Source organism: Apteryx mantelli, chromosome 2 (assembly GCF_036417845.1).
Source record: "Apteryx mantelli isolate bAptMan1 chromosome 2, bAptMan1.hap1, whole genome shotgun sequence".
NCBI lineage: Eukaryota > Metazoa > Chordata > Aves > Apterygiformes > Apterygidae > Apteryx > Apteryx mantelli.
In genome coordinates, this window is record NC_089979.1 from 93,152,051 (window position 1) to 93,296,229 (window position 144,179).

At 38.9% G+C, this 144,179-nt stretch overlaps 1 protein-coding gene across 1 annotated transcript; it reads right to left on the reverse strand.

Moving 5' to 3' along the window:
* Positions 1 to 3,650: 3,650 nt before the first annotated feature.
* SLC9A3 (solute carrier family 9 member A3) lies at positions 3,651 to 60,415 on the reverse strand. The gene is made up of 17 exons (XM_013952085.2): positions 60,220 to 60,415; positions 34,577 to 34,879; positions 28,088 to 28,248; positions 26,000 to 26,078; positions 25,440 to 25,617; positions 24,317 to 24,537; positions 22,205 to 22,407; positions 21,292 to 21,381; positions 18,995 to 19,065; positions 16,376 to 16,505; positions 12,842 to 12,957; positions 11,268 to 11,397; positions 10,555 to 10,731; positions 9,920 to 9,995; positions 7,978 to 8,091; positions 6,390 to 6,633; positions 3,651 to 3,688 (listed from the first exon to the last, which is right to left on the reverse strand). The coding sequence occupies exons 1-17, from the start codon at positions 60,413 to 60,415 to the stop codon at positions 3,685 to 3,687; spliced, it is 2,493 nt and encodes an 830-aa protein (XP_013807539.1). The 3' UTR covers positions 3,651 to 3,684.
* Positions 60,416 to 144,179: the final 83,764 nt, after the last annotated feature.

Here is a 144,179-nt window from a genome sequence, read left to right on the forward strand (position 1 = left end):
CCACAGGACATGTACTGAAACTCAAAAGATCATAGAAAAATAGCATGGAGTAAAAACTGTGAGAAAGATGATAAACTTATGACCTACTCTTCTTATATACCCTGGTAGACTCCTGGTAGGAGTAATTGTTCTGGAAAAAAATAAGTGATTATAACCTACTACGTACTAGTTGAGATCTACCTGTTTTCCCAACACTATCCCAATGTGCAAATTAGGGGCTTGAAACTTTTTTCATCACATTTCAAATTTACAAACTGTGCCAACCAAAGCCGTAATGTAGAGACAACTATAGTAGAAAACATCTTCTAGAGGCATAAGAGCTTCAGAAATGATATAAGCTATTCCAGGGAAAGGTCTCTTCACTATCAGAATTGGCCAATCTGTGCTTCACCTGTACGACTATGGTGACAGAGCCCTTTATAATATGGACAAGGCCTAAGGCCTTTGACAATAAATGGAGAGTTAAGTCCCTTGTATACAGTGCCTTTCCATTTTTCAGTTATTAAGAATGGCTTAGTGTTCCTCTCTGTTTTGAAGAAACTCCTACCAGCCCAAAGCCTTCTCCAAAACATACAGAATCCTGACCCCTCCCAGAGACTGCTGTATTTGTAAACACTATGGTGTCTACTGATCCTCTCGTGTTTATAACTTCAACATACAAGAACATGAAAATCTCATAACCTGAGATTTTTCAAAAGTGCATACACTTATGTGTGCAACACCTATCTGGCAAAAATTCCCACCTGCTGATGAGGACTTGCAGATGTTTTATTGAGGTAGCCTGTACACAAATAGATTATGAATGCTCTAACAAGCACACAGAAAATGCAGCCCACAGTGTGGTTCTTCTTCAGAATGCAAGACAGCAATGACCTCTGTACAACAGCAATAAGAAATGAAAGCTTTTAGTTCAAAGCCAACACCTAGCCAGCATCTTGTCAACTTTGGTGTTAGTACTTAGGCATTATGCTATGAGACTGGAGATGAGATTTTGGCACATTGCACTTTCCTTGTGCTAATATCTGGGATCAGTAAGGGTCCTGTTGTATGTCGGTGCCAATGACTGAAATTCCAATACTTGTTCCAATTTTAATATCTGAAACAACATTAAAAATACTCTCCTTCACCAAAATAATATGCTCGTGTTTATCCAGTTCACAAAAAATGGTATTTACATTATTGAATTACAAAATTATGTCTCCTGGCCCTCATTAACAAGACTAGCTCTGGGTTCAGTACTGGGTGATGGAACCTTACATTTGGGGATACTGATTTGAATCAGTATCCAAGATGGTTGCAGACAGGCAGCTGCCTGCGTGTTGATATCAAAAGAATCAGTACTCTGAATCTAGTCTCTAAAGGCATAGGTTATGTAGCTAGCTAAGCTATCAGACATTTGCCATCACATTTCTGCAACTTGTACTAGCCTAATGGGCACTTTTGCAAAGAGGACAAAGATAGGAAAAAGCTTTGAGTCAGAATGTTCATACAGTGCTCCATTCTTTTGGGGTGCCTGGGTGAATCTCAAATTGGACATCTGACACAGACTTACCCAGATCCCTTTCAAAATTAGGGATGGGTGGAGAGTGAAGTACCCGCTAATTCCTATAGGTAAGGTAAATTTTTACCAAAGAAAGCCTCTACTGGACCAGTGTTAAACAATTCAGATACCTCCCTGAAGTTGGTTTAGCTCATTTACAAATGGTTTACATGGTTCTCAAATAGAAATAAGGTACACATTAGGCTCACAGAAGCAGCTAAGCACTCATCTATTAATATCACAGAACCTTAGCAATTTATATCACTGAAGATTGCAAGCCAAAGTTTCAGGACTGGAGCCACTCAAGGCAAAAAAGAGCTAGGCCATAGGACTATGCCTGAAGCAGTCCAGCAGGGAGCATTATACATCCATGAAAGATCTCGGAGCATTTACTTTTGTTAAGTCTTCATCTGAGTCAGGTTTCACTGCTGTCTCCAGCTGGCTTCACAGAAACTAGATCAGATTCATATATAATAGTGCAATCCTAACTATTTTCATTTAACAGAAAAGTGGAAAATAAAAATGCAATTTCCTGACACAAACAAGCGTATACATATGCAGTAGCCAAACTATCTCTGTACAGTACTTTGAAACATCAACATCCTGAGTCATTGTGGCACTTAAACCATGTGGTAGAAGATGGAATAGCATCTGCGAGGCCATTATGCTGATCAGTTGTTGCAAGAAGGTTGTACATAAATTAACAAGATGATCTAACAGAATATTTGGAAGACACACAAGCAGCAGGACAAATGACAAGTATTTACACTTCTGCGTGAGCTATTTAAAATTGAGCAGCTTAGTTAAGAATATAAAATGAGATGCTTGTGACCACACAAAGTAAAATTCTCTACTAATTCTGAATGTTCTTTTATTCCAGTGCCACTAAATAGGGGAAATAAAGGTCAAACACTGGCCATCCTGGAGTCCTTGACTAAACTTCAAGAGGCCAGGACTTTCCTCTCCCCTAATCCCCAGAGGTTCCAACAAAGTCAATATCCCACAGGTACACAGTGACACTAATATTCAAGAGCAGGAAAATAATTTTTCTTTAGCTTGCAATTAAAAAAAAGGCACTGATCCACTCCAATCAGAATGGACTTAGCAGGCAAAAGGCTCACCATTGGCTCCTCCTATATGAATTTCATACATCACGAATCCTGAATTCCATTACTGATACAGCAAATGCAGCCTATTTCTTTAAATGTATTTACTGGGAATATATGGCATAATAAATCATTTCTATGTAAAAAACCTCCAAACATTTACCTTTTGAAAAGCTTCCTGCTTTAGCCCTCTAAAAATAAGATTGATTTTTGTAACAGTCAACATGAAAAAATAGCAAGGAGACATATTTTCCCTTCACCATGCACCCTTTCAGCATGAATGAGGACTTAAAAATATAAGTGCAATAGAAAGCCCCAGTGCTTCTGACATCATGAGACCCCACTTCCTTTTTCATCAGAAACCATTCTGATGGAAAGCAAACCAACAGGTTGCTCTCTATTTTTACAGAAGCCCTATATTCAACTTTTTCTCTCTCATCTTCTCCTTTCAAGTAAGTCCTGGTTCACAGCTGTGTTTCCTCTTGTTCCAGTGAATGTGGAGGGACATGACAAGATGCTGGAAGTGATGCTAGCTTCTGAAGCTTAGGGTGTTGCAATGGTTTTGGCCTGTGAAATGAACGTCGGCTTTGTACACGCCTGGCTGCAGCAGATCTGTAGTTTGCTTGTACATCAAGCAACATTATCTTCTCTTGGGGCTCCTTAATATAAGAGTCTTCCAGCCCTTCAGGCACAGAGAGAGAACTCTCCTCCTGTGAATTCTCTGGCTCATAGCTAACTTCAGAACAATAACCTGAGTTTATTGTTTCTTTGTTATTCATATCTGTATCTGCTTCCCAGTAGAGATCAGGTACATCTGGGTCACAAGAAGTTACATACTCAGAGACAGTAGAAAGAGATATATTCCCTCTATTTTCCAAGGAAGAATAGGCTTGTGTCCAAGGCATCTGAAGACAAGATGGAAAGAAGTGGAGGGGAGTTTCTGAAACACTTTTTGTTTGGTTTGGTTGGTCAGATGTATAAGGAGGCAATTTGTCATCTGAAGAGGAGTATTCTGTCATTTCAACATCATGGTCCATCTCACCTAGAGGGCAAAATTAAATAGAAACATATGTAGACACAGACTTTCTATACCAGTGCAAGCTTGATTTTATTTTAAATACTAATTTTCTGGGAATCCTTTGAATTGGGTAATTTTGCTGAAAACCTTATGAAAGTGAGTGGTTTAAGACTGTTTTTGAGCTGGGGAACTGTGCTCTGTCCTAATGGCCATATTGTACAACCTCAACCAAGTTTATCAAACTTTTTATCCTGGCTAAATATCAGGTGGAATTGAGTCCACTGATGAACATTGCATGTTACAAATATTTAGGAGATGGAGCCATCACCTCATCATTAAGGTGTATCTTTGCTTTTGAACCATTTAGTCGTGAGGCTCAGCGAGGAAATCTTTCAGACACTTTTGAAATTGTGCTCTTTTAATCAATGAACAGAGAGTATCAGCAGACTATCAATTTCTTCTTGACTGGAGCCCATGCTCAGTTTTCTGTACGCTTTATGTTGTGTAGGCAAACTTCACATTTAGTTTCCAATCTATACTGTTTTTAAAACCATTTAACCGAAATTCCAATGTCATTCTCCTATTGGGACATTTTATTATAGGAGATAGTTCAGAGGACTGTTTCTGAGAGTAATTTAGCTCTGAGCTTGTTAGCTCAGGCAATCTAGTTTCCCAAAATGCCTCTTAAGAAACACAGTCAAAGCCCAATGACTTTGATATATCAAATATACTTGCACAAGAACTAATGCATAGCAATTCTAAATAATAAAGTCAGGTATAATCAAGGCAATAGAATGGAGGAAAGGAACAAAGGTTAGCAAGAAATAGTTCAGTGAGTAATAAGCCAGTATTTTATGACAATATTTTCAATGGAAAAAAACATGAAGAGATTTTCAATGTGGATAAATGTCAGGGACAAGTTTCCATTTTGGAATGCTGTTCAGTGTTGAGTTTTTAATCAGAATATTGGAATTTACAGGTTGGATTAATTAAAAGATTGTGAATTATTTTAAAACACCATTTAAAAATAATCAGAAGATGCACTAATAGAGACCTGAGTACTAGAACCAACCACAGCGCTGCAGCACACTCAAGTGAAGAAAGTAATGTGCTACCTGGAATTAATCTTGAACCAGCACATCTTCTGTAGGGACAGAAGCCAGAACAGAAGCAAAATGGAACTTTATTTTCCATTTCTTTTCAAAAGATTATGAAATTCTTCTCAAATCAAAATTGGGTAGCAGTCACTCTCATCCTGAGATCTTTGTCTGAACAAAGGTTCATCAGCTACCTGCAGAAGTACTCTCAATTTACCACATTCCTGTGTTTGTTGATGCACAGAGCATACTAGGTCATACACTTGCGATCACAGATTCCCCAGAAGCTAATTCCCGATGAAACTGAGGATTGGATTTCATTGCATAATCCCTGCAGTGCCCTATGCTCCGTTCAATTATGATGGCTGAACTGTGACCTGAGCCACCTCATTTACAGCACTATGTTGATTATAGAAATGAAGGCTGATTTTTATGGTGTGGAAAAATGTCACAGAACAAGAATTAAAGGGCCACCAAGATATTCATTTAAACCCAGAGTCAATTTATTTTTAAGCCTCTAACACATTAGAGGCATAAGGTTATTTACTGCATGAAAAAGATGAACGTTTCTCTGTTTTTTCAAGAAAAAAATCACAGTTTAAGGATAAGACAAATGGCTGGGCTCTAACCAAAACTGGAATTCTGCTTTTCTCTGGTTTTGGCTGTTGTGTAGTTATCTCCACCTGTGTAAGGGAACCCTGATGCTTTTTAGTGCAAAACTTGCTTCATTTTTAACCCTCTCTTATGCAGCTTAATGGTGTAATCAGCAGTGTCATTCAACAGTTGTCCTGCACAGTGGGAGCATTTTCACTGGCTACGCCCAGGATAAAGAAGAACCTGGCCAGATCTTAAGAACTGGTGCAAGGCTTCTCAGCAACAGAGGCAAAATCACAATATGGTGATGCTAAGAGTGAGTGGCTCAGCTCAGCCCATTGTTGGTCTAGGCCTTCTGTTCCTATTGCACATCTGATGGGTTAAATGACACCCAAACTGTTACAGGCAAACCATGTCCTTTGGCATCAGCAACCAGACTGTCTTTCCAGAGCTTCGGCATAAGTAAGATAGCCAGCATTGGCTGAGACTGATTTGCTATTCTTATTAGTCTCCTGTCCTTGGTAATTACCTAGTTTGCTTAGGCCTGAAGACAGTCTTGACAATGTTACTTGAAAGAGTAACAACCACTTTTTAAGAGGGTTGAATCAGAATTGCCTCATGTTAGGCAATTCAGATAGGAATTTTATCATCTAGAACTGGCTAATCAAGAAACCTGGATCCTTCTGAAAACAGGTACACAACATTCTGGTGTTTGGAATATTTTTTGCTTAGCATTTAAAGTGTTCAAGCCAAAACAAAGAGCCAGATCCTTAGCTGTTGTAAAAATAACTAGTCATTTCACCCCAAATATTTACAGCTGGGCAGCATTTCTATAGGAGGAAAATAGAAAAATGTTTAGCTGTTCAAACAGGAGGAAAATAGAAGACGTTTAGTTGTAGAAAAAAAATAAATCAAGAAGAAAAGAAACACTCTGGGAGAAAAGAAATAGAAAAATAAACTTCTTATCAGTAGTCAAGGTAGACAGGAAGACTGATTAAAAATAAAGATGATGATAATCTGTTTTAAAATATTACATATGTGTTGATTCTGGGAGAAAAGATCTGGGTCGGTCCTCTGGGCCATCTGCTTGCAAGAAGGAATCTATTGATTTATTGCTGAGCCGGAACGGAGTGAGCCGTCTGAAGTTGTTTGGAGAATATGGGATCTGCACTCTGGCCCTTTGTGATGGTACCACAGTATCTTCACTAGATAACCATGGTGAGAACTTCATGTAGACACTTTGACCATCATCAGCTGAAAATACTGGGTTATCAATTCCTACAAAAAGTTCATGAGTAACAAATTCAATTAATTAAAGTAATTTCTTGGTAATACAATAAGATGTATAAGGAGAAGGGCTATAGTGAAGAAACCTGTTGGCAGATATATTATTATACACACACAGATTGCTCTCACTGGCTTAGTTATTGCTAGTCAGCTTGGATTTCCTTTAAAGAGAAAAATTGGATATAACCTGCAGTTATGGTTGGGATGTCTCCAGACAATGAATAAAATCAATACAAGAACAAATCAACCCGTCCCTCAAACAAAATAAAGCAAAACATAAAAGAATTGCAGAACATTCAAATCAAACCTACAAAAAAAGAAAAAAAAAACCATAATAATAAAAAAAGCTTAAAGTGCTCAAATCCGTACATGTACAAGATGTGTGTGAGGGAGCCAAAGCAGGCCACAGAACAGTCAAAAGTAACTAACATCAGCTTTTTAATATAAACACCAAATCTATAGTGTTTAAACAGTAAAAGAAAATTTAAAAACAGTCTAGGTCTACATCTCGCCACCCACTTTTTTCTGGATCGATTTCTGGATGCCTTTATATAAACTCAAACAGGGAATTTGTGATGATGCAGTGAAAAGGTGTATCAGCATGATTGCCAAGAGCTCTGACACAAGTATTTATCCTCCCTACATGCAGCATGTTACCCATACAGTGGCACACTGAGAGTTCAAACAGAAGAGGACTAAAGAGAAATATTAAAATTTAAAACCTTTGAAATCATGCCATATTATTTCTTTTATATATATCAATATATTTTCAATCTGATATTTTGGAGCCATTCAGGACCAGAAGTCAAATACAGTAAGTGCCCAGAAATGCTGCAAACCTTCCCTTTTCTGTGACTACTGTGAGTTTTGTAGTATCTCTAAAATGATCCAGCACACAGCCTTGTAAGGATCTGAGGGAGTCGTGAATTTAAGATGAAAAATTCCACATGAAAGAAGAAGTATGAAATGTATCACACAGCAAAGTTGATTTAAATGCTAGTAGAAATCAGTTCCAAAGGACTGGTATTGGCTGGTCTTGTGAAGTAGGACAAGTCTAAGATAATGTTTTCTGTTGCTAGAAATAATTAGTGCTTTTAGGTCTGGATTATGCCGTCATGCTCACAACTGCTGTCAGTATTATCAGCTGCAAAGTTGATGCTCTCCGTACCTTTAAATATCCCAAACTTTTCATGTGTTAACAACAATATTAAGCAAATAACATTTTTAAGAGAACAAATCAAATACCCCCCCCCAAATACAAGCTAAAGCAGCATCATTGCTAATAAATTGTTTTATATTTGAGAAAAAAAATCCATATGTAGTTGATTGTCTTACCACTAGGTGTATCTGTGAAATTTTGCTTGGTTACATCAGCCAGGAAATCAACTCCTTTGCCGAGGTGCAAAGTTTCATAATCGTTACTGTCTTCTGGCTCAGAAAACTCCAAATCTGGAAGAAAAAAAAAAAGTCAGTCCAATTTGGTTAGACATTTCTACCAGTTTTGATATAAAATGTTAGCTCTTTTGATGCTAAGATAGTTATCTAAGATATATCATTAGCAAGGATCTGGATAAGGGCAAAAGAGAGCTTGTATGTAAGTTTGCAGCTTAGACACCAATTAGATTAAGAAACCCAGCACAGGTTTCAGCCTTGCATTAGTGGCTGGTATTATGGTAGAGATGGTGCATTCCAGATACACTCTTGGCTGAGAGACTTTGCTTTCCTGGCACTGAAATGAGCAAATACATGACATGAGACCACTGTGCCGCTATCTGTTTTCCTCTTAAATGCTCAGGTCTTGTCAACTGTGGCCCCTTACAACAACCAGTTACTGCGTTTTCATCATTAGACAGAGGCTGGTGTTAGTATCCTGACTGATTTCCAACCTGGTGAGGTCATTGCTGCATATATAAGCTTCTACTGAGGGAGAATTCATTTTACTATAGTTCGGATAAAGAAGTGAAGAGTGTTTCTGTCTGCTGCCAAACCACTTCTTAACACTGTCCTCCAAAGAAACTTTTTTTTAAGGTAGAGGATGAAGAGATTTCTGTGAAGAATGTGCTGTAAGGAGAGAGCGTTGGATGACCTACTTAAAAGCATTTGGAAAGCTCTTCCCAAGCAAAGATAGTCTAGAGCATTATAGTCACTCAGCCAGCATGCATTGCCTCTGACAGTCAAAAAAAAAAAGAAAAAAGTTCAGAAAATGATTTAAAGAGCATATATAAGGAAAAAATCTTTGCTTGGAGCTATGGGAGAAAAGAAATCTCTCTCTGCTTTACTTCAGTTCTCTTTGAGATCAAGGGGTTGCCTGCATAAGCAGAGGAAAGACCAGGAATAAGTGTTAGTTCAGCAGCTTTTAAATCACATTTCAGTTCTCAAGTGAAACATATAGATAATTTTATCATATATATGTGATACACACAATATATGATGTATTAGATATATATGTAAATGATAGTCACATGATATAAATAATAATATATCATTATAATTTGACCTATCAGTCTTCATCATGTCTTGTTATTATTGACAGAAGGCCAAAAGATGGCTAAAGTGCCAGATCAAAGTTTTGGGGGCTTTATATGCGCAACCAAGATGTCAGATTTTGTTTTTTTTCCTTCCTTCTTTTGCTGGGGATGCTCCCTAGGGTAGTCAGCTTCAAAGTAGACTCCTATTAGGTTTAGTGGATAAGCATGAAGGATGAGCCAGTGTTGAAACTGGCCTCTGACTGTGTTCCTTTCAAAGTTACTCTCTCATGCTTGCTTGGCTTTCAACTCTGATCCAGACTCCTTTCAAACAAATGGACCCTATTTCAGATTAGAATGCCATCAAACTACTGAATTTTATATGATGTGGTGTCATGGGCGGACATATCCTGCTCTGGTCAAAAAGAAAGACATTAGCAAAAGTTGCTCTCTGCAGCTTGTTCAAAAGGAAGCTGAAATTTCATCTACATCACAGCTCCTGCATCTTTTAGTTTTCAAAATGTAAACACGACATTTAAAAAGCATGAGTGAGAGGGCTGATTAAAATTTGATTTATCATCCAGCTGTCTAGAAAAACAACTGCTAAATCATTCAGACACTACATTTTGAAGTATGGAGCAGACCTGCCCAACTCAGGTTATTAGCAGAAGTCCCTTTTTAATACCAGCCTCATCTTTGCATGCCATGAAGTTTTTCACTGATGCTTTTTTTTTTTTTTTTTTTTTTTTTTTTTTACCAACAATGTAGTTGGTAAAATGCAGTTAATGAAGCTGGTCTAACAGTCTGTTTACCTTTTTCCTTCAAAGCAAAATCTTGTACTGGGTTTTCTGAAGGTATTTTTCCATTTGGTATAACACTGCTGTTTCGCTGAAAGAAAACAAACAGATGAATGGTTACCAGAAATGCTGCCATCATCAGATAGCAATGGCAGAGACGTCCTTGCAAAGTCCCCAGAGTTCCATGGTATATCTCTGAAATCTCTTTTAAACTTTGCTTGTGTCCCAATATTGATGATGTTAGTTTCCCCGCTCTGCCTCTTACTCACTACAGGAAATGAAAGGGGCTTTGGCTCTTCAAATTCTACCAGTTCCCTCCTACTTCCATGCAAATTTTGTGGAATGGTCCATGCTGCAGCTCTACCCTGCTACATCGCCTTGCAGTGCTCCCACTTGACTCAAGCTCTCTTGTTTTATAAGTGATCAAAAGTCTCTCACCCAGAAGGGTCCGAAGGCATAGAGAAAAGCAGCATGTGAGAAGGTGCCCCTTGAGCCACCTCACAGTTCAATTTCTTCTTGCCTAGACTCTTTAAGGTCATGAAGTTCTATAGGGCAGAGATAACTGAAGGACACGGGACCCTTTAGAATCCTTCCTGCCCTCCCCACCCCTTAGTTTGCATAATAGATGAGTCCTCATGAGAGTATTTTACCCTTTTTTGGCCCCGGTCTCGCTTGTGGATTTTATTGAGCTTCTTGGAATGGTTTATTCCTAGTTTGGTGCTCTTGAAAGACTCCAAGCGCTTCCTCATTGTCCTGTGGAAAATTTCCTTGTCTTGTTTCTCGTCTTCATTGTGCATGATCTCATGTCGGCTGTACAGGTGTTTGTGCTGCGGCCAGGAAGGAAAAACAATATTCATTTATTTAGAAATGCTGCTGGAAGCCCTGGATTAACGCAGTCACAGTGCCATGAAAACAAAACCAACTGCTTAAAAAAAGAAGGAACTAAAGACTAATCTAAAGGCATTAATGGAAACTTGTATTTTCTTTCTCTGTCTTTATGATGAAACTGGTATTAGTCCAGGAATTTTAAGTATAACTAATAAAAAGTGACAGTCATTCAAAGGAAGCCTCTCCCTATGTGTGTGTGAATCATTTCAGTTTACATGCTCCATTCATCCTGCTTTAGAACCTATTTTGGATCCAGTCCTGCATTCCCCTGGCCCTGCTGAAATCAGAGGCACTAGCTATGCGCATGAGGCCTTGCTCATAAGTGGGAGAGAATACAGACAAAGATCCCATGTTCCTCAAGGGTGGATTTTGCGTATGTGTTCTTTTCTTCTGAGTTTCGGTCCCAAATTTTTGGTTCCTCGTGTCTCCCAGCTTTAGACTGAGAATCTGTCCTATGTTGGCCTCCCGCTCTCACCTCTTGCCTGGGTTTGTACAAGTACTGTTGTAGGGTATGGTGTGTGACCGTATCCTCTGTGTCCCGGATACTCTTCCTCCTCTGCTCTAAAGCTTGCATGTCAAGGCAAACTGGTCCAGCTTTTTCCCTCCTGAAGAATACCAAATTACAAACAGCACTTTTAAAAATCAGTAATTACAGAAGGGGAAGGGAAAACAGGAAAGTGGGGAAGGAGAGTGAGAAATGAAGATGACTAAAAAAAAAAAAAGGTCAAAATGGAGCAAACAGAGTGAGCAAACAGCTAGTGGGAAATGTGAAAAGAGTATACGTTTCCCTTTTAAAATGTATTGGCTTCTTGTATTTAAGGTGGGTGTAGCATTCACTACTCTTATTTCTCTGTCTGCATGTTCCATGGCCTATTCCCTGAGAGTCACAAATGAGTTAAAGAAGGAGCAATGTTTTTCCTTGCCTCGCCTGTGACCAGACCTCTCTAGACCAGACTCAGCAACAACATCCAGCACTGTCAATTGCAGTCAGTGAGCAAAAGGCACTCTAATGCCACGTGAACCAACGCGAATACAGATATGTGCTCTATTTTATGAGCTTTTATCTGTTTTTTTTTTTTTTTTAAATGCCAGTTACCGTCCTGTAACTGCAGGACTGAAGTTCTATTATCCATAATCACAGTTACCTGTCTGTAAGTTACAATACAAAGGGAGATGAGAGAGATTTTCTGGGCAAGAGAGGTTGTCTCTGGACGTAGGAACCTAGGTGTTCTAGGGAGGCAGTGGAGAAAAAAGGCTGTTTACAGAAGATGACTCTCAGCACCTTAATTTAGGCAACAATTAGGGACTTTGAACTGCCCTTGGAAGGCTTTTTCTCTTCATTATACACAGAACCTAGATTCCTAGATTAGGTTCCCATAGTTAAATGTCTAAAGTGGAGCTGTGTGGATACTCCCCTTTCCCCCCAGTGATTGTGATGGTTGTAGAATTACAGAATTCACAAAGCTTTTGCTACAGATACAATGCTTAAGGAGTGCTAAACCCCTCTTTTAAGATGCATAACACTTGCTGAAAAATTCACCTTTAGATCTGAAAAAAATCATGCTGAGCTCTAACCAAGAGTGACTTGATTTTTAAAAAGTTTTGATACAATTTTGCAAGTGTGAAGAAGTGTGTACATTCCCCTTTTAAAAACTATTGACTCTTATCTTTCAGGTGGATTTTCGATTTTTTTTTTTTCATTTTTTGCTTTCTAGTCTTATTCTTCTGTTTACATCAGTCTGTCTATTCTGTGAAGCAGCCAGGGACGAGTTAGGGAAGACACAAGTCTTTCTAATTTCTCATGCTCTGCCATCAGTTTGCACTGAAAAATTTGTGTGTAAAGTGAAACAAGAGCATTGATAGCATCATATACCCATTTTATGTGGGAGGAAAAGACTAATGAAAGTACAAAACAGTAGTGAATGAGGGCCCTACAAGCTACATTTTAAAAAATTTCTAGCTTTAATCCTCCACATCGTTTTTTGCCCTTCTTCACATCATATAACACAAAAATAAAAGGCAATCAACCAATTAGCCACAGGTACTCACAGTAAGTAGGAGACAGAGCTCTCCACCGTGCTGGGACGTGGGGTGCTGAAGTCCACATTCACCATGTTGTCTGTACTTGGTGAACGTATGAATGCTAAGGAGCCTCTGCGTTCTCCCTGGCCACAGCAGGAAACGAGACACATTACCACTGCAGTACTTTTTTGTCAAAAGCTACAGTGTGTTAACATGAGGGTGGCAATACACAGTGCAGTATGTTAACATAAGCACCTAGGACAAAATGCGTATCAGAAAATGTCTATTTGCAAGATACTGGGGAGACTCAGAGATGAGACATTGAAGAGAGATTTGCTGTCAGTTCTGAAACTGGTGTCTCAAAGAGAACTTCTGGGAAAGCTCGTTTTTCTGTCTTCACACTTTTCCCTAATGCTTGCAAAATCCCTTGTTTTTGAGGAAGGGAGCTGTTGAGTGACATCATGGTTACACAGGCCAAATCCATCTATGGTTTTGAATAGCAGCAGAGAGAAGTCACATAGCAGACCTCTACATTTTAAATTGTTATAAAGGATACACACAGAAAAACAATCTCCCTTGCAGAATATTAAAAGTTTTTTATCTACATTTCTCACACTCTGTGTTGTGTCCCTTTTACATTTCCATATTCACAGAGCAAATCAAACAAACATGTTTCCTTGTACTACGACAGACCACCTATGTGTTACAGTAATCTGTGCTGGATCAATTCAGTGGCATTAAATACTTTCTGATCTCTGTAGACAGAAAACTTAAAAGACAAAAAGGTAAAATCTGGGTCAGCATCATCTCATCCGTTTTCTTAAGTGTGGCTGACTTCCTTTTCAAATCAAGTTTAATGTCTCATACATATATCATACCATGTCATCAGTGGAGGAATTTTGGCCAACAGGAAGTTACTAACTGCAAATTCTTTTCATCATCCCTTTCCAGTACTCAGGGAATGTGGTTATTTACAGCAGAAAGAACTGCTGTCTGCACCAAGAATCTGTAGGAGTCAAATATTGATTTTTCCACAAGATGTTTTACATTAAAAATGCACTCTAGAACAATAGCATTACAACCATCTTTCTTCTCCTTATGAAAAAGTGTTGTTTATTGCCTTTATCTTGATCCTTATTGATCTGTTATATTTTTTTATTGTATAATTATGCAACAATAATTTGCTCCCAGTACAAAATATCCTAGGACATTTTTGCTGTTTATGATTTCTCAGAGATGATCTGGATTAAAATAAGTTTTTGCTATAAATGCTTTCTTCTGCATCACTTGTCCACATTCTTTAGAGCATGGCCAATGTTAAAATATTACCACTTCAAAAACTGTGTATATAAGCTAAATAAAAAAACTCCTGGAAGTGTACCCCCTCATGAGAACACACTATTAGAACTTTGGTACCCTGATGAGAGTGCAGAATAGCTATTTGAGAATCCTATACTATGTCTCTGAGAAGTGGTAGAGGTAAGAAATGTATTTTAAGTCATTTCTATTCATTTGCTCTGGATTATTCTGAGCTCAGCTGACTTAGGCTCTCCTCTCACAGCTGTAAGGAATTTATTTAGGTTCAGACTGAGCTCTCTCAAGCTCTTGTTTATTGAACAGCTGCAACATAACAGCAGAGCTGGAAGAAGGACAAATTTATAAAAATAGTTTTTAAACTCCTGAGTTTCTTGCAACTCAGAAGAGAAGAGGTATCTGGGGGAGGCAGATCTATATTCCTCCTTGAAGAAATGGCTTCCATATCAATGTCAGCCTGTAAATTCACAGCCATCTAGTTCAGAGAGCTATATCAGAAGTCAATAAAATATCGTTAAGCAGTCTATCACTGAAGCAAGTATTAATGTGAGAAAGGTGGAATGACTTCAGGATTCACAATTCATGACTGATTAACTAATTTCCACTGGAGGAAACCATGTTGCAACCCTTTTGTAGAATCTAAAGAACTTTTAATTTCTTTTCTTATTTTTGCCCAAACAATAGACATTTTAAAATACAATTTGTCTGCAGGACACACTCTACATAAACATTATTTAAACTTCAGTAGCATGTCAAAAGTCAGCGTCTTTGTGTCACGCACTGTACTAATGTATAGTGAGAAAGATCACTCTTCCAAGCAATAAATAATCTAATTTAAACTGACATTACTGTATGGAGTTCAAGACATTATTGGCTAAAGGTCCTGAGGGTGAATCTGCAAGACTTAGTGATTTCTTTGGAGGGAAAGAATATTGCAGTGAATCTGCTGAACAGATTCAGCAGTGATTCTGAACATCATATTCATCATCTAACTTTCCTTCTCTGAGGTGTGACCCAGAAACGCCCATGAGAAAGAAAATTAGTTCTTGATCTCAAACAGCCTGAAAACTGAAAGGGTAATTTAGAAAATTTTAAACTGAAATATTTTCTTGTCTCTTTCTCTTTTCGCCCTAAAATATTTGCTGAATTTGATCTAATTCTGTGAATACTTTTGATCTCTCAAACTTCAGATTTCATTGAAAGAAGTATGCCCAGCTGTTTTCATTTTCCAAAAAATGAGATGATAATGATGATGATGATGATGATGATGATTATTAAACATTGTTTTTAAATAAATGAACTGGTAGATCACTTAGCTGTGAAAATGAATTCACTTGGAGATTAAGGGCAACAATAGATTATCACTTCAAAGATCACTAAGATATTAATGCTTAAAACTATCCTTTGCACTGTGTGGATGCTGCATATTTGCAGTGATTTGAACTAACCTGTCTGATTAACACACATTAGTACACACTGACTGAAGAGGATTAGGAATTCTTATATGATCTGTTAACATAGCTTGGCTCTGGGAATCATGCTCCAGCAGAAGGTCAGTAACTTCCTTCAATTCAGTAATTTTTAAATGTGCTCCTGTTGTTATGTCTTAAGTTTCTCTAACTTCACAATACTGTGATTGCATTTGCCATCTGTAATATACTACTCTAACTCTAATTTTTGAAGTGTGGAAATTGTGATTCAACTGAATTAAAGTTACTCCTCAAAAATCTTTTGAATGACTGATCTTGCAGAGTGGGATTGTAGCAGTTCACCACTTTGAGTCATATGGCCACACCATTTGGAAGGGTCTTCTTCAGATCAGATTTGACTTCACACAGAAGCACTGTTCTGCAGGAGCCACATTCTGCTGACACATTTAGAAATATGCATTAATTTGCCTGGTCCCATTAGATTTACAGTGTTTCCTCATGCAAAGAAGGTAGAAACAAAGCTCTTCAGTAAAATCCAACAGGAAAGTGCACTGACATATGTACAATATGCTAAAAAAACACTGACATGTACAGTATACTAATGTTCAGGGATCAGGCATAATACTGAGAACTGCAGCCACCCAGAGAGGTGATATTGGGTGAACACACTTAAATTCCTTTTAGAAAAAAAAAGCAGAGCAGATAAGAAAATAGATTTCTTTTAGACATCTTTTTTGCAATGTTTCAGCTTCAGGTTACATTTTAAAATCTAAAAAAAAGGAATATGGTGCTATAACGTGTAAAAAAGCATTCATACCTCAGCCACATAGGTAATTGCATCCTTCAAGTTGAGTTCATGGAAAACATTAAGGATCTGATCCCTTGATTTTTGAGCAGACCTTCTCATCAGTATTTTACTGAGGAATTTCCTATCAAAATTGGACCACCTGATAATTTAAACAAATTATGTTAATGACAGCAAGCAATTTTAGTGTCACAGCATTTTTAGTTTAGGATAAATGCTACCTTTTAAGCACTTTCAAAAATGATGAGCATAGCAAGGTGGAGGATTTTGGTTTTGAAGCTTTTCAATTAGGAGTTAACGAAAGTTAAGGAAAAGGCTGTTACAGAATTAAGCAGTTGTCTCAAAGCATTTAATAGGTGCACTTAACAAGCACCACTACAGCAGCAAGAGTGCTATGAATACAGAATCACTAGGACTTTTTATACTCTGGGAAATCATGCTATCTTATTTTTCCACTTCTGATTAGTCACTTGTATACTAACTAGCTTCATTCTAAAAGCTACGAGTTTCTTTCCTCCTTTCTAAGGGAATCTGTTTTTCAGCAGCTGTCTTGTAGGACAGCCAGCCTAAAAAGTGAGTTCACAGTGGCGCCCTCTAAAAGCACTGACAGAGGGCCTTATTCATGCCATTGGTGTACCCTGAGGGATAGGAGTGGTGTGTATTTTCTGTGATTTCCACTTTCAAGCTTATGTGAGAGAAGGATATCTGCTGTTTCATATTTGGACTCCAGAAGATAAAAGCTGCTTTACCTTCATCTACCTTCCTAGAGGTTTTCTCTACAGGACATGAGGCAGCTTCAGAGACCTACCACTATTCAAAGTGATTCTATCCATCCTGTCCCATGACCATTTTGAGTTTACACCTTTTTATTCCGATAGTGGAAGTCTTTTTGTTGTTGAAGTTGACATTATTCACAGGGTTGATAATTATTCCTCTTCCTCAGCCAGAACATCAGACAAGCAGTCCTAGTCTCTATTTCAGGCTGTCACACCTGAGCCCATTAGTGAAGAAGCTAGGGGATTGCCACCTCTTTGAGGAAGCAGAGCCTTCTGGCTGCAGATGTAATTCAAAAGAAGCAGATGTAAGGTGGTCTCATTCAAAATACATTAGTCATTGAACCACACACTCAACCGTGACCCTAGATTAAGCCACACCTTCTCTTTTTACTTGGGGATATTACTCCCTGACATCAAAGAAGTCAAACTCTAGTCTGCCACTTCAAAAATCTTTAGCCCCATCTTCTTGACAGTCAGTATTTCAAAACTGAGGAAGTATACCCCTGTCTTTTAATCTGCTGAAATTCATTCCCAACAAATAAACTAAAGACTAAAGATTACCAAAAGAAAGGTGTTCTGTTTGTGATGCCTCATGAAAATTCTTCACTGCATAAATGAGCACAGAGCAAGAGAAATACCTACACATATGATTTCACATGTGTAAATGCAGATACTATGGTGGGATAAATCCTAAACTGAGGTTCTTGGCTTGCCTCAAACTGTTGGTCTCTTCAAGCTTTCTCACTCTGTATAAGCATAAATGTGTATATGCACATACATATTCTGCTGCTGCAGAGTTAAACTGAGAAAAAGAGGAAATGAAAGAGACTGTCCCTATAGCTGGGTAGAGACAGCTGAGCCATTCTGCTTGAGCTCCAAACTAACTAGATACAATCTAGCTCCAGCCTAGGAAATGTATAGTCATCTGAGCATGATGTTAAACCTGAGCTAATATTCTCTGCTTCTCATCGAGATCTAAGGGAGAGCTCTGCAGTATACTAGCGCAACCACATGGCTTGCGGATTGGAACTGATGTGTTGAGTCAGATCAATATTTTAGCAGATTGGATTGTTGACTGTCTGCACCTATGAAATGACCTAAATCCAGGGAGAAAGGAACTGCCTAGCCCTATATAACATTATTAAAGAAGTCCAGTTTTAAAGTCCTTTTTTCACATTTATCCATCTAGCTTATGCAAGTCTGCCCATCACAACAGTAATTCTTCACGTGTACTTCAAAGAAAATGGTGACTGTATCTTCCACTGAATAATTTTGCTTTCCACAAGCTGGATTGACTATAAACAGAGCAGGGTGGAAATGATCCACAAATTTCATTACTAGTTTCAAGCTAATAGGCTTAAAGCATCTGAGTCAATTCAAAGCACTCTCTGTGATCACGTTTGGAGATACTGAACCTGTCCTTTATAGGACTAAGATAAAAAGCAAGCATTTTTGAGTTTAATTTAGAGAAGCTTAGTCTCTCTTCCACTCCCCATGAAAATACTGTTCATGAAATGCAGTATCACAGAGAAAGAGCAATGTTATATTTTAGGTCAAATCTTGTGCAAATGGCCAATTCTAAAATCTTGAGAGGAGCTGAACCCTAGATGTGGACTGAGGCATTTGCAAAGGCCTAGTCTGAACTTTATTCATGGCAGTGAAAGAGAAGAATCCAGTCACAGGGGATGGAAGTGCACTCTTTTCACATTCCCTAAATTTCCAGAGTTTTCAGTGAATAACCTTTAAAATTATGCTTTACATCCCTGCTCTCCCAAACTGAAAGACTTAAAATTCTTATTTTACAGGTGCGGTTTTGTAGCAATATTTTAAGCTTTCCAAGTTAGTTACTACTTACTTATCTCTCAGATAATTATGTCCTATTTGACCAGAGATGTCTTCTATAGCAGAAAGAATGTGATCAAAGGCCTAGGAAAGTGAAAGTAAAATTAATATCTTACAGAAATTAAATTCACAATTAGAAAATAACTCAATTTATATCAAGTTAGACTAGGCAACTATGCAGGATAATTTTATTGATGCTAAACAGAATTTTTTCCCATTTAGAGAAATACTGCGACTGCCATATGCTTTTTTTCAAAGGTTCTGATTGCTTTCTAACCAATTCTTTGCTACTACAAATTCACTAACTCTTCCTGATCTACACAGGTCTCAACAAGAAGGCAATTAAACCCCCTTTTTATTAGCAGTCTGTTTTAAGACTCTTTATCAACTCATTTTACCATCTTCATTCCTGCCCTATGAAGTACATGAACCATTACTGTTGGTGATTAAATCAGTTGAAAGTCTCCCCTAGTGTTTCTTTTTAGACTTTTCAAGAATCAGTACTTCCATCAGAGTAAAAGTAGGAGCCATTCTACTGGAAACCAGTGTGAAATCCTGTGCTGGGTTGACTATTGCATGGTTGATGGCAATTTGGAGCTGTGTAACTTTATTCAAGCTGCAGGTATAATTTGGTCTTTTTCTTTAAACAGTTTTTAACAGTTCACCCTGAACATTGGACTGAATGGTATAGAGTCTACAGAATGCTGGGTTTAGAACCACACAGGTGATATGGATTATTCCTGAATATAATATTAATTATTGCTTCAGGAGATATCGGACATGGAACTGGGGGAAAATATATTATAAGTCAGGTACTTCCAGCCCACTCTCTGAGGACAGACAGTGCTTTCTCTCTCTGAAGGCATGGAAGCGACAGTTTAGGAGAGCTAGAGACACTGAGACAAGGTCTGCTGGAATACTCTAGGAAGCAGTGAATCAGTACACACCTTACAAAGTGCCAGAATTAACATTACTGCTCAGCCCTCCACTGCCCACTGACATGTAAAGATATATCCCATAAATGCAGACGGAAGGTATTTCCTCACCTGGGGGAAAAATTCTGTTTTTCAGATAACCAAAACAGTGTCGCTGGGGAAATTCCCTCTATTTGTAAATCAAACAGCTTTTCTGCTGGGTAACAAAAGCATAATGTATTTACTCTGTAGCCTTTGAACAGAACCCCTCAGAAACAAACAGATTGTGCAGGGTCATGATGATGAATGTAATACTGGGAGAAACTTTTTCTAGAGAAGGAGAATTTTTCAAGATGTGATGCAAAACTGCATAGCTAGGGATGCCTTTCTGAACAGAGTGTAAACCCACAGCAGGAATTCTGCCCGTAGGGAATTTTCAGAGCCTAGAAATATTCAGACATAGATCCAAAGATATCTTAAGCAAATCCCTAGATATATTTTTGGACACCTTTGAGGGTTTTTTTTAATTGAGTCAGTGACTTATCAAGCTTGAAATAATGTTCTGGTATGTACCTGTCCATCTCTAAGCTAATTCACTTCAGGTATCCCCTAGTTTGAAAACAGACAAAATTATGAGCTCATGCAAGAATATTTTAAAATGGTCAATGCAGGGATACCTGTATAAATCTGGAGAGTTTATTAATTTAAAGAAGTCCATGCAAGATGTCTTATAGTCTTCTGACATTTAACCTCTATATGTTTTGGAAGTGTATGTTTTCTTTTACTGAGTTACATTATAATGTCACGTGAAAGTGATTTGGAAGAGATGTTTCATGCTCATGTTTCAAAATCTTTTCAAATGTGCAAGAAATGCAGGTACGCAAAGCATTCAAAGTGGACTAGAAATACTGCCATTAATCTTGAGTGTTAATATTTGACCTCCACTGAGCAGTACACTAACATTCTATGCAATATGCAAGTTACAAAGCCTGCTTTCATCTCTCTTCCATAAATAAATAAAATTTAAGAAGGATAAATAAACTTATTTCCACATGCTTTGCTCTAGCTGTCTACAATCAAGAGTGCATCACTCCTCTTTTAGCTGAAGGGAAGGGAACATATTCCCAGCTGTGCTATCTCCCCAGGGCTGTCAGCACCAGGGAATTAGCAAGTGAAAGCCCAGAACTTCTCAATTGAGAATCCCCTCACAGGCTCAACCTAAGGACAAATGACAGCCTACATGATCGTTTTTAAAACATTTGAAGGATTTTGTGCTTGAAGTTTCAGTTTGATTTTCCCCCCTTGCAAAAAGAAAACTTCTTTAATTTTTTTTTTATTTTAAGGCACTCTGTAAAAGTCCAAAATATACCATGATATTTTTTTTAAAAAGTCTTACTCTGCCATGAAGTTTCTCATTCAGTTTGGGCTCTCTATGCTCAGTTTTCTTCACTTTCAGCCACTGCACCAACGGCTTGATTGTCAAACCCTAGGCAGTGAAACATGATAAGAAACATTTAGTAATTGTCTTAGAATTGCCTCCAACTGGTTTGTGCTAAAGAGATAAAGAACATTTTCCTATGTGTTATACGGTGTTTCTCAAGCTTCCTCATTCGATTCTGTTCCCCTTCAGAGATAAAATAATGCACTACTCCCAGCTCCTGTTACAAAGCTTTGAAAGCTTTGAAAAGATACAAAACAGTGGGAAAATATATATTTTATACAGGAAAATATGGCAGTGGAAGGGTGAAATTGTTTCACATACCAGTTAATGTGGTATTTTCTGCACCTATCAGTAGTTTGTGAAACATTGTTAAATATGCTTTATAATTTTGAGAAGCATTCTGAGCTGGTATATACTGGCATATCTCCATTAATGTCTTTTTCACCCAGAAATTGCTATTGTGTTTGGAAGCTAAATACTTTCTTGTCCCACTGCTTATTGTTACATTTTAAAATGAGAATTTAGGTTCAGGTAGATCAGTGTAATAATTGTACTTGCCAGTAAAAAGGACTGTTCCCTACAGCTATTCACAAGAGGTGAAGGATGCTTCATCAGATATTAACTTGAGTTCTATTAATACCAAGAAGCTAGACTGAACATTTTTTAGCACAGAGGAAATTGTGTTTTGTCCCTTGTGGTGCCATGTGAAAACATAAAATAGGATCTTCGTTACTAAAATTAAGAAGTTAATTATGCTTTTGGTTCAGTGAAACAAAACACAACCTTCAGCAGAGAACTACTTTAAGCATGTGGTAGTCTGGGGGGACTCCTTCTCCCTGCAACAAGCATAATTGAGAAGTTGAATTACCTGAAAAATAACAGTAAAAAACACAACAATGATAGTTGTGCTGACAAACAAGTTTCTCTCTTTCACTTTGTTCATATCCAGAAGCGCAACCAGAGCAAAAGCAACTGCTCCACGTAGTCCTCCATAAGACATCACCACCTGGTCTATTATCTCCAACTGGACCATTCTGTAGTGGTTGAGAATCCATGTCTGTAAAACTACACCTATAAAAAACAAAAGCCAGGATGTCTAGAAATATCCTTATGAAATGCCAACAACCTCAGCCATGTGTAACAGAAACAGTACCACCAGTCTGCTTTCATAATACAGTCTGTATGGCATCTACTTCTCCCTCACTACTGCTACTCTACCAAAGAGGTCAGGCACACTCAGTACCTTCCCCTTTACCTTGAACCAAAGAAAATAGATGCAGCTTTTTCTATGATCCAGCAGCTCTGCTGAAAGTGCTGCCCAAGAAAGATGTCCCCTGGTGTGAGGCAAGGTTTTTTCTTCCTCTAGCATAGGCAGGGAAGGTGAGATCCAAGTATGTGCTGTCCTTTGAAATGAACAGTTCAGAAATAAGGGATTTCTAGCACCATAAGAGATACGCATGGGGTCTTTCAACAAAAAGAGAAATAGGTGGAAATAGTGTTGATTTAGAGAGGAAATGTGATACTGTTTACAAGTCACATGAAAATATCATGCTGTTGCCTCATGCAGGGTAGTGTTTTTATGCTAACACCATATTCGGGCCTACAGGTGAGCTGCTCCCTGCTGCAGGAGCCCTACACATGACATGCATGACCTTCTGCAGCAGGCCAGACCAGTGTGAAAGTTATCCCTCTTTTTAGAGCACTTTGAACTTGTGCTAAGGGAAGTGAAAAGCATATCACTGAAAGCAAGGCTTCTGGTGGATGGGACCTGGAAAATAAATTCATGCCACCAATCTGACTTCTCCAAGGGTATGAGGGCAGTAATTACATAAGGCCCAATATCATCAGGTCTTTAGTAATTTATCACAGTCTAAGCTTATTTACTTCCATGGATGCTTACTGTCATTGCTGAATATTTACTATTTAATTATCGATCACGCTTTAGTACAAGACTGTTAAGCACTAATTCCAGGTATACAACAACAAGTGACAAAGTCAACAATTTGAAAACTTGTTTGAGCAGTTCACACACATCAGTGGCTACTGAGAGGTAACTAACTGAACAATGGCTACAAACTACTTAAAAAGGAGGATGGGGGGCTAGGCCCTTCAAGAAGCCCAGGAATCTCCAGTCAGAATAACAATACAGAGTCTGGGAAAACTGCCAGGTAGTGAGGGGTTTTAGCTTTTATTTACATTCAATTCAGATATTCAAGACAGACAGGCAAGTGATCCTGTTTAATTTATTCCTAGATATAAGTATGTACACCAAATCACTATGTGTGTTATTCTCAAGAAGTACTTCATTCTATGCCTTTTTGCTATTTCAAGCCATTTGCTATTTCACAAAACAGTGGTTAAATAATAGAACAAATCATCACCTCTATTTTGCAATGTTTACAAACTTATATAAAGCCAGTAAAATGACAGTAGGTAATCTCTACCTGCCACAGTCTTGTTTACTCTGTTTTTAACTAGTCTCTGGGCATTATTTCTTAAGCCAGAGAACCTGCAGTGTAATTGTGTACGATTTTACATCACTGTGTCTCAAACCTGAAGTCAAGCAGAAAATTAGCTTAACACAATCTCTTTATTTCCAAATTGAAGGAGCTGAAGGAATGAGATGGCTGACAGGACTCACAAGTCTTTTGTTAGGCTGTAAGTTAAAGAACAAAGTTCAATTCACCAAGAGAATTTGCCAATGCCATGTGTTTGGTCAACAAAGGTTAGCCATTGGGCGATTCCTGTTAACCACTAGGCTATTCAGGTCTTCAGAAGTGAAATCCTACTATATTTTCAGCATATGATGAAGCTTACTATAAACATCTATCCTCCTAACCCAGCAACAACCTTAGCTTCAAGTAGAATCAATGGGATATTTTAAAAAGGACAGGCCTGGTAATACAAATCCTTTTTGGCCAAAGAATGTGTGATTGCACAGCACCACAATATAAGGACAGGAGGAAGATTGCCTCCTTACCAATGACTCTATATACTGAGATGAAGACCAGAGTCAGCAGTATAAAAGCTGTGTTCCAAGTCCAGATTTCTGGATTTACAGCTGAAATTCCCAAGAACATGAAAATAATAGTTTCTGCTCCACTGGCCAGCATTTTCATGGTATATCTTACAGTTGTAGAAGATTGTTCAGATATGTTAGCCTTGACATATTTCTGACAGCAGATGCCACAGAAGGTTATCCTAGAAAGAAAACCATCAGTTGTTCAAAAAATACTTGTTGTAACACTTAATGTTCTTTCTACCTAGTCCATCATATAGTGATAAAAACCCACCATTAATTCTTAAGAAAAAACACACTCAGGATCCATTGTGGAGCCTAATCTAGGCAAAGAGCATACCCCAAATAATCACTCCGAGGTGACCCCAAAAGATCTGAAGTTTTGCAGTAGGATTTTCAGATTTTGAAGATACTCATTGTAACATCTACAAGCATGGCAAGCAAAACTGAGGAGAAAGGTATGCTACAAATCAAGGGATACAGTAGTAAGAAAGACCACAGTGGGACTCAAGCCAAAACAGACAAGGTTTAGGCAAACTGAAACCAAGTTCTGTTTGACTGATCCCATTGGTAATTGGCCATATGAAGAAAATTTTAAAGTTTACAAATTAAGAACAATAAAAAATCTAGTTGTTCAAAATGCTCAAAAATCAAAAAGGCCAGTCCAGACAGTGAGAGCAGCAGATAATGGACATTCTGTCACACAATGTCTTAGAAAATGATGGTTTTAATTACAGATTATATGGAAAAATGTCAATATGAATGGACAACTGTTAGTTATTGAAGTATTATTACTCATAAAGGGTCTATATTTGTCAGGTCTATCAGGTCTATATTTTGCAAAGGAAGTTCACATGTTGAACAGCAGATACTAGAAAACTTGCATTCCTTTTCAAGGCTGAATAATGATAGTATATGCAAACTATAATCTACTGCAAACCAAAGACTTTAATAATCAGCACAAGCTCTGTGAGTGTCATATTCTGTAGCTTCCCTCTATAATTTAGGTATTTCCTTTCCATGCTTTTAAAAACTGTATTCCCTTCTCAGCCCTTTCACAGAAAATAACAAAAAGGGGACTTACGCAAGGATGGCAGAAAGAGAAAGCATCTCTGCTGTGAGGTAGGACAGGTAGGAAATAATAAACACGAATCCAGGTTCAATGATTCTAACGTGCTTGGTGAAACGACTGACCAATGACAGCAGGAATGCAAAGAAAATGCCAACCAGTGTCCCACCCAGGCTCACCACGAAGAATGACACTGAAATGCAAAAACAAACACAGCTTAAACAGTAGAAATCTAATGGTCTGAACTATATTGTTTCTTCTATTGTATGGCCAGCAAATCAGAGAAAATTTTGGAGAACACTTCAAAAATAGCCATCAAGTTTGGTGGTCTTAACAGCTGAACTCCATATCTATTGATTCTCCTCAGAATAAAACAAATCCTCTCAAGCTTCCCACATAGTCACTTATTTATTCTCCTGAGACATTATTTTAGGTTTGTTCTCTTAGGATATGCCACAGGACTGTGTGAATATGAGCGATAAGGGCATGGACTGAAAAATAACATTTACTGATAGAGCAATAATTATACTTTGTTTAAAAGTCAATGACATGATGCAGAATTCAACACAACACACCTATGCCTTTGGCACATTCAATCCCCGTCACGTTCTCTGGTCCAATTGCAACAAAAGATTCAAACACATTGTACAGCACCTGAAAAGAAAAGTAGACTCATTTAGTATTTGCTCCTGAGTTAAGCCTGTTAAATTATCTCGTTATGGGCCCCAAAATTATGAATTCTGAAATTTTTTATGACTGAGGGAAATTCTTTGTGGAGGGAGAAGATTTTGCAGATTTTTTGAATTTGCAGAATGGAAAAAATACAGTGTAATAGAAAGAAAACAAACAAACAAACAAAAACCCTTTCCATTTCTTCTTTCAACATGATTTCTATCTATAAGATGGGTGGTTAAATCTAGATGTCTAAGGGTTCTCTAAAGTGCTTATCACTCTAAAATCCCAGTTTTTGGCAATTTTTTTTTATTGCCTGAATAATGACACCTCATAAGAGACTGGATTGAAATACATTGAACATACATGAAATCAGTTGAGCATAAAAGTGAATAAACTATAATAAATTATACTAAAGTTTTTCAAAATTGACTGACAGTGGTAGTGCTGAAAGTGAAGAAGTCATCTAATCCATACCACTGACTCAGGATGTGATCTGCTTGTATGAGCATCATTCTTGACAAGTGTTTTTCTAACCTGTTCTTAAAGACCTCCAGTGATGGAGGAGAGCTTTACTATGGCGTGCTCTGCTTTCCTTGTTGCACTCTGAGCTCATTAATACTTACCATATATACCCCAGCTGTGGAGAACAGGATACTTTCTTATTCAGTAACAGCAGTCTTTTACATATTTACATTTAAAAAATGCTACATCATCCACTTTCTTCTCCCAGCCTCCGGTCTTTCTTTCTTCAAGATAAACAACTCCGGTTGTTTCAAACTTTCTCATAGGCTATGCTTTCTAACTCTTGATCCTGCTTACCATTCCCTTCTGGATTCTCTCCAACAAACAGCCAAACTTCTTTTACTTGTAGAGTGAGTGTTTTTATTCATTTTGCAGTAACAGAAAGTCCTTTCTTTCTGAAAGGTAGTGATATTGATACTTCAGTTCATCAGGAGATTATTTTAATATTTGTTTCTGGTAGTACCTCAAAAGTGTTAATGAGACATTTCTAAAGACAATTATGTTTCTCTGGAGGTCCCAAATGGGATTTTCAAAAACATGTGAACAGTTAAGCTGCTGCCAGTGACCTTGCAGTGCCTAGCTGGCTGGGCTGCAAAAAATCAATCACTGAGCCTGCTGAAGGTGTCTTACTTTCCTTTGAAGATATGCAGGAGAGGTAATGGGAGATGATCCAAGAAGAGAAGGGAAACTGTATAGTGAGTCAGTCATACAGCATCCTTCTGCCATAAGACTTCCTAGTCCCTGCGAACTAAAACCCTACTGCAGAACTGGTGACTATCTTATTGTGAGAAAAAATTTGCATTAAAAGAACTGTTTCAATCAAAATAAAAACATCAGTGGAAATTTGGGGCAGGTTTAAGTCTTTTTTTTCCTTTTTTTTTCAGAATGGAAAACCAGAAAGCAACAAGCTACCAAGACAAAACAAACTAGAACTTTCTAAAATGTCCCACCAGTTTTCCCTGTTTGACTTTTTGATGTATATCCATTTGATAAGCATCTGACTGAAGTAAGAGAGGGGACAGGCACAAGCACTTCAGGGAGTACTCTTATCTCCCACTGTCTATATATCTAAGTTATGCGTATAAATTAAGGATGTAAAGGAAATAGGCAGAAAAGAGTATGTGTATTAAAAAGTAAAAACAAAGAAAGTTTTAAAATCTCTTCTTTGAATAGGGAAGGCAAATAAAACATACTCACCAGAAACTTTGTTTTAAGTGTTATTACACTCACACAGACTGGGAATATGTATATTATTATGTGACTTATGGCTCCAAATAACTTACGTGTTCGAGTATTTAATCTTTGCAACACAGTGTTTGTAAGTAAGACAGAGAACACCATGAGCTAGGCTAGACTAGCCTATGAGTAGATACACACAAATGGTACACCATTTCATTTAAGGGGAGAATGTACTTCATAAGAAACCCTCTGGAATTGGGTGACTTTTGGATATATAATTTACGTACCACAGTTACAGCATCATTCAGAAGTGATTCTCCAAAAACAATGATGAATAGAACTTCGTTGACATGGACTTCTTCGAACACTGCCAGAACAGCTACAGGATCCACTGCAGCTATCAAACTGCCGAACAGGAGAAAGTCCAGCAGTCCAATATCCAGGTGGCCTTCAAAAACAAAGCAAGCAAAGTATAAGCATTATCAGCTCCACATTATCTCTAGTAATGGGGGGCTGGGATATTACAGATAATGTGAAATCCTTGAAAACATGGATCCTAAGACATCAGCTGGGAAGCACAGCACAGAAACTACTTTACAAGTACAGCATCATGTCACGTTGTATCCTGCAAGCTACAAGAACTGATCTGAACTGGCTTTGTATTTGCCTGTGGTATGGTTTATCTAACTTGAGTAAATTACCCTAGGATAACTGAGAGCTGACAAGATGGTAAGAGGAATATACCAGTAGTCCTGGACTAAATGTTCCAAAATTCTTTAGCCATAGCCCAAATTTGACTCTTGGTCACTAAGACCTGCCTACTTGGTCACAAGACCCCCTACAGGGGGCTCATATGTACACTCAGTACAGTTTTTGTCTTTAAACAGCATTTCTGACCTCCTCATTCAAGCTGACATTTATTGATAGCTGCATGAAATTACTTAAGCCAGGTGTTCCTAAATTATGATTCATGAAGCCACTGTTAAATGGTCTGCAAGTGGACCACAGAATAAGATGAAGGACTAAAATGTACAACCTCAGCAGCTGTTTTGGAGCCTCTGAGGAATTTCGAAGGGTGTTTGGCAATGATTTCAAAAGTTTTGGAACTGCAAAACTACGGTAAAGACGTAACTCAGTATTTATTTCATTAGCTTTTGTCTTCTGTTAGTCAGAATCATTTTTTTCTGTTATGGAAACAAAGAAAATATATTCAAACAGAATGTCATCTCTATCCTTTTAAGAGTATCAGAAAAGGGAGAGCCACAAAAATGACTTTGCTCAACTTCCTAAAGATCTTGCAAAGTTTACCCTTTTCATGCAATCAAGAATGGGACCCCAGGCTTTTTTTTCTGGAAAACAGATTTTTTTCAAGGGTAGAGAACAGGAAAATTCCCTTTGTATTCATTAATGGATGGAGGAGGAAGCAAGGTTCATTAAGTGGTGGTGAAGCCCAAAATTATATGAGAAAGAGCAAAGCACAGATATGCTGAGAGTTCATTCATGAGAACACAGTGCAGAGGCTCATGCCCAAAAAATAATAGGCAGCTGTGTCAGGCATGATTTCTCTGGATGAGGGAAAAACGGATCTGATTAAATGGTTTGGAAGCATCGGTCACACAATGAACAGTCAGTAGCCCTAGCCAAAGGATCAATATTGTTTGATAGGTACACCAGAACATCATGGCCACTCCTTCAGCAAGAGCTCTTACGAGGTAATTTTTCAAATCCAGAATGTTTTGTGCTTGGAAGGCAATTGAAGGAGAAACTAGATTCCAAATACTTTTTTTTACAAAATGAATGGACATGTTTACTCAGAAGAACACTTAACAGGGGAAGCTGGAAACAGGAGTAGACAACACCCAGTTGTACACAATAATGGCCCACAATTTGGGAGAGTGTAGAAGCAGATATTCTCTTAACTGCTCTCTGCCAATCAGGGCATATACAATGTTTTCTGTACAGTTTATAATGACTCTGGTAAGGTCCTGAGAACATAAACCCCTAGTTTGCACGTATATATGGCTATTCTGTATTTTCAAAAAGAGAGATTGTGTTGTCCACTCTTGGACTTAGTGGGCTGTGAACAAGGAGGACTGAAACTCTCCATTTTTGTGGGAGAGATGTTCAGGCAGTGTACTGGAGTCTGTGCCAAAAATTCTGAGAACAGCCTTGAACCTGAATCTAAGTAATGATTCCACCAAGACTTGTCCTTCTTTGCCATGCTTAAGAAAGGTACAAGCCCATTGACAATAACTATCAGATATCAGGGCACAATAGAACATAAGCTTTTAAAATAAATGGGCTCACTGAGATTGCTTATCTTTTTTATATGTTACCAATTATAATCATTGGTACATTCTTGGAAGAGTTGCAAAGCTAGTGAGCAAATATTTATGGAAAGCTCAGGACACATCTATAATTCGTACAAAACAGTGTCAAAAGACACGGGATTGCTAAACCAGACTTTTACTTAGATGAATAATGCAAGTTATTTCCAAGTGGTACATGACCATTGCCCCCTTCAGCTCTCCAGAGTCTGGAGTGACTGCTGACAATGGTGACACCTGAGTGAGGTAAGGCTGCTGGGCCCAATTTAAGACTTCCACCCACACCCAGCACATTGCCACCGTGACCTAGATTGTACAAGAACAACTTCTGTAAGCATTAGTCACAACCACAGTTATTCCAGTGCAGATAGCACTGCTGCGTGTGTTAGTTTTACAGCAGATGCTCAGGTGGAACCAGACAGCAAGATTTAGGATTAGATTCTTCCTCCTATCCAGTGAATGCAGAAGGGCCACAGTAGCTGTTAGTAAATAGTTAAGGTGCTGTTCTTTTTATTTCACTTCTAAAGAAGGATTTCCTTGTTACTATTACCTTCTCTCTTTTTCTTTCTGCAAATTAGTTGTAAGGATGTTAAGTGTAAATAAAGAACTGTTTCTATTTATTTATGTAGGATATCTATGTAACCCAATTTGGATTAACTGCTCTCATATCTGGTCAGTCTTAAATAAACTAGTACAGGCCTATTCCACAGTAGAGTTAGAAGTAATTTTTTTTAGTACCTCTTAGTCTATAGTGGATAGACATTCTTACATTCTTACATTTTAGTGATATTACTTTTAACGTTATTCACTCAAATTATATACAAAGTGATGTAGAAACAAAAACATCTCCTAGAACCTCAACCAGAGGCTGCTATGAACTCTCCTAAAAATTAAATAACTCAATATTCTCACATCTTCAGCACAATAGCACAACTTTTCACAAAGTGTTGAATCCAGTTCTTGCTACCATCTTGGGGATCAACACAGTGCATTTAGGGGGTTAGTAGGTATGTATCAGGTACATATTTTGAAGTCCTACTTAGCTTTGCTGAAGAATGACACAGTTTGAATCAGGAAGAGACTCCTCTGGCCTTTTCCATAATTGAAATGAGAATTAGGAGGTTATAATATGTCTTGTCAATAGAGAAAGGTCCACACACTATATTAATTAACACTCAAGTGATCTCATTCTAAACATGGAAAGCTGTCAGGCATGTAAGTTTATATTTTGCCATGGTTAACATTCCATATTTTTAGTTTGTAGAGCTTTAGTTGTGACCTGTGGTGGGTGTGGATTCGACTGTTTAACTATAAGCTCAGAGTTGCAGTATATACTGTCACTGACAGATTTGCATAATGATGAAGCAGAACGTGCAATCATCAAATATAGCTTTTACAGTTAGTCAAGAATTGTTCAAGGATTGGGAGGAGAGCAAGAGAGAAACGTTTTTTTCACCTCAAATAAAATTTTCAGAAAAACATTTGACTTTTCAATTTCATATTCCATAAAGTGATCCATAGTTCTCCTTTTGTGATTTTTATCGACACATTTTAAATAGTAATTATTATTCATTATATTTTCCAGAACAAGATGTTAATAAAAATATCTTTGGTGATCATTTAAATTGTTCCATGAATCTACCAAAACAAAAACAACTTGGATATTTAAAGAAAGAAATCTTTGTCCAATCTATTTTTGTTTAGCTGGCAATTTACTGCCGTACTGAACATCACTATGTGGAAAATCACACTAGTTTTTAATGATATGCTTTTTGTTTTCTCCTTCTCCATTTCCCATTGTCATCTTTTTTCTCTCTATTCCCTTTGTATCTCTCTTCAGGATTTCCTTACCTTTTTCCTTCCCTGTAAAACTTCAGTCCCAACTTCTTCACTATATCAGCTGCTGTAGTTATGAACAAATTGTTAATTATTACATTTTTAAAGTGTCATCATTTGGCCTCGTAGGTGATAAGACCTTAATGAGTTTAATAGAAGGTGACAGGAGAGTTCACACCTTTCTTTGCTATTGCTTCAGTGGGTTCTGAACTGTTTTACTGACTGGTAGATTCCCCAAAATATTCCGGAGGAGATGCAGGCTTCTGCAGGGAGCATGTAAGCACACTGCCAAGAAGCTTGCTTTTCTTGCTGTCTTTCATTGATTTCCTGGGAGTTATAGACTCCCCTTCCTCTTGAGTGGTTCTGACTGAGAAGTTGAAATCCATTCTGAATATTCCTGAATGGAGAAGACAGCACTGTTTGGTTATGTCCTCTCTACTCTTAGAAGGCACTCTTTGCAGTCATAAGTGATTTGAAGGGAAGGGGGAAACAGAAAGGAAATGGGAGAAAAATAAAACTAAATTAAGATGGGACATATACATTTATTGATACGGCTAAATCTGGATGACAGATTAGCTGTTACACAGCATGGCTTGAGAGATGTTTTTGTGTTTCCTAAGAACATTTACTCACATCTCATTCCATTTAGTACAGGTAAAATGCAACTCAGGATACCAAGCAGTGTCATGGATAATCACAGACCTTTTTTTTTTCAAAAAAAGTCTAACAAATCTTAAAAAACCCTAAACCTTGCCTGCATGCCTATCTACTTTCATTATAAAGTCAAAAAGCAATATAAATATGTCCATATACTATTTCAAGTGTGACATAAAACCAGATCCTCAGAGAGAATATAGTTTCCATCTCCTTTGGGATTTCATTTGCAAGAAAATCATCTTTATTTCTGAGATGTTAACAACTGAACTGCTTTCTCATTTTCCTTTACTAAGCTCAGACAACAGAAATCTTTGATTTTTCATCTGGACACTGCTTTACAAAGTATTGAAGTGAACACCTTTATTGACTGGACCATTGAAATATCAATGGTACATTTTTCGAACAAACCAATCAAATTCATAGACCTTTTCTTAAAGAAAACCTATATTACATCTACAGAGTGAAAGCATTTAAAATTCTCACCTACCTTTAGATGTCGATAGTGCCTGCATTGGAGCTAGTCACCCTAATATTTTACTAGGAAAAACTGTTACTTACAAAACATGATTTATCTCCTAATAAGGTAAATACCTAGAATGTAGATTAAATTAACCATAAATGTCTACATTATAAACATCTAAGGTTATGCAAGATGAATCTCATATGACCAAATCTGTGGCACAGTTCTTCCAGATTAGGATTTTCTAATAAGGACAAGAAATTTAGTCACAGGTTCCCCTTAAAATGGACGGAAAAGGTGGCCCAATTTTATGCTCTGTTTCAAAATTATGCTGCTTCCCTATGCTGGATGCTGGGAGCAGTTTTTCAGGCTGGAAGGTGGGACGAAACTTTACTATCTTAGCTTCTATAATAATCAGCAGATAGTTTAATTCTTCCTGACAAAAATGTTCTTCTCTGCACTGTTGTCAACTTCTGACATTTGAGGCACTCTTTTTATCTGGACTGAAAAGGCAGCATGTGGTAAATCACTCGCAGTCAGTTTTGCATCACTGTGGTTAGAGAGCAGCCCCATGACTTGCCGATGGCCCTGTTGTACATCATAACACAAATCTTGGCTCCTTGGGGCCACTCACTCAGTCGGGGGCCTCAGGGCTGAATGCCAAGGACAGATGGGTGGAGTGAATAGGCACAGCAGCACCACATTGGTACAGCTCTCAGCAGCACTTGGGTGTGCCCTGTCAGGACCTTCTTGAACTCGCTGACCTAAGACAATTTGGAAAATTTCCTTTTGTACTAGAAAGGCTCTTGAGCTTCTTCAGTACAGGCACTAAAAAGCATGGATAGGATACCTGTTTTGAAACATGTGCAGCCCCCATGTAGTGTGAATTACTGTTGTTCAGCTTATGTGCACACCACACCTGCAGAGAAGATTAAAAATTGCTGTTCTGTGCCTCTTCCAGCAACCCATGATACCGTAGGACAGTGAAGACAAGGAAGACTTCTCACATGGACTACTTGGCCTTCGCTTGTGCTACTAAGGCTTCACTTACAGTTTCTAGCCTCAGAAGACAAAATACAGATCTGTCATGCATACATACACACTCAACAGCTATTGCTTACTTAATATGAGCTCTGTCTGAAGGAAGGCAGTTCCATTTCACAGTAACTTTGAAGGCTGTTTCACAGAAGAAAGAAACAAGCCCTTCAGAGTGTGTTTCTGTCATTAGCAAGATGAATCTTGAGCTTGATCCTGAGAGTGTACACACACATAATTTAGGACAGGGAAATATGAGAGACTTAAGTTCAAGTCCCTTTTGTGCTTGCTTCAGAGAAGAGTTCTCAGATCATTCTGAAATTTGGTTAAAAATATTACAAATTTCTCCAGTTAAAATTGCATTTTTCTACTGAAAAAATTTGTTAAGCGTAAGTATCACCCTACTCCAATAGCTGGCATCCATTAGCATTCACAGTTGTGCCTTAACAGAAGAAACTTACCCATTATTCCCGTCAGGTAGACACCATAGAGCGATAAGCCAGTGGTGGCAGCATTCCAGACTGTCCCAATGACAGCATACAGAAGGATGGAACCAAGATTTCCAAAGAACAATCTATTTGGCATAAAATATCCAGCATCCAAAACAATGGGGGGCAGTAAGTAGAAGAAAAATACATTTGGTGTAAGGGTGAAGGAGGCAATGTGGTCTGCTGCCCATACTATGCCACCAAGGAAGAGACCAAGAACAATCAGCAGAGCGCTCTCTGGAACCACCCGAGTGACTTTGTGGGACAAGTGGAAAACTGCAGTGGAAAAGGAAAACAACGTGTTAGAACTGGAGTGAAGAAACAATTTGACAGAACTGTTGTTAGCTGGGAATTTTGACTGCATACACACTCGCTGCTTTTATTACTATTAGACCTCAAAGCATGAATGAAATGCATGGGATACAGATTGTATCAGAACCCAGAATCCACCTATTTATAAAATGAAAGAAAAAGATTGATTTTAAGATTATATTCAGAAGTCATTTTTAATTCACATTTCGGCTTATATGAAAGCAACATTCCATTATATATGTTTCTTTTGTTGGATTGTCTTTGCTATGCAAGATTTGTTTTAGGGAAAGATAGTGTTCTTTGCAAAGCAGTAAGTGCAAGACTGCAAGAAATGGTAAAAGTGCTGGAAATTTATGACTATATGATTCATTTCTATATCTAAAATATACATCTAACCTCCTAACATTTGTCTTAAAATAAGCTGTATAATAATAGCTTTATTGAAGGATGGGAGAAGAAGAATGCCAAAAAATGTATTAATTTCAAGACAAATCTTGGTAAATTTATGAAGAATATTACATTACAACATAGCCTGCAGCAAGAGCAAAATGGAGCTGATAACATGGGAAATCCCTGCTGGCTCTTTTCCTCAAAATTTCCCCAGCAAGGATTTCAGTTAATTCAGAGGCTTTCTGAAGGAACTGGAGCTTTAGTGGGAAAGTTGTATCTCCTATTCTGCATTCTCTATATACAGATATATTCATGGTGAACAGTTCTGCATGAAGCTACCTCCTTTTGTGTAAATGCTGTCTTAAAATTTGTTTCTTACAGTAGGATTTAAAATGTAGTAATATAGCAGATGGACAGTATATTGTGTGTATTAAAGAATAACATGTAATGGTATGGTAAGACTATTAAATTAACCAATAATCAGAGGGAGAGAAAAATACATAGAATTCCATGGGTGAATCTAAAGAGATGGAAAGATGACAAGGCCAAGAGAGAAAAATGGACTGTTCAAGATGATAGAACACAAGCAAGAGTGTGTATATATGTATATGGCAACATGTATTTATAGAATACATGTTAGGTGTAAAAAAAAAAGCAGGAAGGAGAACAGAGAGAAGTCAAGCTCCTGAGAAAGATGGAACATGAAAAAGGAGGAGGCAACAAAGGTGTTTGACAGTAAGGAAGCATAGGTGGTTTCACACAGTTAACTTCCTTAGCATTTATGTGAGCTTTTTCTTCAGTTTGTCTTAAATGTTGATATGACTCAGGTGGCCCAAACTCTGACACTTTGTGATACTGACCCAATACATTGGAGTTTATGTATGGCTTTGTATTGAAAATGTGAGTTTCAATATATGAAGAAAATTCCATCAAAACCCAAAAAGTTTCTCCTGATGTGTTGAAGTGTTGAAGCTTTTACAACTCTAATCCAAGTTAGCTCAAAACTAGTTCAGACAAGAATCGGTCATTAAGCATTCCAGCTTTTTAAGATATAGTGGAAGAATCTTCCCCATGACTATGCAGAGGTGTTAGAACAGGGTACTTTACTCAAAGACCATTGTTTTCCCTCAGAATCTCCCAGCCAAGTATTTGTTCTAGTGAAACATTTACTAGTTACCTTTCAGAGTGTTTTAAGGGCCCCATTCCTGAGGTGTCTGTCTTCACCATGGCTGCATTTGTACAAACAATGTTAGGAACATTGTCCATCATTATACTAGCACCTAGTAGTTGTACAACCTCCATGGACTCATCAGAGTAGACCTATACCAATGTCCCCCCCATGATGAGCGCTGGTGTAGATGTTCCTAAGTGTTCATAGACAAGACTTGAAAATTAATTCATGTTAGAACATATCTTACTCTTGTGTATGCAGATGAGACCAGAGTGGAACTAAGACGACAGCAATCAGACACAGAAGCAAACTGCATCCAGTAAAGCTGGCTAAATCCTGCCAGTTTTCTATAACATCTGGGTCATTTATCAATAGCTGAATAACACTTCAGAGAAACACTGTGGTGTTCACAGTTAGTTTCCTATCTTTATAATAAAATCTCTTCTACCTTGCCTTGGGCCTGCCAAAAAGGAAAAGAAAAAGTAAAAAGAAAATCAACTAGCCACAAGTATTCAATTTTTCAAAAGCCTTTACTAGTGTTATTCCCTCAGTTCCTTGAATTTCCAGTCAGTGAATTATCAACTAATTTATCACCTCACAGAGAAGGGATAACCTCCTTATCCCTGAAAATGAATGTTGCTGAGCTAGTCTTACTAATCTGAGTCTGTTTTTCCTATTGCTATGTTTGCAGATAAGCCATGACTACAAGATGTTGAAGTTAAAAGTTTAGAACAAAACTGTGCAGACTTTTCAGAATTAGATGTTGGGAAAAAGCTTGACGGCCTTCAGCTAAAAATTCATATTCTGTACAATTCTCACCTTTATAATCAAGAACCAGTTTTTTCCAGTAAGTGCTGGAAAGCCAACCTGTTTTTGCTTATAACAGTCTCCTCCTAAAAGCTAGGTGCTGCATGTTCCCAGTGAATCAGCTACGTAACTCCCACATCCTTCTGTGTTCCCCATAACACCAATCTGATGAACTGTACCAGATCTGTATAGTAAGAGCAATAAACTCTCCTACTCTGTTAGCTTAAGAATGCAGGCTGGGGATAGGGAATTGCTGCATGAAACAGGGCTCTAATACTGGCAAATCCAAAAAAAGAGAAGTGAGGGAAGCGCCTTCCCTTTGTTTTTCTGCATTTGGCCCAAACACAGTCTAATTCTGAACTCTAGACCAGATTTGCTTCACAGTAACTGCCTAGATACCTCTGCAGGCAGATAGTACTCAGTATGATTAGCAGAATCATGGTGTCTATGAACTTGGAAATATGTAAAAGGAAATACCAATAGTGATGCAATTGAATGGAATAACTTTAGATTGTGATGTGACTGAAACTTATATCAGATGTTTGAATTCATATTTTAACTTACAGTGACTGATTTTTTCTCTTCTGGATGTGTGCATGAATTACATTCAATAAAAGTACCATACTTCAGGTTGTGCATTATGATTAGTTTTTGTATTTACAGAATATTATAGACATAGATTAATTTCAAATTCACCCTCTAATTTTTTTAACAGTTCCTTGTCCTGAAGTTATGTCCCTGCTACACATGGAGTCAGTTACAAGCAGAGATAAGGCCAGTACATTCCTCTCATAAAGCTGGCCTTTACCAACTTTGCAGAGATGCAGGAATTGGCCCACAAAATGAAGCATGTGCCCATTACAAAGTAAAAGTATCAGAAGCTTTAGTTACATCTACCTATCTACCATGATTAAATATTTCACCTGATTCAGGAGTAAAACACAATCCAGCAATTGTGGGCAAGAGGCTCAGTCTAATTCTACTGCTGTGAAAGAAGCTTACAGCAGCTCTGCAGACACCAGCAAGGATCACATGCCAGGCTGCTCAGACACCTGGCTCTGTGCTGGCCCCAGAGAGGAAATGAAGTCTATTTTCAGTGCTGTTAATGCTGAAAACTAGATGAATGTATTTTAATGAGGAGGGGGAAAAGAGCAAGGAAAGAAAGAAAAATAATATCCAGTCCATAGCATAAGGAAAATAACAATCCACAGGGAAATCTTGAGATCTGCTTCATAATTTAGACTTTATGTACATCAGTCTAGGAATAGTATTTGATGAAAAAGTTAAACATATGCCTTTTATCTGGTACATGCTAAGCCCAGCTTGAAAACGGGTTGGACTGGCTAGTGTGTAAACTGTGTTTAGATTCAAGCTGAGCATCAGCAGAAGCTTTCTACAAAGTTAAGAAACAATTACATAGTATAAACTTCCTGTTAAAACTTTTCCTGACACTGCCTTTGAGATCCAAGGAAGGGGACTGTGACACTGAAAATGTCTGACAAAGAAAACAAAACAAAATAACAACCCATGATTTTATAGCTGGATCCAGTTTCTTTTGACTCAAAGAAAGAAATATACTTTGAGAAATAAGTTATTTTTAATCACTTTTTAAGAATGCAGTAACTTAGATGAAATCCTACAGTGGAATTCAGAGCATTCAGTGAACTGTCTGTTGCTTTCTAAGACACCATCTGAGACTGCTTTGCAGGAAGTGATTCAACAGAATAACCTTTTTTTCTCATTCACTAAATAAAATGAAGACACAAAGGATTGGTTAACAAGAATAAAGAACAATAACAAGAATAAAGAACAGAGAATGTAAAATTCATGCTCAAGTCACTTACTATTTGTAGACATAAAAACAAAAGCTTTTAGAAGTAGGATTTTCCCATATTTCTTTCCAAACTGTCTCTAACAGAACTACCTATTTGATATATGGTTTAATTTCTGGATTTATACAGTTGCTCCAGCACTATTGTAAGTAACTGATGAAACTCCCATTAACTTTGTTGGTGGAAAATCAAGGCCCAGAAAACACTGATAAAATTTTTCAGATAGTATCGCTGTCCCAGCCAGTCACAAAATCTACTGTGTGTGAACAATATACAACATATGATCCTGAAAAATCAGGAACTGACTTATAACAATACTACTAATTCTCTGTTGAAGTTTATTTCCATGTATCTTTGGATAAAATCCAAGGAATCACAATAGAGTTTAAGTTACAGAAAGATTTTTATCCTATTTTTTCGGACCTAAGCTTTCAGTAGTTCACACAGAAGCATAGAAATGAATTTGCAGACATTTTTCAGCTCCTCCTACCACTCCCAGTGACAGGTGCAGGATCTACTATCTGCATTTTTGCTAGTGGATCTAAATATGCACTATTAGTGTGCCATTAGTCTATGGTTTTGACTTCTTATTTTCACTTAGGAGGTTGAAGTTATCATATTAGATCAAGCCATGAGTCCCGCTAACACAAGATCCAAAACTTGATTCTCTGTAAGAGAAGGTTGCTGGCCTTGTGAGAACACTTACCAATGACCAAGATGAGAGCTCTTACTTAGTGATTATTTGCATTCTCTTTGCAGAGATGCTAATAACAATAGTATCTTTAAAGTCGTAAATAATCAGGTTCCTATAATGGCACCACATGGCAGCTACTTAAGAAAACGCCACAAAGGCTTTAAGAAATCCCACAAAGTAATACCCTGCCCAAAGGGAAAACTATCTTCTAAACATCTCCATGCAGTTGGATTCTGCCTGGCAAGCGTAAAGTTTTCATTTCTTATCTTATCTTATCTCTCTTAGCTTAATAAAGAGGGAATTCTATTTAAAACCTATTTGGCTCCTGCACTTCATGCAGTTTTTACAGTCGTGTCTTCTGCAGAAGAAATATATGTTATTACTTTAAAAAATGATAATAAATCTGAAATATATTCTAATATCACACATGGAAAAATCTATCTTACCCTGCCTGAATAATTTTGAGAAATATAGCCAAATACCACTGAATCACAGAACAGTTGAGGTTGGAAGGGACCTCTGCACATCATCTAGTCCAACCCCCCAATCAAGCAGGGTCACCTAGAGCACATTGCCCAAGACCCTGTCCTGATGGCTTTTGAATATCTCCAAGGATGGAGACTCAACAGCCTCTCTGGCAACCTGCTCCAGTGTTCTGTTACCCCCCTCACAGTAAAGAAGTCTTTCCTCATGTTCAGACAGAGCTTCCTGTGTTTCAGTTTGTGCCTGTTGCCTCCTGTCCTATTGCTGGGAACCACTGAAAAGAGTCTGGCTCCATCCTCTTTATACCCTCCCTTCAGATATTTATATGCACTAATAAGATCCCCCCTCAGTCTTCTCTTCTGCAGGCTGAACAGGCCCAGCTCTTGCAGCCTTTCCACATATGAGACATGCTCCAGTCCCTTTTTCATCTTAGAAGCCCTTTGCTGGACTCGCTCCAGTAGCTCCATGTCTCTCTTGTATTGGGGAGCCCAGAACTGGACACACTCTGGATGTGGCCTCCCCAGGGCTGAGTAGAGGGGAAGGATCACATCCCTCAACCTGCTGGCAACAGTCTTCCTAGTGCAGCCCAGGACACCATCGGCCTTCTTGGCCACAAGGGCACATTGCTGGCTTATGGTCAACTTGTTGCCCACCAGGACTCCCAGATCCTTCTCTGCAGAGCTGCTTTCAGCAGGTCAGCCATGACCAGCTTATGAACTAAATAGATCAAACATGGCTGGGCAGTAACGTAGTCCCAAAGACTCCAGAAAGTCCCAATCAATCCGTATAATACCATCAGGCTACTTGACAGGAGAGCAGGCCACACTGCCTAAAATACATTTTGGAGCATATGTTTTGAAGAAGGGACCATTTTGCTTCTACCACCCCTAAAAGGTATGCATCCCTGGCCCTTTTCCTGCTCCATGTCTCCACACATTAGCTGCAGCTGGCTGTTGGATCAGAGGTCAGACTAATCACATGCACCTGTCACACAGAGAGAGCAGTGACAGTGCTGTAAAAGTGTGTGGTATGGCCTAAGTAGGTTCTATCTTTCCCTGGGCAGAGTTTGCAGCCTTCATGGTGTAGGAACTGTGTGTGGATGCTGGGGCAGAGAGAGCTGTACTTTTTTACTAGCCTTTTTTACTGTTTTCTACCTGCAAACTCTATTATGCAGTTATTTTAAATTCTTAATGTTCATTAAAAGATTTTTCTTGTTGAACTGTATATGTAGGAGATCCAGGTACCCTGACTTCCCCAGCATCTAAAATGAAGTTGAGCAATGTTTTCAAATTACTTCTAACTATTGATTTATTAACAGTCCCATCTAGTCCCTGACCTTTACTGGCTGCCTCCAGTGCTCACTGGAGTCCTCTTATGATAACTAGAGCAATGTATGCCATTTCATGCTGCACATCACCTGGTCCAGATTAATCGTGACTATTTGTTAAATAATGAGCAGTACAGATCCCTTAGGAAACCTCACTGTTGTGATTGCTTTGGAAAACACTTATCATTAATCACCATTAGTGTTTCTCTCTCTGTCCCTCTTTCTTTTTTCTTTTTTTAAAGGAAGGGTAGTATTTGTTCTCTTTCCAGTCTTAGGTCACCTTGTCTTTTGTTCTGATAAGCAACTTTCTTAATACTTCTGCAGCTTCAGTCTCAAATTTCTTCAGAGGTTTTGTTACCTTGCCCTTAAGTAATTGGTGTTAATTGCTATTTATTTCACTTATTTATTCAAGAGCACACTCTTTTTGATAACTCCACCTTCTGGTTACTCCACTCCTCTGCCAAGAGAAGGTATTCACCTATTTTCCTTTGTAATGAAGACTGACATTGTTTCCTTATTTGCATTCGTCTTATCTTTTGCTATGGCTCCCTTTACTTCTGAGCAGTTCAGTCCACTTACTAATTCTCTAATAAACTTCCTGCTTTTGCTATACTTGTTTTCTCTTCACTTATTTATGTCTTTTACCTTCTGCTTTTTCCTTGTAACACTTCTTATCTTCATATGACACGCCAATTTTGCATCCCTATGCACTGACCTTCATGACTTGACTACATACATTTTCCACCTTTGAAACTACAAAACACAACATGTCTTGCCTGCGTAGCCTCATGCAAACCTCCCAGCTAATTACCATTGCTCATGTAGTCTGCACAGCAGATCTAAGGTTTTTAATTAAGACTATAAGAACTGAAAGACCTACTTGGTTGTGTAACGAGGTCCTCCATTTTCACATTATATTTTATGAACCCTATCAAGGAAGATTTTTGCTCCAGCTAAGCCTGCGTGAAGACACACCAGCAGTCCTCTCCTCATGGTTACAGACATTCTTCTCATTTCTGACACTTTCTTCTGATTTCTAGCCTGAACTTGTTCACAGGTAGCTTACACCCATTTGCTTTTGTGACAATGATGTAATTTTCTTAAACAGTTTTCCCTAATGTTATATCCCTCATTTGCTATTAGGCATGCACAGAGAAAAACACATCTTCTCTTTTTGTTGTTTGTCTTTGTTTTGTTAAACTAAACCAGTTCTTTTAGTCTCTGCTTCAGCCCTCTCTCATCCATTTCAATCTGAGTTCATCTTTCTTCACTTTGAGTTTTCAGAAATATAGACTGTATTCTGCATGAGTCACAGTGGAAGCAGGTCCAACAGTGCTAATAATTTCCTAACAGTGGTGGAATCTATACTCAGCTACATCCTGGATTCACTATCATATTGGTGACTCGCAGTCATCTTGTGTTCATTTAGTACACGAGTGTACCCCTCCTCTCTTTCTCATCGACAATCTCATGCAGAAATTCTTGTTATTAGTCACCAAGTCAGTGAAACTGCCCTTGGTACTACTGTGTTTCATTCCATTCCGCTAGGTCTCAAGATTATATAGTTCTTCCAGTACAATAGCGAGATCTACATGGATTCTGATGGTGCCTACTGAAATGTGTCATCAGAAACCTTCAGCAGGATACTTCACCTCTTTGTGTCATGGTTATTAAAAAACAAATCCAAAACCAAAAAAGTCTTGTAAGACTAGTCGAAAAACTGAAACCTAAAGACTCCCGTTAATAACCTTCTTGTATTTTATGTTGTCTTTTCCTTAGCCACCCAGTAATTCCTCTCAGCCCTGTCTTATTATCAGCTGAATTAGGCCTCAGTGAAGAAAAAATTTTCTTCCTGTGTTTTTAGAGTGGTTCAGTTGAAGCAAGAATTCAGACACTAGAACTGCTGCTTCTCTAGTCTGTCCAGAAGATGTCTGAGCAGACTTTGGGTGGCTGAAACTGATCATTACTACTTGCATTTGCCTTTTTAATCATTTGCAATGGGGTGCACTCAGTATTTTTTTCCTGGTCAGGAAACTGATAGCATATTTTATGGTCCTAAGAGATTCTATTCTGTGGAACTCTCAACAATGGTATTCTGCTGGTCTTATGAATTGATTCTGCCATTTTGAGTTGTTTATAGACAGATGTTACACTATTCTTAAAGAAGAAGCTTTTGCTAATTTCTTCTGACCAACATTACTTAGGCAAAAATTTAATCCTTGTATCAAACAGTATCTTATGCTTTTACCAAATCTGGCAAAAATTGAAAGATTTATTGAAGAAACTCAGAGATAAATACAGTGTCTTGTGCAACAAGACAGTACAAGACACACTTTGGTATAGGTCCTTGGAGAGTGTCTTAAAGTATGCTATATGAACATGAATATTAATACTATTCGCTTTTGATCCTGGGCATCTCCCTGAGCAAAATGCCAAGTCTTTCATATTGAACTTGTTTAGAGTGAACTGGTTAGAGTTTGGTTTTATCCAGCTCAAGGAAGCTTTCTTTATTTGCCACATATTTAATGATTTAAAAAGTGTACAGCATTGCAACGAGCTCATTAAATAGGAGATTTTAGGTCGCTGCTCTCTGTAGGTGAACAATTAACAAAACACATTAGCAATTAAAAATGTGACCAACATACAGGTCAAGGTTCCCAGCTGATAGGTCATAACATAACATAATAGCCCCAAGTCACATTCAAGGAAGTGTGTGAGTAGGCAACTATTACCTCTGTGGGCAGTTAGAACATAATGAGGTTTAAACAGTTAGGGACAGATTGTCATAATTATGCCAAATAATTCTTTTTTGAAGGAACAGTCCCACTGCAGTGCAAGTGTGGTAGAATGTGGCCTTTATAGAACTGAACAGCTCTGAAAGAAAAATGGGAACAGTCAGAAATAATATTTCCAAATGAGAGCAAAGACCACTTTAGAAACACCTTGAAATATAGTAGAGGATATAAAACAGGACAGCAGACATATCAGGACTATTGGACTTCCTATGCAAAGATATTAGATTGAAGGCTAAGTCTGAAAGACAGTCTTCATAGCCAAGTTAATATTTCTCACAGAATGAACTCAGCTAAGGATTACTGTGTTTACGATGCTCTCTCAATACAAATACTCCATCCTGAATACAAATATAATTCAAATACAGCTGTATAGTGTTACATACTAGAGTTACTTTACATACAAGAGGATAAAAAGAGCCTCTGCTCCTGTTACAGACCTTTCCAACTAAATGTTAAAAGGGCAGCAATAATTATACGTAGAATTAGTAGTAATTTCCTGACCTGTTTTTAAGGCTGTTTTGACTAAAATGATTGCCTGAGGTCTAAAAATCCACCAGCTGATTTTACAGTACAAATTAAAAGAGCATTCCAGGGCACGAAAACAGGGTAAAATTTAATTCTTATTAAAGGTGTGCCCCTCCAGGTTTAAAATAGTCTTCAAAAATACATTAAACTTAATAGACAGATAAACAATTTTTTCTGTCTTTATTTTTAATATAGCAAACTATATTCTAATAATATAGGAAGGACTGAGCGAAATGAAGAAATGCTAAGAAATGCTGAGTTAACTCATTTCACACCACGAATTAAAAAAAAAAAGTTTCCTTTTGACCTTCACTTTAACATGATAAATGAATTAAAACAAAGATCTCAATTTGGGAATATTTTGGCTTTTGCTTATACAGATAAAGAACAGCAAAGAAATGAATTACTAGTACGCATGGAAGCAGTTCTTCTGGTGCCAAGATAAATTGCGCAAGGAATTATCCAAGCCCGAACACAAAACAGAACAAGTTCTTCTCCTTGATTCAGGTCCACTGTACAAGGAAGAAAATCAAGATGAAGAAGAACATTTAAAGAAGCCCTACAGGAGGTTCAGGCACTTTGAAAATTTCCTTACACTATAGGAAATTCCTGTTCTTTCCCAGCACTGTTTCTTGCAGGGCATGGCAAGGATGTGCTACTGGTTGTTTCCTGTTAGGAAGTGCGTGAGAGACTGGAGGCACTAGGGGAATAGGCTAGGGGGATAGTTATCAAGGCTGCTCTAAGACATGGGATAAGGAAGCGCTTCCCTTTCCAGCCTTGATGGGTTGCCTTGCTTCCTACACCTTATGCTCCACCCTGGTGAGATCCTAATCAGTCCAAGTAGAATGACATGGGACTACAGGGGAAGTAGTCCCGATTGATTACATTAGTAAATTAAAATCAAAATCAGGGTACTCCAATTTAGCAGTAATGCTACAGACAAAAATTTCACAAGTATCAAGTAGCTCTTGCTTAATACTGAAAACTAACATAATTTGAGCAAAGTTAAGAAATACACATGGCTCATTTCTGCTGAAAGTGAGCACTCCTGCACACCCTACAGGTCTTCAAATTGTTGCCAGTGCCTCATGCTGGAGGAAAGGCTCCAGTAGCTTGATAAGACAAGAGTTTCATGATGGATGGCAGCTCTTGGAAATAATTTCAGAAACTCAAATACATTATTTACATGTATTATGAATTTGGTTATTCTTAGATTTTCTAGATGAGATTATTTTTAATAACAAGTCAAAATCAGTCTAAGGTGAAACACTCCCTATTGCTAAAAGCTTTCCAAAATGGCAAACAGAATAAGCCCAACACATAAAGGATAGAGTTTTTGCCTGGGATTTTTACAGGGCTGTGGAAGTCCCTCAGTGCTATATTTTGGATTCCAAAGCTTTTTCAGGAGATGGAGAAGAAGCAGATAGAAACCTGTTTCTATGAGAATGCTGATGAAATTACTCGTGACTCATCTATTTCTCCAAATACAAATCCCTTTGTGGAGTTTTACTTAACGGCGGAGTGGCTCTTTGAGCATTAGTAGTGCTAGTCAGAAAGGAGAAAGTAAGGAGCTGAACAGTGAAGCAGATGCTAGGTGGGAAAGATGGAGGCAGGGAGTCTCCTGTCGCAATACTTGCACACTGCTCCGTCTATTTGTTCCACAGCAGGAAAGCACCAACTTCACCAGTCATGGTTGGGAGTTTCGGGCTTAGACAATAGAGAGCAAAAGACTTTGCATGCTTCCTTACTGGATGCACTCTTTCCTGCCCATAAAGAAAATATGTTGCTCAGAAATCCAGCTACATGATTTTTTCCCCACAGATTTAAGAAGAGCAAAGTCCAACTTAATTTATATCACTTTTTTTTTGCAAGAAACTTAATTTATATCACTTTTCTTGCAAATGGCTCTGAGATACTGCTATTATTGAATGTCCTTTAATGTGGCTTTTGATTTTTCTCCTTACTCTTAGTTTTTCTGATGAAGTAATACATTAACTCTCATGCCTTCTTCATTATCTCACTTGAGAGGTGAAGTACACAGTGATAATAGCAGGAAGAATAGTGGATTGAGCAATGTCCTTATACTGCAAAATGTAGTACATGGAAAATAGCTTTGATGTTTTGAAATGGAGTAGAAAGGTGATGGTGAGGCAGCTATTTTTTCAGTTATGCATTAGTGTTTTGTATTGTATACACAAGGAAAACGAGAAAGGTTAGCTTTGCTAAGCATGCAAAATGAAGTTTACAAGGAGATTAGTTTAAGCTAATCTGCCATGCTGAAGAAAGAAAAGGAAGGAAAAATCTCCAACTGTCTCAAGCTGTATTTGAAGTTGCTCACAACTCAAACCTTCTAGCTACTGCTGATGACTGTCTGTTTCAAGAAAAAAAAGAGGGTAGAAATAAGACGCAAACTTTCTCCTAATTAAAAAACAGCATCCCAAAATGTCATACACATAGAATAACATGATACAATGTACAAAACCATATCAACATAAGATTCTTTGCTTTATATAGAAACAGTGGGTTATCTGTAGGCATGGGGTAATATCCCTAAAAACAGCTGTGCAAAAATTCATTGGTAAGTGAGCAGTAAGAATTCAGTGTGAGCCAAATGTTACACCAAGTATATGCACAGAAGTGTCTGCTTTTTTGTCTGCTTGAACCACATATATATGGAACATATAAGCTCATATATATGAGCCTAATTTCACTATAGGAAGTTAAATTATTTACACTCAGATAAAATCAGAAGCAAGAGAAAGCTTTTATCTAAAAAAATGTATATGTGGACTTAATTCTAAATGAAATAGTGTAGCATCTTCATATATAGGTAAAGGCCAGGACAGATTCTGAAAAAAAATATTAGGGTGAAAAAGCATCAACCCAATAGAAAGACCTAGGTGAACTGACATTGCTTTATACCAACTATAAATGAACGTGGATGGGTCAGTCATACTTCTGTCTAAAACACAAAGTGTTATGAACTGCCAAACTTCATAATTTTCTGCTAATATTGCTTTTTCCACTGATCTCTAGAAACTCAGTACCTGAATAGGCTCCTAGTCCTGATAGAGTGAAATGAAAGATGAACAAAAGTCAAGCTGGAAAGTTGCAGCTGAATTTTCCTTAAATCTGTGGATTGTGCACTTTCTGCTATGTCCACTAGCATCTGAGTAATATTTCACTATTTTCATTTTTTGTAATGAGATTTTAGTTTGTCAACAAATAAATCTGCTTGGTGATTTATTTGTACTGCAGTGATATTCCAAACTGACGAGCACTTCCTGATGAATGGGGCTGCTTAGCAGGTTTCTTTCATTCATGGGTATAGCTTCTGTGTTTCTGGCACTACAACATGACGCTGCTGCAGGAGCTGTTGGATATGGCACCGCGTCACTGGACTATCATCACAAAACATTTATCATATGAGGGCATATAGACCAGCTCCTACTGATGTTCACAATGTTGGAGTCCTCCATCCTGTGACACAGAACAGGCTACACCAGGCAGCACTAGGAAAATGGTGGCTACAGACCATTTATCCTTACTTTTGGATAGGTCTTTCCCGACATAACAGCTTCAAGACACATACACAAGCTCAGCTTCCACCTTCAGCAGCAGGTTTATCTTGGACTGGTTTTACTCTTTACTTCTAAATTACAATAAACAGAAGGAAACTTCAGACTTCCTCCTGCTGTTTTTGCATCCTCATACTTTCAAACACCAAACAGCACTATTCAAGTGAACACGCCTTGAAAACCATGCTTTTTAGTAAGGTAAACTACATGTTATATTTCTTAGGAAAGACTGAAGAATTAAGATGCCCTATCAAGTGTTCAAAATGAAATGCTTTGCCTCAGAGGAAAAAGCTATTAAAAAAAAAAAAGTTTTTTCTTCAGCACAAATATTTGAGACATGGAAACAAGATGTACTTCTGTTACTGAAATGCTTAGGAACATAAGGCTGCAAATAAGATTAATGTATTATATACTAAAGAATTGCCACTCCCCTTCACCCCATGATAATGTGACAGCCCTTTCTTTAGACTTATACATGAAGAGTAATACCCTCGTCCTCAGACCAGAGCATGGCTGAAAGTTGATTGAATTAACTCAGGCAGGGAGGGGGGTGGCGGGGTGAATTACAAGGCATTTATCTTCATCTGAGTTCAATCCTATACCTGTTGCACTGAGAAAAGAAGAGTAGTTTCTGAGCTTGCTATAATTTTTATTTCTAATAAAATCTTGGAAGCTTGCATAAGTTTTTCTAAATATTATCAAGAAAAAAGTAACATAAGCCATCTAAGTTTTCACCACTGCAGGGCTTTCTTATGTCTGTCCATCCATAACACCCTACACAACCACCAAAACCTGAGCTAGCTCCCACCTTCCTTGTTTTAAAAGGTATCTTTCACTCTCTTTGTCCTTGAATTATAAGAGTTTGCTGCATTACAGACTGTGGAACACAGAAAAAGAAAGAAAAAGAATAGATACTAAAGAAGTAGAAACAAGAAGTGCATTTCAAACTCTCAGCAACTATGGATAGCTGCTCTACACTTTTTTCTTTTTTTTTTTTTTAACCTGTGAGATATAAGCCTATACAGGTCAGCAACAATGTAGCACCTGACCCAGATAAAATGAAGATTTATAGGATTATTGGAGGCAGATAGGGAGGTGGCTCCATGATTTGAAGCAATACTTAGCACAGCACTGAACAGACCAGAGCAATGCTGACTATCCATCTTGTCTAGGAGTTGCCTTGTTAGTGGGGAAAAAATAAGCCATGCTATGCATTTTTTTTCTTTTTACCCATCTAAAAGGTAATATCCTCTAACAGACACTGTATTCTATAGGGCAACATATAGAACCACAGGTAAGTCACCCTGAGGTCCTCTTGAATCTCTATAGAGCAAAGTCTAAAAAATCTTACTTTGCCTATTCATGCTATGAGATTATGACTAACGGCCATATTTACAGAGTCTGTCAGGCAGTAGTTTATGACAAAATCCTTTTAATGAATGGAACAACTGTTATCAGAAAACCTCTTGAACTATGGCCAAATATGTATTTCCTCTATGGTAACAAATGAACATAAATTAAGAAATAAATACTTCAGTGAAAAGATCTGTATAGAGACTGAATGTTAAGATGTCCATGGAATCATTACTTTCTACTCTCTTTCCTTTTTCCCTCACAATCTAATTATATCATTTCTATGCAGTATATATAACAGCACCCTCATCTGTCTCTTCCTTCCTGTCCTTTCTCTCACAGTACTTTTTTATCCTACTTTTTTCCCTTATTGATCAATACACTGATCAATACAAAACTGTTTTTTATTTGAACGTAGGCTGTCTTACTCAGCTCATTATGCTTGAAAAAGTGTGCATGCAACTTAAATTAGTTGTTTGCTTATAAATGTATCTATTGATTGCACTTCCACACGGCATCTATTATGGTAGCAAGTATTACAGTAATGCATGAAAACAAACACAGTATTTATGGAATATTTCTGTTTAGGAAAAAAAGAGTGCTCTGTCCTCCACTAATGATCATCCACTGCAACTAATCTAAACAGATAACTGAGCTCAAATACCCTCCAATAACGTACCCTGAAAAAATACCAGTCTGATTAGGAGAAATGTCATCCTAGCTATAGTAAGAGCTTGCACAGTCCATTGTGAAGTAAAAGGAAGATGGGAGATAAATGAGTATCATATAACGAAGTGATAGGAGACCACCATGGTCGCAACTGCCAAGAACTGAGATTTCCTAGTCTTTCCTGTAGGGGAGAAAAGGACTGTAATGACGTAATGATCCACCCGCATAGTTCTGCCTGAGTTTTGTTTTGCTTTTTTGTAGGAGAACCAGGGGAGGCTTCTTGAGAAAATCATGTTATAAATGGGGAAGCTGAGCTAGGATAAAAAAAGTACCAGTGTTGCAATTGAAGTAAGTGAAAGACCCAGAAATAATACCTACCTCATTCAGAGAAGGGCTACAGAAGTGTGCTTTCTGATATACAGTTGTAAGCGGAGAGGAATCTGGATGAAGCAGATCTATCACCATGTTCTGCAGGAACTATGGAACAGTACATCCAGCACCTCCAGGTTTGCCCATGTTCCTGCTGAATTAGCTAGCTACAGCTTGAACTTGGCACTACCAGTTAATAGTCCTCACTACTACACATTCCAGTCAAGTAATACTATTCCTTGGAACATCAATTCATCATGGGGAATGATTTAAGTTGATTGAAATAAGAGATGGACCTTGCACTGTATCAGCTAGGAGAAAGCAGAAGAGTGGGCAACATAGCTTATCCAAACTGGTGAAAGCAAATAGGACCCATTTTGATCAGAAGGAATCTGGGTTAGAGGAGAGTTGAATTTTCTCCTGGCATCTTGTCATTCCTTTCTTTAACTCATGATGGCATGGCCCAGTATTAACACCATATATTCTCCTCCCCTCTGTATGTTAGCATTCTCCAGTTAATCAAAGTACACTAGTTCCATCAAAAGAGACAGCAGAAGTGTTGCTTTCTTTGACCAGGTATGATGCAGATAAAGTTCCCTGCTCCTATGGACGCTGCCAATCCAGAGACCAGGATCTGCAGGTTTGACCCTACAGCAGACCCAGTGTCCAGTAAAAAACATTACTGAACTAGATGGCTGTATTACAGGAGACTATTCCTGTATTCTTCCTCCCCAGCCTTCAGCTTCTGGGACAGTCACACCATGGGAGCAGGGACTTAAGCATTAAACACAGTCACTTCTCACTGGCTGTCCCAGTTTGAAAGATTACTTTTTCCCAGTTCACTATTGTCCCAAAGTTGTCCCCAAAACTAAGACAACAGAATGGCATGGGTGAGGATCTTAGCTGCTTCAGGGCTAAAGCTGGCAACCTAATTCAAATTAGCTCCTATAGCAATTTAAACTAACTCTCTAGGCTATGCAATGAAACAGAAGAGCAAGCATTCAAACACTGTTTCATTCAATCTGCCGAGAATGTGGTTAAACAACTAAATAACAGTTGTTAAGTGAATGCACATCTAAGCTGTTGAGGCTTGAGAATCTACATACAAATTTCCAGCAGTACTGCTACACCACTGCAGTAGCAGGATTTAATTGTAATACATCCATACTGCACCTATTTTTAGTTATTACATATATTAAACTGTCACATTACAATTATACCTCCAGTAAAACTGTTAGTATCAATGTACTTATATTAACATAAAGCCATCTTATACCAACCTATGTCATCTTGTCCTCGAATAAGAATATCTTTATACCACTGACCCAATATAACAACATTCATGTCAATGAAGGTGTCATAATGTTTTAGCTATGACAAAGTACTTGACATAGAAGCAAAATTGTGTTTAGATAAGTCACTGCATTAGTTACAATCTGTTTACACTTGGGAAATTTTCATAATGACCAGTGAAATCTTACTGGCTCAAGACATTTACATGTCTCTGAATATTTCATACTTTTCCTCAAAACCCAGCTTTTCAAAGGAAGTAAATCCATAAAGCTTCCACTTTTCATTTGAAAAAAAATGGTAATGGATGAAGAAAAAATGTTTAAAAATATAATCAAATGTTTTCTAAAACCAGCACATAAACTACTTGGGATTTTTTTTCGTGAGGTCTAATATTTGGGATTGGCAAAAGGGCTAGACATTTTTTCCTTCAATAAATAAAAGCAGAACTCACCTAGGCACATATTAGTGAATTCAGAATAACGACTTCTACTTTCAGTTATTGAAAAAAGAACACCCCCTCCCCGAGCCATCTACTTAAAAACCCTGCTTTTGCTTAGGCCTTTCAGAATATCTTTCAGTTTTCTTCTTCCATGAGCAGTCATTAACTATTCGTGCCTTAATTAAAAATGTTTCCACTTGAGGTCTTGCATTCCATCTTGGCTCTTCCTTGTCAGCCTGCAGTTTCAGTATTTATGACTTTACAGTGCTTTACGTTGCAGCCAACTGGGTATCACGTCACTCCTTTCATAGAGGTGAACGGTTTATAAGCTCTTTTACAAAAGGAATCAAAATATTACAATAGAGTCCAGCCAGCCAGACACGCTTTCCAGTTTACAAAGACTATTTTTAATAGTCTATAATTGTAAATGGATTCCACTTGGTAGCAAGATAAAGAATTGAGAGCCCTTGTCCCTTGGGACATTAGTTTACTTGCACTAAAAGTAAACAAAAAATATTCAGATAAGAAATGTTCCTCTAAGTATTTGGACAGAGCATTTCATCTTGGAATAGAAAGGGCTAGACAGAAGCTATAGAAAAACACAGTCATCAGCCCATTTCTGAAGTTACTGTTTCAGAGTAATGAAAACATGGTAAATAGAAAGGAAAGGAGTTTTGAATTTGAATTCAAAACATTTCTTTAGGTAAGCTGATGGTGAAACTCATTGACTTTTGGTAGACATCTGGTGACAAGAGCCAAAACCACTGGAAATGCAACTTTCTTACTGCTGGGTCCAAATAATGAATCAATGTTTCCAATACCAACATCCCTGCTATGAATCTCTAACACTCAAAATTCCACAAAACCAGAGGAGATCTCGCTAAGCCTTTCCCCTGCAGAAGTGGTGTGCACCTCAAGGTGTTTGCTGGTTGTGCCTATTACTTGTTGGCCTGCGGTCTGCTGCATTACCACATGAGAGACTTGCAATAAATTCTGGGTTTTGTAGATCACTCTTAGTAATAAGTGGCTTTAATTCTGAAGACAGTAAATCAATGGTTTCAACAACCCTATGACTACAGTATTAAAAGGATCGCATTGTTCTACAGAGAACACCGAGCACTTTGCACACAGGTGCCTTCGAGTAATTGATGGCAGAGATCCTCTCTTAGGTATGCATGCCTGCACTGTATTCAACTCAGGGCCATTCTCAAAATGCCATTGTTTTCTTATGTAATTCACACAAGTTGTCATTGTATATTTGCTATTCGCCGGGGGATGTAATCTGAATCTTGTAGAATTATACTGTCCTGATATCTTCTTCCTTACTCTAAATAATTAAGACTTGCGACTCGCAGGACTTGGGGGGAGGGGAAGGAGAGAAGAGAGACGTGTGTTTCAGGGAGGCAGGAAGGACAGGAAAAGGATGAGGGGCATACAAAAGTAAAATGGAAACAAAATGCAGAAATGGCATCCATTTATAGATTGTAAATTTAATAAAGACATGGCTTACACAGTTGTTCCTAGAACTGCAAATGCTAAGCTATAACTCTGTGTTGGAAACCTGCTTTTCAGTTGCCTAAAATGTGTAGATAAGTTAATTCCTTGGAAGGCAGAGATCTTACTCTACTTAATATTGCTAGCTTACAGGTATTTCGAACAACACTGTGCAAGAGGAAATATAGTGTCTTACCAACATGAAGGTACCTCAGTTATATAATATGGTCGCCAACACAAATGGATAGCATTTCTATGCAATTGCTTTGCTACCCTAAGAGAGACAATAAAGAGGTATATCCAGGAAGGAAATGTAGGTGCCTCCTTTATAAATGCCAACCCATTCCAGCTTCCACTGAGATCAGTGAAAAAAACGTCAAGTCCTTATCACTTCTGAAACAATAAAACAAGAAATACAGTACAAGACATTTCTATTCATCAAGTATCTTCCCTTAGGCTAGGGTTTAGACTATGGGGGAAGGAAACCAAGACCAGTCTTACTAGTCACAGTGCAGAGTCATTTTTCATATTATCACTTAGTGCTAATGAAAACAGCTCTTTACAAGCACTACAGTCATGATAAGGCTGGCACTTTAGCTTTTCACTTTGCAGGCACTGGTAGCGTCATCACTATGTGAGTCTCTCATGCCCTTTTCAATTAAACACTTCCCATAAAGTTCTGCTAAGCATCCTTCAACATTTCTTCCTGAAGGTATTATTTACTGAAAATGGACACACAGAATGGCCAACAGAACAGCTATTCTTACAATTTTGTTTTTATTCTCTGAGTAACTGACTATTTTCACTACTACTAAAATGCCAGGAGGAGCAACCTGGAGTGAAATGGGCTTTTGTTTTGACAGTTTGCTTTGGAGCAAGGGGTAATGATTTCTATAAAGAAAATATTGCCCAGGGGTCTAAACTGGGAGGGTTGCTAGTCCTGCATTTCACAGCTTCTTTGTTAGCCCATCCCTAACATGCTTAAAATTTTCCACAGTGATGTTGGCGTTAACAAAATACTCCATCCGAAAAGCTCCTTTCTCTGAATTTATATCAGCTCTCAGAATAGTTCTAAACAATATGAAGGAGCCTGGGCTTGTAGGAACCGGAACATTTATAGGAGACCACTTTGAGCTTCTCAGGTCATAGGATCTAAGTGTCCCAAGGGCTGGGGAACCAAAGGAAAACTAAGACATGATGAAAATAAATTTGATAAAGACTTTCTTAATTATTTTTTAATGTACCCCTACATTCCAAGTCAATTTATTTATAGGTGTAATAACCACACCTTGATTTTAGGGTAGTTTGCTGTCAGGGTTTCAGCAAAAGAAACTCATAGAACTCATGCTGCTGATTCAAAATAGGAACCCATATCTCTATAAGTTTAGAGATACAATGCGTTTTATGACATTTTAGGGATGATGGACACAAGTCCATCTGACAGAGCATCTTTTTGAAATATCATTGAGGCAGCCTTCTCCATAGTGTTCATTATTACTGAATCCCACCTCCCCACTCCTCCTCTGAAGGACGGTGGCATTCCTGAAGATGGATTTACCAGCTGCCCTGCATTCAAATTTCACTACCACTTCTAAATTTTTATTATAACAGACTTCAGAATTTGGGTGTAACTATGCAGACATAAAAAGAGCTTTTATGACATTCCTAGACTCAGCATAACTTATACCAACAAAAGCAATCAGCAAAGAGGTTTGAATCAGATAATGAAAGGGCAGTGTACCTTTCCCAATTCCTGTCCATAGCTGTCCACTTTCCCCCTGTCTCTTTTGCACCATCTCCAATGCTTATCTGATCCACAATAAGCAAGTTCAGGGAGCTAAATGGGCAGAAAGAGTATCTTGAAAATAAAAAGTATATATGTTAGGGGGGTGAGGGAGCAGGGCACAGCTGGTCACTTTATCTCTCAGATGGGTACTGGTATCAGTGCAAACATGGGACAGACAGATGAAGAAGAATGGAAGAGTGCAATGACCTTTTTAACAGCAGCAATTAGCTTAATCTAGCCAATCTGGCCATACTGGGATAATTACACTGGTAAAACTTTCCTTGTGGAGACCTGTGCTGGGTAGGCCAGTAAAGTGTAAAGTTAATAGGTAAGATGACAGAGGTGAAGGCACTAAATTTTACTATTCAGACTTCAGGTAGGTAATGTAATGAGCCTCATGGTCACCAGTTACATCACCACTGCAAAAAAGAAAAACAAGAGGTGTTCTGTAGTTTTTATTATTATTGTGGGATAAGCAATAAACTGAAAAACACTACTGTACACAAAAGGATGTAAATCACATAAAGAAATTTTACAATGAGTTCCCCAGCTTAGTACTCAATGAAAATATAATTACAATCTCTCTCCCTCCTAGTATTTTGAGCAAATAAAGTAGCAGCAGTGAATAGCCCCCAGTAAAAAGCATACCTTTTTAGGCAATAGCCACTGTCCTCAGAAAAAAATTGTGTTATTCTTTTCTTGCCTATTTTTTTTCCTTCTCCTGAGCTTATTATTCCTTTCCTTCTACCTGTTTAAAAAGTTGGTTTTGATCTCTCCTCTACTTCTGGCTTCCACTATAGCAGACTCATCTCTTGCTGTGTTTATTGCCTACATTCCTGTTTATTAAAAGGTTATTTTCAAGATGTGTTCTATTCAAGACATATAAAGAAGGAGGAGAGAACATGATGAAGTGAACTTAGAAAGCATGTGCAAGGCTCGTCAGCGTGCATGTCTAATCTTAAGTCAGGACTATATTGTGTAAGTATGTTGAATTAAAAAAAAAGTTACATCCCTCATCAACATGGTTACACTAGGAAAAGCCCTAGTCTATAACTAAATAGGTATGTGTTTATCTGTATGTATTTATATAAAATACATACATTGTGTGTGCATGCATGCACATGTGTTTTTCATTGGTATTGCTTCTTCCATTTGGAAAAGTGGGGTATAAGAAAGTGGACTCTTGAAGTCCACTAGGAGGGTTTCTCAGATGTACCTCACGTACCTTCTTCATGCAGATAAGATGTTTTTAAGGATTAACTTTACAAATGTGAGTAGTTTATTGGCCTTATCCCATAAGGGCACTCATTTGTAGTGATAAGAGAGCCTATCAAAAACGGAAATAAAGATCATTAGCCAAAGTGAAACACTCTGTACCTTAGAATAAAGGGTTCAAACATTTCAAATGAAGAGGATCAAATCAGTTATAATATGTAAAACAGTACCTTGAGAGGCATCAAAAGTTTCATACTAGACACAAGACAAATTAATTGTTTTCCTGTAGTGCATGAAAGTCAGCTGTATGAAGAGTCTTCTTCCACAGTTTTATTTGTAACAATACTTAGGCTTGCCCAAGAGATAAGTATCCTTCACATTTTTTAAAAAAAAGGAAGAATGGGGAAAAAAATGGCATCTTTTCCACAAAGCCCAAAACATTAGGTGCTTCTTTGTGCATTTTGGATGCTTAGAAGACTTCACAAACAATAGTTTGTTACAGAACACAATGTCAGCACTAATTTGCATTCTATATGTACACAACAGGAATATCAAGTCTCAGTAGAGCCACATGAATCCCCTACTAAATGCACCCTCCCCCAAGCCATATAAAATAATGAAATGAATCAGTTCTGTTCAAAAAAAAATAAAACTAAGGTTTTCCTAAAGCAAAAGAATGCAAGATCCTCTTGTACAATTTTCATCCTGAGTTTTCAATAATACATCAAGTTGCTGCAGTTCCCAGAAGACTCTTTGCTAACTCAATTGCCATCAAAACCTATCCATCAGTAAAATATCTCTACCATCCTCTGTAGCCATTGAGAGACAAGCCAGAATATGTGAGAACTGCCCCTCACCCTGCTGAATAACACACAGCAAAGGCTGTGGTTCAGCTCTGCTGCCTTTCCCCCCCCTTCAGGTAGCAAAGAGACACAGGGGCACGTGTTCTGTGTTTTCTTCCTCAGTTCTTTTACATCTGCTTTTGGAATCTATCTTCTTGGTCCTGGCACTTTTCCTCTTCAAAATCTTCTAATTGGTTTCTGGTCTACTCTCCAGAGCCCTTGACACACCCCAGCTGGCAGGAGGCTCACAGGTTTCCTTGTCCTTCGGTGCCCTTTCCCATTGGGTTGTATGGACCCCTCCATGCTTTCTGCATCAACCAGCTGTTGAACAGTGAGTGTACATTTCTGCTCATCTGTATTTTATTTGTGGCTAGTGGGAAAGCCAGGGGGGTTCACAGGCTCTCAGTGGAGCACAGCAGTTGTCCATTGCTTCTTCAGAGACTATGGCCAGAGGAGTATGGCATTACAATGACAAATGTGAAGACAGAAGAGAAGAGAATGAAGTTTGAGAGCTTTGGGGAAGGAAACTGATGCAGATAATAACGATAGATGCTGTCTACTAGTAGGTGACATGCTCCGTGCAGCTGTGAAAGGAGTGCACATAATTTAAAAATAGAACCAGCAACATTCAGTTCCTGAACTTCTTACTTCTGTTTTGAAGTAATACTGCACAAAATCCAAGAACACTTAGTACTTTATCAAGAGTTTATAGGTGTACTGAGTACTTCATGGCAAAACAGCTCATCTTAATCCAGGCCGTTGCAATTTAAATACAGGACAATCTCACAGTCCTGTTAGCTGTATGGTGTTTCTGACACAGCACAGATATAGCTGTGCAGCACAAATACTACTCTGTACATCAGTGACACATATACAAAGCAGTCAAACCTTAATAACACAAAGTCAAATATTAACTTTGAATATTCTTTTTGAGATATTCTTCTAACTAGAAAACTGTGTCTTAGAACAAATTTACAGGGAATCAACACAGACACTCTTTTTCCTGTATTTGGTTCCCCTATCCTTCTGGTTGATACAGCCCATCAATAGAAGTCAATTAAATCAAAATTATATTTTTTCTATAATGTCATTAACACATCAACTATCTGAACATAAAGTATTTACAAGGTGTAGACCAATGGTGAACCAGATAAAGATATTAAAGTTATATATGAACATGTAAACCACTGAAGCCCAAGATGCAGGTATCAGTTTAAAAAAAAAAAAAAAAAAAGTTTTACAACATCACCTATGTGATGTTTCCCCTCATTTTTTAAACGTTTTATTAGGGTTTATTTGTATTTGGAGACAGCACTTCCACCCAAACCTTATTGCATTTAGGTTGTGTGTTAGTCAGTGTATACCTGTGCTGTCCATTTACATCGCTGACTCTGTGTGACATGCAAGATGATTCTGGTATCTCCAAGTAGTGTTATCAATACAAGTATAGAAAAGCATTTGCATGATTTTCAGTTGATAACGCCTTCTAAGTTGAGACTGATTTTGGAGGCTTATTAATATAAGATTGCTTTTGGCAGAGTCACGGGCTTCAGAACACAGGAGTTAGAGCATACATATAAATTTACTCATACTCCAGTTGCTAAGTCCCTGCTTTTCACTTGTTCCATTTTCTTGAAGAAAATTCTGTGTGCTCAAGAGTCTGTATTTTGTCAGCTGCATTCTATGGTCTGATAAAACCTATTACCTTTCTCTACAAACTCTGTTTTCTTATTCTCTTTCAAACAACGCACAGCAGAACAGAGAATGTTAAGATCGTGTAAGTGTTGCTTACGGCGTTTATTTGGGAGAGCGTTAGGTAATATAGCTACCAATCATAATCAGGAGGACGGTATATTATAAGCTAGAGCAGCCATAATTGTCTAAGCAGCAGGACGCGATCTCTGCTTCACTCCCGTAGGAAGCCTTTCCCAGGAGCAAGAGTAAGGCAAGGTTTCAGGGAATGCGAGGGTTTGCAAGAAGACAGGCAGAAAAGCCGCAGTCCCAGGCACTGAAGACGAACCAGGTAACCCGCCAGGGGCACGTGAAAAAAAAAAAATAAAAAAATCACACTGCTAAGCACAGTGGAGGACAGTATTATGAAATCAGGACAGAGTACAGTAAAACCCCTGAAAACGGGTCAGTGGACTTACGATAAGCTTTCTTCATTTATGTGGGGTGGGAGAAGGTAGGGGGGGAGGGGAAAGGAGAGGACGTATGCATTAAGATATAACTCCGGACTCACCGATTTTGGCCAAGCTGGCCACCAGTATCCAGAGTGTAATGATATAAGGGTCCTTGACGTGATTCCATTTGAAAGAGACGATAGCGAAGCTCTGTGGCTGGCTGCTATTTATAGGGCTGCCCGAGCTCCGCTGCCCCAGCGTCGCCGGCAGAGCCAGCAGCCCCAGGAGCAGCCCCAGGCAGGGTGCCGGCCCCATCGCCCAACCTCGCAGCCAGCTCCTGCGGCCTCTGCCCGCAGAAGCCCAGCCTTCCCGCCGCTCCTCGGGCCCGCGCGGAGTCGCTCTGCGCGCCTGGACGGGGCGGCCGCGCAGGGGCTCTGTGCGCCAGCGGATGCTCTGCGGTGGGGTCGCCGCCCGCCCGCACCTGCCTTTATGGGGCGGCCCCGAGTGCCGGAGGCGGAGCCTTCTCGCCGCGCCCGCGGAGCCGCCGCGCCGGGCGCCTCGCCTCGTGCCAGGCCGGCAGGAAATCCGCGGGGCCTCGCCAGCCTCTGCCCCGCAGCCGCCGCCGCGGGTCCGCGCTCCTGCTGCCGCTCAGCCTCGCACCGCGCCGGGCTCCGGCCCGCCAGGCTCTGAGGGCACAGTGCATTTCTCACGCCAGTTTGCTCTTCTGTCCGCCAGAGAGCACCTCTCTCCCGGGCGCTAGGGGAGGTCGTACTAGCAAGCAGGGCTTGTCTGCGTGCTTAGATCTGCTTTCAGCTTTTTGTTAAGATGTGCTGTATTAAAAGTGCTCCCTGACTTCTTCCCCTGCTCTTTTATATGGTTATAACGTGAAGTCTGTCGGAAGTTTGTCACCTTGCCCCCAAGCCTTCTTTCTCGCTGACCCCATTTGCCTGATCTCCTAGCCGGTGCGTATCATGCGCTGGAGGCAGGTGGAGCCAGGACAATCATCAGCCCGCAGTAAAAACGCAGCAAAGCTGCGCGTTCCTGGCGAGCAGAGCTCAGCGCACCTTTTCCCCGCCACAGCAGCAGCTCCGGCTCCCCTGCGTGCTCTGAAGCAATCCGGCTGCCACACGTGCAGTCTGCTGCATATGGGGCTCTTGATGGAAAAATACTACCTCTTCACTTTCCTTACGCGAGAGCTGGTTTTGTTAAGAGTTCAAAAATGAGCTTGATAAACTCTCCTGCAAAATGTTCAGAAGATAAAGAAACAGCTCTGATTATTTTAATCACTTGGGATAAAAACAAGGTACTTTTTGGAAGCCTAGGTGAACTATGGTAAAAGCCTGCACAGACACTCTATAAATCAATTAAAACAATAAATTTGCATGGAATGTCATTGCTGCGAAGGGTGTCCATCATCACATAATAATCTTATTTAGCTAAGGAACTCAGGGAGCAAAGTTCTGCTAAGTTAATTCACTGAAGATTCAGTTATAACCTCAAAGCAAGTGCCAGCCTTGCCCAGATGCCTCTCGTCAAACAATTAAATATCTTTTTTTTTTTTTTTTTTTCATTTCCCCTGCTTCTTCATTACTTAAGGGTAAGAAAATTATGTGGGATTTTTTTAGACTAGGAGACAGTCTGAAGATGGAATGGGCAATTTATTAGGAAACAGCACAGATAGTAATATACTCTCTTTACATTTAGGAAATGTTGTAGAAAAAGAATGTTTTGGTGCCTAACAACTAAAAAATTATCTTTACTATTTCTAGCTTTTTCTAAGTGTGAGTTAGATACCTAAATACCCTAGAGAGTTTGGGCTTTAGTTTTTTTAAAGTTTTTTGCGAATGGCTCTGACCAATCATAGAATAACATTTTTGTGCACTGCCATTATGGAAAAAACTATAGTTGGAAGGAAATAAGTAGCTGCCGATCATCTCTGTATCCTAAGTTGCTGAGACCTGTAGATAGCAGCAATTCCTTGCTGTCTGCATCAGTTCCATTCACTGATGTTAGCCAAAGGGGAACTTTAGTGGAAACAAGCTGTCAGCACAGTTTTTAGTATCTCAATTTATTCCATCACATCACAATCAAATAGCTTGTTTTAGCTGCAGCTGATAGAAGGGTGCCACAACTACCATAGTGTTCCAGCTTATGTACATAATCGTTCTCAAATCTAGTTCCATCGGAATGATAACTGGGTTAAAAATAAACCTGACTATTAAAAGCATTGAAGCTAATCAATGTTAGGACAAATGGGTCAGAGAGCATGAACACATGCAGCTGTGCTAGAAAATATGAGAAACCCTCCAATGGACCCTTTCCACAGACAAGTGGAGGCTGACACTTCACTTGGAGGAGCTACAGCCAAGACCATGCTTCTGGTTGTCCTTAGGCAATGCTCCACTCGTGGCAGCAGTGGCAACACAGAAACTAAGTTACATGAAAGCTTTCAGTTTCCTGATATTGGTGGAGTTAAGGCAGTATTAGCGAGCAGGAAAAATATTAGCAATATTATCTTAGCACAGACATGTGCATGAATAGATACTGAAAGAGCAGTCCACTGAATATATACACACCCATGTACAGAATGTATAGTTGCACATTAAGAGCAATCCCATATTAAAATAAGTTTGCATGTATATATTTATTCATAGATGCAATATTCTTGAAGGTCCTTTGTGGAAGTCCTCAAGTAGTTTCCTGAAGTTTCATTCTGTATCAGCAACAAATAGCAGAAGCTTCAGCACTATGTTTGCCATAAAAATCTCCTATCACACAACAGCTGATATTTCCTGACTCTCCAAAATAAGACAAGAGTTTTGAAATATTACAAAAGGATCATTTCTGCTTATTATGAAATACTGGCTGGCACCTGAGTGATTTTTTTATAAATAAAAAATTCCAACATTGTCTGTTCTGGGAATACTGTGTAAATAATTGCTTAGGGTTTTTGAATGCAGTTAGTAATATCTCATATACCCTTCACATGCTCTATGTGTTACAGGATTAATCTCTGGGGATTATTTTAAAGATGAGGTAAAAACAATTTCAATAAAAAAAGATAAATTTAAATCTTTACATTAGTTTTCTCTAGAAAGCATATGCTGAGAATTTCAGTTGTACTAACCACAGACAGAGGTAGAAAGCTGAATGTTGACATTTACAAACAAATGTGTTTAAATGAGGTGAAATTAAGAAATATGTTCCTGTGGAACCCAGGACTTCTGTAAAAGAAAATAAATAAATCTAAGTGAAGAATCTGCAAATGAAGTGTGAAAATCTCCTGCCACAATATAAATGACCACCACTCACTACCATCCTCAACTTCCCTCAAAGAAATGCACTGTTTTCATATTAATGCCTATAAAATGCATGAGTAGGTAAGATAAGATTTTGAAAGGAATATCGTTCCAGAGAATATATTCATGCCATAATTCCACTAGCAAGTAAATAATTAAAAAGAACACTAATTCTTGTGAATGGCATGGAACCAACATACCTGTACTATTAATGTGATGTGGGTTATATGCAGATGAATGCAGAGCTGGATTAATTTATAGTTAAACCTACCTGATACAACAACTGACATCTTGCCAATTTCTCTCTGCATGAAATGAGTGCAGCTCTACCAGTTTATGCTACAAAGAGTCGGACAAATATTGCTGAACTGAGTAACGTTGCAGAATATTATGTTACAGCATGACGAGTATGGACCTCTCAAATGGCTGTGAGAAGCAATGTACTATTACAACCCACGCGCATTACTACAAGTTTAAGCGGACAAAAAGAAGGCTGGAGTGGGCCGTGTGAGTCAGATGGAGAGATGGGTGGATTTTTTGGCTAGAAAGTGGAAGGTCAGAGCAGATTTGCATGATTTTTTCGTGATTCATTTCAAGACATGACTAGTTGAATTTTCAAGGACAGAAGATAGAGTGGATTTTTAACCAGATCACCCATTTTTAGTCCCATGTCTTTTTGATACCAGATACCTAATACATTTTATCATCTTATGTTCAGAAAAAAATATGCTTTTATAAAATGTCATTTGTATAAAAACTCCTCCTTATTTAACTTCCTATTTTAAAGACCATTTTTCTGTTGTGGAATAGGACTTTCCTGGGCTTGGTACTGGTCAAATACAGAACATAGCATAATCCTTAAATCTAGATTTTAAGATGGCAGAGTTTTCATCTTTTCCAACCTGCATCTTCTACTCTCCTACTCATACTGCACCCTTCACATTTCCCCCTTTTTGGCATCCCATTTCTATTCGGTTTCTCTGTGCTCCTGGTCTCTGCCTCCTTCCTCTCCATAAATGTTTTCTGTCCATGCTCACCAAGAATCCCAAATTCTGAGACCCAAGGAACACTCGATGGCTACTTGCATATGAACTTTCATCCCAGTCCTTAATCTCCCACGTGCCTTGCTCTATATCCCTCCAAATTCAGCTTTGTCATGTTTCCCCACATATCCTTTTTTCAGCTACTCACGCCAGCCAGACCAAAACAAATGCATATACCAGTCTCAAGACACAGCTCGCTAGTAGTTTGCCTAGTCCTAAATGAGTATATATTTGCTGGTCTTTAAAAATGAACTGTTATTTTGCTCTGTGTCAAAAAGTCTGGTGTGTGTGCGTGTGTGTGTGTGACAGAAGCCACAACCACAGATTTCAGACATAAAGTTGGTAAAAAAGGAAATAAAAGCGCATCTCTCTGCACTGTTTCAGTGGGTAAGTATTCAGCATTCTCTAGCTTAACCTGAAAGGGAAAGCAAAACAGAGATGAGTTGCTAAGAGGAAAAACAAGCACATGTTAAATAACAAAAGCAGCTAAATAGAATAGTCTCAATTTCTAGCAAGATACTTCTAGTGTTATTTTTTCCTTCTGTATCTAGGCTCAGATGCTTCTTGATCTTAAGATTTGAGCAGATCTATGGTGAGGGAGTCTTTCCTGTTTATTGAGTCTCCATTCACCGTAGCCCTCTGAAGTCCATAGTTTCCACGTCCCATGCCTAGCTTAACACGTTGTACATTCACCTTAAAAAGTCCAGCTAGTTTTACCTACAGCAACTACAGAATTCAGTTTCACCTTCCCAGTGTTCCTCTTTTGCCAGGCACATAGGACATGTTCAAAATCATCCGTGATATCTCCGGATCTCTCCCCCTCAAGACTAAGTGAGAGTGTCTCCTGTGGCCTCCCTAAATTGCCTCCTGCTGTCTGCAGAGCTGGCAGCAGCCAGAGTCATACAGTGATTTTCGCTTATTCCTATTGGTAGGCCATGGGGTGGAAGTCAATGCTCAAAGCTCAGCTACTGGAGTGAATTGAGTTGCGCGTTGTAATTTGAAGCCTCTTCCAGCAGAGAGAGCGACCCTGCAGCCCACCCAGACTTGAGCGTGCCCGTGACCTGCTGGGTGGGAGCAGGGCCTCCTGCAGCTGCATCCACCTGAGGCTTGCTCGAAGCTCCTCCTACCTCCACGACACCTCCTAAAGTCATGATGCCCGAACAAAGCCCCTCCTCTGTCATTACACACAAATGCCTTCCTCTGACACATTTTTAGGAGGCAGTTGAGGTTTCGCGAGAGCAGTGTTTGGCTTTTATTCCATTCACCTCAATTGTGAAAAAGAGAACAGTGAACCTTGACTGATGTGTAACAGTGATCATATAATAATTAGCAGCAAGTTTGAACTTAAATTGGATGAACTAAAGAGCCAAACCATTAAATGGATTAAACTGCAAATAAAATCTGCCTGACACTATTTATGGCTTAAGGAATTGATTCTGGCAATTTGAGCAATAATAAAGGCATAAATAACAGTCACTGCTTCCTTGTTGTTTATGCATTGTTCAAAACTTGCAGATATCTAAGCAGGATGTTATTAGAGCGTGTGGAGAGTTTTACTGGCTAATTCCAGGTAATTGAAATGGAACACTTTAATGAGAACATACATATTTTTATGAATCTTTTGTTAGGATCAGAATGGGATTCCTAGTCAAAACTACAGAGGAAAAAAAAACTTCACAGCCAATGATAACCCCAATAATCCACCTAATTCAGTCTCAAAACATAATCTTGAACCTCAAAAATCTCAGGCAAGTGCCCTGATCTTGATCATGAGTTAGAAGAAATTAGGATGGTTCTAGTTCCATTTTGTTCTGTACTGAAACAAAAGCAGTTGTTGAAACTTCAATTGCTGAGCAAAATAGAACTCAGGTTTTCTATCAGTTTGAGCTTTCTAAAGCCTTTATGATATCAGTACATGAATGTTTACAGTAACGGTGCTAAAAGTTATAATGAGTTTGGAGAAGTTTGCATGTGGTATTTTGAATGTCAATTTAAAAGGACTGCAGTACATGTCTCGTCAATTGGACAGTAGTGGAGATGGAGGAGACAGTGACTTTTGCTGCTGGTGCAAAAAGTGACAGTGATTCTTTGAAGTAGGAGGGAGCTCTGCCTTGAATTGAGGGAATCTGAACTGTACTGCTGCTTATCATCTGCAGTTCCAAAGGCCATGAGGTGCAGTATGCGCGTGGCATGCGCTTCCACATTACCAAAATAACGGTCATAAACTAAGACCAGTAAATGAATGTGTAAACAGCAAGAGGGATTTTTTTCTAAGTATGCAAAATATCTTGACACTATTGTATTTAACAATTAACTACAACAATCTGGTTTGACAAACTTCTGCCATCCAGGAAGGCTGGATCAGAGTTAGTATTAAATTTTTAAGAGTATATAAAATATCTCATGTTGTTAGAATCAGTTAAGATATGGAAAAAAGTAACTACAATGTGATAGCTTTACAGTGAAAACAAGAAAGAAACTTATTAGAAATTATTGTCATGAAGCCGTATAAATGGGCTTGATAAAAATATGCAGTGGAACAGGGTTTTGTCAGTCTCACGTATTTTAAACTGTTGTTCTCTTTCAAAGTTATGTTTTCGGAGATACAGAAAGATAAACCTCACAAATCCCAGAGGAGAGTTATTCATTTACTCTGCTAGATGAAAATAAAAATCCACATAGCAAACAAGTAATTAGGAAGGAAAATCTTTCTAAATTTTAATGGTGGAGCAATCTTGGAGGCACACTTCAGTGTGATGACACAGAGACACACTGCATCTTTGGGAGCTGCTGGAGACCTTGTGTGTGAGCCTAAGGCTTCCCTGCCCCTGGCTGCACAGCCTTACTGCTTTCTTTCTATTTGTTTGCCGGACCTTTGGTGACCCCCTTCAGCTCTTGGCAGAAAACTAGTCCATCAAAAAAGTGAATAGTTTTCTACCAGGTTATTTCATTGTAACATTGCACCTGCCACAAGAGAGAGTGGGAATATTCCGACAGTGCAGGAAAGAAGTGGTAACTGGGGAAGCCAGCTCATTTGCCATAAAATGTCCTTTTAAGATACAATAGTGACAATGTCTCTGGGAGAAACGGGGATCACAACTTGTGCCCTCCCACCCCTTCTAAAGAGACCACGTTGAACCCCTCCTGTTTTAGAAGTGGCTCTTTTGGCAAGTTGTGAGTGTTGGACGCCAGTGGAGTAAGCAGTCTGCTGCAGTCCCCACGTGGGATGATAATAATAGCAGAGGCACTTGCTTTGAGTATTTCTCACCAGCCTGGTCTCAGTCCAGGACATCATCAAGATGTATATATTTAACCTCATCTTAAAAAATGAAGCAAAATGCATGGAAATACAGAAAACATCCAAGAGAGATATACAAAGATGGGACCATAAGGGCTGCCTTGGTCACTAAATCCTGTCTCCTAGGATGAAAGGTATCATATTGTATGTTTTCTGCATAACCACATGTCCTCTTAAAGACACTGTCTCAAATGCTTTCTGCTGGTTATGAATATTCATATGATTTCTAGACTAAATTTCATCAGACAGTTCATAACCTATTTATTCTTGTGTCAGTGTTGTCCTTTACCACAGTGCGCTGATCTTTTTTATCCTATAACAGTAATGATACCCTCTTTCAGCATTTCTTTTGTTAGCCTAACCAAGCTAGTCAGCTCTCATGTGACAGGCTCTCCTATCCCCTGACCACCTGAGGAGTCCTTCTTTGCCAAGAAGTTTACAGCTTGGATTAATCCTGCCTAAACACAGCTCAGCAGGCCTGCAGACAGGTGAGGTTTTACTAAGGCTTTGTAAGCTGGCACCAACACTTCCTTATCACTGCAGAAACACCCCTCCTGAAATGCGCTGGAGTGGTGTTTGTGGTTAATGGCTGCATCATTGAAGCAATCACAACACTTATCCTGAAATCAAGTAATATTCCCAAGTCCTACTTTTTTTCTGGGGATTTCCAATCAATGAACTTCTAACTGTCGACTATTTTATTGGCATTGCATGATCTTTTATTTCACAGAGTGGACTTCCATTATGTTCATATTATTTGAGTCCTCAGTGTCCTTCCAGTACAGTCTTCCTTTGTATGGATAGTGACTCCCAACGTTGCATCATCAGCAATTCTATTCCGGATGATGATATTATTGACAAAAATATTAAACAAGATGGATCCTAAAGTATAACACTGAGATATTCCTCTTTTTCCCTCATTCCAGCCTGATTATCTCCCCCACTTTCAATAGTACCTACTTCCAGTTATATATGTTCTGAAAGAACACATAATGCTATCGCAGCATGGTACACACTAACAACTGGGGCAAAATTTTCACCATCATGATTAGTTTAAAAAAAAAAAAAGTTTACATCAAGTTAAACAAAATTAGGCCCACATTTTTAGCAAATTGTCAGCTCAACAGATTTAGCTATTTGAATTTTCTAATATATATGTATATTCTCCTATATTCTCTCTATAATATTCTCTGGTGGTCCACATATAGAACCAGCAACTCCAGCAACAGGCATTCATATAGCTTAATTTTTTTCTTAAACCAAATCAGAGTTTATGACAATTTGGGAAACCCATGGTCATCAAAAGCTGCTACGTCCAGTTTGAAGAATTGTGGTTTCCTATAGATTTTTTCAGATTTGTGAGAAAGTTTGGAGCTAGGTTTGAGAATAACCATCCAGTTTTGTTTTGCTTCTTTAATGAAGTGAGTCTACAATTTCAAATGATACAGTGAACTGATCTAACATCTCACCACTGAGATGCTGAGAACTTACCTAACATCATCAGAGGGGGAGGACCCCACGGCTCCTGCCCTTCTCTACTTCCTCACTGCTGCAGCTTGCCACTTACCTTGTTCTGGCTTTAACAGTCAACAGAACCCTCCTGGACCTGACACAACTCATAGTGCAGCAAAAACAAGCAAACAAACAAAAAAAACCTAGCAGAACAGTTTTCTGCTGAGTTAGTGAGCTGAACTGGTCTATAAAAGATCCAATTCCTTTGCCTCAGAGCTGGGGCAAAGGAAGAAATCAGGGCTGGATGTCCCAGATTATGGAAAGGAGGAAGAAGCAGATGCAAGGCAAAGAACAAAAGTCTTTCCGTTTTGGCAATGGTGAATAGTTTAATTCAAATTAAATATAAAAAAATTACCTAAACTGCTTTTACTCCATTGTGTTCCCTAATCTTACATAATTTCTATCCCCTTCTAAATATTTATAAAAGAAAATTTGGGCTGGATTTTCATTCATTGAAAGTCCAATTTTGTTGAAATGGAGCAGTCTATTTTTTACCAAAAACTGTTCTTCTCAAGACTGCAAGAAAAACATTTAGTTTTCATATTTGATAATAAATCATAAAGAGTAGGCCTATTATGTTTTTATTTCCCCCAAAAGGAAAGAATGTTTAAAATGCCCCAAAATGAACTAAAACACTATATTTTGCCAAGTTAGCTTGTAAAGTACAAACATATTCCCCAAAGCTTTTCCCATGAGAGTGTTTTTAAGATCTACACTTAAAAGGCATCAGCCAAATTCTATGTTTCCCTGTGTCACTTGCTTCATGCATGTCTTGCTTATTCTTTTCTTGCTATGACCATTAAAGTTATTAGGTGCTCTGCAAAGCAAGCATCAAACATTCTTGTAGGGCTCCAGAGAACTTTTAAGACTTACTGATCTTCATATTAATATCAATACAGGATAGAAAACAGTACATAATTACAGTTTGCATTTTTACTTCTGCTTATTACCTTTACTTCATTTAATTATAACTGTGGAAAGATAAATCACTGAGAAGCACATCTAACGCTTTGCTTATTGAGATTCAGTAGAAATAACTTTTTACTACTCTTTTTGATAACATTTTAAACATACGATGTCAACATACCATATGCTTCACATTCTTCTCCCCTTAAACAAATTAGCAACTTCCTTAACTTTATTTCATGTTCATTTTTACTTATTTCCTGTGTTACTAGAAGTCTGCTCCACTTATTTTGTTCTCTAGAGAGACAAAGAGAACGCTAACTCAACAGTGCAGTGTTCTGCATCTGAGGGAAAACACACAAGCTACCTCAAGTATCACTTCTCAACTTCCTGGCTGAGAACCAACTGTGAGAGTCCAGATATTGAGTCACAGAATAAAGTCTTGGTTTCTACTAAATCAGTTAGTATCATCTGGTGCAGCATCATGTTCTGTGCTAGTAACTTTGCAACAAGTATCTTTATCCCACTCCTCAATGTCAGATCGGGGTGAACATACCCTTCGCCATGTCAAAGTGGCAAGTACCTTCTAAAGCAAGCAATCATACCAGAAGCCATATCTATAATGCAGTATAAGCTAGTGTCCGGTTCAGACATGTGTACAAGACACATATCACAGTTCTTGCTTTTCAGTTAGATCAGAGATCTTCTTGAATCTCAAGGAAGCCATGTTTATGACTCAAGGGAAAGATTTCAGCCCTCTGGCCCTACTTGCAGAGAGTTCTCAGAAATTGCCAAGAGAAAGGATAATGTCACAATGTGGATGCTGTGTCACTTTGACAGAAACATTACAACCTTAATGCCACTAAAAAGAAGACCTATCAAAATATAAGCGGTGTGAGGAAAAACATATGTGTATGTGTATCAAATGATTTAATTCTGTTAATTTATTTGGATTTCTGTACTGCATAATGGTACTGCTTCTTTGAATACTATAGATTGAACACCATATTTAAGGATGAATCAAATGGCTTGTCATGTCATCTCCTTGCTTATATAGAGTTTTTTGTATCTCTAGAACAGATTAAATACTCATGATTACCAATGGTGATAGATCTACAAGAAGTATCAGTAAAAGCCTTTGTTTCTCATTTCCTCTTGAGAAAATGCCTTTTCTTTCTCTCCCATAGTAAATTATAGCAGATTAAATTCTGGTCACTTTACATGTAAATAAGTGTACCATAATTTAGCTGATGATATTAAGATCACAGAATGGTTGAGGCTGAAAAGGACCTCTGCAGATCATCTAGTCCAACCCCCCTGATCAAGCAGGGTCACCTAGAGCACACTGCTCTGGACCCTGTCCAGATGGCTTTTGAATATCTCCAAGGAAGGAGACTCCACAACCTCTCTGGGCAACCTGCTGCAGTGCTCTGCCACCCTCACGATAAAGAAGTTTTTCCTCATGTTCAGACAGAACTTCCTGTGTTTCAGTTTGTGCCTGTTGCCTCTCATCCTTTCGCTGGGCATGAGACATTATTCAAAAAATCATATTTACTTCTCAAGTATATCAATTTACCTCTCAAGTACATCAATGAGAGAATGACTATAATGGTTTGCAAGCTGTGGGAGAGAGGAAAGAAGAAGAGGCTCAAAGGTATTTCAGTGGAAGGAGGTCACTGAAATTCTTCTGATAGTCTAAGCCATAATCTACAGAGGAAGAAGTCACTCCCATAAGTGACTTCCAAGGCACCTTGACAACCTGCAGGCTGCCTAAAATTATAATAGCAGCTGAAAATCAAAATTCAAACAAAATTCCAACAACAAATACACAGTTTGTAGAGAAAAGATGCCAGAGGTATATTTACCCTGTTCTTGAACTTTTCACTAGTCACCAGTTATTTGCCACTGTCAGAGAACTAGGTGACCTTTTGGTTTGACCCAGTATGGCCTTTCTTATATCCTTACCATCCTATTGCATTTAGCTCTAGCAGTGGTGCTCATCGGTAACTTTTAAGGGCAAACTTTATGACCTAGTAACTAATCTAGCAAAGAAAGAAACAAGCTAAGCAGTGTGTTTCTCATTCAAAGCAAGATATCAGCCAAATATTTAGATGTAATACACAGAATGCATGAGAAGGTAGCAGGGAAATAAAGGGCAACATTACCAGATCTATGAAATAGAATGCGGTAGCATATGAACAATGCAGTTTTAAAAAATAGTTGAAATCATAAGCAGAGATAGAGATTACAAAATAATTGGAATGATTAGGCACTATATAAGCAAAGTTCAGTATGAGAGATTTTCATAAAGTAAGTAACCATTTAAGCCTGGAGATTTCTAAACAAATAAAAAAAAGGATGGATTTAGAGCTACAGAACAGAGCATTCAGTGATTTTATTATTTACAAGAAATGACCTGGCACTGATAAGCACCGACTAACTCCCTTGTTGTTCCCACCTCTAATTTCTGGGATTGTAATTAGGCACTGAGTGATCTTTTTCTTCTCATGAGTTTTAAATTTATTATCCTACAATTTCACAGGATACTTCCTTGTTCCTGTTATGTGATAGGAAAAACAAAAGGTTCCACTCTTATTTCCTGTGTTATTTTACCACATGCACTTATCATATACCCTCTTACTCACTTCACTCTTAAGCTACATAATTTTTTCCACTCTCTCTTCAGATGAGAGTTTTTTCCCATGCTTCCCAACTTCCTCAGTGCTACCACTCTGGTATTTTGGATTTGGATTCAGATTAATTTAACTTTGCTTTATGCATCTGACAGAAGTTAGGACCATATTCACTTTGACTTCCTGTATTCAGCAGAAAGACACAGGCACTCCGTGGGGAGACTCAGGGCATTCCCCATTAAAGTGAATTACCTTCTGGAAGTGTCCATGTTTATCTTATTGAAACTAGGATGGAAGGGGTCTACTACCGTAATTTAGGGACCTTGGTGAGGATCTAACAATTAAGTGAGAAGAACATGGGCTGAAGTAACAGACAGTGGATGAGGTTTTCTACAGGAGAGTGCACCTGCAAGCTGTAGCATGTTTTTCTCATTCTCTTCAATATTCCATCTCATTTCTTTCAGATTCTAGCATCCTTATTCCTGTTACATGTTTGCCAGAGGGTTTTTTGAGCTGCAGCTATGATTTCCATACACCTTTCCTGAGGATGATACGGTTTACATAGAATCATATGAGCAGTGTGAGGAGTTCCAATCTCCCCCTCTCCCAACAAATACTTGGCATTAATCAACACTGATGCGCAGCATCTTGCGCCGTCGCTTACTTTGGCTTAGTCAGTGCCTCTGAAGTTCCTCATAGGCTTCTCTTGGCTGACTAATTTCAGTTATATATCACTCACATATTTTCCAAGAGTATTAAATTTAAGTTAGCACAATTTAAATAAATTTGAAATTAAAATGATCTTTAACAAGGAAGTGGTATACATATAAAGTTATTTTCTCTTAAGGAGGGAAATTAAGGCTCAATTTCTTTTGATTCAAAGGTTTTCAGTCTTTTGCAATCAGTAAAATGATATTACCTGCAAATTTGTTTTCAGAAGCACTATTTACAATGGCTAAAATCTCTCTGCAGTTTTACAGTTTTATAAAAATGATTAGTATTTTCAGCTGAACTAATGAGAGTATGATCTTATTTTAGATCAAATGAGACATTGCTTTAGTTTTCAAACTGAACTATGATCTTTGGTAAACTCTAATCTTGGCAATGTAACAAATGCAACAACAACAAAGCCACTTCTAAAAGGTTTTCTTCCTTACAGCTATGAGTAACTTCCTACAAATCAAACACAAAGCTTAATACAACCTCAGTCATTCTTTTCCCTTTTGGGGGTCTTTGTAACTTGTATTGGTTTAGGAAATTGAATACAGTGACTACCCCACCAGAGATATTACAGACAAGTGGGGAATGGACACTTAGGAAAGAGCTCTTGCAGGAAATTTTTTTTGCCTCCCACATATTATCATTAAGAAGTCATATTGTTATCTGGCATATTTGAAATGTTTTAGCCGAAACCACAAGATTCCATTCAAATTAAAAAGCACTACAGACCTGGACTTAATTGTTACATTTTTTTCCCAGAAAATTGCTTTATTGCACTTGATTTTGTACCAAAAATATGTGTACATTGCAACATGATCATTAAGATACTTTCTCCAGAAAACTTTATTTTAATTACAGCAGAGGGATAGCTCATGGCAGAAAAGCAAATGGTTGTTCTGCACCTGTGATTCTGGGGAGGTGGACAGGAATGTTTTTACTGGTGGAGTCAAGTAATCTTTTGCCTACAATCACAAAGGTGTCTGGCAATTAGGTCTTTTTTTTTTTCCTTTTTATTGACATAAAGTACACCAAAATGAGGACTTTTCTGTGCTTCCATGTAACACCAAATATAGCTGCATGGGAAGATTCTATAAGGACTATAGAAAGAGTGAAATAATGACATTACAAGAAATTGAAAGCTGAGAAAATGAAAAAGAATTATTTTAATAAAACTGTTAAGAAATATTTGCTTTTATTGACATTTATTTAATACCAATAGCTAAATAATTTTTTTTAAGAAGCATTAAAATAAAAGATCCAACATTTTAAAATCCTACATGAAGGTATCCTACTAGTTACAGGAATCATTTAAAATCTCTAAGAAGTGGTCTACATGAAACTAAGAGACCTGACTTAGCATAGTTAAAAATGACAGTTTTTAAGGAATCAATAGTTCAGATATTTTAACATTTTCATCACTCTCATCAATTTTTTCAGGTAAAACTTATCTTGCAATAAGCAGTTCAGTCCTCTTGGAATTATGATTATCACTGAACTTTCTTAAAAAAGAATTGACATGGTTTAAGTATAGACAACAATATGCAAAGTGATCATTATTTTTACTCTCTGAATTGCTTTATTATCAGTGAGAGATATCTCTCCCTAAAGAAAGAATTTGGAAGCACTACTAATTCTTTCTAATTTTTTTTCCTGACACAAGTGCTGGCTTGATCCATATTGATAGAGTGATAAGGTAGATTCAGATATAACGCAAGGCCTGACCGAGGCCTGCATTCCATTTCTGTTTTCACTAGTTTCTTCTCAACACTAGGTAAGTGGGGTGAATTGGCCTGATGATGGCTTCTCTGTACTGACTTTGTTTTTGGCAATCCTAATTGATTTGGGATCAAAGTGTTCCCGCATGATCCACTGGGCACAACAGAGAACAACGCTGTCCTATTATCGATTGTAATACACAGGAAGATAAATGAAATGACACTGATCAACACTAAGAGAAATACTTCAAAAACAAACTTGCATTATATTAATTTAGAACATTAATCCTTGCACATCCCCTAATTCTTCCAATTTACAATAGGTCTCTAATCAAGTATAACTTGTTATTCTAGTACAGTAACTGATTAAGAAAGAGGTGAGCTGAGGTTCAGCAAATCAGAGACTGAGTTAATTTCAAAATGTTAGTGTCTAGACTATGTCTACTAAAAGACAGTCCTTGCTGAAGAAAGCATGAAGTACAAGGAGCTGTCAAGTTCACTGAAAAGCAGGGTTTTCCTACTCTCGTTTAAATTTGGTCTAAAGAGGTCTGACAACATTTTATTTATTTAGTTCTAATTTTCACATCCTGAAATTCCAGGAAAAATGACCTGGGTGCCTTGCAGCTGCTGAAGGAATTTAAAGTTCATGTAGCTACTGCTATTGTTCCAACAAATTACCAATTGGAGTTGACAGGAATGACAATTTCACTGAGCAACTGCAGCAGCATGGGTGGGAATCGACACCTGTCCTGGCGCAGGCTCACCTTGCAGGCTGGCCAGAAGCCACAGAACCATGAAACCTATCCTAAAGTTTCAGGATCCCCATGGCAGAAAGAGAGATTAGGCTTCCAGGACCTTCAATGGCAGGGAAATCTCAAGTGTTGATGTTCTGGATCAAGAAATCAATATTTTTTGGCAAATCTTTGTTTCACTGAAAAATCTGTTACTAGCTCTGGTGTGAAGAGGATGTGCTAGGGAATGAGAAATGTCTGTGGGATTTCCCTCTGCAAAATCCCAGGAAATGCATGCCACAGCAACATGCTTCTCTGCTACGCTGTCAAAGAGAACAATATATGTTCCACTCTGTTAAGGATGTAAGTTTATTCTCTTTTCAATCTCCTCAAACACTGCACAACTGTAGGGCATCCCCTATGAATGGTGAGATATGGATTGTGTGAGATATGGATGCAGAAACGATCACTCTGTCATTGTTTAGCAATGCAATAACTACACAGTATGCATAGTAAGAGTCGGCAAACCTTCCGAAGGTCTTGCTGGCATTTCTGGTTTTGTCATCCTGGATGTGTGTGACTAATGATGCAATTATTCTTACTTTCTCACTTCCCAAATTTCAGGAAAAGTTCCAGCATGTATGGTCCCAGATTTTGCTGTCAGGACCCACAAGCAAAGTCAGTCACACAGGTGCTGCAGAAGCACAGCAGGAAGAAATCTTTTTATTGCCATCCCTTCTTTTTCACTGCAAGCTTTGGCACCATCCACTTATTACAGTTCTGCTGCTGAAGGAACACAGAACATTATCAGACTTTGATTGAGGGAGAGAAATCACCAATTCTCTTTTCCTGGTTGATTTTTACTCTTCCATGCATGTAAAAGAGAAGATTATATATATCTTTGCAGATTTGATTAGTCACACCATCACAGCAAACTCACTAAGGACCCAAGAAATCATACTGTAAGGTGAAGGCAAGACTAAGATAAAACTAGTATTCAGATTGCTGCCATGAGGAAAGGCTATTTCCTAAGTCAGTTGGTACAGCTTTGTTTCTCTCCTTATTTACATTAATTTTAATTCACAGTAACTCCATTAGTTTCAGGAGAGTGGATGCTGATGCTGTCAAATGCTAGAGGAAAATGGGTTCCCAGTGAAATTTTCAGGCTTTGATACCAGGTTTCTTATCAGCTATAATGCCACCACCATCCTTTCTCTCTCCTCTCTTTTACCTTCTGCCATGGTTCTGCAGTCATACCACAGAACTTCAGCGACGTGCACTGAAAAGCAATCTGCATCTGTGTCAGAGGCCAGGATTGAATTGCTCTTGTTTGCATTAAGCAATTACACTTTGCTGACTATTTCTTCTCCACTTTTGGTTCAAAGCAAGGTAATTCACCTGCCCCATTTACATACTTGGTGGGATTTTGCAGAGAGTTTACTTTTAATTTGGATTTCTTGACTGGCTTAGTCATAGCCATGGGGACTTGTCTACAACAGACTTTGTTCTTCAAAATCCCTTTAGCTGCTCCTCCCAGAAGAGTTCAAATTGCATACTTGAGCATCACAGTTGTACAACAATCCGATCTGGTTAGGCAGACATTTTTGAACAAACAAAAGAACACGAGTAAAAAATTTCTGAGCAATAATAAACTCATTTTCTTGAAAAAACGGGGAGCATCAAGGATCAAGGCAACAAAAGGAAGAACTTTATATGATTATTAAAATTTTCAAAACTGAAAACTGCAATGGGAACAGCAACATTTGAAAATTAAAATTTTCTTCCTTTTATTACTCCTTGACCAAGTGGTGTATAAAAAGGGGTCTTACAGCATGAATGATAGATGCTAGTGACTATTTACCTATTCATTTCAGTCTGCTGACTTTTCATTTTGGAACTAGTTTAAATGTCCTGAGGCAAAGTCTGTAGTACTTTGCTTTTCCGGAGACAAACTCCAGTCCCTCTGAAGTTTCCCCTGAAACTCTGATGCCCTACTACTCACCTGAGGATATAGTCAAGTCAGGATTTTGAACTGTGAGAGCAGATAAAGAAATTACCACCACCGAAGGAAGGGAGCTGCACACCTAGTGCTACAAGTTAAAAAGCACTTAAACCACTTTCAGTGGGAATGTTTCCCACTGTTGCCACAACACAGTAAGAACTCAAATGACCCCAATCCAAGTCAGTATTTCTGAAGTAATCTTTTTTCAAAAACATAACAATACAACTTTAGATGGAAATTATGGAAATATTCTAATCAGCCTCAGATTTTCACTAAAATGAAGTCATTTGGCTCAGAAAGGTGGCTTAAAGCACACCAATCTTGATGTTAATGTCAAATCCCTTTACCTGAAAGCAATAGTATAAAAGTCCCTTGATATATGTAGCCCCACTGGAGGAATCTGCAGTTAGGAGGGACAAACATTGTCTCAAACTCCAGAACAGACAGATAGGAATACCAGTGAGTGCTTTTCCTTATCAGGCTTTACATTCAGGAAAAAAACAAAAACACCCCCCTCCACACACACACACACACAAAAAAAAGTGCTCCAACAGAGTCCCTTGGAAAAATCTGCTAACTAACAAGATCGGATAAAGCCATTCAAAATCCCTAGTGTGTGAACCACGTTCCCTAACACATCTAGTTCCAGCAGTGTTTGGGGCAGCCACTCGAACTCAGTTTGATGGTACAAACAGAGAATTTATTTATTTGGGCCCTGTGTTATAGTTCACCTCTGAAGCCCATGTGTCTCACCCCTGTGAACCACTCATTAACAAACAAGTTGGGATCACTCATACGGAGCACATAGGATTCTCTTTACACTATGCCCAAGAGGAAACATACTTCAGTGCATTATTTATACAGGAACAAAAATACACAGAAACCAGACAAAAGTAATACATAACCGCATTTCTTAAAGCTAGTACCCAAATCCCTGAATAAAGATTTGTAAGTTAGATGGCAGATGTCATGTGCTTTTACAGCACGTCTCAGTAATTGGTTAGAAATTTATCAAAGCAGGATGTTAAATGACAGTTTCTTTTCTGTTGAACCACATCTAGCTGCTATGAAGGCTTTTGTGGGATGGGTCACCTTTCAAAAATAATTTATGTATCATAGAGACAGGATTATTAACAGACAATTAACAGTCCCCTTTTGTTGGACTTCTGCTGGCATTTTGGCAAATCTACATGAACTGCTACAAGGCATATTTATTTCTGTCATTCACTATCACCTTTTCATATCTGTGGACAGACTTCCTATGAAGGGCTTTTGCCAGAAGGAGATACTCAGTTGTTTAATAACTAGTTTGACATCAAAGTGAGACAGACCAGAAAAAATGAGGATATTAGTAACCATAGCCAAGATGAATGGGAAATTTGCTCCCCAGCTGTTGTAGTAGACTACCTAAACTTGCACACATGGGTTAATGGAGCAGGTCTCTTTCTCTCTTGGGTTTTCACCTGCCACTGTGCATAAGGCTTAACACTTCATTACCTTCTGTATTTCAGGACAGGGGAATATTGATATTTCCGATGAACCATGACTACATGGTTCTATGGCCAGTCTATCATTAATCAGAGAGCAAAGGGCCATTTCACAACCTTTGGCTCTTGCCTGGGAATCTCTCTGAATAAACTAACACTAATGTGCCTGTGTGGAGGCTTAATGATCATTTTCAGGAAGCTCTGGGTCGGTCAATGTAATATTAATCATAGCTATTTGTATCCTGTAAGTTCCTCAATTATTGATATAAGGAGAGCATATGAGGTTATCTGAAATCCCCTCCACCCTACTTCCTCAAGAAGAAGACTAATAATGTGCCCTAAAGGCTAACAACCTAAATTGGTGGAGACAGACAAACTGAAAAAGGTAGGGTATTCCATCAGGTCTTGGCCTCCACCCTATTGTCTCTAAGTTATTTTCAACTCAGGAGGTCCAGCAAATTGCTTTTGTAGGTAATAAGATGCAACACTTTCTCAGACTTTCCACTATCACAGAATCACAGAATGATTGAGGTTGGAAGGGAGATCATCTAGTCCAATCCCTCTCATCAAGCAAGGTTTCCTAGAGCACATTGCACAGGACCTGTCCAGATGGCTTTTGAATATCTCCAAGGATGGAGACTCTACAACCTCTCTGGGCAACCTATTCCAGTGCTCAGTCACCCTCAGAGTAAAAAAGCTTTTTGTTATATTCAGATGGAACTTCCTATGTTTCAGTTTGTGCCCGTTGCCTCTTGTCCTGCCATTAGGCAGTAGTCTGGAGATACAGCTTTAGCAGAAAGGAGTGCTAAAGCAACTGAGGAGCCTATACATACTTTCTAGTCTAGGACAGTACAAGTACAGACATATTTTGCACTGCAAAATTCCATGTATTGTAGAAATATACCACAGAAGCCTCAAAGAACATCATGGTAAACAAGCCCTATTTACTGAATACATTAAGTAACAAATAGCACTAATAGAATGTATCCACATTACTTTATAGCTTTATAGAATGCATTCATATTGTTTTATAGCTTTAGGTGGCCACAATCAGATTCAAGCAAACACTCCTAAAAGCATTTCCCACATACACGATGTGGTAAGTAACAGCACTATATAGTGGCCCTGAAATATACCACTGCATTCACATTAGCAGCCAGGCTCAGATCTGAGACAATACTGGAAAAATCTAGATACAAAAAGGCCATCAAAAGGCTATTGCCCAAATCATTGACTCTTTCATGAGGATGCAATCCCTTAGAAAATAAGTCTTATTCTCTAAAAGTTTTCTGCAGCCCATTCTGCTCACTTTATTATCTGCCTAGTTTGACCTCATCCAGAATCAAAGCTCCACCCATCCCAGGGAAAGCAAAAGAAACAAAAATACATATTGAAACTAAATGTCATCTGCATATTTATGAAACTAGAGCTCTGGAAGTCTCAACATTTCACCCACAACTAAATAGAACAACACAAAGCTGATTCAGGAATATCTGAATATTGGTCAGCCTTCTCCTAGCACTACTGTAATGGAGGATCAAGCCTCTTCTGATATAGTCTTCCCTATTCAGTATCATGGCTAACTGCATGCACTTAAGGCCATAAATAAAGCCTGAATATTCTTCTGGAAGCTAGATTTTACCTTTGGGAACAGCCCTAAGCAAAGGTTGGTGTTTAACCTTCATTATGGCAGTGGGAGTCACAGGAAGCACTGTGTCCCAGAGACACACCTCAGGGGCAAAACATATACCTTGTTTCCTCATTGCTCTAGGGGGGTAATAATTTACTATTCCATCAGCAATGTTGGCCATCATCTTGGGGCATGTAGGAGGTAAAGCTTAGACTTTTTCTCCTCCATGTTTTCTACTGTCTCCATGCCCTGAGATGGTTGTGCATGTTAACATGGTGGGCAGCCTGCACAGAGAGAGGAAAAGAAGTGTATCTGAGAGGGTCTTTCTTCCCCAGGTTCTTTTGCAAGTGCCTAGTCCAAGTCAGTCACTGGAGATCAGGATTCTCCCACTGAATTTATGCAAAAATTCAGGTTTCCACAAGGCCTGCTACTCTCCTTTTGATGCTTAGTTCATATTTTTTATATGAATTAGATTTATTGTCTCTTTCTAATTCATTTTTTACCTAGTTGCAGGCAAACGTGTAGTTGGAAGTATTTATTGGTGGAAAATGGTGGCCAAATAAAGCCCGGAGGGAAGAAAAGAAGCATATTTGTTCTGCATGTTTTAATTACTTAATACAAGTAAGCTTAAAAGTAAGACTTTTATGTTGGGCTTCATTTAATTAAATATTAAAAAAATAGTCGGAATCATTTGTATAATCCTAAGAAAAGATAATTATTGAAAAGTAACAAAAAAATATTATAAAAGGTTGAAGGCTCCACCAGAACATATGAAATAGTTTGAATCCAAAAAGGCTTGCTTTAACTAAGATTTTCTCCAACCGTAGCCAGAAACAGCATCTCAATATCTGCTTTCCCAGTAGGTTTTGCTTGTTTGTTTGCTTGCTTGCTTTTGACTTTGAGGTAATCAAAACCGATGAATCCTCCTGGAGGAAGAGCACAATGAAGACAAATTGCTTCAATTTTATCAGAAAGGCAGTATCCCTGTTTCACACTCCTTAACTGTTAAACCTGAGGCACTTTATCTTCATTGTATCTTTCACTTTGCAATAGTCCACATGCATTTCTCTCTTTGAGATAAAAGATGAACCTCTTTTAAGGAGTGAAGGTAGAACCATGATTTCTATACTGTTCTCATAGACAAAATTGGAGAAAGTCTTAGGGCTATAAGCCTTACAGGTAAACAGCTAATTCCTAGCTTTCTATCACATCTTTGCTGGTTGATGACATCAAACTAAGCTTAAAGAACTGGTTTCTTTAGCTCAACAAACATAGTCATAAAGATTCTTGGATGGGATCATGCTGTAACATGACTGTTAGAGCAGGTGTCCATAACCCTCAACACTGGCCACTAGTTTGAAACATTCCCTGCATACTAATTTTGTTCCCAGCACCTATACTGACTTGCAGTATGTGTTACTGGGGAAAATTTGGCACAAACAAAATGGGCTCCAAAATTCCCATTGCTTCTGGGGTGTCCAGTGCTTCCCCCCTAGGCACGAGTTATGTTTAATGAAAATTTTTTGCCAGCAAATTTCTGGAATTTCTGAATATTGACCTTGTGTGCAGATTGTCCCATCTGGTTGTAGCTTCTTTCAAGATTCAAGATATTGACTCATTATTACCATTGTACATAAAGCTGTAGACCTTCCTTGTTCTTTTCACAGCTCTTTTTTGTTCTTTTCCTTACCTTACCCAGTCCTTTGATCCTTGAAAATAACTGTGATGAACTGAACAATGAAGTGTGGGTAAGAAATCCAGAGTACAATCTGGCAGGATGTGTTAAAACTTTGACCTAACAATACATGGAAAATACATGAACTGATATTATACTTCAATTTCCTTCTAAATCTGTAAAAGAAATAGCAGAAGGGAAGTGACTGGTATGAATAAAAGCTGATGTGTTTTTGTTTTATATGTATATGTATATATGTATATACATATAAATATGTCTCCAATACAAACAATAGTTCAGACAGATCTAAACTGTTGTCTTATCTATCATAAAGACTACATGGCAACTGGATAACAAGTATAATTATGGCATTGCAAAAGTTGAGAAAGTGAACAGTGGTCAACAGGTGAGGAAAGGTTTTATAATCAGGTAATTTAGAACCTTTTGATTATTATTTTGTTTTTCAATAGACTATTGATTTCCACTGAGTAAAACTGAGGAAGGACACCTCTGTTAATTATTTTAAAGAGTTTACCAACCCAGCTGAAGTGGGAGAACTTCCAAGTCTGGGCACTCCTGAGGTAGTGTCATTCTTGCCAAGTGATGCTTCAAGAAAACCGGGTTTGAAACTTTTGAATTTCTAAATTAAAACACAGGGAGATGACCCCTTTCTGAATGCAAAATATATGTAATGTGTAATATCTAAACTATACTGGTATCAGTGACCAGAAAAAGTGCAAGACTACTCTGAATCAGTTTTCAACTTTTGTTTCAGAGCCTTTCCCTTCAGCTATAAATCCCACCACCAAAACCACAGTGGGTTGAGTGGGATGTTTTTCCATTTAATTTTTTTCCTATGGATGCCTAAATCTTTTCCTCTTATCAGCCCTGAAGCATAACAGGAAGTAATATACTAAAATTTGCCTTATCTGAGTGCACAATGGACTGGTAATCATAAAACCAAGATTCTTCCAATATGAAAACCATCAGATCATTCCTGGAACTACAAAAAGACAGCACTTCCTTTACTGATGGGCAATCTTGAGACCAGCAGATACCAAGCCAAACTATTATTGAAGCTTTAACTGAGGACTGAAGCTTTAATGTTTCAGTCTTGTGGATGTGAATAAGGAAGAACATATGTTGTCAGGCAAGAATCATTCTATTTGCTTTTTTTAAATCTAGACACCCAAGGTATGTATTTTAAATAATAAGTAAAATTCAACATTCAGTGTTCTGAATGAAGATATTTTAGTGTATTGGGAAACTACATATAGGTAAACTTATAATATACTAAAGAAAATGGTTTTGATTAGAAGAGGTTGGGACAGAGTGGGAAATACCTGAATGAATTGTAAACTTCAGTTTGCATTTTATGCTGAATATACGTGTTAGGTTGTCTGCAACAGTTAACATCCTGTATTCCTGACAGTTGTCACACTGCAGGGAAGCTTGATGCTTCCACGGAGAACTTTGCCTGAGAAGCAATTGGGATGACAAATTAAAGTGGCAATACAGGAAACAAAGTCTTGCAGGCAAAAGAGCTTTGCCTATTTGGACTCACAGAAAAGGTGAAATCAGATGAGGATAAGGTGTATCTCTAACATCTAAGTGTTTCAAAGACAAAACGACTTGACTTGATTATGAAATTTCTTTGCTAAATCTCTATTCCTGACTTTCCAGTTACATTGTCCCTAAAGTGATTAGCCTAGAAGCTTGGGAATATGACCTGTAATTCCACTGATAGAAACAGTGGGGCTCTACATAGTCCCAGTTGGCAATGGTAGCGCTACTCACAGAAAAGTTTGTATGCTTCTCTGCTTCAAACATGCAAATCACTAATGAACAACACCACCACAGAAAAAAGGTTCTGAAGATTACTTTTAGAAAGGAGACTTCAATAGGTACTTTTCCTCTTTTCTGACAAACTGTATTTACTCCTTAGCATATTCAAGCCTATTCATCGGTAGCTTGCCCAAAGAATTTTGAATTGAAGTTGTCTGAGAGCAAAGAATCTGTCATCTTAGATTTGCCTAATAAGTTTGACATTTTTTTAGGTTTCTTTAGAAACAGAGTTTAGCAAAAAGCAGCCTAACAAGAGTCACTTAGTTCATACCTTTTTTCATTAGCAATTAGTGTTGTGAATATAAAATTTACATTGCTGTATATGTAAGTCATAGAAGGTAATACAGGCTTTTAGCCAAAATCGTTCAACAATGTGTAACTTTCTTCTAGAACATGAATTACAGTCAAACTGTGCTTGTTCTTATTAATGAGTGTGAGCCATCCTGCAAACCACTGCATTTTATGAATTCTCAAGCACGTTAAAGAAATGAGAAATGTTAGATATTTTTATTGATATAATCCTTGTCTCTGCAGAATAGTCACTGTACTTTCAGTCTACCTGTATAATTAAATGTAGTTTTATATTACAGTTTGAGCCAAATTAATAATTTTTCATCACTTATAAGGAGAGGTCCCACTTCCTCTTTCCATCTGTTCTCCACCTTCCTTTCCTAATCAAACACTATTTTTACCTTGTGTTAACTCTGACACTTTTCTGCTTGCACTGTGAGCTCATTCAATTTAAGAAATGCTCAGTTGGTGAACTGAGTCAGCCTACAACGTAATCAAAGGAGCACTGGCAAAAGGGTGGAGAGGGAATTACAGAGTGGGGAGCAGGGAGAAAGAGGAGCAAGCTGTTCATTTGTCTCAGCCACAATGTGACACCAACCGCCCTCCCTCAACTTCCTGTGAAAGTTTATTGATAGTAAACCTACTATTTTAGGAAAAGCTTGTCACTGCAGTGAGGAACTGTGTTGTTATTGATTATATTATATATTGATCATACTATTATATCCCACCTACATAATTTTTTCAATACAAAAGCTTGCATAGACTTGACCTGAATTACAGAAACTTATTTAGTTTTCTTTTACAACAAATAACCATAATATGCAAGTCAATGCTTGGTAGTTTATTTGATAATGTACTTTAGGTAAACCAGTACTGTATGGGTAAATTTTTCCTAAAAAATGGGAAGAAAACTTGCAATTTTTTTTGTACTCATTATAAAGTGCTTAGATGGGGAAATGAGAGGGAAAGAGGTTCTACTGTAAATGGAGGATTGGTATCAAAATAAATATTCAATGTAGACAACACAGTTAAACATAACCATCAAAGCACCCATTGTCTCCACTGGCTTTTTAAATAAGCACACATAAAACAGGACACTTAGAGAAAAATTCAGTCAGTATCTCCTCAAACATTGGTAAGAAAATTTTCACAAAGAAGCAAAGGAGCTAAAACATCCACGTTACCTTCATCAAGTGACTCCCTAAAGCTTAAGTATCTGTAAGGGCTTGAAGTCAACCTTTGATATCTCTTAAGCACTATATAGTCTGAATCTAGCACAACTACCATAATAAGTTTTCAGGATGAAGAGGAGAGAACAGAGCTGTGCTGAATATTGAGGAGCTATTGGAGCAAGTCCAGCAAATGGCTACTAAGATGATGAAGGGACTGGAGCCTCTCTCATATGAGGAAAGGCTGAGAGAGCTGGGACTCTTCAGTCTGCAGAAGAGAGGGCTGAGAGGGGATCTTATCAGTGTATATAAATATCTGAAGGGAGGATGTAAAGATGATGGGGCCAGACTCTTCTCATGGGGCCCACTGACAGGATGAGAGGCAACAGGCACAAACTGAAACACAGGAAGCTCTGTCTGAACATGAGGAAAGACTTCTTTACTGTGAGGGTGACAGAGCACTGGAACAGGTTGCCCAGAGAGGTTGTGGACTCTCCTTCCTTGGAGATATTCAAAAGCCATCGGGACAGGGTCTTGGGCAATGTGCTCTAGGTGACCCTGCTTGATCAGGGGGGTTGGACTAGATGATCTGTAGAGGTCCCTTCCAACCTCCACTGTTCTGTGATTATGGGATTGTGTGACCCTTAATAAGGATAAGGTGGACTCTACCCTTTGCAGGGCTGTGATAGCTGAGTCAATGCTCCTTGTGGGGGAAAAGAATGATTACTGAGTAATTACTGAAACCAAGCAGCATGTTTCTTTTCACATGCATCCCTGGAAACATTTGAATTCAAGTCCGAAATTACAAGCAGACCTTGATTAGTTTGGAAATTTTCCCCTTTCTTTATCCCACATTCCTCTTCAACACACACTCAACAAAACAAGGTGAAATAATAAGTTAGCATTGCAATATAGAGTACCTGTATGCAGCACAAGGCACAGCCTTATCAAGATACTTGAGCTAATTCAAAACAAATTAGCTAAGGTTTCAGCAGGGCAGCCACCTCAGTGTAAAGCTCTGTGCTGGGCAATTAGTCTTACTGGGAGACAGGATGTATCATTGAGAGCAGAGCCTGAGCTAATGTGATCATATTGCTTTGGGAATCAAAGCTAGTATCTCTGTATGGCACTGAGCTGCACTCTGCAAACATACCAGCTTGCTCAGAACTGCCTCCAGCTTTGCTATGTAAAGCTACGCTCCGGGATGCAGACATATCCAAAGCTGCAGGCTATGGACAGAAGGATCTGCTTTTCAGTCAAAGCAGGATTTCACTGTATTGCATTCCACCATCATCTGGAGGAATCTTGGTAAAGTAATGATCTATTTATTTGGCATGCCATGGAAAGCATCAGGTTGCAAGTTCATCTCTGTTTGCTGTTTTAGGCAGTACAGCCAATCAAAGCTGTTAAAATAGTCTTGAAGGAATCAGGGAGCCATTAGATGAAAGAGAGAAATCATGTTGCACATGTGTTGGGAATATCCAATTATTCATACTACATCAACTCACTCATAATTGAGGGGGGGAGGTAAATAAGCAGATGGGCACAGCATTTCAAAGGGATTCTCCTTACAGTCTGCTGACTCAGCACATCACTTGATTTTGGTGAAAAATATGAGCCATCAGTCCAATGAAAATACAAGAAAGATAGACTATAATCAAGGAACTGAAAAACAGAGAAGCAAAATGAGACACTCAAGTCAGAGCACTGTTTATAAGAGCAGCCGCCCCTCAAAATAAATTGACAACCTAACTGAACTGTTGGGTAACATCTGAGAAAGGGACCCACCACTCACTGAAAGCGATGTGGAACCTTTGATAGAATAACCAACAAAGCACATTTTGCTGAGTGCAACCGGATGGAAGTCCTGATAATCCCTGTTGGAGAAAATGCCTTGTGATGTGTGATACAAAAGCCTCATGTGCTGCATGCAAAGCTTACAGAAGGTTGAAAGTAGACCTAGAGATACTGTTATTCTGTATACTGTATGTTAAAGATACTGCATACTAGTAGGTATTCACACTAAGAACATTCAAAGAGGTATGCATAGACTGGACAGCACCTGAGGTGTGCATTTTCAGCAGGTGTTATCCTGCAAAGACTTGTAGTGTGGAGTGTGTTTCAATGCTGTGGAATGTCAGTTTGGCATCAACATCATCATGTTCAGATGTGTGAAAGTGATTTATAGGGATTTAACCTTCAGAAAACAGAACAACTCAATATGGAATCATTAGGTTAAAACAGGATTACACTACTGCTTGGCATTTCCACAGACTTGGTAATGAAGAATTGAACAAACAAACAAAAAAAAAACCCACCAGCAGAGAAAGTATACGCAGAACCATACAGGACCTAGCTTTTGGGGATACTGTGCTATTGAGCAACACTTCTGAAATACTAGAAATAAGGACAAATAACCTGACAGAAATAGTGGACTAGACTCAAAATCAATTCACAAAAGCTTACTTAAATCCCCACAATATCATACTAAAAGGGAAAATATCAATAAAGGAGAGTTCCAAAGCCACCGCCTTACAAGTGCAGAGAAAACTCAAGTACATAGCACATCAGGGTTAAGAAACCCACTAGCAGCATTTACTAAATTATTTTATTTCCTAATGTGTTAAAAATAACATATTATTTTAAATGATAGTATATATATTTATATAGTCTAAATAACATTTTGTTCTCAGAAAGATGCCTTCCCTTCATAATTAAACTGAACTATGAGCAAAAGCCATGGGACGCCTTTACAGATTAACTGTCCAGCTATTTCTTTGGATTTTGCTCAAAAGTAGCTGATTTGTCTTCTAGTGAGGAATGATTTAGGAAGTCTTTATTCAACAGACCAGCAATCACTTTTCGCTTTCCTAGACAAACTGCATATTACTATTCATCAGCACCTGAATGAAAAGACCTTAAGTTTTGCATCATAAGCTAGGTTTTGGCACTATACATATGGCTACTTGCAACAAATTAGTTTTGAAAAACTGAACAAATTATTTATTGCAAATTTACATGTGCATCATAACTTGTTAATGTTATTTTATCAGTGTTAAGTCCTTCTGAATACAACCATTCCCCCAATCGTCAGACACATAAAATCATCACCTTTTAGTCAAACTCATATTATAATGCACTGAAATTTACAACTCAGATAAAAATCAGAATGAAAATTGATATATGTGATCTATAAACAATCTAGGTACCTGAGTGATATGTTTCTGTCTCTATCTAAATCTGTATTTTATCTAAGATAAACTACATAATCTCTGGGATAAAGAGTGTCTGAGGTTGTCAGTTATGATGAGGATATTTAGACCCTGGATTTATATTAAATGGAGAAGCCAAACAATACTTTCACTTAGGTCTTACGTGAAATTTTTGAACATGCTCTGGAAAGAGGTCTTAACCATTATCATTTGAAAATCAAGATAGGACGCGATAAAATGGACTGCATAAACTCACTGACCACCTCAGAAAACTGAGCTGAGACCAGCCCTGCCCTGCCCTGATCATTGCTTCTGAAACTACTAAGGTATTTATTGGAGGGAAGGCTATAGCAGGGGAGAAGATAAAAGGAAACCTCAGACCAGAATGCAAGGGGGGTGCCTGGGGTCTGGCAGGTATCTGCTGTCAATGCAGAGGCATGTGCCTGCAATGTAATTTAATGCAGGTCCAATGACGGGATGCAGTGTCATCAGATGCAAGGGTTGAAGCTACATCCCTCTTTCATTTCTATTAGCCTAGAGCAAACTAGCTAAGGTGATTTGGCAGGATTATATCAGCTGGAAAGCTGTGTCTAAAAAAAGGAATTGGTTTTACCTTTTCTAAAAAGATGCAGCACTTCAGCCAGCTTCACAAAACTTTGGAACAAAACCTTGGAAGGCAGGCTGTAAGTTTCAAAACAGAGTTATTCTTTTACAGTACACACAACCTGGGAAAGCTAAACTTTCTCTTAAAAGATCTAGGGACAGCAGAGCTGTGAGACATCTAAGAATTCCAAAAGATAAAAAGCATTATAAAAGCGCCACCATTGTTCATTTGCAAAAAAAAATCTGTAAACACAAAAAAAGGATTTCCCGCAAATTAGGTGGGGTATTCAAAGCTTGTAACTGAATTAAACTGAGTCAAAAATGCAAGATTACTATAGACACTTAAACTCTAATGTAAGAGAATATATCTGTGTCTATATGTGCACCTGTGAGTAAATAGTATTTTCTACCTCTTAGTTTCTATAGACTATATAACAGTGTTTGCACAATAGTAGTTTCCTGTTACTTATATTTACACATTTTCTTTTTTGTAAGTGCATTTAATTTGTGTATTTCAGGAGGACTTTTTCCTTTATGGGAATGAGAACTTCCTGAAATACATGATCTTGTGAGGAGTCAGCGTAGTAAGAACCTTATTTAGCAAAGATTAAAACTTGCACCAAACTTACTAGTTCCCTCCCCGCCCCCATCCTCATGAGCTCCAATTACAGCTGACTGACAAATTTCCAAAGCTATTACCATCAGGTTTCACTGTAGGTGAAATGTTTCTATTAGGCTCCCAAGTTTCTGTTAGGAGAGACTTAAAGGGCCTGGGCCTGCTCTTCTGCTCAGAGTGGACCAAATCAAGAAGTTCCAATTTGCTTTCTAAAAGCAGATATTTAACATAGAGAAATGTCCCACAGGCCTTGCCTCTTGTTGAAGGATGGACAAATAGAGGTCAAAACCTCAAAATTTCCTATAAAAAATAAAACTTGATATGATGTCTGGCATGATATCAAGACACTTGACATCATGACTGGTCAGTTTTGTTAAGCTTATGTATGTTTTGGAATTACAGTCCTACTTATAATTAAACAAAACTCGAAATGTGTTTGTTTCAATATGCAGATGGATCACATATCTAATTTATGTAGCACCACTGTGAAAATGTCAGGCTTACAATTTAAAAGAGAGAAAAAAGTGCTAGCTTGTGGATTAAGCACAAGTCCTTAGTTGCTCTTTGATTTTAAGTAAGTGAATTACTCAACTATTTCAACTTTTTCCTTTTGAATAAAATAACATTTTATTTTATTGGTGAGAAAGCGCTCCAATTTTTTAAATTGTAAGCCTGACGTTTCGCAACACAAATTAGATATGAGTTCCTTTCTCAGTTTAGAGGCCACATTTACGGAAAGTATTTAGGTACCCAAAGATGAAGATAACTACCTCATCTGGGCTTGTCATGTTTAGTAATAAATGAGGAAGACTTAGTCTCTACTCTTTTTGTACTCATTGCTACAAATTCTTTGTTGTAGAATTTGGAAGATCCTTAATCATTTAATATCAGAGATTAAGGGACCTGACACATGAAGCACTTCCAGAAGCATGCTCTGAGATATATTTCTCTTTAACACCCTAAATAACCCCATAAGAGGTTTTTTTAGCTTTACAGTAGTCAAAGCTATCAAATAATTGTGAACTAACCAACTGACTCAAAAGAAAAATATGCATAAAGCATTTTGGGTTCAAATATGAGTTCCCTAAATAGTGAGATAAATTATTTAAAACATTATAAGAAACAACTTCAATTAAAGCCTTTAATGGTGAAAACAAGTGGAAAAAAAAACATGAAAATCTGTTGCAGGAAACAGTGTTCTGTCAGTTTAAAACAGTTAAGAATGAAATTCAGTAAGTCACATTTAAAACTGCTTATCACCTTAGAGGAAAACAGGTATATATCAAATTATTTGTCAAATTGTGTGAAGTATGTATATAGGAACATATTTGGTCCTTATTGCTTTGTGTTTGTATATTGTATTACCAATGGTAATTTTTAACAGCTAATAAGCAGATACTGCCATCTATTGGAAAAATTATTACAATACAAAAATTAAATTATACTGCTTACAAGGGATCTGGAGTACAATATTCTTTCTGGAGAGACATGTTCTATATTCTATCACATAGAAAAACTGTTACAAGAATGTTACAAGTGGCTGTTAGCTTAGATTGATCTATAGATAGATTACAGGTAAGGAAGTATAAATAAAAACAAATTTTGTTCAGCTCCACTTCAGAAATATGGTTAAAGCTTGCTTCTGAAACACAAAGCAATTGTAATAAGTTTCATGCCCATACTCTGCAACACACCACTGTGCTGATTGCTTCTGAGCTGCATATCATATCTGTTCTTCCACTTATGACAACTCTTCCAAACAACATGATGCCCTTTAACATAATATAGTTCAGCTTTGTGGCACAGCCCATTCCCTTGAAACTTGTTCCCAGGGGCAACAATAGTGAACAAGGAATTTACAGCAGCCAATTGCAGAATTTGTTCTTCCTGCCAACTTGGGCTACAGCATGAGCAGAAGCTGATGGTATGGACCAGTGACCTCAAGCAGCTGAGAAAACAGAACTTACCTAGTGACCACTCACCAGCTAAACTGTTGTAACTGAATATGTGTGTACTGTTAGCCTGCCCTAAAATACATTGTGAAGGAAAATGGGATCTCAAATCTTACTCTAAGACTTGCTGAAAGCCAGGAAAATAAGATTCATCTCTCTTAATTTTATACATATTACATAGGTAATGTGAGTACCCTATTCACCCACAGCTCCTTTTATAATCCACAAAGAAATAATCATTACAAAAAGGTGATTCCTACAACTTGTCTTAGATAGCTGTCCTATGTGATGAATTATTATGCGGCTATGCCTGTTTCTCTTCATGGACTACAAAGGGAATTTAGATTTGAAGATCCAACTTCAAGACGCCTCAGCATAAGCTAAGCTAAGTTGATGCTCACTGCTGCCAAAGGGAGGAGTTTTTGCTCCCTTCCACCTGTGTCCCCTTCCCTTTCCTGTCTTCAGCCTGCCCCATGTCTTCAGCTGCCTGTGTTGGGTTTTTGGACCTTTCCATGAGTGTTGTTAGTTCACAAGAATAACAGAAACCCAGTTTAGCAAGAAAGTAAAGTCAGATAGTTTTCTGCCTTGCTAGTGAGTGCCTTGCTCTTCAGAGGGTCTGAAAAGCACCAGACCTGCAGAAAGACAGTAGCGTGTGATCAGGAACAAGGGAGCAAAGGGAAGAGCAAGGCAGGAGAAAAAAAGCTGTAAGACATGCTCCTTTCAGGGGAAAAAAAAGCATCTGATGAGCTCAGCCACTTGTAGAACCTGAGATTCACAATCTCATTTCACATAAATGCTTTGAAAAAGCCAGCTTAAAAATGTCTTTTTTTTTTCTTTTTTTTAACTTACAGTTTAACTGTTTGGGTTTTTTTAATTAAGAAATGAAGGAAATTACTCTGAGAAAATATTAAAGGATGTATGTTTCACTCAACAGACATACGTATACAAAGAATAATATACCTAGAAAGTATTTGGACAGAGAAAACTGCAAACAGGTTTGCTGGTTCTCTTTCTGACAGTAACACTGGGTTCCTCACTTGTCAAGTACACTTAGAGCTTGGGTACTCACCTAGGGTGAGCTCCACAAAGCCAATTTTTGAGATATAACCTGGGGCTTGAGTAGACACAGTAACCCCAAAAAATCTGCGAGCTATCTTAACTATGTTAGTACCTACCTCTTAGACTACGAAATTCCCTAGATGGATAAATGTCTGCTTCTACAGTCCGAACATCTGTCTAAACTGGCTTTATTTTCTAAATTTAGATTACATCCAACTTCTGTTTTAAGTCAGTGTTGTTGTAAGTTGATTAAAAATTTACCTCAAAAGCTGAATCCAAATATATCAATTGTGGCGACTTGCAGGGAAACTAAAAACACTATAGGCATACAAATATTCCCAAGGCTTATGCATATTCTTAGCTTTATGTTCTGTAAGTCAATGTGACTATTATCAAAAATGGTTAGCAGTTTGATGGATAGCAAAGTAATTTTTCCTGTAAGAATGAAAATAACAGGGATGTGTACTTAATTTTTTATACAGTTTAAATACCTGGGGATGATATATGTGACATGGAGAATGGAGAGGCAGGAGCAGGAGTTTTATGATCATCAACTGGAGGAGATGCTCAGTTTCAGTGGCTGGCTATTTCAAGGCCTCTGGCTTTTTGGAACAGATTATTGTTCTGAAAGACATTAGTTGCTTCATCTACTAAACTGAACACCTGTTGCAAAACGTTTAGTGTCAGTGTTCTTGCTGCCTCTTTCTGAATGGTTACGTTTCCTTTGTCATCATCATCTTCCTCAGATGAATCAAAGTCAATCAAATGAATCAAGTGTCATGTACAGAAAAACACAGTAGTGATGACGTTTCTTCGAGCATAGTATTAAATGACTGGTGACGGAATTCCAAAATGATGGATAGAAAAACTACTGATAGCAAAGTGATATATTTGTATGTCACTGTACTTTGTCAGTAATTTTAATAACTTTTATCTAGATAAACTGAACACAAGCAAAGTTCTAATTGCTTACCTTTCTGTGAAATTATAATTAAAAGTAAGGTAGTTTGTGTGTTTCAGAGAAAAACCCTGATATTAATGAGAAATCTGTGTTAACCTCAGAACAAAACTAGATTAATTAAAATGAGATACAGTAAACTTCAGCTAGTGATCCCATGCTGCAGCAAAGCTAGTTGAGATTTTAACAGTGATCAGAACAAACTATTCAGTATCTTAGAGTCACACACTGAATTTTGAAAAAATTAAAAAAATCTTTTATTTCAACAGCAATGTTAGGATAAATTTTCAATTCAATTTCAAAGACATTTTCCAAGGTTATAGTAGCAATAATTTCATTTTCCTCATTCTTCTGTAATAAAGTGCAGCATCCTTAACATTAAAAGGCATGCTTTTCAGTCTCTAAACTGGCATGTCACTGAACATGATCAGCTCATCAGGCTAATCTGCTGTTCACTGGCAAACCGATTGCCATATTCAAAATGAAAATTCCTCAGAAAAACTTGTATCTCAGAATGGTATTTGAAGAAATGAATCAAAACAGCCCACAATACAGCCCATTTTTGTGTGGTAGAGAGTTTGTTACTTCCCTTTTATTGCAACATGCTTGAGAATAGTTGGGGAATCAATCCTACCAAACTCACTATCACTCTGAAGAGGTTTGGCATTATTCTGACCAGTCTCAGTCAAGAAACAGTAACAGGTTATACAAATGTATCACATGTATATGTTTCCTCTGGGTTTGTTTTTGGGCAGACTGGTTCAGTGTAGAGCACACTTGGCAGTGAAACACGTGCAGGAGGGAAGAATTTACCCCTTCCAGGGAAAAGGAGTTGTTCACTGGTCAGTCAAGTACAAGAGACCTAGCAAGGAGATATCTTCACTTTCAAGGAAGTGAAATGATGCTCATTTTATTCAAACAGACTATCATGTCCTGAAAAAGCAGGGAAATGAGTAAGTTTTCATTTCAGGAAATTAAATCTTGAACTCCTGGAACATTTTAAAGAAGAAATTGAGTATGAGGATTAACATGTTGCACCAAAAAACAGGGTGTTCCTTGATTAAGGCTTCACATATTAATGTATGGAACATGAGATGGAGGGTAAAGAGAGTATCCCTGAAAGTTATTTATCATGGAATGATAGAAGGTGATCTGGATAAAACAGAAAGAGACCCTTCTAATTTAATTTTGGGTGTGGTTTACTTGAATGAAATAAATAGATCTAACTCCTCGTTCTCCTTGAAAGGGGTAGTTCCTCTAACCTTCCCCACATTTGTGTACCCCTGCTCATTCCTGTTGTCAGCATTGCGGCTCATCTGACCCCTTGGTGAGCCTAGTATGCTGGCAGAAACGTTGTACATTTTTTATAGGTTAGTTTTCTGACAAAATGCCAGATGTGTTACAAGGAATTAGATGAATACCACAGTCAGTGCAAGAGAGAGGATGGGATAGCAGAGACAGGAGAGGTGAGAGGTGACCATGTTGGTGACCCAACACCTATTGCTCAGGTTTAGCTATCTTGTCTAACCACATAGTGGGTATGAATAGATTAAATAAATGTTGTCCTTTCATTCCATTTCCTATACCCTTTACATATCCTTTTCTGTTATCTATAACTTACTTTTTCCTTATCTTGCAAATAGCAAAAAATAATTTAAGACTTCAAAAAAGAGGGAAAGGGAAAGATGGAAGGGAAGCAAGGATCAGGCACATGGAAATAGGAACCATTTTCTCCTCTCTCTAACCTCTCAACCCTCTGATCTTAGGGTACGTAACTGCTCCACTCCTTACCTCCACCCTCCTCCTGAGACTTCCTGTGTACTGACACCCCCCCCCCCCCGGCACAGAATGCTCATCCCAAAATCCTTCCTGGGAACAACAACCCCTTCATCACCAGTTGGGCTTCCTCCTCTCCCAGCCAAAAGCTGGTCTTCCCTGTTAATATCAGTCCCCTCCAGCGTTTCCCAAGCTGCTTCCACAGCAGCGGAGAGATGGAAGGGGACTAGCACCAGAAAAAGAGAGAGGGAGCAAGTGAGGTCATGATAAAAGCTGTGGAGAACTGAGCTTGCTGCTGATGCTGTCATCAGGAAAATGAGGAAAGAATGGAAGAAAGTGAAACTGCTGCTGTTATGAAGGATGTTTTGTCCACACTGTAGTGAATTTGAGTTTTCCTCAACTGTCCATATTGCTTAGCTCTAAGCTGAAGACAAGCTCATCAGAAAGTTAGATCCATACCCACTACATAGGCATTGCTAAATTTAAAAACAGTGTGAGACTGGTGCGACTGGTACATATTAATCACCTGAGAGCAGTTAGGGCTCTTCACTACTTTGCCACTTTTTGGTGTACCTATGGTTGTCTGCCTGGAACTAAAGGTTTTGTTCTAGGGGTGGCTTAAAAAAAACAACAACCCACACTTCCAACAAATTCACGTATTGTCAGTAGTGTATGTACCGCAGTCTTGGAAACCTACATTTAAAGGATGACAAACTTACTCCAATTGCAGGCTAACAAATACATTTACTGCAATCAAGCTCTGTTTGCTATTTGAAAGAAAGAAAGGGGCAAAGGTTTGTGAGAGATTTGCTACAAAAATCTTCTCAAATTTTCCCACTCTAAAACTCGTTATAATTGATATTATGATAAATATACCACAAGTGATTCAAAACAATCAGTTTCACACACACTACAAATAATCTTTCAATGTCATAAGAACACATTTTCAAAATAACAAAGTAAACATGTAATAGTTCATTTACCCAGATGAATGCCAAGAGCCACTAGGACCCAGAAAGAAATGACATAGGGTACATGAACCTCATGCCAACTGAAAGCAAATAACTTGAATTCATGGCTAGTGCTACTTCTGTTATTTCTATTTCTCTGTCTAGAAAATTAACCATGTCTTGGAATGTTTCAAATGCTGTAATTACAGCACTGAGTAGGAGACACGTCCTGCTAGTTCCCCCGACTGCAAAACAGTCAGGCCAACATCACAGGTTAACGGAGTTTCAACGTCCCTGCCTTTGTTGTCAACAATTCTACTATAGATTTGTCTTTTCCTTGATTTTAAATTTTCTTTCCCAGTTACACCTTTTCTGCCTAATAATAAACCTTACTCAATATGACTTGATATTGCTTCCACTTATCTTGATGCCCAGTTGTTTTTTTTTAAAAACTTGCACTTTTAAAAATTAGTTTTGACAACATTTAGAAGTATGTACTGTTTCTTTGGTTGAAGTCCACTTGTTCTGTTTCTCTAAATTCCTTAACTGTGCAGTCCCAAACTTTTGTTTGTTGATGCAGTGCTGGAAGTAAGAATTCTAACCAAGAATTATCCAACTCTTTTTCTTACCACTGTTTTTTTTCCTGTTTTAAGGAAAGAGGGATGTCTCTTTTTATACATGAATGTATCTGAATGGAAGGGGCTTACCGACACCTACCAGTATATCTCCTTACAGTAGTAAGTTAAAATATGCAAACATTTATGATTAAACTATTTCCTCTTATGCATAAAACTTTTGACATAAGTTGAAAAGATAAATTACATAAAATTATATAAATTATTTTTCGTAACAATTTTAATGTCACAGCATTTCAGAGTGATAAAATGAGGAATGTGCTACAGACTGTCCACATTAAAGTTATACAATATTAATTTTTACATCTTATTCAAAAATATAAAAGTAAAAGATTCAATATACCCTATTCCCAGATCTATCCAGACCACATTGTGGGTTCTCTTTCCTTATCTACTAATATTAGTAACCATCTACTATGCTGGTAAAGCTAGGAGACTAGCTCAGCATCATCAAAGAAAGTATAACATTAAGGCTGTGTTTTGTCCCAGAACATCATTCCATAGGGACCCTAGTGAGGAATTATGAGCCAGAAAGAGACTTTTTGCACCACAGCAAGGCAAATGTGGCAGAACCACATCTATCCATGCACTATTCCATCCATTTATTTGCAAAATAGTGTACTGAGCATGCAGTCCTTGTCCCTAGCAACTGAATTCAGGCCAGAGATTTTGTGTGACAACAGTACTAAAAAGATGTTGTCATGTGCCTTTGCATAGCTGTAGTGGTCTAGAGGAAAAATGGAGTCCTCGGAGCGAACTTGCATAAGACAAACTGAGCAGATCTCAAGGCTTACCATTGGTGAATGGCTGTCTTGCTCTTGCTGTGCGCTCATGGTACTTCTGTTACCCTGGCTTTAGCTGTGCAGACAGTTTGCTGCAACATTAATGAGCTGAATCAATCATGGAAAGGTCCAGCAAACGTTAAACCTGGTAGAAAGGAGTAGGTGGAACTAGGCAGCTGGAAGCAGAGCCAGGAGCAAGAACTCCCCCTTCCAGCAGTTGCAGTTATTAGATTGGCTCAGCTGTTTCATGGAACTTCCCTATAACAGATTAAATTTGATTTGAATTTAAAAAACAGAATGTTTTATTTTTTCTCCATACATATTCTGAGAAGAAATGAATGAAGCAGGCACTGATATTTACAGAATAACTGCAGTTCCTACACCTGTGGTATCCTCAGTTTTAAGTCCATAAAGAAGACTTTTATCCATGTATCTTTTTTTCTGTCCTTTGGAAGTTACATTAGGAGCTAACAACTCATTTTACATAGGCTGATCAGTCACCAGTCACTAAAAAGTATTGCTCTCCTACCACCTTTAATGAGTCATTTAGGAAAACAGAGATTTTTGCAATGTACAATAGGGAAAAACACCCTTCAGTGTGTGAGGTGCAGAACTATCCTGGGAGTGAGGAATATAAAAATAAGTAACTTTCCACTCTTAACACTAATCTACCCAAAACTCAGAAATTTCTCCTTAAATCTATCAGGAGTGTACAAGGAAAATGGTTATAGTCCTCTCAGACCATTTCTGCATAAGGAAAAGAGGGAGCAGACAGTTCTAAGGAATATGTTTTCTCCCATACAACAAAGATGGACAGTTTTCTGATGGAGCTGTGAGTAAAACTGGCTCAGAAAAAGTCTTCACAAGTGCCCCAGCTTGTGCAGTGAGAAGGAAGAATCACATGGTCAGGAGTGGGGATGGAGAGGAGAGTTACAGCAGCGGTGAGCTATTGGATCAATTCACCGAGTCTCATGGAAGCATACAAGTTTCAGTGCCACACTTTACATCAGCTCATGGTTTAATTTGAACTAGGAGTAAAAACCTACTAACTGCTAGACTTAGGAACAAGGCCTACGCAGGTGGTTGTAAAACTCTTAAACTACATCAAACTTAAAGATTAAAGTCCAAATCAGCTAATTTCCTTGAACAAATTTACACGCTGCGAACTATATGCACCATGAAATAAAATGTTATGGAAGTGTCTTTACACCACAGTCCACATCCATCCTGCAGACTTGAAGTTGACATATTTTGCCTATGGTACAAGAATTAATGGGAACATTACTTTGAAAGCACGTATCATTCCAGCTTCTCTGAAATTATAATCACCAAACCTGTTGTAATGGATTGTAGTGAAACAGCTTTGATTAAAGGAATCAAAGGATGCTGACACATAATCAAATGTTGATTTAAGAATGATTCCCAAACTACTTGCAGGTATTACATTGGTGAAAAAGCTGTACATCAGGGATGGCCAGTCAGAGCCACACATGGCTAGCAAACATTTCAAATACAGCTCCTTTACTGGGGCTACCCACTTCAAGTAACCAGTTGTGCCAGCACAGGGAATACTAAGTAGTCCAAACCTCTGGCTATAGGAGAAAGAGAATTAACAAAATTTCCCCAAACTGGTATTGGGGGATTCCCCTGGGAGACAAGTCACATGCCCAGCTGAGCCCCATCCCACATTGAAGCAGTGAGAGCTCTGATAAATCACTGTCCTCTTCTGGAAATGAGTTCCTTTCAGAATTCCTAGCTTCATTCATTGTCCCAAGTACATGACAAGCTTGTTGCAGTTCTCTGTCATAAAAATATGTGATGTAAGTCTCCAGGGTTAGGAAGGTCGGTTCTCCATTACTAAATTTATATGTTTTGTAAATGAACAGTAATCTTGAAATCTGTTGAGATCATTAGAAAGACTCCCTTATCTGGCCTTAGGAAACCAGCAGTCTGGAGCAGCAGCTCAAAGAAAAGAAAACAGAAAAGCAGAACTGATGTCACAAAGTGTGCCTAAGCAAGGTTATTGCTGAGTTTCTGAACAAAGAAAAAGTCAACCCTCTAACTGTGAATGAAAAACTTGGGGAAAATAGGTAGTTAGAATTAACTCAGAATTTTATCATAGAGATAAGATGGAAATACACATATAATAATGATCCAACATACAAAGAGTTATTACAAACAAAATGGTACGTCATCCAGATACCTGTAACGAGATAAATGTAAGTCAATTCTAACAGTCCCAGTATACACAAGGGATGATATATTAGCTGCCACTACTTGAAGAAGAGATTGTAAAAAGCAGATTAGTAATGAATATTAATGTAACTGATTTACTAATTTTTCATGCTTCATCACAATTCAAACACATTTTATATTAATTACATTAGTTTACTGTGAATTTATCATCACAAGCATGAACCCTGAAAAGCTGCACAAGAATGTGATTACTGATTATACACTCTGCTAGTTCCTGCCTGGTCACCGTACTTATCAGTACGTATTTATTAGTGATATGCTTTCAAGCTCATTGATCTATAAGGATCTGCAATAACAAACATTTTTTTCTATTTTTTTATGCAGCAAAAGTCATTCCTTCCATTATGATTAGTAAGAGCATTCACCAGGTAGCCTACTCAGCACTTCCTACTTATCTGTTCAAATCCCCCCAAAAAACAAGATGTGAATATCAAAATAAGAACAAATTTGCTCTCAATATCATATGTGTAGTTTCTAATGCCAGCTGAGTCTTAGGTAAGACAGAGTTCTAGGAACCATCGTAAGAACAGAAATAATCAGCTGAAACAGGTAATTTTAAAATATCCCTGTTGGAAAATGAAAGGCTTTCATGCCTTTCAATGAAAGGTGAAGGGCATGCTGAATGTCTTTATGCTTTTAAGACACAGAAGAATCACTTGCTTAATTTCAGCTAATCTTGCATCCACCTAAAGTATGCTAGATAAGAAGCACGGGAGATCCTCAAGTCCTTGACAGTACTGGATTAGTTCTTGCTATCTTATTGCTTAGAGAGCTATAACTTTAATTCTTTAGAAGGCTGTAAATGAAAGAATATTAAAGTGCCTTAATAACTAATGCCAATTAGTTACAGGTATCAAATATTTATTGAATGGCTCTCTTGTTAAAGTGAGTAGTAGTTTATGCAAGAAAGCAAATTATTCGTGCATTACATGAAATTTTGGAACAAACCACTGATCTTAATGCTTCTGAGCAATTTACCCCTGTTTGTCCTAGAGGCAAACAAATTTGTAAATCATGCTGACATTATTTGACATGGCTTCTCTTTTTCTCATGTGGGGAAAATAAACTTGTTGGAAAACTTTTGTATCATTATCCTCACACACAGTGTTTGAGTTAAACTAGTATCTCGTGGTGGACTAAGAGAATTATGACTGGGATAAATTAGACTGGCAATTTATCTCAAAATGATTCCAGTTCTCCTAATGCACCATTCTTCAGGGAGGAGTATCAGAGTTAAATATGTGTTAAGTCAGAGCCAAACAGAGGTCAAGCCTAGAGGTAAACTTACATTAAACTACATTAAGACTGGGTGAATCAAAGAGCTCATCACTCCAGAAAGGAAAAAGCCCACTCCCTTCACTTCCTCCTCCCAACCCTACCCTACCTCCTAGTTGTGCCTTTCCATCATTTATCCTGCACTGGTGTTCACCACACCTTGAGTCAGTTCTTTCCAGCTTAAATTACTCCATGGTTCTGTGATGATCCTGGTAAGAACTGGCACTGCAAAGAACAGCAGTGGAGGAGGAGGAAGCGAGGTATCCCCCTGTCAGGGGTAGCAAGCTGTCAGATCACATTGACTCTATCATGTAATCTCACCTTTAGGGTGTTGTTGGGTGAAACGGCTGAGCTAATCTAATAATCCACCATTTTGCAACCCCCTCCATGCTGTGTACCTCCACCCGTATTCTTGCACCACCTCTGCAATTGGCCTAATCTTTACCTAAGCTGATTCAACGGTGAAAGGGAAAAAATTATATATATATATATATTTAGAAGAGAGCTCACAGGCAAGGAGAGTTGGGCGGCCTATCAGCCTGTTGTGAGCTGTTAGAATGGCTCAGTTTGTCTCACATAGATATATATACATGTAGAAACACAAAATTTATGAGAAAGATGCAAGACAGTCTTGGGGTGTGACAGTCTATATCACTATTTTAAAAAAAAAGAAAGGGTGGGAAGGGAAAAAAGCAGCAGGAAGCTTCACCATGAGATTAATTGTTCCTGGATTTGCTCAGCTTGCTATCACAGCTGCAGAAGAACAGCTATAAAGTGTCATTCAGCCCCAAAGAACTCATGATCAAGAAAACTATTAATTAGAATAATTATTCAAGTAATAGTGAGGACAGAGATTCAATGATAGGAAGCATACATCTGCATAGGCAGGCAAACATTTACTTTGCCCACACTCTAAAAAAATTTAGACATGAGATAGCTGTGTAGTTTCAGTTAAGGCAGTGCTGACAGGCAGGGTGTATTAGCTCAGTCTTAGTATTGAGCTTAACATTGAGCTTAGTATGGTGCCCAATTGGCTTGGGGCATGGGCAAAAGACTAGGCAGACATTAAAAAACATTCTGAAGGTAATGGCTAGAGACTCTGAATAATGTACTGTTTAGATGTGCTATTAAGTACAAAAGTTAACTGGCCCCATTGTAAGCATGGACACACTAACCACACCCTGCAAACATGGAGGATGAGACAGTCACTATCCACAAGTGAACTACATTTGTGTTTGCTGGTAAGGAGTTGCAAGCAGTCAGTTCTGCAGAGTGAGATGGTAAAACTCGCATGAAGAAACAGAAAGCCAAAAAGCTTCTCTGAACACCAAGTGTTTTAGGGGAGCTCCATGCAGACATTTCTAAGTACCCTGGTGGGCATGTATGCCAAATATTTAGAGATATTCACATTATTTGGTTTTCATACATGCTTTTCCCCTTTTCCTCCCCACTCCCATGACCACTGCTCACTGTACATGGACAAAATTGCTGACAGTCTGATACTGGCTCATCACTAGCTCATGTGCCTGCCCCATCAGACATTTTGCCCCAGCCCAAGTGAGTTATTTCCTATCTCTTTAAACTATGTGGGAACTGAACCCACATTGATGACATGTCAATAAAAGGTTGCAGATATCAGCTTCTTCAGTATACCAGGATGAAGTCTTCTGCTTCTTCCCTGTTGAAACTACTCTTACATTATCTGGATTATTAAATACTAACTGCATGAAACTGTATGAAGTGGAATTCAGTGGGGGCAGTGAAAGATTTATTCCACAGTATGCAGATATGAGACAGTAGAGACCTGTGTTCAAATACAGAGAAACTACTATATTGACTAATATTATGATATGGCAAGTAATACTTTCTGCAGGTTAGAGTATTCTGTCAACCTTTTTTTTTGGTTCAAGTGTATAACTGTAAAGTAACCTGTCCCAGTGCACTACAGTTTCAAATGTTATTTAGTGTGGACATGTTAAGATAATCATATAATTAATGGATAATATGGATAATAATAATTAATGGATAATAATGATACAATTAACAGATAATAATTAATGGATAATATAAGAGCATATTTCTGAGAATATGTATCTCTGAGCCTGAGAATACAAATATCTGAGCCTTTTAGGAAGGCTCAGGTGCTTCTCGCATATTAACTTAATCAGAGACTGCTGTAACCACCTCTTGCTTTTGCTAACATTTTTTAAAACTCTATTCCTGCTTAGGAAAGTTCTAGAAAATGCTTGCTGTTGTTGTATCAGTCAGTTAAGCATTAAGAAAATGTTGCACATAGTGTTAAAAATCACTTTACAAAGAAATTGGTACTAATTCAGAAAATGTGGCATTTTCCAGCAGTCAATATGAATGGAGATTTCTTTAAACACAATCAGCAGAATCACCAAAGAACTACTGCATGGTAATTTCTAGACATTTCCATAGGAATTATTTATGATAACTCTTCTTTAGTTATACTGCACCATAGGACACTGAGTATTCACATCGTTTTTCTTGCATAACAGTGCCACATTCATGACTGAACTGCTGTTTTTCAACATGTGTAAAGGCTTACCTATTTTGAAGAATAATATTGTAAAGAAAAATATGTAAATTAAGACAGACCTAATCACTCAGAATAGATAAGGATGACATTTACAACATTATGTATACTGTCACCATACATTCTACTTCATAATGGAATAAATCGCAACCAGCTGATCTGACATGAAATGAAATGATTACTGCTTGTGCTACATGCTAAACTGTGTTACCTTCACTTTCTTCTTTCAGCTGGTAAATGGAGTCAGAAGCCTTGTGAAGTAATAACAAATTAAAGTTTGAACATTTTAATGATATTAATCTTATTCCTGATCTCTACTACAACATGCATCCCTGATTGCTACCTGCTACAGGGCACCTGTAAACCTTGTCTTTGAGAATGAAGAAATGAAAGAATAAGAGCAGCTTTACTTTATAAGTTTCACATTTTTTCAAAAGAAAATTTATGATCGTCAAGCACAGAATACAACATTTGCAACATATAATCTTTGCCACAAGCAGAATGCACTCCAAGCACTTTTTATGGTAACAGGTTCTAGGATGCCACTTGTTTCTAACAAGCTATTTCAGAATTTCAGCAATAAATATTTTTTCTTCCCAGCCTATCTTAAAAGTATATGGCATGAAATGCCTTATGACTTGTTTTAGTTTCTTATGAATAGCCTTAGTCAGCCTAAAACTTCTATCAACTGACATGAAGAAGGGAGTCAAAACTCTATGGTATGCTGCTGATTTGGATGACATACTCCTTTTTGGATTTTATCTAGCAAAACTATTTAGAAAACTTGTGTTGAAATACTCAAGTTATCTCACTACTTTCTAGTTATTTACTCTTTGCTCTTGCTAATACATTAATTCCTTTAAGCAATTCTGACATCATATTAATCATGTTCATTACAGCATATAAACTTAGTGGTTATCAAAGCCAAATACTACCTTTTGCAGGCTGATTAAAATCTCCAAAAAATCTCAAAGAGAGAAAAGTGAAATACAGAACAATAAGAAAAGATAAGGACTTTTTATTTATATATACATACCAGAATTAACATCAGAATGTAATGGAATTCAGCAGCATCTAATTTATTATATGAATTCAGCCATGAAACTTAGATTTTTAAGGGATTTTAGTGGAACTAGGCACATGCCTCTCATTGAAATTCAAAAGAAATCGGCACTTATCTTGCTTAGAAAATCCTACTCCCAAAGCAATACTGCTTATCATAATATGGTAGTGAGGACTCTAACTGCTCTATACCTTTCAGTGTTCTGCTCTAGACCCTAGGGTACAGGGCACACTGTATTTCATTTCTGGTAAACACTGCCTGAAAACATGTAGAAATGGCCTTGGCAGTATCACCTTCAGAACAGTATACTCTCACTTGACTGAAAGACAAACCAATTTTGAAAAGCTACACAATGTCACAGCAGTCTGATTAATTGGTGGAAGAAAACATCTGAGTAACTAATGCACATAATCATTGGATATTAATCCTTTTATAGGACAGTCTTTGGGTGACCCAGACTGATACAGTATACTCAAATGGACTCCCTCAAATGCAGCTTTACTAGATTAAATAGGCAAACTTCTTCAGGTCTCCTCTCATAAAATGGACTCTTCAGTCTTGGATGCCTTAACAGTCCTTCTTAATGATAGCAAAACTGAATTGTATCAGCGAAATAATGGAACTCTGCTAGAAATGTATCACTCAGAACATCCTAGGGCTGTATTTTTCTTTTCCACAACTGCATGATATAAGCTTTTCAGTCTGTGAGGATCTTCTCAGTTACTTCCACCTGACGAATTTTCAGCAGGTAGCTAGAGTCTGCTACAAGTCTCCACAACCTCTCATCACGGTTTTCAGCCTACCTATATAGGTCAAATTTGCAAGGTCATTTAGTATTTTATATACAATATTCCAATCTTCCACTTTATTGACAGTGCTCCCATTTATGTGTCATAACTGGAGTTTAACTGGAATTTTCCTTCATTATGTACCAAGATTGTTAATAAGTGTTAAACAAAACCGATACTGTGATTGTTCCCTGAGGAACTACACTGGTAAACTTCCTCCGACTTGATATTTTCCCTTCTAATGATAATCATTGCTGTTTCCATATTTGTTTACCCACCACACAACTTTTCTACTAACCACATCTCCAGCTTCATCATTTTGTTTACAGCATCGTATCAAATCATTTGATAAAGACCTGACAAATGAGCTGTGCCATAACTCCTTTCTCTGTTGGGTTGGTCTGACATAATCCGTTTTGATAATTTTTCAACATTCTTTCAAAAATTTGCTAGATTCTCACATATTGCAAAGGTTAGACTAATGGGTCCATAGATTAATGTTTTTATCCTTTTAAAATCTACGTACTATACTTCCCATTTTTTGTAATGTTGCAACACCCTGTCTTCACAGACTTTTAAAATATACTTGATTTCAAATATGCAGTTTCATAAGGCACCATTTTCAGAAGTCTTAAATGGAGATTATCTGGTTCTTCTGCTCTTCCTTTCATTCAAATGCATTGAGTTCTTTAAATTTTGTTTTCAGTAAGGCCATAGTACTTTCCATTCCCACATCCTTGTTCCCATGACCAGTCATGCCTTTACTCTGTATTCAGAACTCCCTCCTTATTGAAAATGAAGGAAAAGTACTCACTTATTACCCTTAATCCCTCTCCCATTCTCATTGGAAAGCAGTCCCTTTTCAGTTTGTTGTTATTGTTCTGTCCTTATGTATATATTTAGAGAATCTTTTGCTATGTAGCATTTTTGCAAGGTCTAGTTCAGTTTAAATTTTGGAAATTCTCAATTCATTCTTTTATATTTCTTAGCCTCTGAGTTTCATTTAATGAACTGTCCATTCTTCCATTTCCTGAATATTCATGGCTACTCTGAAGTCTCCCAATAATGAAATTCAAAATGGTGTTTCTCTCATAATCAAATATGACCCAAGGGGGTTCCTATCATAACTTCTTCATTCCTTCTTAAAAAAAGAATCCATGGCTATTTTATTTTATTTACATCATCTGTTCTTATTTTTCTATCCTCTATTACATCCTCAATGCACAATGCTATCCTTCAGCTTTACCTGTATTTTTATCTTTCCAAAATACTGAATATCCCCAAAACATATGTGTCTATTCTGCCACATTCCTGTTATTGGTAGAGTACTGTTGCACCAGGGGATGGGGGTGGGGTATTAACTCTGGGTTTATTGCAAACAAGTCTATTGAAGATGGCGATACAGTGTAGTCATAGCAAGCAAATCTTACTGCACATTTGCTATTGCTTGAGTCTCGGTTTCTTACCTCTCCAACGGTTTCTTGTCAGAGGTTCTCTTAACTCCTGGAGAGTAACCTCAAGAGGTGTCCCAACTCAAGGGGAGATTGACTGCCCTGCAGCCCAGTGCAGTGCAGGAGAGCTCAATGGGCTCTAGGCTGCAGCGCTATTTATGGGCATGGAGTTTGACTCATGGTCATACAATATTCGGTGTGGAGATACACCTTTTTTGCCGACCTCATGCCCTGATGGGGAAAATATACCCTTTTTGCTGATCTCACACCCTCTTCTGGCCTCACCAGTTGCAACCAGTATAGCCTAGTTCCTCCTGGTCAGCACTGGGTGCTGTCAGTTATTTGTGGTCAGCTGGGGCCTGAGACTGGAGGAGCGGGGTGGGGGGCAGTTGTGCTCTGCCACAAGTACCCAATTCAAAAGTTGCACTAGCTCAAATCACTTGGTTTTGTAACATAGGCTCGGGGATTGGGATAAAAACATTTCAGTTGTTTCATACAAACTTTACCCAGTCTTCTAGATGAAAATGGCTGAGAAAGCACAGCATCAGCAATGATTCTCATCCATCTTAACACATTTTCTCTCCGTTGTCTATTCTTTTGTCCACTGACACGGCTTTAGCCCTTGTCTGATATTCAGTTTAGCTGGTGTTCTTCTCCTTAGATATTAAAAGTGGCTTCAGAATTACACATATTCTCTGAATCTTTTCCCTCAATTTCTATTTCTGCCCCCCAAAAAACTGAGGCAAGCACTTTGTATTAATTTTATAGAAGACTGTTTGTTTATTAGTATATTTAACTGTAGGCTAAGATAAGAATAATCATATTTTATGGTGCACAGTTATTTAATATCTTGCAAGGTTCTTGAAGAATTTTCTTCCCAAAATAATTATGGAATTTGTTTTTAATTAAGTGTTCTGGAATTTTTCTACATGCCATTGATATGTTGTATCAGAGTGTGTTAGTATAGAAGCCTGCAAGACTTGATAGACACAGAATGGCATTCAGTTGTCTATTTGATAGACACAGAATGGCATTCAGTTGTCTATATGCAGGCATCTTGGGATGTTGTAGGTACATGAAGGTAACCTGCTGTGGTTCCAGCCACTGCTCTGTAAGGTCATTAATCTCTTAGATATCCTGTGTCATTTCTCCCAGCCCTGATAAGATGCCTTGAGATATTATAAACAGTCTAAAATGACATTTGCTGCGTATGGTTAGGTACATGAATTGTTCCTGTAATCTACTTTACTATGAAAACCCATTTTTTTCAGGAAGTTAGAAAGAATTTTGATGCAGTTAACAGCCAAAGGAGTAAATAAAATAAGCAAGGTGAAATTCATTCTGTATATCTCACAAGCTTAGAACATTTAATAACTCACATCACATCTGTCTCTTTTTTACAACATTTCTCAATATTGTTTGCAATTTAGAAGACCACGTTTCTTGTGACTAATATAATAACTTGCTTCCTGTGCTCTATCCTTCCACTAACGTGAAGAATTTTCAATATTATTGTACAGGCCCAGTTCTCCAGTGCTTTGCATATATATATCAAGAAAGGGAAAAGTACGTAGAAAAACCTTAGGAAAACATAATATTCATTCTCATGGAAAAGAAGAATGAATTTCGGAGAAACATCCTCACACAGAGCAAGGGTGACTAAGCTTCAAGTCTGGTGCAGAGAATCTCTCAGACCCCCAGTACAGAGGCAGGAATGAATTCCATTCTCTTACACAATCCTTAGAAGTACCACTGTTTGTATGATACCTCCTACTTTATCATGCAGCATGTTCTGTGGTGTCAGATATTTTTAGATGTCCTTAATCCTCCTGTCTTTATTTTTCCAACCCAAACTGATAATTGTTTCCTGGAACATGAACTGACTTTATTTCAAACATTATTTTAATCACCTTAAAACTAAGGTAACATATTTGTAGCTATTTTAATGCCAATATCTAGAAGCCACAGATATTTTTAACCATTTTTATAAACTCTTTTAACCTTATCTAATAACTTCCAATTCTCCCTTTTTCTTCTGACCAGTCAAGTCTAGTTTAGCATCTTCTTCATTGTTTTTTCCTGAACTAGACTCTTAAAGAAAAATGTAGTCTTTTCTCTTGAGCACACTATATCTTCTACAGCTTTATTACTGCTCAATCCAGAAATTGCTTTTCTATAGGCTTTCCTCATAAATTCCTAGGGGTACCTTTCTCAAAGGCAAACATGGCAGATAAGGAATCATCAAGCAAAATTATTGACTGCTAGGTCCCATATGGCAGGGGTGCCTTTGAAAATTTCCAGTTACTTACACTTGCATGAGAGCTGCGGTTAAGCTAAGCAATCATGGGATAAGAGGGAAAGTTCTTGCATGGAAAAACCACCAGTTTAGAGTTATAAGACTCAACTGTCGGTTCTCACAATGGAAGAAGTTCACTAGTAAAGTCCTGAAGAACTCTGTGATAAGACCTATCCTGTCCCATATGTAATGGTGGATAAGGAGGTAGTTAGCAGTAACGTGAGAAAGTCGGCTGATATTACAAAGCTATTCAGGGTAGCGTGGAGTATGAGGGACTGGGCAATAAAATGACAGATAAAATTTAGCATTGGTAAATGTAAAGTGGTGTATGTGGAGAAAAGTAATCCTGATTCACAGTCACCACTAGCGTATTATCACCACTCAGAAATGAACTCTTGAGGATGTGATATATATTTTGCCAGAACTATGAGCTCAATATGCAGTCAAAAAAAGTAAATCAAATGTAAGGAATTCTCAGGAGAGGAACAGAGAACAAAATCAAGAACATCATTGCACCACTGTACAAACCTACAGTTCACCCATACTTTGAAATCTATGTGCAGTCCTGGCTCACTCTAACAAATAATATATTAGAACTAGGAAAGTTTGAAAGAAGAGCAACAAGGATGATAAAAGTTATAGCACACCTTCTGTTCAAGGAATGTCCAACAGGGCTAGGGCTCTTCAGTCTGGAAAAGAGGTGATTTAGAGTGGATATACTACTTCAGAAGAATATGCTTCAGAAGAATAAGAACTAACTGGTCCCTTCCAGTACAAAAAACTTGCATGCCACCAAATTAAACCAGTAGGATCCAGATTCAAAACCAACAGAAGAGGCGGTTCTTTGCACAAAAAATAATAAATCTTCTCACCGAAGAATATTATGGAGACAAAAAAGTTACACAGTTTCAAGAGGAAACTAGACAGCATTTGGAAGAGTGGCTCTTTGAAACTTAAAATACAAGTAAGCCACATCAGGATCAGAAAATTCATGGAAGAAAATACCTGGGAAAATACTTGGGAAAAATATCATCATATGCTTGTCCTGTTCTTAATCTCCCATTTCTGCCACTGCAGACCACTGGTTTTTTTTTGTTTGTTTTTTTTTTTAAGCAAAATTTACCATCAGCAAGATGGGTAAGATTACAGAGTCAGTATGTTCCAAAGACATCTACATAAAACAAACTTGGTCATTTCACACTCATGAAATAAAAATCTCTGGACCAGCTGCTTCTTCCTGTATTTACTCTTCTTCTCCTCAAAGCAGAATGCAGAAAGTCTTTTGCAAGAGCATGTTTGTGTGGAGGCAGCTGCAGCCTATTTAGAGATGAGATATTTGGCTAGACGGACTCTTGATCTGAACCAGTATGGCCATTCTTATGCTCAGAGGGTAGAAGATGGTGCAGACTGAGAAAAGCACTAATTTGTTTGGCAGAGGAGCATAACTATAGGGATTGTTGCCCCACACACACTTGAAGTAATGGCCATGAAAATGCACGTGGCTATATCCAGACCCAAGCTGGATACAAAGACAGAATAACAGACATTAATTGCTAATGGCTATGTGTCCTTATTGATAGCTGAGTGAAAAAGAAGCAGACAAAATCAGTTCTTCAGAAACTATTGTTTTCCTGAGCAGGGGGAAGGGTGAGAGCTACTAACAGGCAGTGTTGTTTCAGATGGTGAAATTTCTAGTTCCAAGTCCTGCACTTAAGCCTCGAGGCCACAATGACAATATAAAGAATCTGGTCCCTTTTGCCTTAATTCTCCCATTTGTTTAAGTAGGTAGTATGTTGTCTGCGATGAAAATTTCTGTAAGAAACAGGCTATAGAACTTTGAAAATCTTGCATTTTTCATGTTGTTCTGAACTATGTATGGTTACAAAATGATATTTCTGTTATGAAAAAAATGCTAACACACTGAAAGTAAAATGTCAGTTTTAACATAATGACTCATCTTTGGCTTGTAGGTATTTGTTGTAAAATCCTACTAAAAGTACTATAAACAGTCCCTGACATTATTATCTTAAAATTATATTTAATGAGAAACTTTTTAAAATTGACAGAACACCCAAATACTTCATCCTGTGCTTCCATCACATAATAACAAAGTTTTAATTTACTCCTTTCTCCAGGCTCAAGAGCGGTGCACCCCTATGAGTAGGAAGTCAAGCAAAGGAGGCAGGAGACCTGCATGGATGAGCAAGGAGCTCCTGGCAAAACTCAACCAGAAGAAGGAAGTCTACAGAAAGTGGAAAGGGGGACAGGCCACTTGGGAGGAATATAGGAACGTTGTCAGAGTATGCAGGGATGCGACGAGGAAGGCTAAGGCCCGTTTGGAATTAAATCTGGCGAGAGATGTCAAGGACAGCAAGAACGGCTTCTTCAAATACATCAGTAGCAAGAGGAAGACTAGGGAAAATGTGAGGCCTTTGCTGAATGGGGTGGATGCCCTGGTGACGAAGGATGCAGAGAAGGCAGAGTTACTGAATGCCTTCTTTGCTTCAGTCTTTACTGCTCAGCCCTCAGGAACCCCAGACCCTGGAGGCAAGAGAGAAAGTCTGGAGAAAGGAAGACTTTCCCTTGGTCAAGGAGGATGGGGTTAGAGATCATTTAGGCAAACCTGACACCCACAAATCCATGGGCTCTGATGGGATGCACCCACGAGTGCTGAGGGAGCTGGCGGATGTCATTGCTAAGCCACTCTCCATCATCTTTGAAAGGTCATGGAGAACAGGAGAGGTGCCTGAGGACTGGAAGAAAGCCAATGTCACCCCAGTCTTCAAAAAGGGCAAGAAGGAGGACCCAGGGAACTACAGGCCAGTCAGCCTCACCTCCATCCCTGGAAAGGTGATGGAGCAGCTCATCCTGGAGGCCATCTCCAAGCGTGTGGAGGAAAAGAAGGTGATCAGGAGTAGTCAGCATGGCTTCACCAAGGGGAAATCATGCCTAACCAATCTGATAGCCTTCTATGGTGGAATGACTGGCTGGGGAGATGAGGGGAGAGCAGTGGATGTTGTCTACCTAGACTTCAGCAAGGCTTTTGACACTGTCTCCCATAACATCCTCATAGACAAGCTCAGGAAGTGTGGGTTAGATGAGTGGACAGTGAGGTGGATTGAGAACTGGCTGAATGGCAGAGCTCAGAGAGTTGTGATCAGTGGCACAGAGTCTGATTGGAGGCCTGTAGCTAGCAGTGTCCCCCAGGGGTCAGTACTGGGTCCAGTCTTGTTCAACTTCTTCATCAATGACCTGGATGAAGGCACAGAGTGCACCCTCAGCAAGTTTGCTGACCATACAAAACTGGGAGGAGTGGCTGATACACCAGAGGGCTGTGCTGCCATTCAGAGAGACCTGGACAGGCTGGAGAGGTGGGCAGAGAGGAACCTCATGAAGTTCAACAAAGGCAAGTGCAGGGTCCTGCACCTGGGGAGGAATAACCCCATGCACCAGTACAGGTTGGGGGTTGAGCTGCTGGAAAGCAGCTCTGCCGAGAAGGACCTGGGAGTGCTGGTGGACACCAAGTTAAGCATGAGGCAGCAATGTGCCCTTGTGGCCAAGAAGGCCAATGGTATCCTGGGCTGCATCAGAAAGAGTGTTGCCAGCAGGTCGAGGGAGGTGATTCTCCCCCTCTACTCAGCCCTGCTGAGGCCACATCTGGAGTACTGTGTCCAGTTCTGGGCTCCCCAGTACAAGAGGGATGTGGCACTACTGGAGCAAGTCCAGCGAAGGGCTACAAAGATGATTAGGGGACTGGAGCATCTCTCTTATGAGGAAAGGCTGAGAGAGCTTGGCCTGTTTAGCTTGGAGAAGAGAAGGCTGAGAGGAGATCTTATCAATGTGTACAAGTATCTGAAGGGAGGGTGTCAAGAGGATGGGGCCAGACTCTTTTCAGTGGTGCCGAGCGACAGGACGCGAGGCAATGGGCACAAACTGAAACACAGACACTTCCATCTTAACATGAGGAAAAACTTTTTCACTGTGAGTGTGACAGGGCACTGGAACAGGTTGCCCCGAGAGGTGGTGAAGTCTCCTTCTCTGGAGATATTCAAAAGCCGCCTGGATGCAATCCTGTGCAATGTGCTCTAGGTGACCCTGCTTGAGCAGGGGGGTTGGACTAGATGATCTCCAGAGGTCCCTTCCAACCTCAGCGATTCTGTGATTCTGTGATTCCTTTTTCTTACAAAATCTGCATGATTTGAACAACTCTGATTATTATCAAAAAACACAAAAAAGAACATGGATGAAATGCATTAACCCTTCAGTATATGAATGAACAGAATGTAATTTGCACACATATGTGTACAGGTCCGGTAGACTATTTTTCTGTCTGAGCCACTCTAGCCAGGAAAAAAAAAATCCAGCAAAAAAAAAAGACTGAATAAAACCATATTCTCTTCTTGTGAATCTTGGATTTTCTATCAGCAACTCTCAACATCCATTTAAAATCCTGTTTTGACTGCATTTTGTTACAAGGACTTGTTAGCTCTTTTATATGCAGTGAAGGGAGGGAGCTGTTTGTTTTTAATAGGAATGCAACAAATGTGATGTCAAAAAGATTTGGAGAAAGCTAGATTTCCGTTTTGCCTAGTAAATGTCCAGTAAGACTGCATTCTGGGATCTAGGATCTGATTAGAAAATGTTAATCTTGTAAGAATAACTTCTATTTTACTAGAGTTATATTTCAAATTTCTACAATGATAGGCATACTTTGATTTTCTAGCTAGGTATAAACAAAATCAATTTTTAAAAGATTAAGTCTGTGAAGATTTCTCAGTCTCCATATCCCCTAGTACAAGGAACAATGAAACCCTGAACCATGAAAAAAAAAAAAAAAAGTGATGAACCCTTTTGCTCTTTAAAAACAGTTCAGATGGGCTATTATTCTCATTACCAAGTATTGAAGACAGTCAGGAGTGGGCCAGTAGAGAGGAATATTTGGTGCTGACATCCACACTATACATTTTTCAAGGTGTTTTTATTTCAGTCTAGCTAAGTCTGTTACCATCTATTTGCATTTGCACCTTCCAGTTGAGTTCCATCCCAAAACAGTGCTACATGCTACAAACCTAAGCACTGTAAAATGAGCATAATCAGTAGGCTCCATTCAAAAAATGTATTCCCATTATGAACAAAAGCACAATGTAGATGAATTCTTAGAGTACGTTGCTGTATTTGGTCCTCACAGCAGACCTTTTCAGTGTTCTTTTCTCCTTTTCATTTACATAATCCCCATCGCGTCATTTTACAGCATGAAGGGATACCAGAAAATGTCTAAAGAGATCTGTTGTGAGGTTTACAGAAGAGTATTCCTCCACGAAATTACATAATGTGCACTTCCACTCAAGGGACCCTCTACTTCCACGCAATATAAACCACACAATAATCTCTTGATAACTATTCTTTCTGCAGTACAATTCAATTTCTTATTCCTTTAATAAAAAATATTTTCTCAACCCAAAGGTCACCCCATGTTTGCCTGGAATATGCATTTATAGCCATTCCTTTATAGAACATTTTCCTCCTATTCTTGGCAAAGTTCATGTGGTTAGAATAAAATTGGAATGAAATATATATGCATTGAAGGTGACTGGTTATTATACCCAGCAAATATATTCTCTTCATTTCACTTGCTTTAAGTTAATACTTTCAGAGTTTTATATGAGATTAGGATTAAACCAAAAGTCTGGAAAAATCTTTGACAAATCTGCACCAAATAGCCATGGGATAGCATATGCCACGGACCATTCCCAATAGCCCCTGTGGTAAAAACTCTGCTGCATTTGGCTTCCTCTCCACTACATAACCATCGAGAGGCCTTCATGACACACCCTAATCATAAAACACATACTTTTTGTTCCATTCTGCGGAAGCAGCACTCTGAAACAATATGAGGGCTATGTTGCCCTCTAGGAGTAGAAAACAGCCTCCCTCTATCCTATTTAGCAATACAGACACGACCAAAAAAACCACCTGGCTCCTCCAGTCCAGCTCTCCATAGTCATAGGCATCCACAAAAGCGGTGCCCAGTCCAGAAGAGTCCACAGAACATCTACTCCTTAAACCACGAGCCATAAAACACTACTCAATACAAACGTAAGAGCTATAGATCATCAAAGCAAAAACTATAATGTTCCACAGGAAGGGAGCAGGGAAGATTGAGACAACATTCTTCCAATTTACTTATGTATATATCACATTACAGACCCAGATAATCCTAGGAAATTAGTACATTCCATACTACAGAGAAACTAAAAACTTAACTGCTAATCTTTGCTGATCTACCCATTGCACTCATTATGAGAGACTGATATACTTATCTTTACTGGTGAAAAATGGACTGAGTAAGAAAAAATCTATGTAAACTACTCCATGATAACTTTGGACCATTCTCAACTTTATTCAACTTGAAAAGCCTATATTGTTCCCTGTAGTGTCACAGATTTTGGTTTTTCATTCCATTTTTTCACTATGAAAGAAAAATGCAGCTTTACTCTTTTTTAATCAACTTGGCACTTGTCTGTTTCACATATTTTTAGTTTCAGCTTTCACCTAAACCTTCCTCCCCTGTAAACACTTTGATTTCCTTCTCCCCATCCCCCAATTCATGTGAGCGTTTACTCATATTTTCTCTTGATGTTATCTTTGCACCAGTCATGCAGGGCCTTATCCTCCTGTCATCTAGACTGGTACAAACTAAGAGGTGCAAACCAAGGCCACCACACCTAGTCCACACTCTAACCGGTATACAGACCACAGGCAGAACCTGTGGTATAATTAGAGAAACACATGAGAAGTAGCTTTCTTCCACTGCAGAGACCTCTTCAAACTCTGCAGAGTTGCAAACTCCTTAGAGAGGCGCTATATGGGTGAAAGCAAACAGTCCTTTGCTTAGAATGGTATTTACAAAAAACCAGATTAGGTTTTATTATATATGCAAATATTATATCTATGTAAATATATATAGATATTTATTATACCAGTTTAAAGTATAAAATGACTTTCAGTTTTCAATATGTTCTCCCTTCTTCATCTCCCAAGAAATAAATACATACTTTTCCATTTTAAACCAAATGAACAGAAATGCTGCTATTCACTGAAAAATTTGGTGTGTAATCATTTTCTAACACTTACAGTCTATGTATATTCCCTATGTTCATATTTATATCAGTCTATTTTAAGAATGTGTTTTTTTCTGAGCCAAATTCTGCTTCCATGAAAGTAAATGACAGTTGTCTAATGGTTCAGAAAACAACAGGTTCCAGCTCTTTTTATACAAAATGATGTTTGTTTCATCAAAAATGGCCAAGTTGATGTTCTAAGAAGCCTATCTTTAAAAATATTACAACTTAGGAGAAAGAAATAATTGTATACTTTGAGAATAGTAAAGCCTTCAGGACTTACTCACTAACATGGCTAAGACTATATCAGCAAAGGCAGAGGGAGCGGTGGCTCAAGCCCTGTTCAATTCCATATAATATCTCCCTTTTTCAATAGACCAGTGCTGGTCTGTTCCATTTACTGGATTATTACTTAAAAATACTTTATTCAAGGGATTTATCTCCAATTAAAATCAAGGAATATTTTTATAGAAGGTGGCATATTTAGTAGTTCATCATGTCATAACTTACATTTCAATTTCCTCTGTTCTCCAGCCTTATACTTACAGTTTGGATACTCAGTTCCACTTCCAAAGAAATATTGTTAGGAGTAAGAGATGTTTTATTAATCCTACTGTATGTGGAGTATTATCTTTGTCTCAAACTTTTCTTGATGTTGCTCAAATTCTTAAGCATTGAATGCTTATGGGTTATTTGGACATTACATTTTCTAAGATCCAAATTTTACTACTACTAGAGTAAGTTGAACTTTATTCTGTGAGTCATCCTATTCAAGCCAGTTATTTCATAAGCAAAAAGAAGGAATCACTAGGGGACCTACTAGTAAAAAGTGTCAGATTGGTTGTTTTGGAGCTAATGGAAGTTTAGACAGGAAAAAAATCTGAACCCAATTTTGAAAGTTATTTTAAAGGAGGTTCTATCTGGATTATTTGACTCCAGCTGCTTTTCAAATTTGACTATAGAGGTTTTTAACTTGCATCCTAGAAAATGCAAATGAAAACACTGAGTGTTAATTTCACAGTAATCTGATAATTTCATAGTAATCTCCCCTTTAATAGATCAATTAAAAGATTAACAATAAAATACTATTCTATTTCCAAAAGCTAAGACAGAATTGAAGAATAGTGTAGTTACATGATCAGCCATATATTATATATGCATGGAAGTTAAAAATTAGCTCTAATTGTCATTGATGAGAAAGAGGGCAACTTCATAGTATGATTTTTATGGTATTACTCACAACTTTTCATAATTAATTGCATGTGGTAAAAATTTTAACTGCTTTTCCTCTACAAACACATTTTCTTGTGCTTGATTGCAACATCTGACAGTCAACAGTTGGCTGATACCATTCTGAGTTATGTGCTGAGCAAAGCATTAACATCAGATATATAAATGGCAGCTGCTGAGTAGCTTCAGTTCGTTCTTAAAAACTCTTCTGGAAGAACAACTTGAGGACAATCATGACATCATATAATATTACTTAAAAACATTCTCTTGGCCCCTTCGTTACTTTTCCTGTTAACCTGAGCATGCTATCACATCTGTACAAAAGAAACATTTAAATCGGTTTAAGTCTCACTGGTTTTAAGAAGCCACTGTATGCTATCAAAAATGTACTGTTCTTTTAAATGACTTTTATGTCTTATTTTTTAATTTGTAATTTGTGGAGAAGCTAAAGCTGAAATCAAGCATTTAAGCAGTATATGCAATAGTTAAAGATGAATGCAATAGTTCTAATGAAGTCAATTAAACTGTCATTTTTATCAATAGAGGAGCTGGCTGAAAATCTTCTGTTAATCTTCTCTAATACCTTTTGGCTGAAATATACGTTATCACAGTTGCACTATGCTTCGTCCTTACAACAACTGATTTTTTTAAGAAATCAGCTTGCCTGTCAAAGGTTATTTCTCATTTGCTCTTAAGACACAAGCATTCTGAAATCAATCTCAAGAATCACAGAATCACAGAATCACAGAATCACTGAGGTTGGAAGGGACCTCTGGAGATCATCTAGTCCAACCCCCCTGCTCAAGCAGGGTCACCTAGAGCACATTGCACAGGATTGCATCCAGGCGGCTTTTGAATATCTCCAGAGAAGGAGACTTCACCACCTCTCGGGGCAACCTGTTCCAGTGCCCTGTCACACTCACAGTGAAAAAGTTTTTCCTCATGTTAAGATGGAAGTGTCTGTGTTTCAGTTTGTGCCCATTGCCTCGCGTCCTGTCGCTCAGCACCACTGAAAAGAGTCTGGCCCCATCCTCTCGACACCCTCCCTTCAGATACTTGTACACATTGATAAGATCTCCTCTCAGCCTTCTCTTCTCCAAGCTAAACAGGCCAAGCTCTCTCAGCCTTTCCTCATAAGAGAGATGCTCCAGTCCCCTAATCATCTTTGTAGCCCTTCGCTGGACTTGCTCCAGTAGTGCCACATCCCTCTTGTACTGGGGAGCCCAGAACTGGACACAGTACTCCAGATGTGGCCTCAGCAGGGCTGAGTAGAGGGGGAGAATCACCTCCCTCGACCTGCTGGCAACACTCTTTCTGATGCAGCCCAGGATACCATTGGCCTTCTTGGCCACAAGGGCACATTGCTGCCTCATACTTAACTTGGTGTCCACCAGCACTCCCAGGTCCTTCTCAGAAGATAGAAGATAGACCTTAGCTAAATATTCATATTTCTGATTTAATTTAATAGTCCAGCCTTTGCCCAGGGAATGCTCCTTTGAAAGTTCTGCCTGTGTGAAGTATTGCCATTTCTATTTATTCTCTGAATCTTGTTCTGATCAACAGAGTTCTGCTGGGTTAGGGATACATTAACATGACTTGAAACAATCTAAATAGAACTGTCCTTGAAAGACAACTTTCATGTTTATAAAGTTTCTGTTCTAAATAAAATAGAATGGTAAATCAAATAAAAATATCAGGAAGGACAGGTAAAAGATGGGAGAGCTGAAACAAGAACAACAAAATGGTTAGGTAAATAAAGGATACCATGTGAGGATTGCGGACCTCTAGTGCTACAGCTACGTCATTTATTTTCCTTAAGATCAACAGATAACTATGTGTCTTCCTGCAGCCACGCTGTTTTATATAATTGATACTCACAGTGATACTTCTCTATTTATTCACCTAGGATTTACAGTTTTTCTAATTTTGTCATTACTGACTTGTGGAGCTACAACTGCACTGTGAGTTTTGCTTCAGTACTTGCTAGGCATGCAAAACACAACAATGGAAAGGTAAAAATTCCTAAAATAAGGAAAAGGGAGATGTTATAAACACATTCTCCAGGAAAACATTTACGCTACCTCAAGTATTTGAGCAAGCTACAGTGTAAAAATTACAGTAAGAGAAATTTACCATAACTGCTGGTAATAGTCATACTTACTATCGTTCTAAAATATCTAAAGCAACAGAGTGGTTCAAATTGGCTAATTTTTCTTCCCTTTCACAGTCGTATAAACAGAGAGCAACTCCAGTGGATTAGACGGAGCTATCCACAGTAGTATAAAACCTATTATAATGGTGTGACTGACCAAGAAACCTCTACGATGGGAGAAGGCTCAGAGGTGATGGGCAAGGGCGAGGTGCCCCTGAAGCTCAGGGATAAATGTAGGGAGTGACTGACCATGGCTGTTGCACAGAAAACTGACTTTATCTCAACACAGAGGGGACCCAAGGGTGGCCTTTGTTTTAGATAAACAGCTGTTTCAGTTGAGTGGTCAACTAGTGGTATAAATGTTTCTCCTCGAGTTCACGAAAAGAGTGCGAATGTCTCTCTGAGTTGGCAAAACCAGCATGATGAGGGGGCTAGACCCAACATAGAGTATAACACCTGAAGAACCAACAAAACAATTTTGAAGAGAGCAATGGGCTTGAGCTGGCTTCAACCCATGTATTCCTTCCTGGCGATTGGGGATGCCCAGTATTGTGATGGTGAGCATATTATAAAGACTGAAAATGGGGATCACATTTGTATGGAGATTGAATTGTATGTTCCAATTGCTATATTTTGCTAAGTGTAACTTACACCTGTGTTGTGATTTTGGTGTATCGCTGTATCACTCTGCTAAATCAAAAATCCTGTGCAACATCAAATACCTTCAAATAAGTAAATTTGCTATTAAACATTACACCCTCCATGCATGGAATATCTAAAAGAACCTGGTCAGAGAATATTGGACTCTGACATTAACTGGCATCATGGACAGGATACTCCTGAGGGTGAATGGTATCTATTATACTGATAACATTTTGGCAATACCAGGATTTCTGATTTAAGGTTATAGTCATGAATAAGAGCTTAATAGAGGTGACTTGCGCTTATTGGGAAGGGTAGTGATAAGACCGGCTGCAGATGTGACTTCTACCATTAAAGAGAGTACAAATCACTATGAATACTAACAAAAATGGGAAAAAGTTAGCCAATCCATTTGAAAAAGAGGAATGGAAAAATCCTATCATCTGGGATTTTTCATGGATAGAACAACATTGCACTGATCCCAGTGATATTTGGGATGAATTTGAAAAATGGAAAAGTTCTAAAAGGTTGAAGAAAGGAAAGGGAACAGCAGGCCTATGCTGGCTGTTGCTTGAGAGCAGTAGTGGAGAAGCTAGAAGAGGAGACAGGTAAGAATAACATGGTAGAGAGAGAGAAAGAAACAGTTATAAAAGATAAGATGATGTATAAAACGAGATACACACAGCTAGAAAATCAGAATAGGTTCTTAGAATCAAAATTGCAACCCCCATATAGCTGATGCCCACATATGTAGGGATCACTCAATTGCAATCTACTCAAATAGACCCTGTTAAAGTAATGGCTGCTATGTATACCGAGGATGATGAATGGGTGGGAGAAAATCTGGCTTGACCCTGATTCTCCCGATCCTGGGGGAAAGGAGCAAATCAAGTTACCCTCACCATGGCTGTGGTTTAGTATTAGGAGCAGGGATTCTCTTACAAACCCTTACACTGCAGCAAGCAGATGCTGGAGAAAGTAAATGGTTGTGGGAGAGCGCTCAGGAGTTACAAACTGCCATGCTAAAACCTGCTATCTCAGACATGCTGGATAGACCAGAGCCTGTAGGTCAGAACAGGCAACCCCCAAATATTGACCCTTGGCAATCCTATGCCACTTAGGGGGGTATGTGTCCTGTAGTTAAAGGAGCAACTGCAGCACTTAGACCACTTGTTCTTTCTACAATGACAGGAATAAATGCAGATACTCAGTGGCAGACAGTTCTGCAAGCAGATGCTGTCTGCTGTACCCTTACACGAAATGTCAGGCTCTAAGGTAAAGACTAGGATCATACAGACGGTTAAACCCAGCAAAACTGCTCACCCTCGACTCCAGTCAAGAAATACTAAAGGCAAAAATTCTCCAGACGGTGAGTCTGAGGAATGTAGTCGTGTTTGGCAAAAATGCTTAGATAAAGGGTTAAAGAGGCAGCAACTGCATGGTCATCCAACTGCAGTGCTAAAACAATTAGCATGAGAAACTCAAGCACAGCTATCAGGACCTACACCAGCTCCCCGCATATATCTGCAGTTAGAGGACATCACTCAACACTTTGAACAAAGCAATGCAAATGAATAGGGGAGCCGGCTTGGTTCTGCTGTCCTGGCTGCAGCTGCCGAGGCAGTTACACGGAACCAGAATCCAGAAATGTTGGCCACTGTAAATGAGAAGTATACCACAACATTTTTGAGTGATACAGGAGCACAAGTTTCAATCAATAATAGATCAGCGTACCTATGAAGGTAAAGCTTCTTTAAAGAAAAATCAGTTTCAGTAGTAGGCATTAATGGTGCAATAACACTTAGTCAGTTGTATGGGCTAAATTAACAGTGTCCAATGGATGTACTTATTGTTATTGGGCACAATAAATATTCTGGGAAGGATATTCTGAAGGGACTGTCTTGGATAGATAGCTGGGGTAAACGGGAAATTGGTAGTCCTCCAGTTACAGGAAAAACTAATCTCTATATGATTAAGCCTATGAATCTCCTACAAATAGCCCCACTCCTGCTTAGCAGCAAACCAGTTAACATTCCTCAGTATAAGCTACTTGCTCCTGCCATAAAACCTGTGACAGAATTAGTCAAACAATTAGAGCAACAGGGTATTATAGAAAAAAAAAATCACCATATAACAGCCCAAAATGGCCTGTTAAAAAGCCGGACTATTGACTACAGGGTTTTAAATAAAGCAACTGGCCCTTTAACAGCCTCTGTTCCTGGCATGGTAGATATAGTTAACACAATAAAGGAATGTGTTTTTCCATGGATGTGAGCATTAAATATAAAAGATATGTTCTTTATGATCCCACTACAAGAACAAAACAAGCCAAAGCTTGCTTTTATTGGGGTGCAATACAACACACCTTTAATCACCTACCCCAAGGCTTTAAACATAGTCCCACCATTGCCCATGCTATGTCAGCTAAAGAACTAGAATCAATTATCCTCCCACCTGAAGTAACAATTTTACAATATATAGATGATATTCTAATCGGAGGACCAGATGAGGTTTGCCAAAGTATGAAAGCTATTTTCCAGCATTTACAGGAATTAAATATTAGCATTCCCAACTCAAAACGGCAAGGCCCAAGCCAAGAGGTTATATTTTTAGGTACCCAATGGATAGAAGGATGGAAAACTGTGCCAGAATCTATATTAGCAGAGATACAAACTATTCCAGCACCTTCTGATAAAAAAGAATTGCGGGCTTTATTAGGAACTTCTGGATTTTGGAAGTCACACATTCCTGGATTCAGTATCCTAGTAAGACCTCTGTATGATTTGCTGAAGAAAAACGCAGTATGGAACTGTGAAGAGAAACATCATGAAGCATTAACTGCTTTAAAAGATGAACTTTTTACTTACCAGTTTATGGGACCGATCCATCCTACACGCCCATTTACACTACATATAGGCATAGGTGATAAGGGATATCAGTGGGGATTACGGCAACAAAATGTGCAAGGTAAAAAGGATTACCCTATTACCTTTGGCTCTAAATCCTGGCAAAGCTCTTAAGGGAACTACACTCTGTGCTATTAACAGCATATGAAGGGCTACTAACTACCAAGCCATTAACTCAAGAAAGGATAATCAACTTATGTGTGCCTAATTCCTATTTAAAAACAATTTTAACTGGTAGGCTGTTACCCCTCAGGGTACAGGGTAACAGCACATAGGGAAACAGTAGAGAGGCCAAGCCACAGCTGTATAAACTGTAGAGTCGAGAGAAGCCTTCACTGAGGAAATCAATGGCTTGGCCCAGCTAGCAGAGCTTTGGGCAGTGGAAATGATCCTGGAGCAATGAGCCACTTGTGTCTATAGGGACTCATATGCCGTACGGGCTGGAGCCACCCAATGAGTAGAGAATTGGGTGAAAAACAATTGGTAAGTAAATGGTAGAGGTATATGGGGGAAAACACACTGGGAAAAGATTTATGATACAGCTCAATCTAAAAACATATCTATAGGACATGTATCTGCCCACCAAAAACCTAAAAACCCCGAGGCAACGTGGACTCAGATGGCTAATCATTTGGCTAGAATAAATGTATTACAAAATTTGGAGGCAGAATGGCTAGGTACATGGTGACATGAATAGCTAGGACACACTGGGATTTATGATTTATTTCAACAGGCTGCAAGGAGAGAATGGCCTGTGACAAAAGCTCTGGCAAAGCAAAACAGACACATGCCATTTCTGCCAAACAATGGTACAGTGTGCGGCAAAAGGACATGTTTGCCAATCTTAGGAAAGGCAAACTGTTCTGGGAAACTTGGCAAGTCGATTATAATGGTCTCTTAAAGTGAACACCTGCAGGCTGGAAATACACCCTTACAGGAGTAGAAATGAATAGCAGTATAGGGAATATGCACCTCACCTGAGCTGCAACTAGTCTAGCAACTGTAGCTGGTTTAAATAGGTGGTTTGCTACTTTTCCCTTGCACCAAGAAATACAATCTGATAAGGGATCACATCTGAAGAACAAAGAAGTGCAAACTAGGTGTTCTTCAAATGGAGTACAATGGACTTTCCACCTCCCTTATCGACCTCAAAGTAATGGGATAGTAGAAAGGTAGAACGGACCACTACCACAACAGCTACACAAGAGTGAATCTATGAATACCTCTAAGTGGGGATCCTACTTGTGGGAAGTTGCAAGTTGGCTCAATAAGCAACCAGCTCCCATGGGAAGTCCCATATACAAGGGGTTCATGCTAGTAGCTGCATGAATTCCTGTTAAAACAGAAGTAAAACCCTATGGAAATCCCAGAGATGAGGTTGTGGCTGAGCACCCAACTGCAGGATTAATGTGGGTGACTGTTGTTTTGCAAAGGAAAAGGAGTACGGGATGCTGTAGACACTAAAGGGAGTAAGTTAACCATACTTGGATCATGTCCAAGACCTAGGCGTCTCCTCTTGCGGGAAAATGTGGTGTTACCTCATCACCATGGGAACACTGATAACTGGATTGCACACCTGAAACCTGTCCCTAGCAGGCTCCACCTTTTCACATTGTTCAGGGAACAACTTGGGTATTGAAGAGAAGCCACAACCCATCTTTATAACTACAGCTACAGGAGGAATACCAGCTGTAACAGCGCCACAGCAAGGACTGAGAGTAGGCACTAACGTTACACTAACCCCAAGTAATCTAAATTTAACTATTTGCAATAACCCTGGACGGGAAGCAGCACATGGTGTTGACAATAGAGTGAAACAGGCACCTACAGAGGCAGAAAATCATTTGCACTGCACTACTAATGACACTTATGAAATTGGTAAACATTGCACCTACTGGCTATCGAGCTGAGGATGGATAGTCGCATCTCTCCTATTCTCTCCTTTCCCTTTTACTACCACTTGCACAGTTCAAGGCCCAGCCTCTACCCTCCATGTTTTGGGTGGAGCACACCCCACATGTACTGCGGCACAACTGGCCATGACGCCCCTGTGAACAGGCACGTTTCCCCTTCCCGCCACCTGTCTGCCTTCGCCGTCCTGGGTCTGGGCACACGTAGCTGCGGCCGATGGCGTTGCGCCTCGGGGCCACGTCTCCCTCGGCCCTGCTGGCTCCCCCGCTCGTGGCACACCGCGGGGGAAGTGCTGCGCCGCACTCGGCAGAGAAGCGGCACCGCACGCACCGCACGCGCAGTGCCAGTCAGCTTGAGAGGAGGGTGGCAGTTACGGGACGAGGCTGACGGGTAAACCCATTGGTCGGGAGGCAGCGGCGGGGGGTGGTCTGTGGTCCCGCTGAGGAGAGCTCCGCGGGTCGGCGGCTGTCCGCAGGTCCGGCCCGGCCCTTCCCACCCCCCCTCCCCGGGAGAGGGCGGCCCACGCTTGAGGGGACAAGCATGACTGTGATACAGTAAAAGCTTAATTAGTCTCCCTTTTCCATATATGATCCTGATAAAATGTATATTATACTAACTTAAGAGGGATCAACAATTAGTTGATTGATTAAATGACTTTACAACGGTATATATATATGTATCCAGTTATATGTTCAGGTGCACATACATTACCTAGATATACACCCAGAGGGAGCCTGTTCAAGGGGTGAGTTCATGCTAGGATTGTTATGTAAGTATATATTATTACATGAATATATGTATATATTCATGATCTGTATCGTCAGAATAATTAACAGATAAGTGATGTATGGAGTGCCTTGTCTTCTTTTCCATCTTTCCTTACTGCTCTTTCCCTCACTTTCAGTACCGTTTCTTCCTACTTTGCACCATTTCTGTCATTCATCAGCTCATGTAGTAAACCAGTTCAACTTGCTAAAAAGCTATTGAGTAATTCTAGTTTAATTTTCTACCATTGCATGGCAACTTGTTTTAATTAACTTAGTGCCAGAGTAAACGCAAAATAAGCAACAGGAGGATGTGGCCAGAAGAAAGAAGCTGAATGAGGGAGGAGTAAGACTTGAATTTTCTTACTAGTAGTAATCTGTGAAAACAACTCAAATTGTCTTGTCTTTCTCCCTCAAGTAAGGCAGAAGGCCTGGAGGTATCAGGGTAGGAACCGCCATTGTTTCCAGCCCCTTTCTTATCTGTTCTCAGGTACTAATGAAGTGCCGACAGCTGGTACCCTTTCTGCTTGGGCTGGGCTGACCTTCCCAACCCCTTTCCTCTACTAGTAGACTGTAGGAATTAAAAGAAAAAAAAGGCACAGAAATATATTTGGTTCATCCCTCCTAGTGCTTATAGGTAAAGGAGAAGTTAACCAAATTGTTAAGTAATGGTAAACTCAAGCTAAAATGCAGCTTAGTGGCTTTTGGGCATCTAATGCGATAACCTAAATGTGAACCATCTAGACAATTCTGAAGAACTGTTACAAAGACAGGGAGACACTGGACAGGGTTTTGAGATACCTGAAGTTCTTCATTCCTATGCAGCTGAGAGAGAGGGGCTTTTTTTTTTTGCCCTGCTTAATTGTTCAATACAGAATGAACATCTGTGCCAAAATCAGATCTGTGACTGAGATTTGACACTACCATGTCTGACAAGTGCAGTTTTTTCATTCATAGTATTTTTTTTCTAGCTCTTTTTGAGATTATTGATATTTTTAATTTGGATCCAAAGGGAAATAATGAATTCTGGCTTGTGTTCAGTATTACTCCAGATAAGAGCTAACTTAATTTAGATGTGCCATTGGTGTAGTTCAAATATTTTGTATTTAATTGGTTTTTGAACTTCAAGTAACATGAAATGCAAACAGAGTTTCACTGTGTTTTTTTTTTTCATTGCCTGTTGTTGAAAAAGAATGTTATGCTCACACCCCTCAGGTTGCTTAGGAATATCATTCCTAGATACTGAAACTAAGCTCATTAAGACTTATAAATCTCTACAAAAGAGGATGGTTTTTGTGTAATTTCAAATCAGGGGATGGGTTTAGAAAATGGTATTTACATACTTTTATGTTGGGAGCTCCCTGTTTAGAAATGTGTGCTTCCTTATTTGTGAGACTTATGTCCTCGAAGATCTTATCTTGGGTGCCTTATGCTCTATAGCAAGTACCTTTTCTTTGCAATTGTTCCTGTGGAAATAATGTCTTTATCTAAGAACATATATAGTATATATATAATATATGTAATAATGTTCAGCAGGATTGGGCCCACCACTACTGGAGAATACACAGACCATTTTCTCTCTCTACTTTTTTTAAAAAAATGTTAATTATCACAGGCTCAGAAGACAAATATGAAAAGGTCTTTTGTGGTCAAAACCCTCATATAATTAGAAATTGAGGTTTTTATTGTAATTGTTCTGTGGGTTTTTTTGTAAATGTTCCGTAGCTTCTTTCCTGAAAAAGAAGAGATGCACACATCTGCGTAGCTGAAGTGTGTTCTCCCTGTACTCAACATGACAGTGACTTAATTTATGTAATACACACCTGCTAGAAATATAGTTTATGTTTTCAGGCAAAAGTGAGCATTAGATATTATTGTGTCCTGGAGAATGGACGTGCAGGGTTCTGAGCAGATGCTACCCTGTTTTGAACTTGGTATAAAGTGTCTTTTGGAATATGTAATACTTCTAGCTTCCTGTTATAAGGGTTACCATATAGTTCTGCTGTTAAAAAAACAAAAAACAAACATCTTCATGCAGCAACAAAAAAATCCATCCTTTTCTTATTATTTTCATTTAGTACTAAAAATATTGTCCTAGTTCTTGACATACTGCAGAATACATTTGTCCTACATTTCATATTAGGCATATTAGATATTTAAAATTGGTAGAAAATATTCCCTGCTTTTCTTGTAAATACCTAGAAGATGCTACTGGGTTATGCAGCAAAAGCTTTCAGGTTCTAGCTTTGTAGTTTATTGAAGTGATGTACCAATGCTAACTTGGTTTCTGTATTCTGCATACAGGTTTTCAGTGTCTAACCTTTTCAGAAAAGCTCAACTGTATCTCATCATTATCAGAAGTATTTAGACTTCATAGCTTAGTTGCATGCCAAGATTTGGACCTGTGGTTGAATCCCATTTTAAAAAATGAGTCTGATTATTGTCTTTTTGTAGTGCTCATGTTTCCTAGGTTTAGACAAATTTAAACAATGCATGTTTCCTTTGTAACTGAATTTCTCTGTTTTTACTGGACGGGCAATTTTAAGGAAAGTGGATTTTGGGGTCGGGAGTTTGCTTAAAAATCTTACATGTAGAGATTGTAACCATGTATTTCATGCTTTTTGTATGTGAGATGATGTAACCTTTGTAATGCAACCATAGCATTGTTAGAGTCAGCTATTTAAGTAGGAGATAAAAATACTAACTCTTTTGCCATGTGTTTGTTTGGGGCCCTTCTGTCCTTTTTTTTAAGTTCAGAACAAAATACTTTTACCACCCATGACAGATTCATAGTAAAGACTAAATGAATGGTCAGTAGGGTTTCTGATCTCCTTCTTTGTCTTTAGCAAGACTGTTAACTGCAATTCTTTTGGACAGGCCCTGTCCATCTGTCTTGTCTAGGATGTGGGGAATGCATGTTTAGTTCTCTGCTGTGCTACATATTTCCATGTTACCTTAAGGCTCTGTCTCAAGACCATACAGGCTGCATCTATGCTAGTAAATTAAACAGTCCTACTATAACTTCAGTGGTCTTAATTACTGTAGTATGTGCCCATGCTTGCCTTAGGCATTGTAACAGACAGAAAATGGCTTTCAGAGCTGTAGTGTGATAAGTATGTTTTGTCAATAACACAAAATGACTTCAAGCCCCCAGCTTTACAGGGATGCTGTTCAAGCGACATCACCAACGTGATCTGAATTAAGGAGTACATCAGTCAGTGTTGTGGCTTGTTAGCTTGCTGACTGTAGCAGGAGTGTAAATAACGGAAGCTGAAAAGAGGAAGCAAGAAACTCCCTTAACCTAATCATTTCAAATGTATGGTGCGTCAGTTTAAATAATATGAGATTGCTCAAAAAATCCATCAACAACAACAACAAATTGCAAAGACTTAGACATTTAGGGTTAAATTACAAATGATTTCAGCTTTGGCATGAATCTTATTCGTGTTTTGGGGAAACTTCTCTGACTTTAGTCAAAAAAGATGTTTTGAAGCAGGGATCAAGGTAAAACTCATGGAATACAAAACAATATTATATTCTGCACTTAAGCTTTTGTGCTACTATTTTATGAACATGTGATTCAATTAAATTCACAGGTACGCACACACCTCATTTACAGATTAACTGTATACACAAATGTTTTGATAAGACAGCTTGATTGTTTTCTTTCTGTTTGCAATTTTTTGTTTGAAACTACTTGATAATATGCTTATCCTGCGCCCACAGCAACATAAGAGAAGAAAACTAGATCCTGTTTCCGCTGGGAAGCTGTGCTGGTTTTTCTTTTCTTATATAGCTCCACAGAAATTACTATATGCTTTGTGAACTTTGATCTGCCATCCATATTGCAGTTTATTGCTTTGTCATTGCTATCAAAAGCCATAGAAAGTGAAGATAACAAGTCAAACACTATAGTAAGATGTATGTTTTTTAAGTGTGTGTTAATTGAGAGGCCTTGCTGTGTCATCTGTGACTTTGTTAAAGAGCTATTTCTGTAACGTTTTGCATGTAATGACTTCTTGTTCATTTTTTTCCTCTTCCCAAGCTTCATGAGAATTTCATAGCAGACAGTTTGCATGAATAAAATCAGCACCCTTTCAGATATAAAACTACATGTTAAAAAGAATAATCATGCTCCAATTAAGTCTTTAGAAACTTTTTGATTTCTACATGAAGTTTCTACAGGGCTACTGAAGTCAGTCTTCACTTTTAGCCACTGATTTTATTACTAAAAGAACAATTCAAACTCTCATTGCACAATGCCAACCTAAACTTTCTAAATGGCTAGCTGTTGCCAAGGTGTTTCTCCTATTTGTCACTGCCCCTTGTATCCCTAGGTGAAATCTAAACTTAACATGCAAAGTTAGAAAGATTTTTCCTACTGCTTCCTGTACAGCTGTAACATTTGCTATCAATGTGAGATGAATCTCAGCAACTGCTTTTTTTTTTTCTAAATGTCAATCAAGAAGTAACATCTTGTAGATCTGATAGAGATCAGCTGTCTCCATAACCTGATCTTTGCACTCAGGGAAGATGAAATGCAGTTCAGCGTTTCTCTTCCAGCTTAGATCTATGTATTTTTGTGAAGTTGGGGGGATGGGTGCAAACCCCCCAAAAACTTGGTAAACAAAGTTGTAGATAAGAGGAAAATAATACTGTTTCTTTGGCTTTTGTGAGGCTCAGATTAATGCAGATTTTAAAGTTCTACATCTGAATTAAAGTGTGAGTTAAGCTTAGGATTTCTATAATTTTACTTTCAAGTGATGAAGGCAGCTGCTGATCATACAGTTGTTTGAGACAGGTTTACATAAGACACATCTGTGCCATTTGTAATCCATTTTATTTTTATATTTTTAACAATACTAGTTTTAAAATTTTATTTCTTGAGGTATCTGCAAAATTTATGATGTATGAATGTTGCAAAGAATAAAAAGTCTGAGATTGGACCTGCTTCTCAAGTATGGAAGCAACAAAAATATATACACCTATGGTAGTAAATAAGTAGACCTGTATTATCATTAGCTATTTGGTACAATATTGTACAGAGACTTCAGGAAAAAACATGGCACCTGTGTAAGTGTAGAACTATAGAAATACCTTTCTTTTGTTTATAGATGAAATGATCTTAAATGTCTGAACTTCTCTCTGGGATACTCACCTTTGTTCTGTTTTCAGCCTGCTATTTACTTAAAACTTGAACAGTGGGAGCATTTCAGGTCACAATTGAAATGCATTGTACTGTTGTAGGAATAATCTTGCCTTCTGTTATTTGGCCTTGCCTACACCTTCCTTATCTCTTTCCTTAATACTTTCATTTTGTATTTTGATCTGTAGTCATAAAACTTCTCACTGCTAATAGTAGCTCCAAGGGTATTTTCATGCTGAGGTCTTCTGCATTGATGACATCTCTGGTGACTTCTGCAAGTTCAGTTTGTAGTTTAAGACAATTAAACTGAGCAGCTTGGCACTACCTGCTTGTTTCCAGGTAAACCTTTCTCTTAAATGTCAAACAAGTATATGGGCTTTTTGGTAGTGTTTGAAGGTCAACAGCTTCAGACTGTTTGGGGTCAAAGTCTGGTTTTCTGTCTGTTTCTTTAAGATTAGAGATGGTACAACTGATATTTCCATTGCTAATAAATAAAGTAGAACCGCATGGAAGAGGAGACTAGTGCAGGATGTACTTCACATTCAACTGTTGGCATAGCATGATCTTTTTATATCTATCTGCTTTACTGGCTAACTGTAAGTACTCTTCAAGGTGATTGGGTCCTGAATAATTTAGCAATCACTATATTTTTTTCTTTTCAAGTAAAATTATCATATCCCTGTAAGGAAGTGAGATTTCAGTGCAAGAGGTCTGGTGACAGTTTTCTATGAGGGCTATTTGCACTACTGTCTGTACTTTTGCAGGGAAGACAAACTAAGTTTGTTGGTGGTCTTTTTTTTTTTTTTAGTTTTCTGGAGGTTTTTTTGTTAAGCAAGTTTGAGGAAAAAGTTCGCAAAAGCACTTTAAGATTCCGATCAGCCCATGATAAATACGAAACATGACAGTGAAAAGATTGTAAGGTACGAGGTCCTGAAGCCAAGTTTTTTATGGAATTAATTTATCTCCTAGAATTTTGTATCACTTCATCAGCAAAAGGACATGCCGTCCAGGCACCAAACATTTCAGTGTTCTTACAGAATCTAAGGTGGAATACTGCAGAAAAAGTTGGCATCTTCAGCATTTTGTAATTTTCTTTTGAAGGGGAGAAAAGGGGGGGAGGGGAAATGAGGGGAAAACCATGAGCATCCACTTTAACAAGCATGTTTCCAAATACAATTTGTCAGATATACTTAGATGCCCTTGAAATAGGAAGTTCAGGTACCACTAGGAAAAGATTACCTCTCATAACACTACCTACACAATTTTTAAAAACTGGGCTAAGTTTACATCACATCCAGGTATTGATTTTGGAACTATAATTCTCTTGCTTAAAGATCCTGATTACTACACTGAAAATTATTACTCTGTGTAGTATATAAATATGTATGCGTCTATGGCTGTTTAGAGTTGTTGTCTACTTTGTTTATTGTTCTGTAACAGTCAGTATCTCTCGGAGAGATATCTATAATCTCACTAATGAAAGGAAATTCAAACTCAGTCCTTGAGTCCGAGGAATTTTTGTGCTCTCTGGTGTCTAACTGGTGTCTCCACTGAAGGAAAGACCCTGGGTATCTGCTTTTTGTCTGCTTACTGTCTGGTCATGGTGTATACGTGTTGCGGCTGGTTCTGAGTCATGTGCTGGCTGGCCAGAGAGTGCCTCTGGCTTCGCAGGGAGTGTGCCCGAGGGTACTGAGGAGCAGGGAGGTACCGCTCAGGTCAGCACTAGGGACCTTGACTAAGAACTGGAGGGAGTGCTGTGCAGGAGGGGAGACACCATGGGCTGCGTGAAAGAGGATCTTAAGCTCATGTTGAGTGTTGATGTGGAAGGTGAAAGAATGTAGAACAGATCTGTAGATATAAGGTGTCATAGAAACTACCAGATACTGAGTCTCAGTTCCATTAAAAGATTGGTAAATCTCTTCTGTCCTGCTCCCTGCTGACCCATAATGGCCATGCAAAGGGCATTCTGCTGCTGCGGGAATGGCATAGAAGCAACATACAGCTCTTTGCACTTTATTCCTCCTGTGTGATAGAAGCAATGGATGTAACCTTTGGGCTTCAGCTCAGGGTCATATATTCGATATTTAGGTAACTCAAACTCTCCCTGCTCTTCTCTAGGAACAATATATAGGATAGGCTTTATGAGAAAGAATCTTTCACCTGAAGAAAGAGCTCCCTCCCCCAGTGTAGTCAGTGAATGTGCATAGAAGTAAATTTGCCTAACTACAGTGAGGTAAAACTGGCTTGGGTTCTGGACTTTTCACTGAGGTTTAGCCTCGGTACTTTTATCCTGAGAATCTTTTATTTTTTGTAATGACATTTGTTTTTATTGAAAGCAGGCAATAGATGGACCTTTGTTTTCCAGGAGGACCTTTTCCCTTTCTGACCTACGCCTTGTGCACCACCTAGTGGATTCTTGTAATATTCCCTTAAAGATTCATCCTTTGGCAAATTCATGAAGTGCAGTATTTGCTTGTTTCCAGAAAAACAACCCACATACTGGTTACCTGGTCTAGTTACAAAATATTTCTTAATCCATACCTTTTTGTTTACATTCCAATTGTGTCTAGCAACACAGGAGTTCTCACTTTAATATGTGACACAATAATCACTACTGGCAATCTAGTTTAAATCTTGTTTAAATTTAATCTAGAACTAGTTTATATTAAATTTAGCCCCTTCATCAATTTCATATGAAGACTAGATAAGCAGAAAGGACAAATCTTAAATACTGTTTTCATGAAATTATGTGAAACAAACTCATTAAGTCTCAGAGGTGAAGTTTTTTTTTTTCCAGTTAAAATTATAAACTCAAACCTTGATATCCTTTCTCCCTCTTGTTTAATGTCATACATACAGTTATGTTTAATTATTTTACATTTATGTAAATTTAAATTTGTGGTTCAGTTCTATTTACTACAGGTAAGAAATATTACAAATTACTCCAGTAGTCCATATGTGCATTATTTTTCCTTAAGTGAAAAACTTTTTATGTTTAGTAACTTGTATGCAAGGTGATGGCAGTGTTTGAAGTGGTGAGGAATACATAAAAAACTCTAAAACAGATAAGATTTTACTGAATGAACTAAGCTTTTAAAGATGAAAATACGTATACCTGAGAACTGATCTGGAAATATTTTTAATCTCTAGAATTAGTTTCAAAAAAACAGTGATAAAAGGAAATAAAGGTTGATTTTCATAGTAAAAAAAAATCAAAACTTGATTTTTGAAAGTCATTAGAAAGAAAGACATTCTATTTATGTTACTTTTTCTTTTCTTTTCTAGACTCACTAGAAATAGCTGGATTATCCACTTCTTTGAAGGAGCACATGCACTCTCAGGAGAGTTCTAACATGCTCTCACTATCTGGATTGCCCTGGAAGAGAAAATTGTACAATGAAACAGACCAGCCTGCTGAGAAAGGAACTTATTTTGTAGTTTTGCAGAAAAATAATGAACAACATTATGCTAGAGTATCTGTGCCTAAGCAAATATTCATCACCTCTCAGGAATCTGGACCTGAAGGGCAAAGGACAAAAACCAAAATTGCCAAAGAGGTAAATGCTAGAAAAAGAAAAAGCTGAGTATTGTGCTTTATATATCTCAAATGTTAAAATTGGCTTTTAATATTAATATCACGCTTTCTTAGATTGCTTTTCCCAAACTGATGTAATTCTGTCACTTAGTACTTTTTGGTTGCAAAAATAAGAACTACTGACAACGCCTTTCTCTGGAATGCCAGCGAGGTGGCTTATCTTTGGCTTAGGAATGTCTCCTGTTTTCATTCATTTTGGCAGCAGTCAGACTGTGGTGACAGTATGCCAGTCTTATGTGGAAAGATCCATCATCTTTTCTTGTGCATTAAATGAACTTTTGCCGGAGGGCTGTCTGACTTCTGTGGAACAGTAGTTTGTGTAGTAGCAGTTTGTATTTTACATATACTTGCATTAGCTTTAGTTCAGCTGATGTGGAAAGAAATCAGGCCATCCTTTCTAGTTCCCAATCAGTGTTTTGTTCTGTTCGGTGGAGACTTGCAAAAAAGAAAAGAAAATTAAAAAAAAAAAAGGAAAGAAAAAAAGGGGGGAGGAAGCTTTCAATGAAAAGGGGTAAAATGAATATTTCTTTTCTTCTTATTTTTGTATGATCCCAATTTGCCTTTTAGTGAAATCAGAGATGGAATTGCATTCATTTTTCTTTTCTTGTTTGTTTGGGTTGGGCAGGTTTATAGTTGCAGCAATAGGAACTTCATTACAGGAAAAATTACTGCTTTCTAAAATGAAGTTGTTAATGCACTGTGCAAAAAGCTTTGCTTAAGGCCCTCTTTTTAGTCCAAAAGGTTCATTTTGTAAAAAAAAATGGTCAAAACCGGAGGAATGGGAGTTTTTAAAGGAACCTTTTCAAGAGCTTTAATAGTAGTAAATGCAGCAAGCCCCTTCCATCATAATATCTTTTTAACTTAATGGCCAGCTAAATGGTACTTGAGCTTTTCCCTAACAAGGTCAGTGTTAAAGCCAAAGCTAGACATAGGCATTCTCCCAGCTGGGAGGAAGGAACCTTTTCAAAAGGAAGTAGAAGAATTACAGAAGAACCTATATATATGTGTGTGTGTGTATTTGTGTGTGTGTGTGTGTATATATATATATATGAGATTTTTTAATGAATATATGAAATAAAAGATTTTTGCCAGAACTATCTGATTGCATCTCTTTAAATTTCTCTTTGTTACATATCACACTTCACAATGAAAAGATACTATGATTCCAGAGGAGAAAGAAAAGCTTACTTCTTGAAAATAAATAGGGCTCCCCTCCCTGGGCAGTCAATAAACATGTATAGAAAGCAACACTTACAAATCATCTGGACTTCATGGGTATATATACTGGAATGGTATGAAAATGTGTGAGAGTGCAGTCAATAAGGGAGGAAGGCTGGTGATCAGAGGAGGAAAAGGGCTGATTCAGTACAATCTACAAGGAGAAGGCAGCATAGGAAGGAAAAGTGTGAAATGAATTCAAGTCAGCAGGAACAAGCCAAAGGAAGTTCTCTAACTCAGGGCAAGGAGAGTGAAAAACAAAAGACCTTTGTAAAGAATGACAACCATGAGAGTATTTCAACTGCCTCATTTTTTAAGGTGCATTTTTGTTCCCTTGGGAAGCCTGCTGAGAAGACTTCAGAAATGAAAATAACAGGTCATGGATGGGATGAGTGATTTTGTTGCATTGTGTAATTATAATGAAAAACAGGTTTTGATTTTCTTTGGTTTGAGTGAGGTTTTATTGCTTTGTTTGCATTAGGGCTTTTTATCACAAAAGCCCGCTTGGGCTTCAGTAAGCAGAACTTGTCATGAGACTATGGCTTTGGTGACCTTTCAAAAGGAGCTTCTGACCTGCAGCCAGATGTGAGTCCTGTTACAAATTCTGCCACCCCCTTCCTGTGCAACTGTAAGCAAATAATTTCACTGTAGATGCTCTTAGTGGGATTTAATTAAATCTTACGAAGTGCCATAAAATTCTTATATCAAGGATGAAATAAATGTGTAAAATTATTTTATTGCATTATGCTGTTTCACTGGGGCTGTGAAGGGCTGTTTAACTCTAGTTGTTGCTTGGAAGAGAGCTCACTCATAAGCTTCGTAATGTGTAGGCAGAAGCAGCAGGTGGGACAGGTTGGTAGTAGGGTTAGCCACATGCAACAATTACCACATTTTAAAAGTGTAAACAGAAGGTAATTGAAGTCAGCTCAAATTGTACCAGACAGTATAATTACTGGTTGGAAATCACTGATTATGTGCTTGTCCATAAAAGGACAGAACAGGTTATCAGCAATACAGACATTACAAAGCCGGTGCCCTTAAAGAATCAGGGACCAGATTTTGCTCAAATTTCTATTACAGTAAAACAAACAAATGATACTGAAGACAAAAGTAAAGCCCAGTTTTACCTCAGCATAGCTAAGCACTTGCCCTCTACTTGCGCTCTTCCTCCTTCCCTCTCCCCACAGTGCAAATGTCTACCGAATTTGGAGAATCAGCATTTACTATCTTCTTTCTAACTCTTTGAAGATGGCTACGCCAACATGAGATTTCTTACTAACCTTCATAAGAATGGGGAGGATACTTCTACATTATCTTTGGCTGAAATGAGAGACTGGAAAAGTGACTGCAAATTCCATGTGTTTAACTATTGATTTAAAGTGTTAGCAGAATAAAGTAAAATATTTCTTTTTAAAATGCATGTCCTTACTTCACAGCTAAGTAACCATAATATGTCATACATATGTGATGTAAAAACTACAATTTGCATTCCTCTTTGGCCTATTGCTGACCTTATAAATATGTATTCATATCTATTAAGCACTCCTGATTAGAATTAATATTAGCACATACTTAGAACTCATTTAATGAGTGGGGGGAAAAAAAAAAGCTATACTCCTACATAGTCAAATTAACTATAGCAAAGATCTCTAAAACTGACTCAGTTGTAAGGTGGAAATGTTTAGGGGCTTGGAGTGGCGACCTGAATCCTGTAGGTATTCTTAGAATTATCTTAATTTGACTGTTAACTATTTTTTCCTGTATCTATACTTTACTTATTACATGTGAAATTATATTTAAAATTCTGATCAAAAATATTTAATGATATTTATCTTCTCATAGTTTCAGAATTTCATTCTTCAGTGAATATATTAAATGGCTAATGTAATGATAAAAGACTAGGTTAGGATACATACTTATTCAAGTGAATACAGTCAGATTGACACCAAACACAAAAGACAGCTGATGAAGCAAGCCAAAAAATAATCTTTCATCCACTTTTATACATTCATAAAATAAGTGAAAAGGTATTTTTGTGCTAACTTAACTAACACAAAGTAAAATCCTAGGCTGCCTGTGATGTGTAGGTATCAGAGAAGTCAGAAGGTCAAGGTACATCGCATTTTGTCTTTATAGACTTTACCTTTTGTGAAACATAGTTACTAATCCAAGGCAAAATCCTTATTATGATTTAAGGCACTACATTGTTAGTTAATGTAAAAGGTCATCCCTCTATTCCATAGAAGCAGGCTTAAATATCATCTTGCCTTAGCTGTTTACGAAGCAAAGGAGAAAGTATGAGGTATACCCTGTATAAGAGAAGAAGCAACAATCCCGTTGCAGCCTTTCAGCTGTGGAGCAATCACATGGTTCATCACTAAATAAATTGCCTAATTCACTTGCTTTTTTGCAAATCATTCCCAGTTAATCAGAACCTATTTCTTAACTTTAAATAAATGCTAAACTATTTGACAAGTAAACTGTGCCCTGTGGAGTTCTTGCGAGTAGTTTGTCATAGCTTTTGGCTAGTCATTACTAATGCTGCAATTACTCATTTAATCGTGTGCTTCTGTTGCTGTAGCCTGATTGGATCACTCAGGCTGCTCAGACTGAAAAGTAAAACGGAGAAAAAAGTGCTGACATTTTAGCAATGAGTGCTAGAATTTCACATGACTTCAGGTTTAAAAAAAAAAAAAAAAAAAAAGCTTTTAAAAACACATCCTTAATCATCTCAGTATAGAATGTATCAAATACTATAGCTCCCCAAATAACAGATAGTCACAGCATACAAAATAATCTCTGAATAAAGATGATTTACTATTTAACATCCCCTTAAACTATAATCCCTTATCAATAATACACGTATACATATATACACGCTATATAATACCCATAACTGTTTAGCTATATAACTATTACATGACTGTATGTATGCCACCCTTCTCATCTGCTTGCTGCAAATGGGCTGTAGCAATCTCCTTTAACAAAGTGTTTGGAACCAACCCTCCCACCAAATAATTTTCTCATATGCCCACTCCAATATTAATTTGTGTAGGACAGCTTAGTTAGCGGAGTGCTGTTTACAGGACTATTACAACTGAGTGGTACTCATCACAAAAAAAAAGTCTGAAATTAAGAAACTAGTGTTAAAGAATGAAAACACTAAAAGGCAGCAGGCTTGTAGTCTTTCTTTTAAAAATGATATTGAACAAAGACTGGATATACAAGGGCAGAGTTACACCACTTGATTCACAACTCCTGAGAATCCCAAGAGAACCACCCTGCGTGTGGGCTGGTGTGCGGGGGCGGGTGTGTGGGGGCAGCGGGAAGGGAAGGACAAGCTGCTGCAGGGCACAGCTCCATCCCCTCCCCAGTCTCTCAGCCTGGCCAGGGGCAGCTCAGAGGCACGAGTGAGCCAACGGCAGTGGGGACCCTCCAGCGGGATCTCCCAGCTGACCCAGCGTCACAACACCCCCACAGGGCCAGTCAGAGGAGAAGGGCGGCTGCTGTGAGGGCCTCCCCGGGACAGGGGGATGCGGGGGGGGGGGGGGGGCTGGGCGTGGCTGTGACACCGCCCCCTACTGCTGAGTGGGACCGTGCGCACAATAGGAGGCAGCCAGGGCACTGGTGAATGTCTCTGGTGGTGGTGGTGGCTGAGCAGGAGCTGTGTCTGTGGCATGAGTGTCCTGAGAGCAGCAAGAGCCTGTGAGCCACACGGTGTAAGAGCCGCTTCCTTCCCTCCTCTGCCCCACACGGACAAAGAGGCTGCAGGGAGCCGGGCTCGGGGCTGCCGGGGCTTCAGCATGGCCCTGCAAACTGGGTGACCAGAGACACTTTGGAGGAGATGAGAAGCGAGGATGCTCTCTGCTCTGTGTGCCAGCAATCGGCTGACTTCCAAGGGGAGGCTCTTCTCTGGGTTTTGGGACCTTCTCCGGGAGCTCCCTCTTACCTTTGGCCAGTCCTTGTGCTTGAGGGCAACGGGGCAAAGTATTTGCTGCCTAAAAGGAGAAGGAGAAAGTGTGCTGGCAGAAGGCCCCCGCTTGGGAGATGCAGAAGAGCTGGCCTTTGTGGGGCTGAGAGCAATCTGCGCTTGCGAGGGCAGGGGATGTCACCAAGGGTGCTATGCAAGCAAAGGAGAGGGTGGGAAGAGTTTTCCTGGGAGCAGGAGTGCCAAAGGGAGGGAGAAGCTGTTGCTGAGGAGGAGGGCTGGGGAACAAGGTAGTTGTTGAGGCCTAGCAGAAGCCAAAGTGTGCCAGTCCCAAAGAGTGGGTGCAAGTGTTTGCAAGAACACCTGGTGCCATGCTTGGCCGGAAGCAGGCTGGAGTTCAGCCTGCTGAGGAGAGGATGGTTGGTGTCTTCCCTGGGGTTGCTGGTGGGAGCTCCGTGTGTTTGGGAGGTGCTGGGAGCTCAGCAACTGCCTCCAGAGCCACCCGAGGGGGAAGCCGGGCAACAGTTTGTGTGCAAGAGGGAGCTGAGGGAAGCTTGTGAGCTGGCTACAAGCTTCTTTCTTGCTGGGCTTGCAGAGGGTGGAAAGCCAAGGGTGGGAGCAGGAAGGAAGGAGCCTTTGCAGAGCTCTTGCTGTTGGAGCCTGCAGCTGCGTCCCTTGGTGGGCAGGTGAGAGCTCTGCTGGGGCTGGGAGCGTGTTGGGCTGCTGCCAAGCGCCGGGTGGGGAAAGCCCTGGGGGCTGCTAGCAGAAGCCCTTTCTGCCCCTGCCCTCCCTAGAGATGCTGAGAGCAGGGACACTTGTCCTGAATCTTCTTGCCGCCTTCCCGCCTCCTGCCTTCTCCTTTCCTATTCCTTGGGCTCCTCCCTCCCCCTCTGCCTCCCTCTTCCCATGCCACTGGCAACACAGGTCCCTCTGCCATGAAGACCCTGGGAGAGGCGGCAGGGAAGTGCTGGATGGGAGTGCCCCTGTGCCTCCCGGCTCCGGTTGCCTCAGCACTGGGGGGCAGTCTGCTGACGGGCATCCCCCCCATGTGCCCCAGGCCGGTGTGCCACCCTCGGTCCCTGTGGACGGCATCCCGAGCACAGGACTAGGCGTCCTTGTGGGAGGGTGTTGGGTGCTGGGGGAGGTGTCCCTCCCCGTGCAGCACCAGCAGCCACAGCGGTGTGCTGGCAGCCCTTTGGCCCCTGTGAGTAAGAGCTCTCCCTGTTTTCACAGCCCACGTGCATCGTCCCCCAACCCACAGTCCCTGCAGGGATTGGAGGAGAGCGGGAGTGCACTGGAGCAGCTCTGCCATGCAGCAGGTAGTGCCTGGGAGGAGGGGAGGCCACCAGAGTGACCCGAGCATCCCCGGGCAGCTCCATGGTGTGCATGAGTGCCTGACTGGCCCTGCAGGAGCCTGGCAGGGGGTGGGCAGACAGAGAGGGCTCCTTTGGAGCTGTGGCTCCTTCCTCAGGCTTGTGCAGCGCATGTGTGCGTGTGTGTGTGTGTGTATTGAGTGGGTGCTGGTCTCTGGGCATGGCTGGGGAGTGCAGGGAGAGGCTTTTTGGGAGAGGCGGCCCTGAGCCCACAATCGCGCCTGCCTCCCTCCCCTGCAGGATGGAGAGGCTGAGGCGGAGGCTGAAGATGAGGACAGCCAAGATGTCCCCATGGCCAGTGGCAGATGCTGTGCAGCCTGCTGCTGGGGGAGGCTGTTGTGGTGAGGGGAGAGCAGAGACTGCAGCTCCCGGTGCTGAGGAGTCCTCGTGCAAGCCCACAAGGCGCTGGGCCAGCAGGCAGATGAGGAAGCAGCAGCCCGCTGAGGCTCGGCGCTGGTGGCAGGCAGTGTGGGGCTGCTTTGCCCGCACACAGAAATGTCAGGAGGCCGGCAGCACCCTGTTGCCACTAGTGTCACCTGCCCTGGCAAGAGGGCCCCAGACTGCCCGCAGCTCAGGGCAGCAGGTGGAGCATTGCCCCATGGGCTTGGGCAGCACCTCCATCCTGCACTCTGCTGCCTCCCCCGGAGGGGAGAGCAACTGCCTGGCCAGCGAGGGATCACAGGTGGTGCTGGTGACCCACATGGTGACCCTTTTGTTTTACACGGCCAGAGACATGTGCTCCCTGTGCAGCTGGGCCAGCTGGGAGAGTGAGAGCTGTTCCGGGGACTGCAGCTGCCCGTCCTGTGCAGATGCGGAGGAGCCAGACCAAAGCCATCACTCCAGCTGTGTCCTGGAGGTAGAGAGCGTGAGCACCTCTGGGTCCTGCAGCGACACAAAGGACCCTGTTGTGAGCCACGCTGGCAGCTCAAGCCCAGACACTGGTGGGGAAAGAAGCTCCCGCCTCCCCAGGGATGGAGAAGAGCAGGACAAGAGCCACAGCGCCAGCCCCGCTGAAGGCACTGGCAGGAAGTGAAGATGCCTACACAAGGAGGATGCAGATGAAGAGGATCATCACCCACCCCTCCAGCTTGGCCAGCGGTGGTGGTGGTGAGCGAAGATCCCTGCCCGGTGAGGAAACAAGCTGCGTGATGTTTGTCTGCGACTCCAGCTCCACCTTTGACACGGGCAGTGAGGAAAAAGTCCCTGGGCAGCTGGGCACAGCAAGAGCAGCATTGGGGACTGTGGCTTCATCTTGCCTGTGACAGGTGGGCATTGCCGCGAGTTACAGCAGAGCAGTCAGGGCCACCCTTGGCTACAGCACCCACGAGCTGGTGGTGTTGAGCATTGTGTGAGGAGGGAGCAAGGCAAAAAGCAGATGGCAGTCCTGGCCTTCAAGAGGGCAGACTTTGGCCTCTTCCGGGACCTGCTGGGCAGAATGCTGTGGGGTAGCCTTCCCTGGAGGGAAGAGGGGTTCAGGAGAGCTGGTTGATGCTCAAGGATCACCTCCTTCAAGCTCAAGAAGGGCCCAGCCCAGCAAGCAGGAAAGCAAGCCAGGAGGCCTGCACGGAGGAGCAAGGAGCTCCTGCCTCAACTCAGGCTGAAGAAGGAAGGCTACAAGAGGTGGCAGCAGGGACAGGTGACCCAAGAGGACTATGGAGACCCTCTGAGAGCATGCAGGGAGGGGCTTAGGAGAGCTAAAGCCCAGCTGGAGTTGAATCTTGCCAAGGGTGTGAAGGGTCACAAGAAAGGCTGCTAGAAGAACATGTGCAGCCAAAGGAAGGCGGGGGAAAATGTGGGCCCGCTGCTCTATCGAATCCCTGCTCTGCCTCAGTCTCGACTGATAAGACCGGCCCCCCTGGAATCCCAGGCCACGGAGACTAGAGAGGAAGCCCGAAGCAAGGAAGA

Coding starts and splice junctions, on each gene's coding strand:
- SLC9A3 (XM_013952085.2), bottom strand. CDS start 60,415: ATGGGGCCGGCACCCTGCCTGGGGCTGCTCCTGGGGCTGCTGGCTCTG. Junction 19,066..21,291: donor ATGAGAAACTTCATGGCAGA/GTAAGACTTTTT, acceptor TCACTTTCCTAG/GCCTTTGATCACATTCTTTC. Junction 6,634..7,977: donor TTTCACAGATACACCTAGTG/GTAAGACAATCA, acceptor AACTTTTTGTAG/GAATTGATAACCCAGTATTT.